At 43.9% G+C, this 143,695-nt stretch overlaps 6 protein-coding genes across 19 annotated transcripts; 4 read left to right on the top strand and 2 right to left on the bottom strand.

Moving 5' to 3' along the window:
* The first annotated feature begins 2,906 nt into the window (after window positions 1-2,906).
* Window positions 2,907-19,480, top strand: DNAAF4 (dynein axonemal assembly factor 4). Of its 2 annotated transcripts, none has more exons than XM_075575746.1 (9): window positions 2,907-3,083; window positions 4,043-4,190; window positions 5,930-6,063; window positions 9,240-9,429; window positions 10,621-10,763; window positions 13,120-13,229; window positions 13,591-13,744; window positions 14,488-14,593; window positions 18,157-19,480. In XM_075575746.1, exons 1-9 carry the CDS (start codon window positions 2,961-2,963, stop codon window positions 18,267-18,269), a joined length of 1,221 nt encoding a protein of 406 aa, XP_075431861.1. In that variant the 5' UTR covers window positions 2,907-2,960; the 3' UTR covers window positions 18,270-19,480. The 2 variants fall into 2 exon arrangements, with proteins under 2 accessions (XP_075431861.1, XP_075431862.1); XM_075575747.1 differs by having other exon boundaries at window positions 2,946-3,083; window positions 5,935-6,063.
* A 3,200-nt stretch (window positions 19,481-22,680) lies between these two features.
* PIERCE2 (piercer of microtubule wall 2) lies at window positions 22,681-27,393 on the bottom strand. Of its 2 annotated transcripts, XM_075575742.1 has the most exons (3): window positions 27,229-27,347; window positions 23,924-24,103; window positions 22,681-23,210 (listed from the first exon to the last, which is right to left on the bottom strand). In XM_075575742.1, exons 2-3 carry the CDS (start codon window positions 23,933-23,935, stop codon window positions 22,842-22,844), a joined length of 381 nt encoding a protein of 126 aa, XP_075431857.1. In that variant the 5' UTR covers window positions 23,936-24,103; window positions 27,229-27,347; the 3' UTR covers window positions 22,681-22,841. The 2 variants fall into 2 exon arrangements, with proteins under 2 accessions (XP_075431857.1, XP_075431856.1); XM_075575741.1 differs by lacking the exon at window positions 23,924-24,103 and having other exon boundaries at window positions 22,682-23,210; window positions 27,229-27,393.
* Window positions 27,394-27,539: 146 nt separating this feature from the next.
* CCPG1 (cell cycle progression 1) lies at window positions 27,540-56,097 on the top strand. 6 transcript variants are annotated; one of them, XM_075575739.1, is made up of 11 exons: window positions 27,540-27,668; window positions 35,626-35,699; window positions 36,589-36,709; window positions 37,701-37,777; window positions 41,222-41,429; window positions 44,470-44,700; window positions 49,626-49,691; window positions 50,519-50,540; window positions 51,068-51,188; window positions 53,686-55,013; window positions 55,863-56,097. In XM_075575739.1, exons 2-11 carry the CDS (start codon window positions 35,640-35,642, stop codon window positions 56,050-56,052), a joined length of 2,424 nt encoding a protein of 807 aa, XP_075431854.1. In that variant the 5' UTR covers window positions 27,540-27,668; window positions 35,626-35,639; the 3' UTR covers window positions 56,053-56,097. The 6 variants fall into 6 exon arrangements, with proteins under 6 accessions (XP_075431854.1, XP_075431849.1, XP_075431851.1 ...); XM_075575734.1 differs by lacking the exon at window positions 27,540-27,668 and adding an exon at window positions 27,700-27,718 and having other exon boundaries at window positions 50,519-50,539; window positions 51,070-51,188; XM_075575736.1 differs by lacking the exons at window positions 27,540-27,668; window positions 49,626-49,691 and adding an exon at window positions 27,700-27,718.
* Window positions 56,098-56,588: 491 nt separating this feature from the next.
* Window positions 56,589-65,880, bottom strand: PIGB (phosphatidylinositol glycan anchor biosynthesis class B). The gene is made up of 12 exons (XM_075575740.1): window positions 65,640-65,880; window positions 63,757-63,889; window positions 63,382-63,502; window positions 62,992-63,096; window positions 62,224-62,354; window positions 61,996-62,136; window positions 61,405-61,456; window positions 60,214-60,425; window positions 59,799-59,863; window positions 58,973-59,180; window positions 57,966-58,146; window positions 56,589-56,948 (listed from the first exon to the last, which is right to left on the bottom strand). Exons 1-12 carry the CDS (start codon window positions 65,782-65,784, stop codon window positions 56,829-56,831), a joined length of 1,614 nt encoding a protein of 537 aa, XP_075431855.1. The 5' UTR covers window positions 65,785-65,880; the 3' UTR covers window positions 56,589-56,828.
* A 70-nt stretch (window positions 65,881-65,950) lies between these two features.
* Window positions 65,951-71,408, top strand: PIGBOS1 (PIGB opposite strand 1). 3 transcript variants are annotated; one of them, XM_075575745.1, is made up of 2 exons: window positions 65,951-66,057; window positions 71,078-71,408. In XM_075575745.1, the coding sequence occupies exon 2, from the start codon at window positions 71,137-71,139 to the stop codon at window positions 71,308-71,310; it is 174 nt and encodes a 57-aa protein (XP_075431860.1). In that variant the 5' UTR covers window positions 65,951-66,057; window positions 71,078-71,136; the 3' UTR covers window positions 71,311-71,408. The 3 variants fall into 3 exon arrangements, with proteins under 3 accessions (XP_075431860.1, XP_075431859.1, XP_075431858.1); XM_075575744.1 differs by lacking the exon at window positions 65,951-66,057 and adding an exon at window positions 69,494-69,573; XM_075575743.1 differs by lacking the exon at window positions 65,951-66,057 and adding an exon at window positions 69,573-69,701.
* Window positions 71,409-77,864: 6,456 nt separating this feature from the next.
* Window positions 77,865-140,245, top strand: RAB27A (RAB27A, member RAS oncogene family). Of its 5 annotated transcripts, none has more exons than XM_075575730.1 (7): window positions 77,865-77,975; window positions 93,731-93,850; window positions 120,276-120,448; window positions 129,200-129,285; window positions 131,053-131,156; window positions 134,449-134,572; window positions 137,238-140,245. In XM_075575730.1, the coding sequence occupies exons 3-7, from the start codon at window positions 120,296-120,298 to the stop codon at window positions 137,434-137,436; spliced, it is 666 nt and encodes a 221-aa protein (XP_075431845.1). In that variant the 5' UTR covers window positions 77,865-77,975; window positions 93,731-93,850; window positions 120,276-120,295; the 3' UTR covers window positions 137,437-140,245. The 5 variants fall into 5 exon arrangements, with proteins under 5 accessions (XP_075431845.1, XP_075431846.1, XP_075431847.1 ...); XM_075575731.1 differs by having other exon boundaries at window positions 77,893-78,004; XM_075575732.1 differs by lacking the exon at window positions 77,865-77,975 and adding an exon at window positions 93,521-93,629.
* The last annotated feature ends 3,450 nt before the right edge of the window (window positions 140,246-143,695 follow it).

Here is a 143,695-nt window from a genome sequence, read left to right as displayed (position 1 = left end):
CCAGCCTTCCTGCCTCTCACCTGTCTCCCCTACAATCTATCCTAAATGCTGCTGCCAGAATCACTCTACTCTTTCCTAGATCTGTTTCAGCATCTCCCCTCATGAAATCCCTCTCCTGGCTTCCGATCAAATCCCGCATCTCACACTCCATTCTTCTCCTCACTTTTAAAGCTTTACACTCTTCTGCCCCTCCTTACATCTAAGCCCTAATTTCTCGCTATGCACCATCCCGACTCTTGCGTTCTGCTCAAGGATGTCTTCTTTCTACCCCCTTTGTATCTAAAGCCCTCTCCCGCCTTAAACCTTTTTCACTGACTGCCCCACACCTCTGGAATGCCCTTCCCCTCAGTACCCGACTAGCACCCTCGCTATCCACCTTTAAGACCCACCTTAAGACACACTTGCTTAAAGAAGCATATGAATAGCACTGTGGATATTCTGAACACAGGATACATAAAGCTTGGCCCCCTGCAGACGCACTTACCAGAACTCCTACTGTCTCTGTACGTTCTCCCTACCTACCAATTAGACTGTAAGCTCCTCGGGGCACGGACTCCTCTTCCTTAATGTTACTTTTATGTCTAAATCACTTATTCTCATGCTTTGTTATTTATATTATCTGTTATTTATTTGATTACCACATGTATTACTGCTGTGAAGCGCTATGTACATTAATGGCACTATATAAATAAAGACATACAATACAATACAATCCCGTGTCAAAGTCAGTGAATATTAATCACATTCATCCCAAGGGCAGTACAAACGACACGGGGTCATCCCTTGAGGTTGGAGGAAATGAGCTTTCACCAGCAACAAAGGAAAGGGTTCTTTATAGCAGCGGTGTGCAAACTAGGGGGCGCGAGAATTTCATGGGGGTGGGGGAGGTGGGCGGGGCATGGCGGTTACAGAGGCCCCGAGGCCTCTGTAACTCCCTTACCTGTTCTCTGCCGTGTCTTCGGCGACGCGTCGCCATGGCATTGTGTCAAATGACGCGGCGGGGTCACGTGACGTCACATGACCGACTACGTAATTTGACACCGAGTCATTGGAGAGGGGGCGCAAACGCTGCGGCTCCCGGGCAGGGGGGGGCCCAGCTCAAGAAGTTTGCACACCCCTGCTTTATAGTAAGCACAGTGAAAATGTGGAATTCCTTACCCATGGAGACTGTGATGGCAGATACGATAGATATCTTCAAAAAAAGGTTGGACATCTTTAGAAACACATACAGAGATATACCAAATCAATAAACATGGGGTGTTGATCCAGGGAGAAATCTGATTGCCATTACTGGAGTCATGGAGGAATTGAATTGTCTCCTTATGAGATATCTTTGGATAATGTTTCACTGGAGTTTTTTGTTTGCCTTCCTCTGGATCAATGTACTGTAAATACAAATATACTCACCTATCTGAACAAGCTCCTCACCCCTACCACATGCAGCACTTACAATCTGAGATCTGACTCCTAAAGACTGTTCATGGTCCCAAGGCCGCTCCTCCTTCTCTTTCCGTGCACCCCAAAACTGGAACAATCTACCGGAGACTCTCACATACACCACCAGTCTAACTTATTTCAAAACTAAAGCTGTCACACATTTTAATCTGGTCTGTAACTGTTACCTACGCCTATAATATATATTATCTCTTAGGCCTCGGCCATGGTTATTGCTGGCGGGCGGAGGCGTGCTGAGGCTGAGGGAAAGCGGGTGCTTTCCCTGGCCTTAGACAGTGCGCCGTCCGGGGGCTTGTCGGCAGGCGGGCCAGTGACGTCACGGAGCTGGTTCGCCCTCATTGGGCGAACCGCTCACGTGACTGGCCCTGCGCTCCGGCAAGCGCGAAGATTTAAAATTTTCCTAAGACCTACGCTTACAGAAGTGTAGGCGAGCCCCTACTAAAGCCGCTCTCATTGCAGCTGTAGGGGCTCAGTGCCGAGCGGAAGCGCGCCTCCGCCCGCAGCACTATCCATGGACGCGGCATTAGGCTGCGCGTATAGTGCCCGCGACGTGCGACGTCGCCCAAAAACAAATGCATTGCCACCACATGCGCTTATAGTAAGCGCGACAGCGACAATGCAACGTCGCGGCGCGAATTTTGGTAGCTGGCAATATTTGATTTTTCAAGGGCTGTCGCCTTGTGACAGCCCCTGAACCAATTAAATGCCAGTACGCCCACAAAGCGAAATATAACTTTCGCTAGCGTCGACGGCTGACGTCACCCATCATGTTGCCCGTCGCGGGCACTATACGCGCGGCCTTACTGTGCATTATTTATTTTATTTATAAAATATTTTACCAGGAAGTAATACATTGAGAGTTACCTCTCGTTTTCAAGTTTGTCCTGGGCACAGAGTAAAACAAATAATACATGGTTATAAATACAGTTACATAAATGAACAGGGTATACATTACATACAAGACATTGCATGCACAGTTAAAGAAAATATATATTATTGTCTTGTATATAATGTATAACCCTGCTTATGTAACTGTATTTGTAACCATTTATTATGTCATCTTAACTCTGTGCCCAGTACATACATGAAAACGAGAGGTAACTCTCAATGTATTACGTCCTGGTAACACATTTTATAAATAAAACAAACAAATATAGGATGAGTATCTGCTGTCTAAATGTAGCATAGGTTGCACTCCATGGATATGTCTTTAACCTCATCTACTATATCATGGAAAGGTTAATGAATGGAATCAGTGACCCTCCACAATACTGATACTAAAATAAATGGTTTGACACCGCAGGTCAGCGAGCTGACAGCTCTGCACATTACTGCTTCCACCCACACAGACACCATCATCATGCTTTGCCCCAGATCTTCACCTCCCTCCCCCCACGTGGGTGACCAGGAAGTGCTGCGGGGAAGGGGTGACGTTAACCGGAAGCTGTTGTTTCCAATAGCAACGGAGCCTGGCGTCCTACTGAGCGTGGGAGCCGGAGACGATCATGCCGATCCTTGTGAGGGATTACACATGGCAGCAAACGGAGAGGGAGGTGTATGTGTCCCTGCCGTTAAAGGGGGCGAAGGCCCTGGGGTCCGACGTGCTGTGTACGGAGGAGTATCTGAAGGTGAGTTGTGGGACTGACCGCTCCCCCGCTTTAAATGCGGAGGGGATGGGGGCGGTTCTGTGCCAAGGGGTGTGCATGACTAAAATAATTATCCCACAATAAATTAAAAGAAAAAAATAATATATTTTTTTATTTTAAATATATATTATTTTTGTATATATAATTGCCAGGTTTGATACTGATAAATAAAGAGATCCATGCCCAGGATCAATACTGATTAACAAATAAAATGATACATTCCCAGGATCAATGCCTGTGAATAACTAAAATTACACATTCACATAATCGGTGTTGATCAGTAAATCCAAAGATAGATTCCCAGGAGGAATGTTGATTAATCATTTTAAATACATTCCCATGGTCAATGCTGATCAATAAATATAATGGTACATTCAGAAAATCCAAATGAATAATTATGCTATATTCCCAGGGATAGTACAGATCACTAAATTGGTACAATCCCACGATTAATGTTGTTTCACGATAAATCGCTACATTCCGTTATCAATACAATGCTCAATATCAGTTCACCACATCAGCTGTGATTTTTCCAATGTAATTAATGTAATCCGTAGTACATCCCTATTATCGCCAATAACACACCCGTTTCCTTACGCTCCAACCATTGCAGTAACGTCACGAAAAGAAAACCCAGGCAAGTGATATTTTTCTTTAGGGATAATAAATACCACTATTTGGATAACAAAGTCCTGCCCTAAAAACATTATGGAGAATAAATGCTGTACTGTATGTTATCATATTGTTGTTTTGTTCAACAACACACCGTAATATACGTTCATAATGTTTTCTTATATTCCTCGTTGGACATAACTGTTTTGCTAACAATATTGACATTACAGCCAAGGATAGGCGTCAGACTCGTAACAGACTATTATAGTTTGATTATTGCTACTGTTAATGAATGTAAACATGTATTTTCATTTTTGCTTCTTCCTTAGGTGAATTTTCCTCCCTTCCTCTTTGAAGCTGTTCTCTTTGCTCCTATCGATGACAGCAAAAGCAGCGCAAAGATTGGAAATGGGATTATCGTCTTCACGCTTCATAAGAAAGAGCCTTCCATGTGGGATACGCTTGCCATGTCTAATGGTAAAAGTGCTGAGAAATTACAGTTTAGATATATTATCCATACTTATAGTGCAATCATCATACCACACACATGGTAATTGTTACATATCCTTCAGAAATATGGTTCACCAATTGTGGACCTTTGGACCAGTAATGGTCCTTGAGGACTTGCAATATTCATTTCCTGCTGCTTCCTCCTGCAGTCTGTGGATTTTTCTATCACTACTAAAGGCTGATTTTTAGGTACTGGTCCAGATCTCTAAAACATATGTGTATAATATATATACTGTCTCCCTCTCTCTGTCTCTCGATCGATATATAGAGATATATATCTATATAAAGAGGGATAAAACAAAAATAAAAAAAATACTGCAGCACTCTCCGTCGGATGTAAATAAGGTTTTAATGCATCAAGCAAGCATAAGGGGTTCTGTACTTGACCCCTTATGCTTGCTTGATGCATTAAAACCTTAATTATATCCGACAGAGAGTGCTGCAGTATTTTTTTGATTTTTGTTTTATCTATTTCCACGGCTGGATGGTGATCCCAGCTGCTCTGCAAGCACCCTGTCTGCAAAGATAAGTACAGCTCAACCCCCTTAACGCTGTGCTTGGGGTCCAAAGAATCACATCGCGCTATAAGCGGATCGCGTTAGAAATAATGTACAATTGTATTTCTTTATTTATTTATAAAATATTTTACCGGGAAGTAATACATTGAGAGTTACCTTTCGTTTTCAAGTATGTCCTGGGCACAGAGTTAAGACAAATAATACATGGTTACAAGTACAGTTACATAAATGAACAAGGTATACATTATATACAAGACATTGCATGCACAGTTAAAGAAAATATATATTATGGGCGTATGAAACAGTTACAGACCAGATTAAAACGTGAGACAGCCTTAGATTTGTCTTTCCACTGTTCTTGGCTGCCACATCAAATGGAGAACTGCATTGTATGCATTGTACAATAAAGTATTTTAGATACCAATAATCGTGTTGTAAAGTATTCATAAATACAAAAATTGGGAGCCACGCTTGCATCGCGTTATAAGCGGATTCGCGTTGTAACAGATCACGTTATAACGGGGTTGAGCTGTATCTTATTTTTTTGATATACCTGTTTGAGTGTCCTGCACGTTTGTTTTTTGTATATAGAGAGGGATATATATATATCATACATACACACACGCACATACATACGCGCGCACATACATAATCTCGATGCACCTCTAAATGATTATTAGCACGGAAGAGTTCTTCAATACAGAAACATTTGGGAACCCCTGCTTTCTAATATAAAATGTTGCTACTTTTAGCACAATCGCAAACGAAAAACTCAGTGAAAAACAGTTTGCGTGCAGACTCTGTTTTTTGACTGAGTTTGTCCCTGACTATTCTTCTACTTGTGAATGGGGCTCCATTTTGGGGGGCCCAGTTATGGGATTTTGAACCCTTTTTATATTATAATTACTTATTGATTTGAGTCCACCACCAACCTTTTTTGGAGTGAAATCTATGTTGGGTGTTTGGACTCTCACTGTTTATGTCAGTCAAATCCATTTACCCGTTTGCTGCCAGAATGGCATTCAATGCGTTTTCTTTATTTTAAATAAAGTGAATACTGTAATTGACTTTTTTGGAGGTATACGAATGCAGAGTTTGTAATGCCATGTGTGGAATATGTGGATGGCTTGTGTACACGCCTTTTCTGGTTCTTATTCGATATTAAACGCTGAACCATTTTTATTGCAGTGCAGAAGGAGACGATGCAAAGAATACGTGAAAATGCAGTTACTAGAACCCAGGAGAAAGCAAAGGAAGATGCAGACGCCAAGGCTGTAAAGAAAAGAGAAAATGAAAAATACTCTCTTGAGGTCATGATGAAGGTAAATTGGTACTTGCCGTGCATGGTTAGAACAAGGGAAGGATTTACTAATGCATGGCTGTATATATCCTTAGCAATATTGACTAGTTTAAATACACTCTCACAACCCTACATACACTATCAACAAATATCCTGTATATGTCTATTCGTTCATGTAGGACAGGGGGGGCAACCTATTTTTCAATGTAGCCACAGGTGTCGCGAATTAGAAGTGAAAATAGCCACACCATGTAAAAATTGAGGTATTATGTTGCGCATGCCAAAATTTTAAACACACACTGAACAAGTTTATAAATTCTCAGACAGCAACTCCCCTCAAGCTCCCTCTCACCCCCCCTCCTCCTCATAATCTCCTCACCCACCTCATCATCATCTCATTTAACCCCCCCTCATCTCATTTAACCCCCCCCTCATCATCATCTCCCCCAGCACCCTTCATCTCCCCCTCCCCCAGCACCCTTCATCTCCCCCTCCCTCAGCACCCTTCATCTTCCCCAGTCCCTTTCAGCAGTCCCCCACATCATCAAGCACCCCGCCCCCCATACCTACCTGATCGCGGCGGCAGAAACCGCAGCGGTCCTAGCCAGGAGGGGGGGAGAGAGCGTCAGCTTCTGCTGCTTGAGCAGGCTCGGAGGGGAGGGAGAGTGTCATGTGCTGGACCTGGCTCGTTTGGGGGGTGAGGGAGCGCGTTACACATGTGCTGGAGCGGGCTCGGAGGGAGGGGGAGAGGTAGCGCGTCACACCGCTGGAGAGTGCTCCTTTCCCACCCTGGATGTAGGTGATGAGTGCATAGGTATAACCAGGGAGACATATATATTGGGGAAAATTTTTTTTCAACCCTTAGCTTGAAACAATACATCTTTAAGGCAGCATACACATAAACAAATAAAACAGGCCCATCTCTTTGGGCTGAATCACACCTCCCAGTCCTTATCTGCAGGGGTGGGAGGCTATGTTTCTTGCCAACCTCTGACCCCAAAGCCCAATCAGGGGCTCTCTTCCTGCACTCCAGGGTCTGGGTTGGTGTTCCCGGGATGATTCCTCTGATAAGTTCCATGGTTTGCTGCGTCCTGGAATAGAGGGTCTGGTTCCTTGGGATCTCTCTCTGGCTGCACCCACCTCCTTAGTGCTAGAGAGATCCCCTACAGTTTAAGCAGGAGGCTTTTCTACCTGACTGATGAGCCAGGTGGAGACTGGCTATTTGTCTGTAGCTGCAATAAACCAACTCCCTGCTGGACTCATCAGCCAGATACAGGCTTTCTATTTGGAGCCCTATTTAGACAGGAGTTAAAGCCCTGTCACAGTCCACATCAGATGTAGATATTCTTTAAAACTGACTTTTGGTAGACAACCCTGGAAGAAAGATGGGATTTCTCTACATCCTTTTAAACTTCTCAACATATTAACTTTCCAGCCAAAACTAAATAGCAGTTGCTTTTCTAAACCCACGCAATAATAAAGCATCAGAAAAGGGGAAAGAGAGACCGCAAAATGATAAAAAAGAATGAATGTTCTTACCCGAGCCTGTCCTTTTATTATGCATTATTTTGCTAAATGCTTTGTATTTATGTTGTAGATTGTAATCTCTTTCAATGGACCATCCATGGAGTTCTTCATAGATAAGATAGTGTTTGCAGGTATCCGTATATCTCCAAGGTCTCTTTTTCAGGGGTATTGTCAGTATACACGAGGAAGAGACCTGTCAGGTTTTTAAATCGCTGTATACACTAGCAAATCTATGAAGACCTATTTGTCACATAGTAGATGAGGTTGAAAAAAAGACATGCGTCCATCAAGTTCAACCTATGCTAAATTTAGACAACAGATACTTTATCCTATATCTGTACTTACAGTATATTTATCCAGAGGAAGGCAAACAAAAAACCCCAGTGACACATCATCAATGATCTCATAAGGGGAAAAATAAATTCCTTCCTGACTCCAGATATTGGCAATCAGATTACTCCCTGGATCCACATCCTTCCCATGTTTACTTATATGTTATATCCCTGTATATTTTTCCTTTCTAAAAAGATATCCAACATTTTTTTGAAGATATCTATTGTATCTGCCATCACAGTCTCCATGGGTAATGAATTCCACACTTTAACTGCCCTTACTGTAAAGAACCCCGAGTCCTTTGTACTTCCCTAGGGATGAATAGTTCTTTTGACAGCTCCTTGTACTGTCCCCGAATATATTTGTATACAGTTATCATAGCCCCTCTTATACACCTTTTTCTAATGTAAATCTAATTTAGCTAGCCTCTCCTCATAAGTTAGATTGTCCATCCCCTTTATTAATTTGGTATCTCTTCTCTGCACTCTCTCTCATTCTGAAATGTCTTTTCTAAGAAGTGATGCCCAAAATTGTGCTCCATATTCAAGGGGTGGTCTTACTAATGCTTTATAAAGGGGCACAATTGGTTATTTAACAACTTACAACTGATTTATATTTCCAAGACCAGTAGCGCTTCCAGAACTATTTTGTATCCTTTTATTCTTTGTAACCAAAAGAGCTAACCAGAATCACAAGGATTAATCACATGCAAGTCATGCTCCTCTAGCACATACAGTGGCGAGAGCAAATTTGTGACCGCAATGATAATTATGGAAATTCCATAGTATTTCCATGATAACCTTCTTCAATCAAAAGCAGTGTTGTCTTAAATATCCAATAGGCGTTATATTAACCAATTCCATGTCTTTTGAAAGAAACTGATGTAAGAATTAGACAAACAAGGAGTAATTAAGAGTAGGGTATGTGCAAAATGTAAGTGAAATCATGGTTTTGTCTGCTAAATGAAAGGGGATAATTAGAATCCGGTGTTTAAATAATTAGGTACATCTTCAGGTGTGCATTTGGGAGGCCCGAACCTATATAAAGATCAGAAACTTTGAGTTTCACCCTGAATATATTTGTATATAGTTATCACATGCCCCCTTACACGCCTCTTTTCTAATGTAAGCAAATCTACATTTAGCTTGCCTCTCCTTATAAATCAGATTATCCGTCCCCTTAATTAATTTGGTGAGCTATGGAGGACTGTGAGAATAACTCTAGTTGAAATGTCTTCAAGACCTTGCACTGCTGTCTCCAAGTTCCACTTGTGTTCTCTATACATTCCCAAGCTGGCCCCAAATCCCCGTACCAACATCGCTGTCATCTTCTTTTTAGATAGACGAAGCCGAGAGAAAACGAATTGAAGATGTGAAAGAGGAAGAACGGAAGAAGGCAACGGAGGAGCTGGAGAAGTGGAAGGAACAGCAGAGGAAAGAAGAGGAGCAGAAACGGACCCGAAGAGAGGAGAAAAAGAAGCAAGAGAGAAACAAGTTATGCGCAAACACCTCAAATCCCTGCCCGAGAGGTACAGTGCGAGTTGTATTGTAAAATCAGTCTCCATGGCACAACCAGACATGCATTGCAGGGGAATGCTGGTTTGTCTTTGATTACATTGGTACTTCTAAAGATTATTATAATGCAGCCTTTGCAGTGAGATATCCAGGTATGGGGTTGCTTTTATGTAATATTACTCTGAAGGGTTTTCTCTAGAGAGATGGTCATACTTTCAGTTGTGTGTGATGGATTTTGGAAGTGCCTTGCTAATTAGAACCCGGAGAAGAATCCATAATTGACTGATTAATCAATGTTTGTAGCTGCTAAGATTACAAGGCCCTTCAGTCTTTAGATGTGCATTTTTATTGTATAAATTGGTGCCTATTGTGCCCTCTTGTGGTCAAGCTAGGAATAATTTAAAGAACAGTACAGCAATTTTGTTTTTCGAAGTACATCTGTAGACATGGCCTATGTGCTTTGAATGTTCTGTACACTATAACTTTATCCGAGAAGAACTCTCATGTTGGTCCCCTAACCGGTATCATAACCTACAACGAGGCTACAATTATCCATGACCAATACGGCTACTAGAACTTTGAACAAAGTCTTGGGTTTCACAGAGGCAAAGCGAATTTACAAAGAGGTGGAAAATCAAAACCTTTTAACACATTCAGTGCCTTGTGACAGGCCCCTCAAGTGCTAAGTGGGTTAAAGCATCATTCATGGGCCCCGATCCACAAAATCCACTTGATCTTTGTAGTTCTGTGATGTTGGTACAGAGTGGCGGGAATCCTCAAAGCGTCATGAGAGTACATCGGAGAGTTAGGTCCTGCCGCATTCAAACAGCAAACCACAAAGTCGTGTGGACATTTTAATTCCAGTTTTCTTTCAGATTCTCCCGACGAAGAGATAAATCCCGAAACGTTGTGCATGTATAAAGGTAGCCGACTCTTTGTCTCTGGAGCCGCCGCTGAATAAGTATAAAGCCAGGGCCAGGCTCCCTACAGTGACGATCCTCCAGTGTTCGAGCAGCCTCGCCCGCAGTCTGCCCGGTTCCGGAAACAAATAATCTGGCTACATCTGCAATAACATTGGAATGAAAATGTCTATAAGACTTTGTTGATTGTTGTTTGAGTGCGGCAGGACCTCTCTCTCTCTGATTTTAGATATACAAGGCAGATGGTAATTAAATAAAGAACACCTGTGTTTTCTGTAATGACAGCTGAAAGAAGTAGCAATGTGATCTTCAAGTTGAATGAGAAGGTCTTGCCCTCCACTCGGGCGACTGGCTGTATTAAGATCCAGTTCACACCTCGCGTCTTCCCTACTGCTCTGAGGGAGTCCCGAATGGCAGAAGAAGATCAGGTAATTGGTCCTATTGCACAGGTGTAGGTTGCAGGCCACAGTATCATTTTTATCCTCCTATTTGGTCTTCTGAATCTTTCTCTTCACACCCTTTAGTCCTAAAGACAAACATTGGAAGGTTTCAAAGTGTGTACGCTGTAAACCACTTTGGTCCAAATAAAGGTATTATGTTACTAATTTAAATATTTGAATTTTTTGATACCTTCAAGATAATGTGGCAGCTGTATTTGGCCAATCAAATGTATGCAAGGAAATGTGCCAACAAACGTCTACATTCTCAAGCTCTAGAAGCTCCCTCTCTGTCCTTCAGATAAGAAGAGATAATGAGCACATGTTGAATACCGGTAGCACTGTTGGAAAAACACAAAAATAACCTAAATAGGCTGTAAATTTGTGATATTCTTTAGTGGACCAACATGAGTTCTTAATAGATGAAATTCTAGTGTACAGAGCAATCAGAACCTCTGCTCTTCAACTGTACAAACCTGTGAGGTCTCAAAAGCTCTGGACACGGTCATTTCATCTATGAAGAACTTTCATGCTGATCCCTTAAAGGTTACCATAAACGTACACTTCTCCAAGATGCAGAGACCTACTAGAACGTTGAGGAAGACACCAGAGAAAGGGAATTGTTTAACAGCTTTGTGTTCCCGTGATAAAGTTGGCGTTTGTTGTACCTGGTACATTTCCATCAATCTTTTGAGGAAATGACGTTGTATTCACTGGGCGCTGTAAAGTGTTGGAGGCCTAATTGCCTGTAAGAGATTAAACCAGATGAACTAGAACTTGATCAAACATGAAAAAGGATTGGATATTGTGTGAAATGATTTACTGCATATTATAAAAAAAAAGAGTAATGTGAGCACATGGGTAATCACATATAATGAGTTTGCCGTACAGTGAAAGTGCTCAGTCATGTAACATCTTCTCTTTGAAGGTAACTGCACCCCTGTATGACACCTTACAGTGACTATCACATTAGAACCCCTCTCAGTGCTTCAATGTCTGGTGGCAGAAACTGACATTCACTAACCTGCGGCAGTTAACGCTGGATCGCCATGTGATCGGAGCTTAGTGAATCTCTCGAGTGTTTACAGTGATCAATATGACCTAGATCTGTTTCCTCCCTGCGCTCGGTGGCAGAAGCAGCCCAAACAACTGTGAAGATCGCTCCTGAATAATGGCATAGAGCAGGGGGGCGCAAACTTTTTTCCCTGCGCCCCCCTGACAGCTGTCCCCTCACTCCCGCGCCCCCCCCAACCCCAACTTACCCGCGCTCCGGCGTAATGACGTCACGTTGCCATAGCAACGTGACGTCACATGACCTCGCAGCGTCATTTTGACGCCGCATTGCCATGGCGCCGCAGGGAGGAAGCCGCCGGAGCCACGGTAAGTTAGGTTTACAGAGGCCCTGCAGCTCCCCCGGCACTTAATTTAAGTGCCTTCGGGAAGCGCGCGGGGCCTCTGTAAACCCCGCGCCCCCCGTCGGCAGTGTCGCGCCCCCCCTGGGGGTCGCGCCCCACAGTTTGCGCACCGCTGGCATAGAGCACCGAATGTTAAGAGTTCCTGCAAAATATATATCTGCATCAATAGTTTTCAAAAGACAACAAAACAGCAGGCAATTTGTAGTACATATATACACACCATCTTTAGGAACCCATCCTCCACCTGCTGGAACGCTGCTTCGGCACTAATTTTAGCATTACAGCATTTCTAAAGACCCTCCTCCTCTTCCACCAGAGGCCCTACCTGTGGAACGGTGGTGATAGCGGTGGGATCCCACCTAGGGGGTCCTAAAACAGAAGTTAGGGCTCAACTTCCGCAATCACCTGCTGGGCCCCCTCCGTTGCCGCCACAGCACCTTCAATGTATTGAATATAATGTATATCCTGTTCATTGATGTAACTGTATTTGTAACCATGTATTATTTGTCATATTAACTATGCCCAGGACATACTGAAAACGAGAGGTAACTCTCAATGTATTACTTCCTGGTAAACATTTTATAAATAAATAAATTCTCTACAGGTAGTGCCCGGTTGGGAGAGGGGGGGGGGGGATTTTTTTAAACTTGCACCGGAATCCACCGGGGCCTAGTTCCACCACTGTGGGAGAATGGGTTTCTCTGGAGCTCAGAGTAATATGGTTTGTAGCAGGGGGAACTCCTGGGTCATAAAGAATAAAAATAATATTTCTTGGTAGGGATGGCAGTTTTTTTTTTTTTAAACTTAGAATTTTTATTGAATTTGATTGGAAGGTACAAAAAAGAAAAAGGGAGGGGGGGATACAGAAATGGCAGTTTTAAAGGAAAAACATTTAAAGTGCATTAATTAAAATGTACTCGTTCAACTCTCAGTGGCTACACCAGCAGGCCGAGGCCCGAAGAGCCATTAATGTTGACGATCTTGAGCTTCAAGACTTGAAGGAAGAGGAGAAAAATCCAGAATGGCTAAAGGATAAAGGGAAGTAAGTATTATATAGAGCAGGAGTGGCTAACTCCAGTCCTCAAGGGCCACCAACAGGTCAGGGCTTCAAGGATATCCCGGCTTCAGCACGGGTGGCTCAGTAAGTGATAAAGCCACCTGTGCTGAAGCAGGTATATCCTGAAAACCTGACCTGTTGGTGGCCCTTGAGGACTGGCGTTGCCCACCCCTGATAGAGAACATTTACACAATTATTCTGTTTAGTACGTTTTTTGGGAGGGGGGGGAGGGGGTTTAACCCATTCACTGCCAGAGGGGCTTGCATCGCAATTTGAAAGGGCTGCAAAATGGTTAAGACTGTATGTTCTTGCTAACTGCATTAATATTATCTGATCTGTGCCCCAGCCAGCTGTTTGCAGCGGGAGACTATCTTGCAGCTATTAATGCTTTCAACCTGGCTCTACGGTTGAACAACAAGATCCCAGCATTGTATCTCAATCGATCTGCCTGCCATCTGAAGCTAAGGAACCTCCATAAAACCATTGAAGACTCCTCAAAGGTATACCTGAAAATTACAACGTGCATAGGGCAGGGGTGGCCACCTCCAGCCCTCAAGGGCCACCAACAAGTCAGGTGTTGAGGATATCCCTGCTTCAGCACAGGTGGCTCAATCAGTGGCTGTCATAATGACTGAGCCACCTGTGCTGAAGCAGGGATATCCTGAAAACCGAATGTGTTGGTGGCCCTTGAGGACTGGAGTTGGCCACCTCTGGAATAGTGTTAAGGAATATGCCATGGAAGTAGAGATCAGCTTTGTATGACCTACTAATGATTGATTTTGAAAACAACTGGACAATGTCATTGTCTTCCTTAAGCAAATGTAACCATGGCTAAAGCAAACATTTGGCTGTTTTGGTTTCATTGGAAATTAAAAACAATTTGCTTTTCATCAGGGGGGGGGGTCTCTGAATGGGGGAGTGTTTGCAATCAAGTGTTAATTCAACCTCCAGCCACTATTTCTAATGCTAATGGAAATAAGAAGGGAGGCTTTGCCTATGGAAACTCCAGTGTATGCAGCCATCTTTGTATGTTAATTATGAATAAAGATAGTTTGGACGTTATCGAGGCTGTAACTGCTCAGTAATTGATCTATACTTTTTAAAGTATTTTTTTTTTTCCACCACAAGAATTCTCAAACTCCGTTTTCCCCCCTGCTATTCGTGGGATCAGAAGAAATATAAACGCATGCTCCGATGTCTGTGTATCTGATGATGTGAATGCATATTTTGTGTATAAATGTAGGCTCTGGAGCTGCTAACACCACCAGTACCAGCCAATGCAAGTGGCCGAGTTAAAGCCCATGTGAGGCGCGGGGCAGCATTCTGTGAGCTGGAGCTCTACGTGGAAGGTAAAATCTATATCTGTAAAGAAGCGTAGCCTCTTGGTGATTTTTTTTTTAAAGCAGGGGGTCCCTCCAGCTGAACTGCGTTGATTATGCTTCAGCGACCCCTGCCTCCCGAGTTATTGCCTTGGAAGGTGATGGCGGTAGCAGCTCCGGCTGGTGCCCAGCATGGCGGTTCAAAGGTCCCACGGGCCAAGAGGAAGCCGCAGCGTCATGGCTTGCAACTTCCTTTTGTTCCGCGTGATGTGGGAGCTTTAAACATGCAGGAGAAACCCAGGGCACCTTGCAATGTAAGTACATTGGGGAGCAGAGGGCACCCGGAGCTGAAATGAACACGTCAGGTTTTGAGGATATCCCTGCTTCAGCATAGGTGGCTCAATCAGTGGTTCAGTTAATGATTGAGCCACCTGTGTTGAAGAAGGGATATCGTCAAAACCTAATGTGTTTGTGCCACTTGAGAACTGGAGATGGCCACCCCTGGACTAGTGTTAAAGAATGTGCCATAGACGTAGAGACAGTGGTTCAATATCGGCTTTGTATGACCTACCACTGTATGACCTTCAATTCCTGAGACCCCCTGCTTCCCACCTAGGGGGGAAATGATTAAAATAAAGGCCCAGTTGCTTTACGTTCATGCAGGGGGTAGGACAGCTCATTAAAGAATGAAGGCCGCAGGTATCTCTGTGGCATATTAACATTGAAGTATTCACCTAATGTGCAGGATTCAATTCTTGATCAGGAATGGGAATGTCAAATGTCTTTATCACTCGTGTACACATTATTGCTTTACTCATGTATACAACCCCATCTCACAAACAGAGACTAACCTGTGTGTAGGAATAACTTCCCTATTGATTAACAGCACAAGTTAGAGCAGTGTTTCCCAACTCCAGTCTTCAAGTACCCCCAACAGGCCAGTTTTTATGGATATCTCTGCTTCAGGACAGGTGGCTCAGTCGAAGCTGAGCCACCTGCCCTGAAACAGGGATATTCTTAAAACCGGGCCTGTTGGGGGTACATGAAGACTGGAGTTGGGAAATATTGAGTTAGAGGGTAGTTAAAAGATCGCCATCTTTGATTTGTCATTTACTCTGACAACGAAGCAGAAAATATTGATACAGTATTTAAATAATTTATGTTTTCTTTGTATACCATTCATTGTGTAAAATAATATTTGTGAACCATCTGAGAATACATAAAAAAAAAAAAAGGCATTTATTGCAGGTGATAGAAAATGGAAATCTTAATGTGGCAGATAAATGTAAATTGGTGGCAAATTGTGTGATAAAAAGGCGTACCGATCACATAATCAAACAGCAGAGTTTGAAAAAGATCATGTTTTCACCCATTTTTGGCCTTTATGGTTTGAGGACCGCCTGCATTTTCTGCGCGAGAAATTTTCAACTTGAATAGAATAGGCTATTTTAGTGCTTTACTGACTAAAAGTAGTTGTGTTAATAATGTCTGTGACACGTTTGTTCAATGGCATAATCGTGCTGGACCGTTATATAGAAGGATCTGTGTACCTCTTCCATTAACAGTTCATGTAATGTTAGACCTGTTAAGGTGATGTTAAAATAATCTATTAAAACTGAATGAACTGTGTGTGGTAACCACTTATTACCACTTGAAGGAATCCTTCATGGACCACTTGGATGCAGTTTGAAGGGTTCTGTCAATCCAGACCCATTTAAGGAGTCTTAACATTTTGACTTATTGAACTACGTGTGTTCAGCTCCACAACACTATTCGATACATCTTGCTAAAGGATTTACCCTCTGTTTTTGTTATTAACCCCTCTTAAAAGAAGAAAAAAAATGGATCCCAGAAGTCAATGATGTCTTTGTAATATGTGTAGACTCTTCACTTACTCGTGGCTTTGATCATTGCAGGTTGTGGGATTTAATTGAAAGACTGATGCTGGAAACTCACTCAATATAACTGATTGCTTGTGGATGTCAGCGCAGTTTAAACCAGTGATTATGGGGGAGTAAACACATCGGCCTGTAAAACTGTCTCTGGAATACATCCAGGTTTTAAGAGCCTTCGGCTGCTATTTATTCTGCTTGGGGAAATGGATGAGATGTATTTATAACTCTGCATGATGTATTGGTAGTAAAACATTGTATATTCTTTTACAGGGGCGGCCAACGCCAGTCCTCACGGGCCACCAACAGGTCAGGTTTTCAGGATATCTCTGCTTCAGCACAGGGTGACTTAGTCGTTGATTGAGCCACGTGTGCTGAAGCAGGGATGTCCTTAAAACCTGACCAGTTGATGGCCGTGAGGGCTGGCGTTGGCCACCCCTGTTCTATTATATTGAAAAGAGCCTAAATAAGGCAATTTATTAAAATGAAGTGACAATTTTGTCAGGTTACATGTTTTCATGACCTCGCGTCGTCATTTTACGATGCGTTGCCATGGCGATGGGTCATGTGACATGATGTCACATGGTCCCGACGCGCATTGCCATGTCGACATGTCACACCATGCATCTGAATCCCGGTAAGTGAAGTTGCAGGGGCCTCACACGATCCCCCGTCATTTTATTTAAATGCCTTGGGGAAGAGCGTGGGACCTCTGCAACCGCCCGCGCCCCCCTGCTTTAGATAATGTCTTTCTGTAGTTCACACAACATATAAAGTCAATATAGTCCACAATGCATGACCGTGTAAGCCAGTTTTTTCTTTTGAAAAAAGGACTGGTTTTAGGTACACACGGGATCCTTATCCATGCAGACTTCTGTTGGCGTGCTCCAGCTTATGTGAAATAATCAGCAAGAAAAAAGGTAGCATGCACAGGGCAATGAGGAAGACTTCAGGGCTGAATGACTGGCAGTAAAATTACAATGTATTGGCACATAGCAAAAGACAATGAATAGCTAAACCTAAACTAAATAATGCGAAAAGTGAACAAGGATAATAAAAAGATTTGTAATAATTTCAAACATTTTTTTTAACGAGACGAGAACTTGAAATCCTAATTAAGGAAAAAAAAAAAAAGAAAAAACTGAGACATACTGTATTACAATGTGGTTTCTGAACTTGCATTTCCGGTAACAGTTTCTCAATATTGGGATAGATTTCCGAGGTCGATCGTAGAAGCTGGCGCCCACCTGTGTGTCTGTCAATACAGGTCTTCGTGCGGTGCAGATGTCTGCGCACAAAACAAATCCGGGGAATAGCTTCATTTACATTTGAATTTCATTATTTAAATTGATTTGATTTATTTTGTTTTTAATTGGTAAATAAGTTATTAAAATTTGTGTTCATTTTTAAACTGTATGTTAATTTTTATATGTTTCCACCGTCATGTTATTTAATTTTAAGGATTTCGCATTGTTCCTTTCTTTTTGAGTCGATTTTTTTTTATTTTTTGCGCTTTCATCTGGCGTGTTACAGGTCGGCAGCTCCTGCTTTAAATTAACTTTACGGTCAGAGGAGCCGACAGGTCAATAAAATGCCAAAGAACATGACATTTACATTTTATTGTACGCAGTGAAACATAACACATTGTTGAAGATTTTCTCGTCTTTAAAATGGCATATTATCTCTGATTTTACCATTTAGGTCTCCAGGATTATGAAGCCGCGCTTAAGATTGATTCCACCAACCAGAATGTGAATTGTGATGCCGAGAAGATCCGACAGATCATTCAAAGTTCCTCTGCAGATCCTGAATGAATAAACACTTCTATCTATTGGACATCAGTAGATTATGGACTTCCATGAATTGGTATTAAATTGTACAGCGTTTCCGCATTGCCAGAGTCCTCTGGCACGAAACAGATGTTATGCTCGACTTGGTCTGGCAAATGAATTTCTGTATTTAATTTGTATTTCCTCAGTACTAAACCAAGAAAAAGGTCCCAGTCTAACTTGCACTGAAGCTCACTGAGTTAAAACTGATAATGGTATAAAATAAATATTTTAGTTACAGGTGCAAAATAAATGCTCCTGAATAGCGGCGAATGAGGTCGATGGACCTACAGAAAAGCTGTGGACCCAAACTAAGTTACACTCGGGCTCCCCAGGTGAAGCCTAAATAGGTATAAAATAATTTTAATAGTGACACATATGGTCATAAACAACGACGAATGAGGTCGGTAAACCAACAGAACTATCGTAAAAACCTGCTATAATGGTGAATAGAAATGTCTATACAGTACGCTCTATATCAAATTGGAAACACTTGCCTACACCTATGTGATATATCACTGTGCACTGTATATAGGTACAATGTACCTCGGTCCCAAAGATGGAGTAGCAGAAAGATGATTGTTGGTCATTTAGGGTACGCAGATGCTGTCTCCAATGCCTATATTACATCTGATGTGGTTCACTACTCCCTACACGGAACCGTATATTTATTGTATACCATTAATTCCATTATGAGTTTTCACTGAGAGAGCTTGAGTGCATGTTAGTCTGGGACCTTTTTCTTGGTTTAGTTCTGTATTTAATCTGTCCCAGTGCACCGCTCCACTCTTAGGCCTGTAATATAGTGAGTGTGCACGTCAATGATAGTTGCATGTGTAAGCCTGACGCTGATATAGTTGAGACGCGCACGGCTGTGAGCGTTGGCGCAGCAGGTTTGAGGAAAGAAGAAATTGGTATTTTCACGCTGTTGGTGCCACGTGACATTGAGCCAATCACAGTGAGGCCTACCTTTCTGATGTCATGGCCACGCCCCATAGCCAGGCGCATCACTGTTTGGACTATAGGCAAAAAACACGTGCGTCATGTGCACGGGCAAAGCCGTGCGCGCGGCCACACGCGCGCCAGTGCTTACTATAAAAGCAGCCTTATTCTGCACCAGTACATTGGCTGAGCGAGGGATCTCCCAATCCCTATTTCCCTGTTTATACTTATTTCCTCAGTAAACACTTTTTTTTTTTAACAAACCTGTCTTCTTTGAGAATTTTTTTAAATTTATATATAATGTATAAAGTATCTCTCGGGCTGGAGGCAAATAAACATACGTTGTGTACGGTGACTTGCTAAGTTGTTAAACAGAAAGAGAGCAGGTGATGGTATTCCAATCCATGCAATATCCGACATGTGTTTTTTTAGATAAATCAGTTCTGTAGTATTAGATCATGCTTACTACTTTTTATTTTAATTTTTTTAATTCAACTCTTAATGTCATTTTAATACTTATAATATACTGAGCATCCTTTGATTTCTATAGCAGGTTTAGCCCACCTCCCCAGCAGTGCAAGATCTTTGTGACGCTTTCCTGTTTGTGATAATTTGTTACCAATGTTCCCAGCAGTTTGAGCTGCAAACTAACAATAGTCAATGTTATCCTAGTTATATAAAAATACATTGTAATTGCTGTGTTTCACTAACTAAAGGATTGATGGAAACTGAAAGGTGGCCATTAAGTGAACCCTGTGAAGCAGGATCTTTGCTGATAGATCACGGGGGAACGAATCGATCGGCATCATAGGTAATTAATTTTCAATAAAAGTAATCAAAGGCTTCAAATATATATTTTTTTAAATTAAAGGGCCACGCGGACTGCCTCTTTACAGCAGCATCTTCTCCCAGAAGTGTATATATAAGTTAAAATCATAATGTTCGTACCTTTCCCCCTGAGCATTTCATGCTCTCTTTAAAAGAAACAATGTTTTTCTAGTCTTTAAAAAAGACGATTTTCCTAATCTCTAGCACTTGGTACAATGGCAACCTTCAGATCGCAAACGGCATTTTTACCTCCCGTACATGTAATATTTGTAACGATTGCCTCTTGAACGAAGCATAACATTTTTAAAATAAAAACAGTTCTGTAAAAGGCAAGACAATATCTCTTACAGTAAGTAAATAAAAAAAATAAGAGTTAAAAAAAAATGGCAATCAGCGCGGACTGCTGCTTTAAGACTTGTGTAAGGCCTCGGCCATGTTCCTTGCTTGCTGGCGGAAGTGCGCTCACGCTCAGCACTGAGCCCCTACAGCCGCAATTAGAGCGGCTTTAGTAGGGGCTCACCTGCGCTTCCGCGCGCTTGCGGAAGCGCAGGTCTTAGGGGAATTTAAGGCCGGGAATTTAAAGCCGGGAATTAAGGCCGGGAATTTAAAGCGGTTCGCCCAATGAGGGCGAACCAGCTCCGTGACGTCACTGGCCCGCCCCCGGCCAGTGACGCGCCCGCCCCTGACGGCCCGCTGACAGCGCGTGCGGTAAGCAACCGCAAGGCCAGGGAAAGCACCCGCATTCCCTGCGCCTCAGCACGCCAGCAGGGAGCATGGCCGAGGCCTTACCCTTCACATGTATATGGTGACCTATGTGACCTTTAAATATTGATTGTGGAACCCCAGGTAATTTACATAAAATACTATTGCTGAGATAGGACTGATATTTTCTAAATAAGTAACATTCTATATTATACCCAATTTATAATATAGTATAACATTTAATAACCTTTCTGAATGAGCGAATAAAGAAATATTGACAAATTCAAGTATTGAGCCTTGAAGAATAAAATGTTGGACATCGCCAAATTTAGTCTTGGGGAACCCTTGGTTGAAAACCACTGTGCTACGTAATGAATCAGACTTGAATGAGTGCTATATACAGGAACCCTGGGCGCATACAGGATTGTCATGTGAAGTGTTTAAAAGCAAGTTACATTTTGTTGAGTTTAGATCACGGGTTAAGATCAAAGTCAACATTAGCTGCTGCTGCCGGACTTGTATTTAAATCAGTTTGGGAATGAGTCAGTCTGAGAAACCATTCTGCTTTGCACCGTTTTATTTGCAGTAGAAAGAGCCCTGATGGTCTGAACATCCAACATTTTTACTATCAAATTTGTGAATATATAACTTTGGTATTAGGTTAACTGTTAACAGAATAGTTTGGTAATGTAAGTGCTTAATGACTAGTCTGGTTTACAGATGAGTAATGAATACTTTTTATTGTCGGTGGTAGAGCAAGTCACGAGCACAGACTTATCACAGAGCTAATTAAGGCTGTAAAAGGAGCAATCCAATGGGGCCCATTTGCTGGGCGAATTTTTCCTTTTAGGATGGAAGCAGGGGGTCTCCAGAGCTGAAGCCCATTAATTTTAGCTCCGGGTACCCCCTGCTTCCAGAAATACCTCCGAAGGAGATGATGGTATCTGCTGCAAGTTTAAAGCTCCCGCGTCACGAGGGCCGCACCTGATGATGAATTTAGCGGCTTCCTATTGGCCCACACGGTGCGGTAACTTTGAAAAGCAATCATTATGTGATCCCTGCTACCGAGCAAAGCGGCTACCGGCACCCCCTACCTCCGTAGTATCTCCGGAAGCAGGGGGTCTCCAGAGCTGAAATATATGGGGCTCAACTCCGGAGACCCCCTGGTTGTCTTTTAATTGACTCACTTAAAGAGAGCCTGAAACCCCCCCACCCCCCCCCAAGAATGTAAATCTGAATAAAAAAATAAGTTTATAAAAAATAAACTTTATAGCTACAGTGCAAGCAATTAATAAATTAAACTAGTTGAACCCATATACGGATGGAGGAAGCTAACAGTACTGCAAGCAAAACATGCAGAATTTACAGGGTGGTAACCAGAGTTTCCCCTGCGCCAAAAGCCACTAGATTCTGTTTCTGAGATACTTACCAATGAAGTTACCAGGCTTAAATCTCCCTCCAGGGGAAACAAAATGGCTGCCAAATATCAGGCCAATAGGAAGCTGCTGCAACATTGGTTGTGGCTTCCTATTGGATGGCCATTTAAATCCCCTTTAAAAACCAGGATGTAACACCGGTAAATTAACCAATAAGTATCTCAGCAACCGAGGGGGGCGCTTTAACCCTTTGGATGACCAAAGATGTAGCTACTGCATCATGTGGTCTGGCTCCTCTGTGTAGGGGGATCGCTTTCAGCGCACAATGCGATCCATCACGAAGAGGAATAGAATAGTACTGTTCAGTCATCAATGACGTAGCGGTCACGTGATTTCAAGAGTGCCATGGCCCCCTCCCGTACTCAAAGGCGTCACTTTGGGAAAACCCTTGTAAAAATATCTGGTCATAATTTAAGTTGCCAAAACCTGCCCGCCTTGGCTGAGCACTTCCTAATAAACCACATGCGTAATTTATGTTTTAACTATTTTTATTATTTGAAAGACTATAGTAAATGAACACAAGCAGCAGAACAATTTCCCATCACCTTCATGACCACTATTCGAAAGAATAAAATCAATCATTGCTGTATTAAAGCAGAAGCTAAAAGAAGTTCAATATCTTCTTTAAATCTGAAGACGACTTGGTGAATCACAGTGTATTCTGAAAGTTTGGGTAGTCGTACACCCTGCTTCTGTCAGCCATAGTGTTTAAAGAGTGATTGCGATACATCCCGCAAATCCCCAAGTGCTGTGAAAACTGTTGAGACATCGGGTGGAAAGAACATGGCGCCATTTCATAGGAGGGACGCAGAGCGCCGTATTCAGCGGAGGTTGTTTTGAAAAGTATACTCTGTGGTTTTATCTGGGAAACGTTGATGGGGGAAGTGCTTGGATTCACCATGCAGGAGAATACAGGATTGCCGGGACTTGTGCAGGGACGTGACATGCCGGCCTGCTGTTTCTCTGCACTTGAACCAAGGGGTGATGAAGACTGCTGAACAGAAGCCATTTTATTTGCCTATTACAGTAAGAAAACAGAAGAAAATTGTTTATTTTCAACAAAGCAAATATTTCAAGCGTTTGCTTCTGTTATAATATCGCACGCTCCAAACTTGGTACAATTCTTCACAGAAAGACATAAAAATAGGGCAGCCTGAAGAAAATATACAAAAATGTAATACTTAGAAAACATTTATCTTGCTAGGCAATTATTTTTCAAGGACAGGCCAAGCCCACAATAGTGGCTAAATACGTTTTTGGAAACTCAAATAAAACCACCAAGTTGGACGACTAAATGCTAACTTTAAATATTGTAAGTATCAGTGGGTCTGTTTACATTGTGTATATCAGTGTGTTAATGTCCTGAGGGGGTAATAAACGAGAACTAGGATTAGGGACAGGTGCTGAAACTCTCCAAAGATGATCCGATAATATATGCAAAAGAAGGTCTGTGTTTGGACCAAAACGTTGGTAAACAACTGCATTGGAATCGCTACTCTTCTGCTGCATACATTATCAGTGAGTAAAAGGGGACGATAGACAGCACTCTGATAGTGTTAAATTTATGCAATTGCAGGGTGCACAGAACAAAATCCCCTGTATAGTACTAACAAATCTACGTAAGTACCAGCGTACGTAATAATAGCTATTAGACAGTGAGTGCTGGTACTTACGTAGATTTGTTAATACATTATCAGTGTTTCAACCCTTGCCAGTGCCCTTCTGACGTACCTGGTAAGTCATGAGGAAAATGCTCTTTTTCCAGGGGCTGATCAATTGGAGGGGGCGGCCAGATCGAAAACAGAAGTCAGGCTCCCTGCACTTCCATTTCCGTCTGCCTGGGGGCGGCGGTGATCATGTGATTACTGCTGAAGTGACCCTATGGCGGGAATTGCTGGAGGTCCAGTGGCACTGTAAAGGTCAATGTGGGCATCGTTGCATCTTTTTACGTCAATGTATCGAGGTCTTTACCGAACATTTTGCAGTATGAGATTTGGGGAGTGTCAATGGGAGGAGCTACTTTACTTTTTTGCATTAAATTTGCGTCATATATAGGAAACACTTCCTTACATTTGACACAAACACAAGAAAACAGAGTAACGCGTCAGACTTTATTCGCACTTTCTTTACGTTTATGTTTCACCCCCAGTTATGCTATGTAAACTGTAGCGTTTTGAGAATGTCGTCAAAACGTTTGGTAACGTAGGGTCAGAAATTAACTCCTGTAGATGGTCATTTAAATGGACTTTACCATTTTCTGCAACTTTTTGATTTGTTGAGAGTGGCTCAAGACTAAGGCCGAGCTCATGGTTGGGTCATTGCTATGTGCGCATACATACATATCAAACTGATGGTAAGGCACTCCTACTGTATTTAGCAAATGCCAGGATGCAACAGTCAATGGGATTAGATAATACAGAACGGAGGACCCACACTCCTGTAAGGTGAAAATATTACTTTATTTGCAAGGATTCTTCCCTATAAAGTAATATTTTCACTTTATAGGCATGCCGGTCCTCTGTTTTGTATTATACAGATGTAGTAAGCCTAACTGACTTTGGTGCCACTGGTCGCAGCATCAAAGGATTTATGCTGATTGCAGCAAACCCTATCCCCAGTGCCGCTGACATATGCTGGTTTGCCCGCTTGTGCAGAGAACAGTAAGTCTTACTACATCTGTACATATCATACGGAAACCACAGCACTCCTGCTTGCTGCAGGTGAACTTGCCCCGGTGCTCTCGTGGACAGTCAATCATGCAGTATCGAAAAATTAAGTACCTGTACACTCTATATATATATACACACACACACACACACACACACACACACACACACACACACACACACACACCACCCTAGAGGGAATACGAAAAAATAATCAAAGATCTGCAACCCATGCTGGCAGAGGCTGTGACATTAAAATAAATCTTCCCCAAATGTCCCATTCTTGCGTTCCCGCAACCACCAAACCTCAAACAGAAATTAGTCAACAGAAAACTTCCTAACGAACTTAAAGACACTGATAATGGCACAAATCCGTGCAACAACACACGTCGCAAACTCTGCAAACACATATGCCAAGATCCCACTGCCAGTCACAACCATGGACTAACTCAATGTTAAAGGATCATCCTGCTGCACATCCAGGAATGTTGTATATATGATTCAATGCAACAAATGTGACCAAGGATGCTACATTGGTGAAACCAGCCAAAAGCTTCAAGGCAGAATTAATATGCACAGGCACTCTATACAACACCATGAAGAAGGAAGATACTGCTCACCAGTGGGACATCATTTCTCACAACCAGATCATTCCATAAATGATTTAAAAATCAAAATCCCCAATGCAATGTTTAAACGCCCCCAAGAACAGAAAACATTTGAACTCAGAATGATAAGACTCTTTGACACCAAAACGACTTAATGCAGATATGGGGTTTCTCACACACTATCACAATTGTTTGTAATTATCCTCCCTGCATCTCTGCCAATGTTCTGATCCACCCCTCCCCCCAGCATTCCCTTCCCCCTCCATGCTGTTCCTTGTCATCGTTTTATTACCCTTCCAATGTCTTCAAACACCACTTTCTCACCCCACCTTATCTACAGTACATCTCTGTTGTTTTTTTCTCCTGTTTTCCCAACCCCTGTTTTAGCCATATATTCCTTTGTTAATCAGTATTGCTGACCTGAGGAAGAGAGGAGAACTCTCCAAAGCTTGTCCTTCCACAATATATTGTTAGTCCAAATAAAAAAGGTATCACCTAATACTGAAGTACTCATTTATTCTGCATTAATATAGATGTATGTATGCATATTTACATTCGAAAAGAGGCGTTTAAGAGGGGGTATGATAACTATATACAAATATATTAGGGGACAGTACAAGGAGGTTTCAAAAGAACTGTTCATCCCAAGGGCAGTATAAACGACAAATCCCTTAAGGCAGGGGTACGCCAACTGAGGGGCGGGCCCCCCAGGGGGAGCACGAGATTCTCTGCGGGGGGCACGAGGGTTACAGAAGCCCTGCACGCTTCCCGAAGGCATTTAAATTAAATGTCGGGGAAGCAGCGAAGGCCTCTGTAACTTCTCCTTACCTTGGTTCAGACGGCTTCTGGTGACGCGTCACCATGGCAACGCAGTGTCAAAGGACATCGCATTGCTATGGCAATGTGACATCATGACGCCAGAGCCAAGGTAAAGGGGGGGGGGGGGGCGAGGAGAGAGGGGGCTAGCCGGCAGGGGGTCGCAGAGGAAAAAGATTGCGCTCCCCTTACGGTTGGAGGAAATTAGATTTCACCAGCAACTAAGGAAAGGGGTCTTTACAGTAAGGGCAGTTCCAATGTGGAATTCATCACCCATGGAGACTGTGATGGCAGATACAATAGATTTGTTCAAAAAAAGGTTGGACATCTTTTTAGAAAGGAAAGGTATACAGGGATATACCAAATAAGTAAACATGGGAAGGATGTTGATACAGGGAGAAATCTGATTGCCAATTCTTGGAGTCAAGCAGGAATGTATTTTTTTCCCTTATGAGATATCATTAGATAATATTTCACTGGGGTTTGTAATTTGCCTTCCTCTGGATCAATATACTGTAAGTACAGATATAGTATCTGTCATCTAAATTTAGCAAAGGTTGAACTTGATGGACATGTCTTTTTTCAACCTCATCTACTATGTAACTATATGTAACTATGTCACTATAATTATGTAACTATGTCACTGTCACTATATGTAACTATGTCACTATAATTATGTAACTATGTCACTGTCACTATATGTAACTACTATATAACTATATGTAACTATGTCACTATAAGTATGTAACTATGTCACTGTCACTATATGTAACTACTATGTAAGTATGTATGTAACTATGTCACTGTCACTATATGTAACTACTATGTAAGTATGTATGTAACTATGTCACTGTCACTATATGCAACTATATGTAAATATATAACGCTTTCTCAGTCACTATTTGTAATATACATTTGAGTCCTGTGCCCCATAGATTACTGATACCTCCAGAGACACTTTCTGCAGGTCTCTGTCACTGGTTCCCCGTGCGTGCGGCCCTCCACATCCAGCCGCAAACTCTCTCTCTGCGCCACCAGCGCTCTGTGTGCAAATGCGGCTCTCGCTACCATAGTAACCGAGCCGGGCTGACGTCATCCCTCACCTCACAACCCGCCCCCTTTGTGACAAACCCCTCCTCGCGTAATGCCCCACGGGAAACGTAGTTCCTGGCGAGAAGCAGAAGGACGAAGAGGGGCGGCGTCTGGAACTACAACTCCCAGCGGCGCGCGCGGCCAGGCCACACCGTGCTGTTGTTTGGCGGAATCGTCACTGGGGGGTGTCCGAGCTGTCAGGAGCGGACGTTGCTGCTGTTGGAGCTGTCACCTCGGCAGATGTAAACACGCAGGGGGTATCGGGTCTCCAGGGCCTTCCTGCACTGACCGGGGGTATGTGTTACAGTGGCCTGTTTATAACACGGGCCACCTGCTCCTGACTGGTGAGGGGAGGAAGGGGGTGAGGGGGGGGAAATAGATATGTCATCAAAGTAAGGCTGCGCTTATAGTGCCGACGACAGCGACGTTGCGTCAAAACAAATGTATTGAAGCCGTTGCGTGCGCTTATAGTGAAGCGAAGCGACGCGACGGCTTGATCGCTGGAAGTCGCTTCAATTTGATTTTGCCAGCGACCGCAGCGTGACGTCAGCGGTGCGTCGCCGACACTATAAGCGCAGCCTTTGGTGCCGGTAACGGTGACGTCAGGCTGCGGTCGCTGGAAAAATCAAATTGAGATGACTTCCAGCGATCGCGACCAAGCCGTCGCGTCGCGCTTATTATAAGCGCACACGGCGGCAATGCATTTGTTTTGACGCGACATCGCTCTCGCCTTCGCTATAAGCGCAGCTTTCCAGCTACCAAGCAGATGCAAACACAGATCTAAATTTAAAAAAATAAATAAATCCCATGCTATGTAATGTTTTTTTTCCCCTTTGGTTGATATATTTGAATGCTTTATTATTATTATTATTATTATTATTATTTTTATTATATCCATCACTCAATGGAAACACCCCTCCCCCACCCCAGGGAAATGCAAAAACAGCACCAGCTTTATCCAGGAAAATATGATATTGGAAGGCACGGTATATGTGGATGATGTTTTTGCTTTGCCAGTGTTTGCTCCAAGGAGTCAATTTTATACACCACTACCCATATGGTTTGGGAAGTTCAGGTGAGGGGTGTTTTCTGTACCTGAGAATCTGGTGCAGAGTAGCAAATACATTGCTGCATGTAGCCTGGGCAGATCCACTTCTATCCTACTGAGAGATTTATTGATATAACTATTGAAAGAAGGGACCTGTCCCTGGGAAAAAAAGACCCTTAATCGTAGGTAGATTTTAAGTGCAAGAATATATTTTTAAAGAAAAAGCAGAATGTGGCCATAGGACAAAGTTACAATTCAAAATAAATGCAGAAAAGACATGTAATATGCAAAAATATATATCAAAAACAATAGAAAGTCCCTTTCTTACCAATACAAAAAGGAGTAATTTAGACCTGGCTGGCACTTTGGATTTATATGAGCTTGACTTTACTCAATGATACGTGTTGGCTAATTTGTGATTGTAAATCCCGTCACAGTATAATCAGGTGGTATTGCCAGTCTGACATGTCTAGCCCATGTCTGCTGATTTTAATCTCCGTTCTTTATTGCAGACTTGGTTTTTAGCTCCAGTAGCCGTACACTAGAAGAATAAACTGATGAGGTTTAGTAAGCTCTGTACACTTTTATTTCATCTCCGAAGAACTCTTATGTTGGTCCACTAAAAGATATCACAACCTACAACAAATTTGTATTGTAGGGTTAAAAATCGAGGACGGCTAACAAGACAGCAGCTGCTCCCCACCTCTTTGTGCAGAGTTCATGCGTGACGGTGGTGTCTTCCGGGACAGCGAGTTGGGTAGCTGAATGAGTAGCTAGGTGGTAATGTCACCCTGCTTTTGACGTGGTTGAACTCGGTTCGAATCTCAAGTCATTCAAGCTCGCTGTGCCTCAGGCACCACAATTAGATTGTAAGTTCTACGGTGCAGAGGATGTGCACATTGTCAGACAAACACATTTGAAGGCACCGGTCTTCAATCTGGTGTAGGCCTCTATTAAGATTTGCATAGAAATCCAACAGAAGACTGCAGTTAGCAGCACAAGCTATAGATACCCCTGACTCCTCCCAGGGATGCCCTGGGGTTGTGTTTTTAGGCCCCTTCGGGCACACAGAGGAGGTGACGAATTGTCAGTTTAGGAATTACTGTATTGATTTTCTGCGTTCCACAACTACTCTTGAGCTTTACTGTGATATGATTAGCTTATTAAGCATTTAAAAAGGAGCGCCTTAAGCATTAAAAAAAAAAAATAGAATAACCTGTTATGTCATGTAAAAGCATGTATATGCTAAATGTCTCAGTGATTTGTTAATCAAAAAATGACCCATGTGCGTTTTCAGAAGGGTTTTTGCTATGCCATGACACATCTTATGACCAATTCAAATAAATGGCTGGTTGGTACATCTGTGCCTTTTATTTCAAACATCAGTTAGATGTAAATTAATATTTTGGTGGTGAGATTTTGCTACCCGATCTTGAACATAACCGAACATAATGTCAGTAGGGACTAAGGGCCATGTCGCTGTTCCATAAGACACCATCAGTTGAATGGGTCGTAAAGTGTCTTTTCAGCATCGGAAAGTGTTATGGAATAATGACACTTGCTATTCCATAAATCTGGCCCTAACTGATGGCAGAGTCGCTCTGCATACAGATGTAGCCAGCTTATTGCAACCCGTGGGGCGCTAATGCCAGTCAACTAGTGGAATAGCCCACTTCTCACGTGCCGCTGATTCAAAACCATGGCTGCTTCTCCCGCTGGCGTGTTGGGTGTCCTGCTGCAGTATACCACGGGTTGCAGTCACGTTGGTTACATATGCATGTGTTGGGAAATATGTGGGATGAAGACGCAAAGACAGAAATGCACAGTCACCACCTGCCCCCTCTGATCAATAGATATACTTCCATCTCATCCGTTGGAAGAATTATCATGTTGTAGCAAATTAAAGCCATGTGCTTTGGATAAAGAAAAACATATATAATTATTTGGCTCCTCTGCAAGAAGGCATCTAAGACAAAGCTCTTGAAAGCAAAAATATAACCGATCACTCGGTGCAATATCTCTTTGCAGTCTTCTAGAAATCTTTTCTATAATGACCGCGTTCTTGACGTTAGAAGCGCCAAATCGGAGTGTTTTTTTGTTTTTTAAACCACGGGGTGGGGTTTGATAATATTCCAGCGGTAAATAGTTTGAAGGTCTTCAAATATCTGTCTTGGTAACTCAATTGTTACCGCTTTAGTGCTCAGAGGGGGGTCTGTAACCCATTGTGCTGTAGGCCCGTTTGGCACTGCAGGGGTGGCCAACACCAGTCCTCAAGGGCCACAAACAGGTCAGGTTTTCAGGATATCCCTGCTTCAGCGCATATAGCTCAATCAGAAAGACTGAGTCACCAGTCTTGAGGCAGGGATGTCTTGTTGGTGGCCCTTGAGAACTGGAGTTGGCCACCCCTGGGTTAAAGGAATAATTTGTCGGAGAGCTGGAAAAGGCCCAATATTTACTGCAAGTCAGATAGTCACCTGATTTCTTTTGTTCAACCTGTTTAATTTGCCTTTTTATTGTGTAAATATCTGTTCAGGCTCATTTCTGTCATTCTGTTTCGGTGCACCTCCTGGACTGCTATTTGTAGGAGATTTGAGAGGCACTTTGTTCTCTAATATGGCATTCCCCCCCTGTTTCTCTCTACATACTCATACAGTACTTGTTTGATGTGTAGCGCTTTTCTGTTTTCTTCCCCTACGCAGTCACAGGAAATGCCAAAACCACAAATTGATACTGTCACCTCCCATCAGTATTATTCTCATCTCTCTCTTTTTGTGTAAGTATATTTGCATCAAAGATCAGGTTTAGTAATAAACTTTTTTAAAAAATTACCACTTGAGTGTAAGCGCATCCGTATGCTCCTGATCTGGTAGGATCTTGAATTCCCCTGCTATTCGTCTCTTGGTTGGGTACCTCAGAAAAGATAAATGAACAAAGTATAGATTCGGGGTGGTCAACTCCAGTCCTCAAGGGCCACCCACAGGTCTGGTTTTATGGATATCCCTGCTTCAGCACAGGTGGCCCTAAGCCACTGATTAAGCCACCTGTGTTGAAGCAGGGACAAAAAAAATCCAGGAAGAACGAAGCGGTGCAACTCCCATGCAGTAGGAACACAGACCAGGACAGTGTCACTCAAGTGTAAGCTTTATTGACACCCGACAGCCCCCAAACCACTCTGACGCGTTTCGCACGGTACAACTCCTGGTATAGATCCTTAATGTAATATCTGGTCGCAATTAGAATGGCACTCCGTGTCGGGGATAAATAAAAGCCTTTCCATGGGAATGTAGCCCGGCGATCCCAGTGAGCGGGGCTAGGGTTTGCTCTCTGAGCGCCAGCGCCTCGTGTTCTCCTTGCGAAGTGACGTCACCTCAACCTTGTGTGGGGTTGAAGACCTTCCTCGGCAGCACTAATAGGGAGCGTTAGAATATATTGGAATACCGGTATATTCAGATTGTTTTATTTTGTGAGCATCATTTCTTCTTTTTGTAGATTGTGCTCTTTCTATCTTTTGTCACTTCCATATAAATATGTATATAAGATCAAAGAGGACGGTCTAGGACATTTGTTTGCTTCTATTTCGCCGCAACTAAATGACTGTCGGCGCTTGGCCGTGACTCACCCCGCTGCTTGGACCTGTCGCTGCCGGTTGCGTAACTACTAAAGTAAGTGACTAACCTTACCCCTTACTTGTTAACCCCTAATACTAACGCTACCCCCTAACCTAAAAAACTTAACCCTTTATTCTTAGGCCTTACCCTAACCATTAAAACACCTTAAGTTAACCCCCTACCTTAACAACTAAAATCCCTTAAATTAACCCCCTACCCTATTCGCTAAACCTCCTCCCCTAACTACTGAAACCCTAAAGATAACCCCTTATCCTAACTGCTAAAACACCTAAAGTTAACCGTTACCGCTAAAACCCCTAACATTAACCCCCTACCTTTAAAACTTACCTTCTCGGCGGAGGGGCCCCCCTGCGGCTAAACGCCAGCGGGGAGTTGGTTGCGGCGGGACGTCTGCTGTGTTAAAATGTGCCTATTCTGCAGATAAGGTCACACTGATATATTGGCGAATGCTTCAGTAAACCAGGAGATGTTAGCCTTGTATACAAGAAAAAACCAAGGCTTAAAATGCTGTGGCCAAAGGGTTTAACTAAATGAACCTTTTTCAAGAGACATATAGGTATTTCACTGTGTATTTTTGTCATATAGGATGCAGCTTTGGGCTTTTTTGTTTTTTGTTGTATACATTTAGCCACGCCCACTAGCACTCCAATTGACACATCTGTACATATATATATGTGGTAATTTTGGGGGTTTCTCAGAGCTTGCTGGGTGTCTGTGTGGATGATAACATTGTATAAGGTCATTCTTTCCCCGCTTTGGTGACATCCTTTCTTCGAAGGAAAGGCAAAGCGATAGCAGTGTGGTACAAATGGTTAATAATGAATTATTCAATTGCTCAGATCTCAGACTATTTTCCACCTAGCCTTCTGCTATTCCGTCCAGTGAGTATTCATTGCCTATCCCGAGTTCTCTGGAAATCACAGAGGTGCCAGTACTATAAGTATGTGCGTGACTGGTGTTATATGTGATTGTGACTGATATATACCCGTGTGTACATAGAAATGGAAAGGTTTGTAACTTGCCTACTTAAATAAACCACGTACTCTGAAGAAAGACGTTGGGATCTGGTCGGTGCGGCTGCTTCCCGTGAAATGACAAGGTTACATATTCTGTGTTTGTTTTTGGTTGAGTCAGAACAGACGTTGACATCACTTGCAGTACTGTATTTATATTTTTCTTTACAGCTCCTTTATACTGGAGCAATCTTCCCAGAACATTTACTGACAAAAGAAAAAGAAAACAATAATGTAGCTAATTCTTACAAATTGGTTAGCGACAGTACCTTTGTTATCACAAGCAAGCTTGCACCTAAACAATATCATTTATCTTCATAGCTGTTTAGGTATAGACTGACCTCTGAAGTGGGATATCGGCTTCAGGGTTGGCTTTAAGCGACTTTTGATTGGACACTTTATCTACTTTTTGTTCGAGGTGCAACAAATTGATTTAAAGCTGTTTCTGGCAGGGATTAGAGGTGTCTGTCTTGTGTGCATTCGCTGGCAACAACACTTCATTGAAATAAATCATTGCCATGAAATGTTACTTTTAGAACTACAGTACCACAAGAGCTGTCATCTTCATGTCTTATGATTTGTGTCATGACATATTGTATACTTCTGCCGGCTATCATTGTGCCTTCCTTACTTTTCCTGTGTGTCCTGATAGCTACATTTGTATCTGAACACTAAAAAAACAATAAATAAAAGTCATTTGTGATACAGACAGAGACAATGTCCCTGAGATATGAAACACACTGGGCGGCTGAGCCCAGCCAAGGACAGGCTTGGTAAAACTAGTGTGTATTGTTATGTATGAATGTCTTTATTTATATAGCGACATTAATGTACATAGTGCGTCACAGCAGTAATACACGTGACAATCATATAAATAACAAATAATACAAATAACAGGTCATGGGAATAAGTGCTTCAGACATAAAAGTAACATTTAGGAAAAGGAGTCCCTGCTCTGAAGAGCTTACAATGTAATTGGTAGGTAGGAACGACACACAGAGACAGTAGGAGGGCGTTCTGGTAAGTGCGTCTGCAAGGAGCCAAGCTTTATGTATCAGGTGTATAGTGTTAGCCACAGAGCTACTCATATGCTTCGTTAAGCAGGTGTGTTTTAAGGTGGGGTCTTAAATGTGGATAGAAAGGGTGCTAGTCGGGTATTGAGGGGAAGGGCATTCCAGAGGTGCGGGGCAGTCAGTTAGAAAGGTTTAAGGCGGGAGAGGGCTTTAGATACAAAGGGGGTAGAGAGAAGACATCCTTGAGCGTAACGCAAGAGTCTGGATGGTGCATAGTGAGAAATTAGGGCTGAGATGTAAGGAAGGGCAGAAGAGTGTAAAGCTTTAAAAGTGAGGAGGAGAATTGAATATGTGATACAAATTTGATAGGAAGCCGGGAGAGGGATTTCAGCAGGGGAGACGCTGAGACAGATTTAGGAAAGAGTAGAGTGATTCTGGCTGCAGCATTTAGGATAGATTGTAGGGGAGACAGGTGAGCGTCAGGAAGGCCAGACAGCAGGAGGTTACAGTAATCGAGATAGGAGAGAATGAGGGCCTGTGTCAGAGTTTTAGCAGTCGAGTAACAGAGGAAAGGGCGTATCTTTGTGATATTGCGGAGGAAAAAGTGACAGGTTTTAGATACGTTTTGAATGTGAAAGAGGAGTCGAGTGTGACCCCTGGGCATCGTGCTGCGCTACTGGGTGTATGACTGAACTTCCAACAGTAATGTAGAAGGAGGTAGTAGGGCCAGGTTTGGGAGGAAGTATGAGGAGATCTGTTTTTGTCATGTTAAATTTAAGTCGGCAGAGGGCCATCCAGGATGATATCACAGAGAGACATTCATAAACTTTGGTCTGTACAGCAGGTGTAAGGTCAGGGGTTAAGGTATTTCTCCTATTATCCATGTAAGATGAGTAATGATCAGTTTCCTTGAGAGGACCACATTTCTGTGTGTCTATTTCCAGTCATTCTTTTAGGTGGTGGACAGTCACATTGATGTATAAGTCATTAAGAAATGTCCAAGTCATGGCTCTTCCACAGGATGGAGCCTTTTTGTACATTGTCCCGATTTAACTGAAGGAGCGGCTCCGTGAGTAAAGGCATTGACCCTGAGAAACAATGACAGAGTTTGGAGCAGGGGAACCTGGTTCAAATTCCGGTGTCAGCTCCTTGTGACCTTGGGCAAGTCCCTTTATCCCCCTGTGCCTCCGGCACCAACATCATAGATTGTAAGCTCTACAGGGCAGGGACTGTGTGTAAAAATCCTATGTGCAATGCTGCTTACTGTGCACTATTGTAATTGTAAAACGTTTTGAGTCCCATTGGGAGAAAAGTGCTATATGAAATAAAGTTGTTTATTATTATTATTATTATTATTAATAACATCTCTTTGACTGCTGGAAGGTCTTGCAACTGTTGCTTTGTAGCGGTATCAAGGTTTTGTTGCCTGGCAAAAGAGTTTCTAGATTTGTACCATTTGAAAATATTGGCGTGTGTCTAGACCAGGCTGCAAATAACCCAGTCCTGTATTGTGTATTTAAGTAATGTGTCTTTCTGCTTTGCTTTTAGCTTTAAAAAAAAAAATGTCTGCAAACTCAAGTGACAGTGAATCATCCTGTGGCTGGACTATTATTAACCATGAGGTATGTCTACCTGTTGCACATGGCAGATGTTTTAACCTTCAGTAGAAAATAAGTGTTTTGCACTCACTATAAAGAAAAATACATTGTATTAACACATACCTTGAGCATTAATGATTAGCCCTTATGTTCAAGTTGTGTGTTAACACCATGTTTTATTTTATTTTTTGCTTTTAAAGGCAGGTCATTCTTTATTTAACAACGTCTTATAAACTATATATAATGTAGAATGATGTTTATTCAAAAATATACATGCCAGTAATACAATATTATTATTGTATGGTAGCTAAAGTGGAGTTACAGTGAGTCAAAGGAATATTTGAATGCGTTCCATGATTTGGGCTGACATTAACTTCATACATCAGCTTAGATCAGGAGTAGCCAACTCCAGTCCTCAAGGGCCAGGCTTTCAGGATATCCCTGCTTCAGTGTCTGAGCCATCTGTGCTGAAGCAGGGATATCCTGAAAACCTGACCTGTTGGTGGCCCTTGAGGACTGTAGTTGATCTAGATGTTCAGCTGAATACAGTATACAACAGGAGGAGGGGGGGAGGGGGGCGGGAACAGCTTTTGAATTCTCTTCCAAGTCATAACCTAACACCTGTTAGTGCGTAAATAGCCAGCTCCTGTGTGTTTACATCAGGTAATTGGCTGCAATCCAAAAGCTAACACTTATCTCTCTGCCACTCTACGGCTGTAAATGATTAATTTAGCTGCTGCCCTGTTAAATCCGGTTATCCTTTCTACACATTGTAGTGGTGGGATACTTTTTATTGTATGTCCTGCTTGCTAAACCCGGTAGCGCTACAGTACGTGCGTGGTGTATAATGTCTTGAGAGCAAGAAAGACACTTCTAACCTGGCCCTTTTTCGTTACTAACTTCTCCTTATTAGGGTTCAGATATAGAGACCCTAAGCTCTGAAAATGGGGAGACATCCCCGGACCTCGCGTCGGAGGAAAATACTGCTTCTGCGCAAGAATTACAGCAGTGTGATGAACCAGAAGAGCAGCCAGGTAATATTGTAAGCAGCACGCGGGGTATCTTTCAAAGCATAAATTCAGGCTCTTTCTTTTTATTTTTATTATTTTTTTTTTTTTTTAAACATAGGTTTGAAGCAAGTAGTCTCCGGAGCTGAACCCCACGAATTAACCCTTCGGAGGTCCCTGTTTCCCGAGATACTTACCTCCAAAGGGGGTGCCGGTATCTCAGCAAAGTTTAAAGCTCCCGTGTCTGGCGGGCCAATAGGAAGCCGAATCTGATGAAGTCACGGCTTCCTATTGGCCCGCAGGGCGCGGGAGCTTTGAAAGCCAAGCAGAGCGGCTACAGGCACCTACTACGGAGGTCAGTATTTCTGGAAGCATGGAGCTGGAAGTAATGGGGTTCAGCTCCGACGACCCCCTGCTTCAATCCTATGGTAAAATAATTGCTGGCTTTGATTGCCGCTTTAAGAGGGTTACCTACGGAGGAGGTAAGTATCTCCGGAAACTAGGGGTCCGCTCCGGAGACCCCTTGCTTCAATCCTATTTAAAAAAAATAAAAATACAATCCTGCTTTTCCAATGTTTTCAGCATTCTTGGAATGGAGCAGGGTTTTTTTTCGGAGCTGAACTGTGTTAATTTTAGCTCCAGGAACCCCCTGCTTCCTGAGATACTTACCTCCGTAGGGGGTGCCGGTAGTATCTCTGGTTGGGCTGTGTGGGGCTAACGAAATGGTGGCATAGATCCCGCTTCACGCGGGCCAATAGGAAGCTGTCATCCCTTGCGGCTTCCTTTTGGCCCGCGTGACAGGGGGCTTTAAACCTACAGAGCTGCTACCGGAATCCCCGATGGAGGTTAAGTGTCTCGAGACGCAAGGTGTCCCTGGAGCTGAAATTTAATGGGGTTCAGCTCTGGGGACCCCCTGTTTCAAACCTATTAAAAGAAACTTGTTCTGCTCCTTTAAGGTAAACATTTGCATGTCATTCTGAAGTCCATTTGCTAACCTTGAGTGTTGCAACTGTTCCAGATATCTGCAGCCAGGATGCTGTATCTTCTGTAGAAACCATTCAGCCGACGTCAGAGGAAACCCAAGCAGCTCCTGAGGTACATCGGCTTCTTTTCCACTCCTTTGAATATTTGTGGTGGTTTTTTTCTGCCTGTTTGCTCTCACTGCACGATCTAGCTCGGTGACGCATCTGCTGCTTTCTTGCAGTCGTGTGCTTCATATTTACAATGTTAACCACTTTGTTTAGGCGTCGGCCTTTTTTGCCTTGCATACGCCATAATGCAGGGGGGGCTCAACTTCAGTCCTCAAGCCCTCCCAACAGGTCAGGTTTTCAAGATATTGCAGCTTGAGCACGGGTGGCTCAACCAGGGCTCAGTCAAAGACATGGCAGGGACTGAATGAGCCACCTGTGCTGAAGTAGGGACTGATTGAGCCACCTGTGCTGAAGCCGGGATACCCTGAAGACCTGTTAATGAAGGGGGTGGGGGGGCATGAGGTTGCAGTTGATCACCACTGCTCTACAGATTAAGGGGCCTATGCAGAGAGCAGCGAATTTTAAAATTGGCGAATTTATTAAAAAGTAGCTTTTTTGGAGAGTTTTAATCTCTATATGCAGAAAAGTGCGAATTCTGCTATGTTTAACATGGATGCGTGTGGCGAGTTTAAATTGGCGAGATGCGCGCTTCAGAAATGTGTTAAAACAAATTCGCGCCTTTTTTTTTCCCTTTGCAATGGCCGCGAGCGGCAGTTTTTTTTGGCGAGGCAAAACGGAGACAATCGCGCCATTTTATTGGCGCGAACAGCCGCTAGATGCCGTTCGCGCCTCTCTGAATACGGATATTTTTAAAACTGGCGAGATTGAGGTTCTCGCCAGCCGCGAGGCGAGTTTTACAAATAGAAAAGAAAAATTGGCGCGTTTTTCGGAACTCGCCATTTTCTGCTGCTTTCTGCGCGATTTTCTCCAAAAAATGGCGAATTTCGAAATAGCGCTGCTCTCTGCATAGGCCCCTAAGAGCTTTTAAATAGATAAAACACAGAGCTCTCATCGGCACTAATTATCCCCCACAGTATCTAATAAAACCCAGACTGTCATGTTCGCTGCTGACGTTTTAAATTTTAACCCCTTAATGCCACGTGGGCTGCAACAGATTACAGGCTCCACTGGCATTGAAGGAATGAAGTCGCTTATAACCCAGGGGTGGGATATTAAACCTGTCCCTTAGGGGGAGGGGGCTTGAGGACTGGAGTTGAGCTCCCCTGCCATGATGTAATGTCCCTATGGGAGGGAGGGGAGGTGCATTTCGTAGTAACTTGACGAATGCAGCTCGTTATAATTACTGTAGTAATAGGTTGAAAGCGTGACTTGCAAAACGGAGGCTAGAATAATTGCTATTTATTGTGGGATTTACCATTGCTTCTATTTGTGCTGGTGGATGCTAGCCATGCTTCTATTTGTGCTGGTGGATGCTAACCATGCTTCTATTTGTGCTGGTGGGTGCTAGCCATGCTTCTTTGATGTGATGCCATTCTTGTAGACACACAGGTTAGCTCAGGGGTGGGAATCCCCAGCCCTCGAGGGCCACCAAGAGGTCAGGTTTTCAGGATGTTCCTGCTTCAGCACAGATAGCTCAATGAGTGGCTCAAAGACTGGCGCAAAGAGTCAAAGACTGAGCCACTGATTGAGCCACCTGTGCTGAAGCAGGGATATCCTGAAACACTGACCTGTTGGGAGGCTTGAGAACTGGTTGCCCACCCCTGGGTTAACACCACATCAAACTTTTTAATGTAATTGATGTAAATAACTCCTATTTATGCCCCCCCCCCAGACTTCTCACTAACCTAATCCCTGCTAAAGATGACATATTTAAAACATATTGACAAAAGGGTTTAAAGCTCAAAGACCATTTTTTTTGTACTAAAATTGGAGGTGATCATTTGCATCACATGCCTGCCCTTTGTGCATTAAGATAATGTATGGTTGCTTTATCACAATGTTATGAGAATTGGCAATATTATATAGATCAGTCTAATAAGAACACAACAGACTAGTGACGCACACACACACACACACAGACACATATAGACGCACATACATATACATATATACATGCGCACACACCCACCCACATGCATACACGCCTACCTACACACACCTACCTACATACACACACATACCTACATGCATATATATACACACACACACATATATATATACACACACACACACACACACACACACACACACACCTTCTTCAGCCCATGCCGTGCTGGTAGATCACTATTGCAGTCTATAGTGACTTTATTTCATCTATTTTACCGGGCACGTGACTACCTCTGCTAAGGCATCTCTCCGTGTGTGCGTCCATTTTGATTCACTGTGTGTGTGTGTGTGTGTGTTATATATGTTCCCTTGATGAAGGTCCATTGTTGATGAAGAATATATAAATGTATGTCAGTTGGACTTGTCTTACTTTTTACTTATAAATAAATAGGCCTGCAGCCTATTTCAGGCATTTAACATTGAGGTATTAATGAACGTCCAAGTCTGCGGGTTGTTATCCTGCCATTTCTCTTTGTCAGAATGACTGCAGTCACATTTTTATACAGCACCGATCAGCCGCAAATCTCATTCAACACTAGAGGGCACTGCGTGTCTGCCAGTACATGAGCAGGACATAGATTATGGTCGTCCCAGTTTTCTATTCCGAAAGCATGTGGGTGTTACACACGGGCCAGGGTAGGGTTGGCCAATACATTATTTCCCATGATAACAATATTAAGAATATTATGATAATATGTGTAGTGATAATTATCTGCTGCACAGGAAGCATAGAAAAGAATATTAAACACACAAGAAAACTACGTTATGGATAATTCAAAGTTCTAAATGTTGTTTTTTTTTTATTTTTTAAATAAACTCCATTTAAAATGAAGGAAATACTCTTGCTTGCCCCTATCCAAGCGCATCAGAGATGGGAGTAGGGAAGGGAATTAGGGCAATGGGGAAAACACAGGACAAAGGGTCCTCCAAGTAGGAGAGTTGCTGCTAAGCACAGGAAAGGAGGCAAGAAAGGGTCCTGCTGTCCTATTTACACCGGCAGATCTGTCGTCTTTAAAGCTGCTGCATCTTAAACTGCCGGTCACCAGCTGTCTGTAAAATGTCATCACTCCCGTGGCGTAAACTTTTTTTACTACCGCTTTAATTACTTTAAGCCTTAAAGTAATACCGCGGTAATAAAAAAAAACCAATGTCAATATGAACTTATCAGCATTTTTTTTTATCAGCGCGAAATGACGATCCTATCAGTATATTGCCCAACTCTAGTGCAGGGTAATAAATACTCCTATATACAGTAGTGCCGACCGGATATACATTTCGGTACATGTACTGTCAAAAGAGGCTGATTCTGGAGCCTAAACTCAGCTAGGATTAGGCTATTCCTCTCTCTCCCCCCCCCCCCCCCCCCCATAACGGTTTGTGTTATGTTCCAACTACTCCTAAAAAGAACAAAATCCACTTACCCACTAAATGATGTTGCCAGGAGGAAGAGGAAAAGCAGCCTGATGATGGGGCCTCTGGAGAGGCCGTCAGTGATGACTCTGATATTGTTACCTTGGAACCGCCCAAAGTGGAAGAAGTCGGGGCCCTGGAAGAGGAGGTGACCTTGGAACAAGAGATTGAAGACCTGACGGGTGTTAACATGGGCTCTTCGTTTAGCAGCCAGTACACCTTTAGCCAACTAGAAAGAGGTAAGCGTTCAGCTGGGGGCAGTATAGTGATTTGTATCTGGTATGGGCAGTTATTAAATAAAACTTATTGGGTGCAACCACAGAGGGGCTCCCAATTCTTCACTTGTTCACCATGGGAAAATATTTAACATTCAGTTGCCCAACAATAGTGCCCCCCCCCCTCCTATTTCTACCACGTGGTTGCACTGTTGCAAATTGTTTCTTTTGTGTTTAGTGGTCGTTTGTCTTATGAGTTAGTAACGTTCGGTGGGCCACAATTTTCCCATTGAACTCATAACTCAAGTATTTCTGTAAACCAGATTTCCTTCCGTTTTTCGTTCTGATCTTGTTCTTCATCCGGTTGTTTCCATCCTGAGCTGTGTTTTTCTTTCCTTTTTTTATGTGCTGTGCACAAAGGGGGTTATGGAGACAGTGTAGAGGATTCCTGAGAATGTAAGGGAATGGGGCAGCCAGCTGAAAGAGCATGTGACTGGCAGGAGACTGTAACGGCGCTTTGCCGGCCCCCTCTGACACTAACGCGGCTACACCAACCATTCCACCTACTTGCTAACATTGATGCATGTTACCAGGCTCTAGTCCAGCAGTGGCCAACTCCAGTCCTCAAGGACCACCAACAGGTCAGGTTTTAAGGATATCCCTGCTTCAGCACAGGTGGCTCAGTCAACGGCTTAGCCACTGATTGAGCCACCTGTGCTGAAGCAGGGATATTCTTAAAACCTGACCTGTTGGTGGCCCTAGAGGACTGGAGTTGGCCACTTCTGCTCTAGTCTAATGGTGGTTGATGCTTTAAAGCCATTTAAAGTACTAATCTATTTTCCAGTGGTTCTCAGAACAGAACCTGAATGTATTGCTAGTCACAGACTGCACATGTAGGGATCTGTTTTTAAGCCCCCCAATTTAGACGTGGGGTAATTGTAGATGTGTTTGCTTGCCAGTTTGTGAGCCTTATTGCACGTCCATGAACGCAATTCTACTCGCTTAACTAGTTGCTAAGTAAATGGCAGTCCACCCTTATGTCTAAATACTGCTGACCGTGTGTGCTTACATGGAGTTCTTTGAGAATATGAATGCCAAACAGGTGTGTGATAGCAACGAACAGCCAGTCAGTTTTAACATACTTCCGTAAACGGTGTGAAGCTTGAAACCGTAACAGACATGGCTTTCTGTATTATATTGGTGAAAAGTAAGTGAAAGGTTCTTGGCTCAGGTCAGATGCTGCCTCTTACAAGGGGATGTGCAGAGAAACCCAAAACATGAGGCTTTAGAGATACCTCTGTTCCCTGGACCTTTGTACAGTTCATCGTTGAATTATCTGTACGTTACCCTGCTTGTCGTCATGATAAATTGGGGCTTGGGTTTCTTTTATTTTAAAGTTATAGTATGGGAGGGATACAAAATGAAAGAAGGGATGTAGAAACAAAGTGACAAGTATAACATTTATAAAACCCTAAATAAATAATACCGTGACGATAAGATACCAATTCCTTCAGTTGCTTCGGCCTCCATGGGCAGGGGGGGCTCAACTAGAGTCCTCGAGCCCCCCCAACAGGTCAGGTTTTCAGGATATACCTGCGTCAGCACAGATGACTCAATCAATCCGTGCTTCAGCAGAGGTGGCTCAATTAGATTGAGCCACCTATGCTGAAGCTGGGATATCCTAAAAACCTGATCTGTTGGGGGAGAGTTGAGCACGCCTGTCCCAGGGCACCACATGTCGGGTATGAACATTTAGGCAGAAAAACCGCTGCAATCGAAGTTTCACTCAAGATATATTCGTGCCGCTTCTCCCTCAGCCTTAGACGGTTCTGAGGGATAGTCATCAGGGACACCGCTAATCTTTATCCTTAACCCCTTACCCTAAAACACCTAGCCTTCACTCCTTACCCTAAAATAAAAAACCTTACCCTAAAACCGCTAATCGGAGCCCTTACCCTAAAATCCCTAACCTTAATGCCTTGCCCTAACCCCCTAACCTTACCCCATACCCTGAAAAGCTTAACCCGTTACCCTAAAACCCCTTAATAACTAACCTTAGCGGCAAGACAGTCGGAGGCTGATTAACCCCAGTGAGCTGGCTGCAGCAAGTTGTCCCACTGTTGTACACAGCCTCCGACCTGGCATAGTTGCTTGATCCTTAGAAAAACAAAGAAAATGACAGATGCCGAATTTGAATGAATAATAAAGCTTACACAAATGTATTGAATAAAGGCTCACACCCCATCATCTTCTATTTTTCAGTGACGATTGTCCTTTTGCCGTTTGTGTACAACACCTACCTTTGCACCGTGATATGTAATTTGATGTGTTGTATTATAAAATGTACTTATTTTCTCCAAATTTTTAGCTCTCACAAGCAGTGCAACAGAGGTGCTAGAATACCGTGGCATGTTTGTTCATTAAGGGGTAGATTTGATCAAAGAGATAGACCATGAGATTCCGGTAATCACACAAAAGTGACAATTGAAGGACAATTTCTACCCCTAAAGACAAGATCAAAAGGGCTTGTAGTGCCAATCCAATGGTAAAACTGTGTGCTTTGACTTGGTACTGTAAATCAGGGGTGCGCAAAGTGGGGGGCGCGCCGCCCGGGGCGGGAGAATTCCGGGGGGGGGGGGGGGGCGCAGCAGCTACAGAGGTCCCACGCTCTCCCCCAAGGCACTTAAATTTAATGCCAGGGGAACCACGCGAGGCCTCTGCAGCTTCGCCTATCTGATCTTCGTCAACGCGTCGCCATGGTAAACGGCGTCAAATGACCCCGCGGGGTCACGTCGCCATGGCAAGACTGAAGGTTTGTCTAGGGGAGGGCTGCTCAACTCCAGTCCTCAAGTCCCCACAACAGGTCAAGATTTCAGGATATCCGTGCTTCAGCACAGGTGGCTCAATCAGAGGCTCTGTCTTTGACTGAGCCACTGATTGAGACACATGTGCTGAAGCATGGATATTCTGAAAGCCTGACCTGTTGGTAGTTGAACTGTAGTTGGCCACCCCTGCTCTAAATGATCAGTACAGCAGAGGGCTTATAGATTGTCCCTTTCTTTAGTTGAAGAATCCAGCAATGACGAGACCAGTGAAGAATCGGGTCCGGCCCAGTGGAGACGGCGTTCAAAGAGGTCGACCATGTCTGGATCAGAATCTGAGAATAAACCTCCCACAGAGCAATCCGCTGCTCCAGAGCAAAGGAAAACCCTGATCCGACTGGGAACCAGCCTGAACAAGTGTGTTATTCTCGCTCTGGTCATAGCAATAAGCATGGGCTTTGGACATTTTTATGGTAAGTTTCTAGAGAAACAGAATTTGACAGCAGATCAGAACCATCTGACTCACTATGTCTTCATTTTTGTTGTTCCAAATAACACAAGATACAGTTCCACGTGTGTGTTCATGGTGTATATTTATTAGATCAGCATGGCTGTGCTTATGGGTAGTAGTTATGTCATTTTTATTGGAGCAACCCAAGCACTGCCTTTTTAAAAACAAATTTTTACATAGGATTAAAGCAGGAGGTCTCTGGAGCCGAACCCCATTAATTTCAGCTCTGGTGACCCCAGCTTCCAGAGACACTTACCTCTGAAGTCGGTGCCGGTAGCTCATTGCTTTTTTAAGCTCCTGCGTCACGGCGGCTAATAGGAAGCCGCACCGGATGATGTCACATCTTTCTATTGGGCCTCAGGGCGCTGGAGGGGCTACCGGCACCCGTTACTGAGGTAAGTATCTCTGGAAGCAGGGGGTTCCTGGAGCGTCAATTATTGTGGTTCAGCTGGAGAACCCCTGCTTCAATCCTGTGAAAAAAAAAACAAAAATGGAAAAAAAAATAAGTGCTTGGATTGCTGCATTAAAGCCCTGTTTTTTGAAGACTTACATGTTTTGATCCGTAAATGGGATCAGGCCTACTGTACATTTTTTAAATGTTGCAGTTTTGTGTATATTTGGGTGCTGAATCTTCCCAAATTTAATTAAAATCAGATTACTGAAAATGAGATAATAATTTTAAAAAAAGTGTCAGGTTGGGAAAAAAAAGTTAAAGGATCAGATCACCCCCTTTTTTTCATTTTGTATTTAAACATTTATAGGAAACAGAGGGTCTCCGGAGCTGAACCACGTTAATTTCACCTCCAGGGACCCCCTGATTCCTGAGATACTAACCGGTGAAGGTGCCCCGTGCTGGGGGCATTTTTTTTTAAGTGCTTTCTTTTCACTAGCAGTGTTTACAAATTCCCTTTACTTCTTAAAATGTCCACATTTCTAGAACTAGTACTAAAAAGGGACAATTTGTGTTGCTTACATTTCCTGAACGTCCCCAAGTCATTACGCTCTTTTGGGTAGTTCCTCCCATTTAGCTGAGGTAGGATATATATATATATATATATGTATATATATATATATATATGTATATATATATATATATATATGTATATGTATATATATATATATATATATGTGTATGTATGTATATATATATATATATATATATATATATATATATATATATATATATATATATATATAAAGCTTTCTAGGTAACTTCCTGTCTCTTCCTACAAAAGGAAACAGTTCCTTCCCATGTTAGTCTTTTTCTGTCTTGTGTAGCGGAGTCGTTTGCATGTCATTACCCAGAATTCCTGTCTGGAGTCCAAGCACTTTATGCCATGCGATTTTATGGAGTAAGGCAGGTTTGGGGACCTGTCTAAAACGTGAACGAGCTCATGAATTATTTTTATTCTTCTTGTGAGCAGTATCGTGGAGGATTTTTGTAACTTTTTTTACTCGCTATAACTTACTTGTGTACTTGGTTTGTAGAAACGACCAGCTGATTTACAGTGCAAGTCCAGTAGCCATCCTCACACTGATCAGTCCCACCAGGTTGAACAAGATGTCTGTTGTGAGTAGGTTTGCTGGCCATGTACAGTACTTCTTTAACCTAGGCTGCTGTAGTGGGCATAAGCTTAAAGGGATCCACATGAAAGCAAAAAGTGATGCATTGAGTAACCATTTGCATGTCATTACCCAGAATCCCTAGCTGCAATGACAGCACGGTATGCTCTGTGATTATGGTCTGAGGCAGGTTTGTGTATCTGGTTTGTAGCGGAGTAGTTGGATCTTTTAGGTTTTAGTGCTCATGGGCTTACCTTTTTGCAGATTCCAGATAGTAAGGTGGCAAACCTGAAACCCAATGTCGTACCCTAAAGGAGGTGCAATTCAGGGACAACCTTTTTCTGACCTGGGTTCAATGCAAATACAATCCCCTGTTTAGGAGGGATGGGGGACAATTGATAAAGTCCTCTTTAAATCGTATTTACTGACTACAATGCCGGTGTTCATTTTATTCCAATGGCCTTCTCTGAGCGGATGCCGGGACATGCTGAGCGTTGCCAACAGTGGGGCATGTCTTCTAACATGCTCTTGTCATGCAGTAAAACTACGCTGGCGCTTAGACAATATCTGCCAATAGTCGGCTACGGCTTCACGTAGGTCACCGTCGCGCTGACGTCATCCATGTTTGCAGACGTTGACCACATAGCAGACGACACAGGGTTTTAGTAAGATTACCTGAAACACATTGTTTCTCCGGCACTGACCATCAGAAGTGTTAGGAGTCGTGTCTGCACAAGGGTGTTTCCTTTTCATTATTTATATTATTATTTTTATTATTATTATTTCAAGCACATCTGTAATTCAAGGGTAAGCAACTGCAAAAACCAGAAGGAGAGAAGCCTAAAGGGATAAAGGGAATAACACTCTGAACAGATCTTTTCAGATGGCAGACACGACACGTAAGCCTAGCTTATAGCATCCCTATCTAGAGTGCTTAAGGCATGGGCTCTCAAAGTAGAACAAGTACTGGAGAGAGGTGTTAAAAGATCCAACTGTTATTAAAGTCTTGGCAGAAATACATTTAGCTGCAGACTTTGTGCAAATCTCCATTTGACAACATAACACTGTCTGCAAGGAGTTTGGTATTAGTAGTAACGGTCAGGAGACCATTGTGGTTAAAACTATGGGCAGGAGACGCATTTTCAAGCTATGCTCTCTGCCGTTTGAAGGAGAACAGCGCTTTAGAAATACAAATGGAAGGATATCATTTCAAAAGTCTCTGGTGGAAAGAGCTCTCTTATTACTAGAAAGTTAATAATAATAACTTTATTTCATATTGCGCTTTTCTCCCAATGGGAGTCAAGACGCTTCACAATTACAGTAAAGTGCGCGGTACGCAGCACATAGAAATGTTACAGATACAGTCCCTGGAATAGATGTACAAAATCCAATACAGGCAACTAAATAGAACGCTGTTTAGGTAAACCAGGTACAGAGAATATGAGCAATGGAACCTGAAGAGCGGTGGTCAAAGTAACATCCACCCAAAGAGAGGCTGTCCTGAGGAACCAACAAAATGTCGATACAATAAGAATTGTGGAACCCAGAAAGCAGAGATTAAGTTTGTGGGAGGGAGAGTAAAATACTTCTCAGCAGTTGGGGACCAACTTACTGTACACCCATTTAGAAAATTGGATAAACGTTTTATTTTGACTTCTGGAATAAGGAAGGGATGATTTGTCTCAAAGCCATCATTGGCGAGATGGATTGTACAATGAATAAGAAATGCATATCAAACGGCAGGCAGACATCATTCCAGCTCATTCGGTTAGAGCGGTAGCTGCATTGTGGGCACAGAGAACGCCAGCCTCTTCTAGTGAGTTGTGCAAAGCAGCCTGGTGGCCTTCGGTGTATATACCTTCACCAAGTTCCACATGTTGGATGTCCAAGCTTCAGCAGAGGCGAGCTATTGATTTAAAGCCCTGGAAGCAGTGAAACGATTAAATGTAGTTTTGTTTTGAGCAGCATTTAGGACTGAAGAGTCTTTACTATCCCCATCCTGCGTAAGTTTGCTTGGGTGTATGCCAAAGGTACGTAATGACATGCGGACGTGCAGGAAAAGAGCTTTTTTTTTTTAGTCTGTAATTTTCCTTTCCTGTAGTCTTTCCATGGCAGTACGCACCATTAGTTTGTCTCTCTAGTTTGGGGGAATGTAATACTATTACAAACAATTAATGACTTCCGACGACCCAAGGTTGATTAAAAGTCCAGAAAACAAGAATAGGCAAATAAGGATCAAACCATGTATTGGAGTCCAGTCGGGTAGATCCAGATAAGCCTCTGATCGCCACGAGATGATCCTCAGGACACGTGAAGATAAACAGAGAAATCATAGTGTATACTGCTAGACTACTAATAACTAACAATACATGGACAACAACACATAACACATAGAAACTAGACTGACCACAACATATACGAACTAGACTGACCACACGAGACTAACATATCACATCAATGCTAGTGAACTGCTGGAAAATACAATTGAATAAAATATAAAAATAGATCAAATATAGCAATCCGTATTCTGTATCACAAAGATGCTGGTGCTCCTCAATTGGTTAAAATTGAAGCCTTACTCACAACAAGTAACAAAATCAGGCACATCATGAGTATGTGAGTAGGGCTTCAATTTTAACCAATTGGGGAGCACCAGCATCTTTGCGATACAGAATACGGATTGTTATTTTTTATATTTTTTTCAATTGTATTTTCCAGCAGTTCACTAGCATTGATGTGATATATGTTTGTTAGTCTCGTGTGGTCAGTCTAGTTTCTATGTGTTATTGTCCATGTATTGTTAGTTATTAGTAGTCTAGCAGTATACACTATGATTTCTCTGTTTATCTTCACATGTCCTGAGGATCATCTCGTGGCGATCAGAGGCTTATCTGGATCTACCTGACTGGACTCTAATACATGGTTTGATCCATATTTGCCTATCCTTGTTTTCTGGATGTTTTAATTAACCTTGGGACGCCGGAAGTAATTTATTGTTTGTATCTGTGTTATGCTGATTTGCATCAATCGGGTATACTTTAGGCAGCCTTGCACGTGTGTGTGTGTGTGTGTTTCAAATTGGATTGCAGCTGTGATTCTAATTGTGTTTAATATTAGCACCCCTTCATCACAGCACTATCACCAATCACCTTGAGCATTTGTGCTTTTTTCACTTTTCTTTATTGCACGGAATGTAATACTATGCTTTATGTTCCTGAGAAAATCCGAAGACTAACATGGGAAGAAGGTGTGTCATTTTGTTGGAAGAGAGAGAAAGTTACATGCAAAGTTGTTGTTTATTTTTTCCCCCCTGTCCTTTCTCAGCTAAGTGGGTGGAGCAACCCAAAGGCGTGTACTGCCACGGGAGAACTAATGGAAAAGAAAATTACAGTAAGGCTGAAACGTGTTTGTTTTTTTAGGTGTTCTAAGTACGCTCAGTAGAATGTAGGCATATGTTATGGGGACCATCTCTGTTGTGACTAATACCCCACGCATGCAAGTAGCGGAAGCCAATTTGTTTTCGTGATGGCTGTGAGGAACTGGGGAGCACTGTAGCAACTTGTATGTTGATGGTTCTTTATTTAGTTCTTGAGAGGACCTTGACAAGCCCTACCAGCATAGTCAGAAAATAATTTGTACTTTTAAATTAATTTAAAAGAATATAAAGTCCCAAGCAAACCCCACACAAGAAAACTGGGCAGCTACTGCACAGACGCTCACATACATTTCTGCTACATTATGCAGTCTGTCCTCGGCAAACCTCAAACAAAAAAAAACATTATTCTATATATTTAAATAAAATACATTCAAATACATACATATACAGTTATACATAAAAAAGAAATGATTACAAATAAAATAAATGATAAAAATATACTTAAAAAGATAGTGTCATTTTGTCCATGTCTATTTATTCTATGCATTATATTTGTCAGGATTCCCATAAAATAGGCACCTTAATCTTTACTATAATTATTGAGACGTCTTGGCTTCTTTTGTGTATACCAATTATTGAGTGGAATTATTACAGACAGACCTTTTAACATGGAGTTAATAGGTAATCCCTTTGGGATCGTCTTGGTGTGAGAAATGGCTAAAAGCCTTACAGTATTTCAAATCTGCATTCGTATCTATTTGCTTTATAAAGCCGTTGCGTTGGGATGTGTAAGGTTGTCTCTAAATACCTATTTTAAATGCTTGAAAATAATTTCTTACAGGTAACCTGAAGGTAGGAAAAAGTGAGTACCTTGCAAAACATCCCATACATTCCGAAGAATAATTGTGCATTAAGTTGTTTGCAGTAAAAATGTAACATGAAATGTGCATCTCCTCCACAATATATTTATGTTCCCCGTGTGCTACTGTACATGTTTCTCTGTTGGTCACAAGATGTGTTAGGCATACACCAGCATATTTACAAATGAAGCATGTGAACGAACAATCTTTTTTTTTTTTGTTTTGTGATAAAAATGTATTTTTTTTCTGATCAACATGAAGAGCCTTGTATTATATGAGACTTACTTGTAATACAATTTGTGAAGAGAAGCTATGTTTACTTCTAAGAATTAGATATATTTGGGATTTTTTTTTGAGACCCGGGGTTTTAGGTATCCTTTTTAAAACCGGCACATTTTACCCGCAATACACACGTTTGTAGTAATATGAAAGGCATCAACAGTTCCTGTTTCACACACAGCATGCTTGATATCCTACCGATCTGAGAATTGTTGATGCACAAAAACGTTTTTTTTTTTTTTTTCCTTTGGAGGTACAATTCAGATTCAGGAGCGTCAGAAACGGGTGGAAATGTTCCATGAAAATCAACTGAACGACATGAAGGATGATCTTTATCAGTGCCAGATGGAGCAGGAAGCCACAGTAGATCAGGTGAGTGCAGAAAGTTCTTTGCAAATGCTTAGATGTCTATTTCTTCACATCTGTAGCAGACTAAAATGAGAGATTTGCAGCGTATTGCTGGCTCATCGAATGTCATAGGATTACTCCAGGTTTGTATGCCACGTTGAAGTCAAGTCTGTTGTTCCTAATACCTCAATTAAATTGTAAGCTCTTCGGAGCAGGGACTCCTTTTCCTAAATGTTACTTCTTTGGGGCCTATGCAGAGCAGCGAATTTTAAAATTGGCGAATTTATTAAAAAGTAGCTTTTTTGGAGAGTTTTAATCTCCATATGCAGAAAAGTGCGAATTCTGCTATGTTTAACATGGATGCGTGTGGCGAGTTTAAATTGGCGAGATGCGCGCTTCAGAAATGTGTTAAAACAAATTCGCGGCTTTTTTTTTCCCTTTGCAATGGCCGCGAGCGGCAGTTTTTTCTGGCGAGTTAAAACTGAGACAATCGCGCCATTTTATTGGCGCGAACAGCCGCTAGATGCCGTTCGCGCCTCTCTGCATACGGATATTTTTAAAACTGGCGAGATTGAGGTTCTCGCCAGCCGCGAAGCGAGTTTTATAACTAGAAAAGAAAAATTGGCGCGTTTTTCGGAACTCGCCATTTTCTGCTGCTTTCTGCGCGATTTTCTCCAAAAAATGGCGAATTTCGAAATAGCGCTGCTCTCTGCATAGGCCCCTATGTCTGAAGCACTTCTTCTCATTATGTGTTATTTGTATTATTTGTTATTTATATAATTGTCACGTGTATTACTGGTGTGATGCGCTATGTACATGAATGGTGCAATATAAATAAAGACATACATACAGCTCAACCCTGTTATAGCGCGATCCGCTTATAACGCGGTCTGAGCGTGGCTTCCGATTTAAAAACATCTCCAAGGTTTATTTTTTAACTTTTAATGTTTTTTATTTTTATAAATAACATTCAGTGCTCTATTGCTAACGGAGACACACACCATGCGGGAATTGAACTTAGTTGAAAGTGCAGTATGTAGTGATTAAATGCTCACTGTACTGCTGTTTCTACTTTTCCTGTTAGTAGTTGAGCAATTTACAGAAGATCTAAAGGAGAGACGAGATCTAGTGTTATCTCTCAAGGGCCCATTGGATAAAATTACAAGAGAGAACCAGCTGCTTAGACAAAAACACCCTAGTGTGTTATTTCAGATGTTCTGTTATAGCTTATGTATTGTATTCATTTTTAAAATGTCTTGGGCCGTGATTATAGTGGAAGCGACGGCACGAATAACAAACCTTCTCCATGAGGCCACCCATAAAGCGCACGAGCCATGAAGCGCGACCGGGCGCTCGATTCTGGAGAAGACAATTTTGTCTTTGCCGCATAATGGCGGGGTCACGTGCACGGTTCAGCCAACGAACCAATGAGCGCGCGCCCACTATAACCGCGGCACAATGAGTTCTCTTGTTGAGATCGTACTTCAGTTTAGAGCTTAGAGCTTAACAATTCTTTCAGCATTGTTTTTTTATTTAATTTATTTAATAATTTATTTAATAATTCACTTTTGTCTGCTTTATCTTCGGGCTGCAGGAAATTATTCAGGTGGCTGAAGGCAATTTATCATAGGATGATCAAATTAGGAGCAGTGGTTGTTGGCACACTACAGTTATTGTAAATGAATAAATACATTGGGGGGAAAAAATCATATTCTATATTGCAGTATCATTTAGAGATGGTATATATGTTGAGAGATTTTCCAGGTCAGTGAAAAGTGATGGTTCGACTGATTATTCAATTCATCCATTTGTAAATCATTATTCCCAACTCTCCACAACCCCAATCTCTTCTGTTAATCAGCACCTCCTAATCCTCTGCAAATCGGTCATCTGTCCAGTTTTAGATTGGCATAAACGGCATATCAGGAAACTCCAATGTTCAAATTGTAGTCGTGAAATGTTTAAATGTACACTAGGGCGCTGTATAAAATGAACCTTTTCAATATAATAATGGAGTTACTGTATCTATATTTTCATGTCAGGAGTCTGGACGCAGCCACTCCAGGGCACAAGTGCATTGCAATTCATTATTTATCGCATTGGCTTCTACTTACTATGGAACAGCACAAAACTGTTGTTCTCTTTACTGGTTTTGTCTAATATATTTAATAAAATAAAGGCATGGAAGAAAAAGCAGCAACCAGAGATATTTGTGATGAATCTCCATAAAGCGAAGTCTTCCACTGTCATTTCAAGCACAACTCAAGTAATGAATGATCTAAGTGGTTTAATTTGGTGTGTGTGTATATAGATAGAGCTATACATCTCTATCTCTACCAATAAAAACAAAAAAAAATATATATATATATATACTGTATTTATATTAAATAACCTGCTTTAATACATTGACATTTCTCTTTCCAACCCCCTCTCCCCCTTCCCATTTGTTTGAACCGTAACTGACAAGTTTGTAGCCGATACGTGTTCGAATAGTAAACGCGATTCACTTTGTAAATTCTAGTTGGAAACCGACCATCTTGCGACCTGTCTGACAACAACTGACGTAGAAAAGAAGAATCTGGCATTGGAAAACCAGCACTTGAGGGAATCTTTGGAGAGAGAGGAGCAAGCTTTGTCGTCCTTGCAAGAAGAGTTAAGGAAGCTAAGGGAACAGATTAGGAATCTTGAAGAGAAAGGCAGGGGTGAGATGATGCTCTCAGAAAATCAGAAGCTAAAGGCACATTTGAAAGAAGAAAGGCAGAGAGTCCGTAACTTCCTGAGTCAGAAGGAGACCCTTTTGACCGAAGCACAAATCCTAAGGAAAGAGTTGGACAAAGAGCGTCATATTACTGAATCTTTAAAGCAGGAACTGGAAGACTTAAGTAGCATGCGGTCATCATCCGATACAACACAAGATACTGTGAAGGGGAATCAAGAGCGTGAACAGTTGAGGGAACGACTTGCAGAGTTGGATAAAAAACTCAATTTCGAGCAACAACGTTCGGATTTGTGGGAAAGACTGTACATCGAAGCCAAGGAGAAAACCGAAAAGCTGGAAACTGGAACCCTGCACGAGTCTCACGAAAGGGAGCGAAATAAAGACGGCAAAGCCAACGGTAAAACAAAGAAGAAAGCCAGGGAGACGTTTTTTGGTTCAGTCAAAGACACTTTTGATGCCATGAAAAATTCGACAAAGGAGTTTGTGAGACATCACAAGGAAAAGATCAAGCAGGCCAAAGAGGCTGTGAAGGAGAATCTGAAGAAGTTCTCTGATTCTGTGAAGACTACTTTTAGGCACTTTAAAGACTCCACCAAAAATATGTTTGACAAGAACCGGAACAGAAAATATGCAGACAGGAGACACGAAGAGACCACAAAAGCAAAAACCGTACGTCGTGAATACCAGTCACAGACTGACCAGCACTTTGAAGATATAAACACATGGAAACAAAGCTGTGGCAAAAAGAGCCATACTGATCAGTACTCTAACATAAAGGGTTGCTCTGATGTGTTTGAATGTGCCCACCAAGAATCCATTAGTCTCTTCAACAAAGTACTGAACCCTGTAACGGTAGATGAATTCAATGAGGTGATGCGGACCTATTTCCAGGAGCAAGTGGACAATTTCCAACACTGGGAGGAGCTAGAGCAGTTCATTAATAGATTTTTTCGCAACGGAGTCTTCATTCATGATCAGATGCTTTTCACGGACTTTGTGAATGATGTTGAGGCTTACCTTGAAGGCATGAAAGCGTATCAGGCAAATAGTGGAGGAGTCTTTGAAGATCTTGACGAATTCGTCTACAGACACTTTTTTGGAAATGCTTACTCTGCTTCGTACGGACCAAGGTTGGTTTGTGTCAATTATCCTATTTGATCAAAATGTTATCATTCAGTTGCATTTGCCTTAAAGTACCTGGTTGCTTATTTTACTACATTTGTTTAGTAAGTTTTGTGTAAGATAAACCAATGATTGTGCCTCTTTTACAAAACTCAAACATTTCCAAGTTCTTTTGAATAATTGAAGTACATTTTTGTAATCATACTACTAAAATACAGTAGAAGTTACTCCCTTTTGTGTGATGTCATATGTTGAGCAGGAACTTGGTAGAGAAAGGGGTGGGCACTTCGGATTTGCTCAAAAAAAAGTCCATTTATTATCCCCCTCCATAGATTCAATGTTTCGGCTTTCCTGTTGTTTCAAGAATATGGCATACGTATGTTGAGCAGGACCATTCACAGGCAAAGTGTCTGCCCTGTTTCTCTCCCCTCTTTCAATGTTATCCTATGGAATGGGCAGACTTGGGGTGCAGGGAACATTTGATTCAAAATACACATCTCGTTTAGAGTTCCTGATGAAAATACATTGTGTTAGTTCCACAGCGCCACATGTTTGCTATGTGCATGACTACATTTGTTCAGGGAAGCCGGTAAACTGTTGGAGGTGTAGAAGGGGGATAGACAAGTGGGACTGCCTCTTTAACTGAGAAAACAAATGCACATTTAACCACTTGACTAACAGAGGTTGTGAGAGTTCCAAGTGCATTGCAGGACTAAGAAAAAGCTGCCACTGTTTAAACATGAACATTGGTCAGGAATATATTTTTTTTTTATGCCATCAAATGCACATTATTTAACAGCAAATCGTATGAATATAGGAATCTTACATTATTTTTCCTCATCTAAATGTACTTATAGGAAACCTGAAAAAAATCCTCCCTCCCATAAAGATGCAGAAAGTCAGATACACCAAAAGCAGGAACAGAAGCCTCTCCAACAGCGGTCTAAACGGGAAGGTAAATGGCAGAAACATGGACGTGCCAATGGAAGACACATGGCAAATGTTGAAATAGAATTGGGACAACTGCCCTTTGAACCCAAATATTGAAAAACATGGGTTACAATGAATCATGTCGGGGGGCGGGGGGGGGGGGGGGGTGGTAAATAGATCAAAATGATTACCTCGTCAGTTGACGGTGTCTACCCAACTCTGCTGGGATACATTAGGTGTCCTAACCATAGTGTGGTGCTTCCCTATGTGCATTTTCTGTTTTAAGCTTCGCTCAACATTTTATTTTAGTAATGGACATGATTGTTCTGGGTGCATGCAGCAACATACTGTATGCATGATTCAATTCCATCTATCACAGATCGTCCTTTTGAATCATACAAGATAAAAGTAAATTACTTCTTATAAGTGGGGTGTGCTAAATTTAAGTGTAACGTGGACTTTAAGTAATTATGGGGGTGGGGACATTCTTATTGTTTTGTAATGCTTTCCTCTTGCCTTCTTTTTGTGGTTTTAAAGAACCCGTTGTTTTATGACGAAGAAGCGGTGTTGCATACTAACAAGCTTGCTGATTCTTGTCGGAAAGTTTTTGCATTTCTCAAATCGTTGTAGAAGAAGAATAAAGAGAAACTTGGTTAAAAAAAACAAACTCATTTTATTTAAAACCATCTTGTAAATTATTATTTTGTGTTATTAATACATATATACATATACCTTACTGGCCATCTACACACTGCCCTGAGGATCCACTACCTTTTCTGATTTGACCACCTGATTTGACCACCTTCCCTTCCATAGAAATATACACAGAAGGTATATTCCACCTACATACAGTCCAAGGTTATCACACCACCTCTTGTCACAAAGACTGTTTCTCATTTGGCTTTCCTTTCATACATATAAATGTGGCTTCCGATCCGACCTTCCGGAACATGAGTATGGAATACTGTTGTTGTTCTCACATAACTGTTTAAAGTTAGAAATGAAGTGATTTCCTATAAGAGAAGGAAAAAAACAGATCAACGTTGGGGTACTTTGGGTGATTTGCCAGGCAAGTTTAGATGGAGGTGTCTTCCAGAGCACGGTTTATAAATATGGCCTTTAGTATGCAAGTGGGTGACCATTTGCTATAGCTTAAAAATATACTTTTATTTGGAAAAGTAAAATGGATTTTATTTGTCAAATTGTAGGAGAAAGGACATGACTACCAACATGAATAGAAGTTACAAGCAATGTGTTAGAGAGAGTTGCACTGCATTACTCTGTTTGTTATTTTTTAACAGGATTGGACCTATTTTTTTTTTTTTTCTAAAACAGAAGTGTTCTTTTCAGCTCCGGGAACTCCCTGCTTCCCCGGATACTAACTTCACCAGTAACCAGTATTTCTAGTTTTAAAGGGGATTTAAATGGCCATCCAATGATTCTACAGCTTCCTGTTGCCTGAGATGTGCAGCCATTTTGTTCCCCCCCCCCCCCCCGAGAGTTAAACCTTAGAACTTCACTGGGAGGGTCATCAAAGCTGCAAATAGGGGCGTTTGTCTTAAGACCCTTTTGTTCCCACCCTGCTAACTATTTTTTTTAACCCTACAAGTGCCTGAGGGGTCACAGCCACAATGCAGTCACATGAATGCAGTGGTAAATTTTGGGGTAACGGAAGCAAAGTCCTCTGCCATGTACTCATAGGGCGTCATTTCCGGCACTCCATGTGAACCCAGGTCGCAATCTAACCAGGAAAAACAACCCTCCCTGGGCATGACGTAGCTCCTGGAGTTCCAGGCCCCATGACATAGTGACTGTTTTGGGGCACCCAAAGAGTTAATTAACTTACAACATATTGAACTTATTGGTTATTGTCACTCTGATTAAAGCATATACTCATTTTCTGTACTGGCAGGGAAAGAGTTTCACATTGTTAAATTAAATACCTGTTTTCTGATTATATTCAAAACTCTGGAAAATCCTAACCCATAAGTACGAAGTAATGTTTTATTGTGCAGGTTTAGGACACCCACCTGTTCTAGAGCACTAAAAATGATCAAGTGAGTTGGTAATAATGTTGCATTGTGAAACTCTGCGTTGAGCCAGGCCAGCGGGCTGATGTAAAATATATCTGCTTCATCTATGTAATTATCATGATCTGCTAGGTCAGGAGGGCACTCAAGAAAACTCATCTGTACCGGGCAGTGTACATGGCTGAAAAAAAAATAATGAATATTTCTTAGAAACCACTTGTCATTTTATTTCTTTAACTCAATAGATAATATTCATTTGTTGTTTATTTATATCTTCAAAGCAGCATTTCATTTTAGGTTACATCACAACATCCTCGTATGTACATGCGCTGCTGCTGCAATTGACCCCTCTGACTGATGGATTGCTCTAGCATTCGCCAAGATTCACTTATACCTCTTTATAACCGTTACATTGTGCTTTAGAGCAGGGGTGGGCAACTCCAGTCCAAGGGCCACCAACAGATCAGGTTTTCAGGATATCCCTGCTTCAGCACAGGTGGCTGTCATTGACTTGAGCCACCTGTGCTGAAGCAGGGATATCCTGAAACCCTGACCTGTTGGTGGCCCTTGAGGACTGAAGATTGCTATCCCTTGCTTTAGAGCAAGTTGCTGTGATCCAGTACAGTAGGAGTCGTCCATTTTTGACACAGATGTGAAGTTAATGGTCTAACGGGATTTATCATCAGTCTCCTGGCTGCAAAACAAAACCGTACATCCAATGGAAGTATTTTTTTTTACTGATTTTGCAGACAGTTGACTTTTATATGTAACCCCTTTTTGTTTGGTTATTTTGCTACCTTCAAGCAGAGCTTTTGAAATAAATAAAAAAAACTGAGTTGCTGCAGGACTTTCTGACAGTCAAAATAAAGCCGTCCCATAAGAACAGTGCCATTCCCCTCTTGTAACCATCCCCAAACTCAATCTGTTTCTGCTCAATATATTTCCCACAGTGACCATGACACAGTGAGAGAACACCCCCCTCCCCCCCCCCCCCCCCCCCAAGTTACCTGTAATAGGGAATGGAGTGACACGGCATCAGGACAAAGACAGACGGTAAGGAATGTGCTCTCTGGCAGAGCTGCTGAATGTGAGACATGATATCGAGAGCCCCTCGCTGATGGATTAATCCGGTATATAGGGCAGGACACAGGTTGGATACAATCAGGAAGCCAACCACTAGTTTCTTCCACTTCTTTAAGTGTGAAACTGAAAATCCTGTTTGAGAAAACAAGGTGTTCCAGAGACCAGATACAAATTGAGATTTATGTAACATATTTTTTTTTAAAGTATCCCTATGTACTGCATTGTGTTTTTCACCTGTGAGACAGTTTTGTATTTTTGCTACTTATCTTTTTTATATGCAAGACAAGCTGCTTGTGACCGTCCGATCTGGATCATACAGAGAATATATTTTCTCTGTCTCCCATATTTGTGCATATGACACGTTATTCTACTCAGCATTTTTTGTCCGTTGGAGGTTCTTTAGGGGGTCCTGTTTTTAAGGTGTGTGTGTGTTTAATAAATTGTTATTCTTTTTGTTAACACGTGTGCTCCTTTTGGGATCGCTCTCCCCTCCTTAAATTCAACTTATAGAGCAACCATAAAATGGCAGGCAAAATAAACAGGGTGTTAGTAGGAAAATTTTATATAAAACTGATCAGCCTATCAATGTTTTATTTTCAGCTATTAATTGTAGCGACATGTTGCTTAAACAGTACTCAGATCTGGAAGTTAAAAGCCAAATGTTTCGCAGCTGAGAAATCAATATCAGACAAGGAGTAGAATAAATAGCTGGTCTTAAAAGATAAGAAATCAATGATGAATTCTGCTTACCGCAAAACACCATGCAGATCGGCAGCACCGGATAAATAAAGCGGAATTCTTTGTGGCTCAGAATGCTAAAACAACACAGAAATGATTACTATGAGGATAGAATCGAGGCCTCATAATCCTTCCATCGCCAAATTATGGGAGCGTCAGAACGTGCCGGTTTACTGGCACGTTCATTATATATAACATGACCTCAAACTAATCTTATCCAGAGATGGGCAAACTATTTGCATGCAATTGCTCAACTAGCACATTTGAGGCACCGACACTGGCAAACCACAATAGCTAACTGCATCATTAAATGTCATCAATAAATCTCCAGAGAAAGACAAGGTAGAGAATATCACAAAATAATTGCAGAGACTCATCTACTTATGGAATCTGTAAAACCTTTTGTTTTTGCTGCAGTTGTACTTACCTATAAATTAGCACAGTCCAAATCACAGCTCCTAGTAGAATGCGGTACCTTCTAGGTGCCAACGTGCAACCATGAATAAAGAAGGGCATGTGAGTGCCCAAGATGACTGGAAATCCCTGGGTGAGGTACCAGTGCCAGGGGTGAGACCCATAGACTGATCCCATATTCTGCAGAACATTAAACTTCAAAAAGTTCCATTGGACAAAGACCCACTAGAAGAAGAGGCAGATGTGGAAATGTGACTACAGGAAGAGAGACTGTTCTGGGCAGACCTTACATCTCTTGCAGACGTTAGAAGCAAACATATTAAATATAACCTTGCTGTTGTATTTGGAGTTAAAAAAAAAAAACAGTTTCTGTTTTGGTTATTTTTTTTAAATTGCATTTATATGGTTTTGCAAATGGTACTTTCATGTATATTCACATTGTAGAATGCTGATGCATTCGATTAACATTCACCGACAGGCCAATTCTAAATACTTTGTCTTCTCTACTGAAGATGTATTTCACCCATCATGTTAAAAATAGAGACCGTTTATCATTTAAAACATTGCTACAATAAAAATATTTAAGATAGATCCCAACAGCGTGTGTGCAGGTTTCTTTAGTCAGGATCGTTAAACCTACCAAGGAGTCGTACAAAAAAAAAAATAACATACTTTTCTTGTCTGTGATCTATGAAGAAAGGTATTTAGCATGAACATAAGATTGGTGGCACACCGCTAGAATATAATCAGTAGCTTTAAATGAAAGTTATAAATAAAAGAACTTCATTTTGCTTGTACTGACAGTAATATCCAAGCATGCCAGATTAAAATCTCCTATCATCCGTTTTTATTTTTAATGGCCTTGACATGAGCGAGAGAGAGATTTTAGAATCCATTATTCCGTCTTCCACTGACCCTTCCTTTTTTTGTAATGTGTCTGCTTTTTGTATTAATGTCAACTAGCCACTGGCCTCAAAATCTATTTTATTTATTATTTTTTTTTAATTAAGATGTTGAGCAAAGAAAGATGCAAGTCATATTCAAATACATCCCAGAAAAATACACTGAGATATAAAGGCTTGCTCAATATCATAAGAAGTGTTTCCAATTAAACACACAGGCTTGTTTATTACAACTACATTGCACATTTTCTCATTACAGTGCACAGTCATGGGGAAGTCATACAACAGTCACTGTAACTTACCTTACCAAAAAATATACGGTCAACTATTAATGATAATCCAAGAGTGAACAGTCTGCAAAATACAAAAGGGGATGGTACACAGATTTGTTCTTCTGCAGATGTGTAGTGGGAAACATAAGAGAAGAAATGATCACCTTTCACAAGCTGGGAGTGAGGTATAGAGAGAAGTACAGATCTCCATTACGAATATAATTTAGTCGTTGCTGGAAAAGCGTTACAAACATGTAGGAATTTCAATGCGGTACAAGGATGGAGCGCAAGTAGGTGGTATGGTGAGAAAGTTAGAGTAAATCAATTCTGTACTCATTGAAATGGTGGCCCATTTAATGTAACCTTTAGACATGGGAAATGTACTGTAGGTCAGAGTTTCTTAAGCTCAGCCCCTGCCAAAACCAAGAATTAAAGAAGTAAGACAAATAGCCACAGAGTGGGCCACTTTAATATACTGGTCTGGCTCGTTGTTCTTAGGCTAATGGTACATCTATAACCTAATTGTTATGCAAGAGATTACATGTGATATAAATGAACTGCAGGCCGTACAGACAGCTTTCAGCGGTGTCATCTAATTTTATTTAGTGAATTCCTTCTTACCCAAGAGGCACATATTGTTGTAGAACCAAGTCTACTTTCTTCTGTTCTTTGACAAAGTGGTACAACACCAAAGGCACCCACAGAATGACGGCAGTGGGTCGGATAAGGAACGCAAGGGCGACAAAGATCAAATACTTGGTGCTACAAAAACAGAAAAAAATAAAACGTGTGAGCCATCGGTATAAAGCAAGTGAGTATTTCAGCAGTTCTGGCTTCACCAGATCTCACCTGTTTTTTGTGCTGGAGCCTTCCACAGGGTAATAATATAGAGCAAAAGTGCCAAGTACAGTTTCCATTGTGTTGGTTAGAGTCCGTGTGCAGCAGTACCATGTAAACCAGGAACACAGCTGGCAAAAATACTGATCAGAAGATATTGAGAGAAGATAGTAACATACATATTAATTTTAAATATAAACTCTGCGGTGTTTTCTAGAATGCAAACTTACACCTTTAACTATATGTGTAAACCATTGTGAAATTGTATTTTCTATCAAAGTCAAAGCCACTCACTCATTGAGCTGTTGCTGGGTATTGTCTTTCTGAGACTAAGACAACTCCTATAATGTACTTGAAATCAGGGATTATACTTGAAGCAGTCATTAGGAATTCTAATACACTTAGTCCATGTTTCAACCCAACAATGCCCCATCTCTCCTTACAGCTTTAGTAGAAATAAGTTAGTGATGTGAAACTGGCAGAAAAAGGGTCTATAATAGAACACAAAGCTGTCACGTCTCACTCATCCGTAGATGGAGTAACTGCATCATTGGATTCACGTCAAAAATCACACCTTGAAATTCTAACATCAAAATCACATTTGTTACATGGTCCTTAGAAAGCTATATCTATTGCAAAGCCAAATAGGAGTACTTTGTTTACATCTAACCTCCGTCTCCTGTTCTAGTTCATTTGCGTTTTACATCCATGTAAACACAGGTATACCGTGACGATTCTCAAGTCTACCAAAGCATTTCAAGTTAAGTTATTTACACTTACCACCCACTTTGCCAACTCTGCATTCTCCAGGTGCTTTACTAGAGTGTATATTCTCACATCTGCAAGCCCCGACAAAACAGCCTGTGCCAGTCTAGGAATCCAAATCTACAGAAGGGAACCGTTTTTATGTTCTAGGTTTAAAAAAAAAGGATTACGATATGGGTGCCCTTAATATAATTTGTACCAAAGTTACATAGCAAGTTAGAATTAAACACAACATAAGGTTTTATTAGCATTTTTATAACAATTAACCAATTCCATCAACGTTCCCACATTACAAACATCTGGAAATGGATACATGCGGTTCACTGAACCCAGAACTGTATTCAATTAAGAAATCTATACCTGTACTTGTGTAATCGTTGACTGAGGTAAGAGGAATATACTCACCAGCAAGTAGACATCATCTTTTCCAAGCCACGACAAAGCTTTATAGATGCTTGCAAACACAAGTGGGTAAGAAAAGCCTCTCAAGCCTTCACTCCATTCCCAGGTTAAATAGCCATAATTACCATTGTTAAGGTTAATATATGAAATTCTAATGTATTTTACAATATTTGTTACATCTAAAGTGTGTAAACAAATACAGTTGCCTCTGGGGGTAATTGAATGAGATGCCAATTAAATACCAACACACACAACACCGCTGTTAGCTCAAAACCTAAACCCACCTCAATATATAGATCTATGTCAATATGAAATGCAGTGCACATTAAACTAGTACTGAAACAGGTTAGCTGCAGAGTTACAGTAAAAGGATATTTAAATGTCATGTTATGTGCAACTTCAAGCGATTGCCAGTATTCATCTGGAACAAAGCTAGTTTGGACCAAGAGACAATTAAGAATCCGAAATGTGATGGTCAACCAGACCAGAGAAGACTTTTCTCCAAAGAGAGCTGAGGAAAGAAAACAAGATTAAGCCACAGCAGCTTTACCAATGTTGGGTGACAGAATTTGTTTGCACTTAATATAGATTATACTAGATAAAAGGATGAAGAGATACTTTACTTGAATGATAAATAATTGCTGTTTACATTAAACCAAGCCCTATTCCAACCTTGGCTAATTCACCCATCTTAAATGTAACCAATGCCGCATACATGGGCCTCAGGTCTTGGATACTGATTGACAGCTACCACAGGTATATAACTCCACCAGACTCGCCTAAGTCTTTAATTCATCCACAGTTCCTGGAGAAGTTTATTAACACTGTAATTAGAAGTAGGCACTGGAGCCTTTATAATAAATTGCACCGATTAAAGTACTGCTTCTATAACTCTAAAGCGGCCGATCTCACTGTGATCGTACGGAGACTCCCATTGACACCGATCACAGAGACTCCCATTGACACCGATCACAGAGACTCCCATTGACACCGATCACGGAGACTCCCATTGACACCGATCACGGAGACTCCCATTGACATCGATTGTACGTTGAAGCTTACTGAATAAGCCCCTTTGGGCTAATTGAATATAATCTGAACAACTGTTATCAGCCAAAAAAATCTCATTGAAGTTTTATAAATAACCCCCCTGGGGCAATTGTCTCGGTCTTGAAAGTGAGTGAGCAATACATACTTCCCAGTGTCCAAATGATAATCTAAAGTCTCTGGGGCAGAGACTGATACCTAATGAAGTCTCTTTATAGTGCTGCATTATAAGAATATGATCACTAGAGCTTAAAATCTGAGCATGCCAAGTTAGCAGCATAAGCAAATATCAAATTATTGGTAAATTCCCTGATACATGCTTTACTCAGCGAGTAAAGGCAGTGACTTTGAAAATAATAGCACTGCTTTTAAAGCAGTGGACTGGTTTCAATGCCAGTGCCAGCTTCTTTGGACCTTGGGCAAGTCACTTTATCCACATGTACCTTAGGCCAGCGGTGCGCAAACTGGGGGGGGCGGGAGAATTTCATGGGGGGGTGTGGGCAGTTACAGAGGCCCAGCACTCTTCCCCACGGCATTTAAATTAAATGCCGGGGGAGGCGTGAGGCCTCTTTAACTCACCTGCTGCCTGCCGGGTCTTCGGCGATGCGTCGCCATGGCAATGCGGCGCTGGGTCATGTGATCACACGTCGCCATAGCAATGTGCGTCAATTTACACAGTGTGGTCACGTAACCCGCGACGTCATTTGACACGGAGACATTGGGAGGGGGGGCGTGAACGCTGCGGCTCCCAGGAAGGGGGCCGCAGCTCAAAAAGTTTGTGCAGCGCTGCCTTAGGCTGCGTCCCCGCTAGCGCTGAGCAGGCGGTGCTTGCCGCTTTTACTTACATAAATCTATATTTATGGACACACGCTAACCCAAGCGCCAAACAAAAAAAATTAACGTTCGAGCGCGCTCAACTTGCCTGCAACGCCTCCTGCGCGTGCTTCCGAAATAGCCAGGGCACCCGTTGCTCATGCTTGGAGAGCTGGTGACGTCACCGTTCTCAAGCATGAGCGTGGTCAGGCATCAAAATTAGATTGTTAACTCTACGTGACTGTGCCTGCAAATGCTCTGTTAGTACTATGTTAATAATATATAGTATTTATTTTTCTATCAGCTGCTTGTTCCCAGTGGAACATAAAGATCCAGCCAGCACTGCCCTTCTCCTATCTTGCCCTCCCTGGGATGTGGTCTGCACAGGTGCTGTCAGTCACCTCCTCCGCAGCCAGCATCGCTCCTCTCTTTGCTGTATAGTTTAGATCTCCTCTTCCTCAGCTGGACATCCCCCTGCGTGCCCGGCCTCCTGTAGAACAGCACCCTGCTTCTCATCTCCTCCATCCTGAGGGGGGTCGTTGTCATGGGACACAGTCCCGTATGCGTCTCACGCCGCTCTGACCCTCACTTCCGCGTTCCACGTATGACGCCACTGCGCTGAGTGCAACACACTACGATCTGTTGCTCCTGATTACAGCACACGGTATTCGCGAAGCGGGAAGTTTTGGACACTGTGAGACACCGTAGCCCACCCGCATAGGGAGCTTATAATAAAACGTATTTGACACCTAGACATTTTATCCCAACACCTAGGTGAAATAATAACTGGGACATGTTTAACTTCATTGCTGCAGAGGGGTGAGGCTTCTCTCTGGCTGCAAAATATCACACACACACACACACACACACACACACACACACACACACACACACACACACACACACACACACACACACACACACACACACACACACACACACACACACACACACACACACACACACACACACACACACACACACACACACACACACACACACACACACACACACACACACACACACACACACACACACACACACACACACACACACACTCGTTTTTGAACTCTTACAAATGTAATGACATTTTTGTTGCCAAAGAAGACTGCAATGCATTGTAGCACAATGCAACTTGCTTTATGTAGGGACAACCTAGATAAGGTGCATCTAGTGTGAAACAAGATGGATGTGTGTACTAGACTGTATGGGCCCTAGGGGGTTAATTAATGAGGACATTAACGTTTCTATGTTTTTGTAGGTTGAAAAGCCATTCTTGAATAAGTCTGTGCTTACAGCCAAAACATTGGCATACTATGTAAAAATAAGAAAAATGTGACAGGGTCTGTTGTATCCTACTATTTTCACCATGTAGCTTTGTAGGATGAATGCTGACGTGGACTTCACAAGTCATTTGGAACTCCAAAATGTGTTTGATTTGGACAATATAAATGTATTTATTGTGATTTTTATTCTGTATAGGTATCCTTAGGGGATCAGTGTATATTTCACCTACACTTTAGGAATCATTATTTAAGGAAAGCTGGAGAATGTGTCAGCCCAGAAGATGCTCCGAGTCTGGGGGTGAAATGTAGGTCAGCTACTCTTAATTAGGCATGGCACCAGGAGAACTAGAGGAAAAAAGCAGGGTCCAACTAATTACAACTTGTGAGAGGTGACCTGGCAGCTGATTGATCAGAGGGTTCTGCTGGAGATCCCTAATTGTAGCCTGGGGCCCAAATAGCTTGAATATAATATTCAGTGTGAAAACAGACACTGGAGGTTTGAGACCGGTATAACATTGAGACTTTGGAGAGGAATATGTGGTGTTGTAGACAATTGGGAACAATGTCAGAAGCCCATGTCCAGTTCAAACCAGATACTGTTGAATGAGGAAAGAGTGTGGTAATGTGATCGTGAGGGAAAGAGTGTTTGGGAAACGAATGCAATGTTAATTTCCAGTCCTGGCACCAGTGAACAAATGTTGTATCCGCCTAGAATCAATCAAGTGAGACTTGATTGTGAGTGTCACTGTATGCTATGTAATATTTTCTCATAATCAGTGGGTGAGATTTATTGCAGCAAGTAGTGGAAGCTGGGAATAAGCATAAACAGCAAGCTTGACCCTACCTGTCTTTCTAACTATCAACCTATCTCCCTCCTGCCTTTTGCCTCCAAACTCCTTGAACGTCTTGTATTCTCTCGTTTTCCCCATTTTCTCAACACCTATTCTCTCCTAGACCCTTTACAATCTGGCTTCCGCACAGCTCACTCCACTGAAACAGCCCTCACTAAAATAACTAATGACCTCCATGCTGCCAAAGACAGAGGTCATTACACTCTGCTCATACTACTTGACCTCTCTGCAGCATTTGATACCGTGGACCACCCTCTTCTCCTTCACATTCTCCATACTCTTGGTATTCGTAAAAAAGCTCTATCCTGGATCTCCCCCTACCTCTCCCATTGCACTTTCAGTGTCTCGTTTGCTAACACCTACTTCTCTATCGAACTCTCTGTGGGGGTACCCAAGGGCTCTGTCCTGGGACCTCTTCTCTTTTCTCTGTACACACTTTCTCTATGTGATCTAATCACATCTCTTGGGTTTAAATATCACCTCTATGCAGACGAGACACACATTTATTTTCAACCCCTGACTTTACACCTGCTGTACAGACCAAAGTTTCTGAATATCTCTCTGCGATATCATCCTGGATGGCCCACCGCCGACTTAAACTTCACATGGCAAAAACAGAGCTCCTTATACTTCCTCCCAAACCTGGCCCTACTACCTCCTTCCACATTACTGTTGGAAGTACCATCATTCACCCAATAGCCCAAGCACGCTGTCTAGTGGCCCACTCGACTCCTCTCTCACATTCAAAACGTAGCTAAAACCTGTTGCTTTTTCCTCCGCAAAATCACAAAGATACGCCCTTTCCTCTGTTACTCGACTGCTAAAACTTTGACTCAGGCCCTCATTCTCTCCCGTCTCGATTACTGCAACCTCCTGCTGTCCGGCCTTTCTGCCTCTCACCTGTCTCCCCTACAATCTATCCTTAACACAGCTGCCAGAATCACTCTACTGTTTCCTAAATCTGTCTCCGCGTCTCGCCTGCTGAAATCACTCTCCTGGCTTCCTATCAAATTACGCATCTCACACATAATTCTCCTCCTCACTTTTAAAGCTTTACATTCTTCTGCCCCTCCTTACAACTCAGCCCTAATTTCTCGCTATGCACCATCCCGACTCTTGCGTTCTGCTCAAGGATGTCTTCTCTCTATCCCCTTTGTATCTAAAGCCCTCTCCCGCCTTAAACCTTTCTCACTGACTGCCCCACACCTCTGGAATGCCCTTCCCCTCAACACCCGACTAGCTCCCACTTAAAACCCACCTTAAGACACACTTGCTTAAAGAAGCATATGAGTAGCTATGTGGCTAATACTATACACGATACATAAAGCTTGGCCCCCTGCAGACGCACTTACCAGAATGCCCCCCTACGGTCTCTGTACTTTCTCCCTACCAATTAGATTGTAAGCTCTTCGGAGCAGGGACTCCTCCTCCACAATGTTACTTTTATGTCTGAAGCACTTCTTCCCATGATGTTTTTTTGTAGTTATTTATAGGATTATCAAGTGTATTACTACTGTACTGTGAAGCGCTATGTACATTAATGGCGCTATATAAAGAAAGACATACATACATACACATACATAGAACTAATTTCACACTTCACACTCATAGTGCTTGTATGTTAATAACACTTTATTCATTATTGATTATTTCGGTGAATGCTTGTGGAGGTGGATAACCAGTCACCCAGGACTTCCCTCATCTAATTTGAGACATTTTGATGACAAAAGCGGTAGTTCTCTCCTCGAGTCCTTGTGCCATGCTATTTTTTTTTAAGTCGTTGTGTTTCGTACATTGGTAGGGGAGTTTTTAGGTATGGGTAATGTGGGAGTGTGGTGCAGTGTGTGGTACAGTGCAGCAGTAGTGCATTGCAGTGGTGCAGCGAAATGCATTGCAGTAGTATGCTGCAGCATAGTACACTGAGGTGGTCCACTCTGATGTGCAGATCTCAGAGCTGCTACAGATTAAGGATTAATGCTGCAAAGCAATTCCCCCCACTTCATTCTGCTACTCTTACTGTCTCAATATTGTACCCAGTCATATCCATGTATTCCTACTGCCTCCATGTATCTCCCAACACGTGACATCACCAAGCCATGTGACTACAGTCACATGATGCAGGGAGCCTCTGCCCAGCCGACTGGTAGTCACATGACTTGGTGATGTCACGCAGGCATCAGAAGGACCTTCCTATTCAGGTGAGTGCTCTGAGACTGTGACCTCCATACAGATCCAGAGACACGTGTGGGGTGTGGAGGTTTCGGGGAAGAGTGCAAGAGAGTGCAGCTGATGCCGACCCTGCAACATGTTACTATACAAAACATAGGTCAGTGAGAGACGGAGGAGCTTCCCTGCAAGTGATGGGTGCCATTTACTACATGCAGTGATCACATTAGTTTAGATTGTTAGCTTTTTGGGCCAGGGACGCCTTTTCCTAATGTTACTTTTATGTCTTAAGCCCTTCTCCCCATTATGTGTTGTTATTATTATGTATATACTTGCAAAACCTGGTATAGCAACCTGGGCTGCCCCAAAGGGGTCTAAATGCATATACTGAAAACAGCAAGAGGGTGCAAGGACACAAAAACACCCTGGATGAAGATGCATGTTGCCCCGAAACGTTGGATGCTGTTATGGCTCTTTTTAGTCATTAAATCACCTTTTTGATTGTTTACTTTTTGGTGTGCTTGACTACCATGTTCATTATATTATTATTATGTCACGTGTATTACTGCTGTGAAGCGCCGTGTACTTTTTATTTATTTCTAAAATGTTTTACCAGGAAGTAATACATTGCGAGTTGCCTCTCGTTTTCAAGTATGTCCTGGGCACAGAGTTATGATAACAATACATAGTTACGTTAAATGAACAGAAGTTATACAGTCAATTCACTGACATTTCATGGATGCTGCTATATAAATAACGATAGGCATACATCAAGAATAAATAGGTGGATTCTTTCATTTATTCATCTATATATTTCCCCCCTACGTGGAAAGGAGGGTCTTTCTTGAGTTGAACCGCGTTAATGTCAGTTGTGGAGACCCCCCTACTTCTCACCTATTTAAAAAAAAAAAACCTTGAGAGGCACAGTTTAAATACACACACAACAGGAGTGGTGGTAAACCTACCTCAGGCAGCTGATCATCACCACATGGTTACATAGACATAAGTCATTCTTGTTGCAGAAGACACAAGCCTGCTCTCCTCACATGAAGCACATGCAGGGTTGCCACCACTCCCGGTTTGACCTGGAGACTACGGGTTTTGGCCACGTATCTCCGGGCTACGGGTTTATCTTGTAAATCTCCGGATGGCGGCGGGGTGCAGCGGCGTCTCCCAGCATCCTCCTGCATTTCCTCCTGCAACTCCCATGAACATGGCTGCGCCGCGCTGCCATGACAACGGGACGCTACGTGATGTCACAGCATCACGTGATGCCCGTTGCCATGGTAAGCGTCCTGTTGTCATGGCAACGTGGCGCTATTTGACGCCACACAGCCATGTTCACGGGAATTGCAGGGGGAGATGTAGGAGGATGCCGGGAGAGCCGCCGCCATCCGGAGAGTAACCAGATAAAGCTTCAGTAGATGGTGGCAACCCTGAGCACTGGGGAAACTGTTACTCACATAGTTTGGAAGTGAATCCTGAGTATGTCATAAATATAGATCATTATACATATTGTTTGCTTATTGTTCACAGATATCCAGCTTCGCAAATATTATTTAGCCTGCTCCGGATCTTGAGAAGGTGCATGGTGGATGACAATTACAGACGAGATGTATCGTCGATTTAATTTTGCCCAGATTGTGTTTGCAACTGTCCTTGGAGTTGCAGGAGGAGTGTATATTTATAAACCGATCTTTGAACAATACCGCTGGGATCAGAGACATGAAAAAGCTCCAACTGCCGAAGACTTGGGGAAAAAGGAATGAATAAGACAATCCTGACATTGTTGATTATCTTCATTAGGATTTTGCTTTGAAGTGTACCGGTATGTTCATGGAATAAAATAAAAATCTCTCTCTTTTTTTTATTTATTTGTATTTATTATTTAAAGTGGATCATGTACACTACATCACGTATTAAAATACAAATAGATCAAATGTAGCTACAAGGATGACGCTGAAAAGGAAAAACAATATACTGTAACTAAATGCAGAGCATTTGATACAGCTAATAAATTAACACACCTGGGGTCAATTGGTGGATGGCTTCATATTTTGGAATTGAGCTTTGCCGATACCTTAGGTTGCCTTGGGATACTTTAGGTCCATGGTTGGCGAGAGCGCGTGGAGGAGTGCGCGCATGCGGCGCGATCATAATGCCTTAAGGCAGCGGTGCGCAAACTGGGGGCGTTAGATTTTCCTGACGTAGTGACTCCACAGCGTCATTTGACGCCATGGCGACGCGTCGCCATAATCCGCCGGAGACAAGCTAAGGGACTTACAGAGGCCTCACGAGCCCCCCCCCGGCATTTAATTTAAATGTTATGGGAAGAGCGCGGGGCCTCTGCAAGCGCTGCGTGCCCTCTCCCCCCCCACCCAGAAAATGTTGCACCCCCCAGTATACTCACCCCTGCCTTAGGCGATGTACATTATAAATGTAAGATGGTGTCCAGACGATAAGAAAGCTGCTGTTTGAATGAATAAAGTTCCTGGGGCCCATCTTTGCTTACCACCACCCAGGCTGCACACATCCAGCGCCCCAAACAAGGCAGGTAATACCTCCCGGGTAGACAAAAAAAGGAAGAACAGCCGGAACTGCTCCGGACATTCTTTCTGTTTTGTCTATCTTTGCCTGAGACCCAGGAGGCACACGACGGAGAGAGCGTGGGAGCCCATGCAGCTGACACAGGCGCTGGATGCACAGCCACAACTACCGGCAGCTCCGTTTGCCTTGATTGCACTATCCTCTGTGGGGTGGGGGGACTAACATATGAGGTAAGAAGTCGATTTTCCTTACCTCTTGGTCCCCATCCAAGTGCCAGGCACCAGACCCCACTTACAGATCTCCCTCCAAGACGGAACTGCACATGAGATCAGACTCTTTGTCAGCATACACCCTGAGCGCATGACAGCAACACATTGAATACCTCCTGAGTAGCCAATAAATCAGACACTATGATCCGGGCCGGGAGAGTTACACATATAAATGGTACAGTTGTTATAAATTCTGATACATAATAATTTTTAAGTTTTTAAATATATCTAAAATTGCATTGCAATAACCTTGTGGCATTTGTAAACGTTTTCTGATCTGGCCCCTTCGGAAAACTAGTTGCAGAGACCCGATGTAGAGTCATCTTTATTTTATTCTGAAACCTAATGGAAAAAGATCAAATCTTTCCACCAGACTGCATTTAGTATGAAATGACATATACATGTATGTGAATGTAGTTAACATATTGTTGTGGGTGTGAGTAAGATTAGGAATTAGAAGCCACATCAGTGTCAGGTTCTTAGAAATGTATTTTGCGCCCATTGGTAAAACCACCGAATGAACGCCACGGATCTTGATACTTGTTAAACGATTAATTCGTAAGAAATTGTTCATCTTGTCCAGCTAAAAGAGTAGTATGTTTTTCATGTTGTATACACCATATTTTCTCTTCTGCTTAATCTTGCTTATACACATCTACGTTGCCAGACGTCCAGTATATACAGGATTGTCCCTTATTTCATTGACTTGTCCGGGAAAGGTCTGTCGGGACGTATAATTGTCCCGTATTTTCGCGCCTTGACGTGAAATGCCTGAACTTAATATTGCTGTAATTAAATCAGTCATAAATATGTAATAGATTTCTACTTGGGTGTAATTGTTCCCTTTTCCGATAGATGTCGCCGTACTAAATTAGTACAATAATTAAGTTAGGATACTGTCTGCTTATCTTATAATACAATGACCCCCACCCCTATAGGCGTTACATTCTCTCCCACCGCTACGTGTTAGTTCAGCGCGCGTCTTTCCTCCGGCCAAGCGCAGAGATGAAAAAAAACAAAGAATATAGCAGTCAAATGGGAGATACCATTCAGCCCGAAGCATTTGCAAATCCACTCATCACTCCTTATGATGTCCCACTTTCATACTGGATTTTGGTATCCCGTAACCTAAATCAGGGGTGTGCAAAGTGGGGGGGGTGTGCAAAGTGGGGCGCGTGCCCCCCCCCCCCCCCAAGATTGTTCTGCGGGGCGGGCGCGGCGGTTGCAGAGGTCCCACGCTCTTCCCCAAGGGATTTAAATTAAATGAGGCCTCTGCAACATCAACTTACCTTGATACTGCCTGCGTCAGGACTTACCTCCATGGCAACGCTGCATCACACTATGGCAATGCGGCGTGAAATGACGCTGTGGGTCACGTGAAGTGACGTCACATGACCCTGCTGCGTCATTTGATGCCACATCAAGGTAAGGGGGGGGGGGGGCGCGAGCACCAGAGGAGACAAGGCAGGGGGGCACAGCACCAAAGTTTGCGCTCCCCTGTTCTAAATACATCAATGTGGCAGCCCTATATCTATCACTACTGATTGTCCTGCAGGTGGCAGCACACGTTCTCTTTTTGTGTATAAGATGCAGTATTTTGTAGTTACTCCCTGCACTGAATAGTGCAGCCAGAGGAGGCCACAAATACAGGTTTCTAATATAAGGTTTCAGTATAATAATAATAATAATAACTTCATTTCATATAGCACTTTTCTCCTAATGGAATTCAGGGCGCTTCCCAATTACAGTATTGAGCGCAGTACGTAGGAATTATTACAGACACAGTCCCTGACCAGATGAGCTTACAATCTATGATTTTGGTGCCTGAAGCACAGGGAGATAAAGTAACTTGCCCAACCAAGGTCACAAGGAGCTAACATCAGAAATTGGACCAGGTTCCCCTACCTTAAACTCAGTGGCATTGTTTACAGTGTCAGTGACTTTACTCTCTGAGCCACTCCTTCACAGGGCAATTTGTGTATGAATTTGCCAGTTGAAATAAATGCTTTCAGCTATTTCCCTGGGCCTTTTAACAGCAAAATGGTTCAGATAGAACCTTAACCGGTTTTAGCAGCACTGTGTGTAAATCCTTTGCCATTATACCACTACCAACCATTTCTATTTCTTCCCTCTGTCTCTATTATGACGGGTTGAAACACCCGTCCAAAAAATGAATGCTTCAGATGTACAAAAACACTCTGGGTGCTATATATACCGTATTGGCCTGAATATAGTACGGCCTCACACATAATACGACCCTAATGTTTTGAAGATGTTCTACATGAAAAAATAAAAGGTGTTAGGCTGCGCGTTTAATACGAGGACAGATTTAGGAAGGACATTTTTAGGGAAAAAACATAGCCCTATATTCACGCCAGTACGGTATATAGGGGTTCCGGTTTTAGGTTGTAACCGGAAAATCGCTACCGATTCATAATCTGGCATTTCCACTTACAACCGATAAAAAACAAAAATGAAGCGTCATGTCCTATGAGTTTCACCTCTATTAACAGCCCAGCCACAGGTAGGAGACAAACGCCAACATGGGGTAATATGAAAACGGAAAATACGTGCACAGATAAACGCCAAATTCTGACCAGTGTCAGGTTTTTTTCATTGTTAACACTGAGAAACACAGATTTTGAAAAAACAGAAACAAATTGAAAATGTAATAAGGTAATGGTTAGTGGGGTGGGGGGGGGGGGGGGGGGCAATGAAAGACTGGGATAGAGGTCCGAGGCCTGGTATTAGGCCAGAATGGTCAAAAAAAGTTATAATAGCAGCTCCTCCCTGGCCCCCTTGTTTTTATCAGGGTGGGAACTAGCAGAGCGGTTCCATCGGTGACATTGCTTCGAGCCCCGCGATTGCAGACGCCCGGCACTCTTCCCACAACAATAAGGTAATAAGGTAATGGGAAAGGTATACAGGGATATACCAAATAAGTATACATGTGAAGGATGTTGATCCAGGGATTCATCCGATTGCCAATTCTTGGAGTCAGGAAGGAATTAATTTTTCCCCTTAATGGGGTTTTGTAATGGGGTTTGCTTCCTCTGGATCAATAAGTAAGTATAGATATAGGATAAAGTATCTGTTGTCTAAATTTAGCATAGGTTGAACTTGATGGACCTACGTCTTTTTTCAACCTCATCAACTATGTAACTATGTAATAGTCGGGGAAGAGCGCTGGGCCTCTCTGTCTTTTACATTCTCCGGCGGCCTCTCCTCCTGTAGGATCACGTTATCATGGCGCTGTGACGTCAAATGGTGTCACGTTGCCATGGCGCTGTGACATCACGTGATGTCGCAATGACACGCGGCGTCACGTTGCTAGGACAATGGGGCGTCCGGTGGGGGCGGCGTTGCCACGATAACACGGCGGCCCATTGTCATGGCAATGCGACGCCATTTGACGTCGCAGCTCCATGATGACGGGACGCTGAGGAGATGCCAAAGGAGAAGGTAAGAAGCTCCACACCACATGTTCCTGCACCGAGCCCCACGATAATCCAAGCCGGCCCTGGGAACCAGAGAGTCACCAGAGTTGAACTACGTTATTTTCAGCTCCACGGACCCCTGGTAAAAGTAGCGTGGGTACTTCCTGGTATTTAAATCCCCCACGTGTGGGCCAATAGATGGCATTGCAGCTTCCTATTGGCCTGCGTGATGCAAGGAGATTTGTACTGCCATCTTGTTTCCCCTGGAGGGGACTGGAACACGCTGCTTTTATCTGTATCTCGGAAACAAGGGGGTCCCTGGAGCTGAAAATAACGAGTTTCTGCTTCAGAAGCACCTGGCTCCCACTCTGGTTAAAAAAGAAAGGTGTATTGACTGGAGGAGGGGCTTCAAATGCTGAGGGAGGGACTATGTGTAACTGGAGGAGGGGCTTCATGTGCTGGGGGAGGGACTATGTGTAACTGGAGGAGGGGCTTCATGTGCTGGGGGAGGGACTATGTGTAACTGGAGGAGGGGCTTCATATGCTGGGGGAGGGACTATGTGTGACTGGAGGAGGGGCTTCACATGCTGGGGGAGGGACTATGTGTTACTGGAGGAGGGGCTTCAAATGCTGGGGGAGGGACTATGTGTAACTGGAGGTGGCGCTTCACATGCTGGGGGAGGGACTATGTGTAACTGGAGGTGGGGCTTCACATGCTGGGGGAGGGACTATGTGTAACTGGAGGAGGGGCTTCAAATGCTGGGGGACGGACTATGTGTAACTGGAGGAGGGGCTTCAAATGCTGGGAGAGGGACTATGTGTAACTGCAGGAGGGGCTTCATGTGCTGGGGGAGGGACTATGTGTAAATGGAGGAGGGGCTTCACATGCTGGGGGAGGGACTATGTGTAACTGGAGGAGGGGCTTCAAATGCTGGGGGAGGGACTATGTGTAACTGGAGGAGGGGCTTCAAATGCTGGGGGAGGGACTATGTGTAACTGGAGGAGGGGCTTCTTGTGCTGGGGGAGGGACTATGTGTAACTGGAGGAGGGGCTTCATGTGCTGGGGGAGGGACTATGTGTAACTGGAGGTGGGGCTTCATGTGCTGGGGGAGTTACTATGTGTGACTGGAGGAGGGGCTTCACATGCTGGGGGAGGGACTATGTGTAACTAGACGAGGGGCTTCACATACTGGGGGAGGGACTATGTGTAACTGGAGGAGGGGCTTCACATACTGCGGGAGGGACTATGTGTAACTGGAGGAGGGGCTTCATGCTGGGGGAGGGACTATGTGTGACTGGAGGAGGGGCTTCCCATGCTGGGGGAGGGACTATGTGTAACTAGAGGAGGGGCTTCACATACTGGGGGAGGGACTATGTGTAACTGGAGGAGGGGCTTCACATACTGGGGGAGGGACTATGTGTAACTGGAGGAGGGGCTTCACATACTGGGGGAGGGACTATGTGTGACTGGTGGAGGGGCTTCATGCTGGGGGAGGGTTATATATATATATTATGGGTGGGAGGGTTTACATTAATGAGGGGTGGGTTTCATTTGACTGAGGACAGGGCTTTACACATGACAGTGAGAAGAGCTTCATATGATTGAGGGCGGGGCTTCACATGACAGTGGGAGGGGCTTCATATGATTGAGGGCGGGGCTTCACATGACAGTGGGAGGCGTTTCCATGACAGTGGGAGGAGTTTACATGGTAGTGGGAGGGGCTTCATCCGATTGAGGGCGGAGCTTCAAATGACAGTGGGAGGGGCTTCATGTGATTGAGGGCGGGGCTTCACGTGACTGGAAAACGCTATTAGAACTTTAACAAAACACACCCACGGGGAGGGGCTTGTTGTGACCAGACAAGCTCATCCGACTAGGGGTTCAGCTTCACATAGTAACCCCCGCCCCCCAATACCTCAATCAATGTGTGGGATGGGCTGTCTTATGTGGGGGGCGTGGTCTGGTCCAGGCTAAGGCGGGGCTTAACGTGAGCGTCCTCCTGGGGGCGTGGTCTGGTCCAGGCTAATGCGGGGCTTAACGTTAGCGTCCTCCTGGGGGCGTGGTCTGGTCCAGGCTAAGGCGGGGCTTAACGTGAGCGTCCCCCTGGGGGCGTGGCCAGGCACCGGTTCGGGATGTCAGTGGTAAAACAATCCAAAAAAGGCGAGAGCGGAGAGCGGCCGGTATGTGGGGGCGGTGTCGGGGGTCCGAGGTGTGGGAGCGGGGACATTACTGTTACATTCTGTGGGGCGAGTGACCGGGATCCATCCCATTCCTGTGTATAAGACAAGTCATGTGTGCAGAGGGATCCCATTCCTGTGTATAGCGGGGTGCGCGAGGGGTGAGAGGGATCCCATTCCTGTGTATAGCAGGGTGCGCGAGGGGTGAGAGGGATCCCATTCATTTGGTGTCTGCAGGGTTAATGATGATATGTATGAGAGAGTTACCTGCACGTGAAGTTACTCCAGCTAAATGTATAGGACATGTGGTGACACTGCACAGAGGGGTGCACCCAGTGACACTGCACAGGGGGGGGGTGCACCCAGTGACACTGCACAGAGGGGTGCACCCAGTGACACTGCACAGAGGGGGGGTGCAGCCAGTGACACTGCACAGAGGGGGGGTGCACCCAGTGACACTGCACAGAGGGGGGGTGCAGCCAGTGACACTGCACAGAGGGGGGGGGGGGGTGCAGCCAGTGACACTGCACAGAGGGGGGATGCAGCCAGTGACACTGCACAGAGGGGGATGCACCCAGTGACACTGCACAGAGAGGTGTGCACCCAGTGACACTGCACAGAGGGGTGCATCCAGTGACACTGCACAGAGGGGAGTGCATCCAGTGACACTGCACAGAGGGGTGCATCCAGTGACTGCACAGAGGGGGGTGCATCCAGTGACACTGCACAGAGGGGGGTGCATCCAGTGACACTGCACAGAGGGGGGTGCATCCAGTGACACTGCACAGAGGGGTGCATCCAGTGACTGCACAGAGGGAGGTGCATCCAGTGACTGCACAGAGGGAGGTGCATCCAGTGACACTGCACAGAGGGGTGCATCCAGTGACACTGCACAGAGGGGGGTGCATCCAGTGACACTGCACAGAGGGGGGTGCATCCAGTGACACTGCACAGAGGGGGGTGCACCCAGTGACATTGCACAGAGGGGGGTGCACCCAGTGACATTGCACAGACGGGGTGCATCCAGTGACACTGCACAGAGGGGTGCATCCAGTGACACTGCACAGAGGGGGGTGCACCCAGTGACATTGCACAGAGGGGGTGCATCCAGTGACACTGCACAGAGGGGTGCATCCAGTGACACTGCACAGAGGGGGGTGCACCCAGTGACACTGCACAGAGGGGGTGCATCCAGTGACACTGCACATAGGGGGTGCATCCAGTGACACTGCACATAGGGGGTGCATCCAGTGACACTGCACAGAGGGGGGATGCACCCAGTGACACTGCATAGAGGGGGTGCATCCAGTGACACTGCACAGAGGGGGTGCATCCAGTGACACTGCACAGAGGAGGGGGGGTGCATCCAGTGACACTGCACAGAGGAGGGGGTGCATCCAGTGACACTGCACAGAGGAGGGGCTGTGCATCCACTGAAACTGCACAGAGGAGGGGGGGTGCATCCAGTGACACTGCACAGAGGAGGGGGGGGGGTGCATCCAGTGACACTGCACAGAGGAGGGGGTGCATCCAGTGACACTGCACAGAGGAGGGGCTGTGCATCCACTGAAACTGCACAGAGGAGGGGGGGTGCATCCAGTGACACTGCACAGAGGAGGGGGTTGCATCCAGTGACACTGCACAGAGGAGGGGGATGCATCCAGTGACACTGCACAGAGGGGGGTGCACCCAGTGACATTGCACAGAGGGGGTGCATCCAGTGACACTGCACAGAGGGGGGCGCACCCAGTGACATTGCACAGACGGGGTGCATCCAGTGACACTGCTTAGAGGGGGTGCATCCAGTGACACTGCACAGAGGGGGTGCATCCAGTGACACTGCACAGAGGGGGGATGCAGCCAGTGACACTGCACAGAGGGGGTGCATCCAGTGACACTGCACAGAGGGGGGATGCAGCCAGTGACACTGCACAGAGGGGGTGCACCCAGTGACACGGCACAGAGGGGGTGCACCGAGTGACACTGCACAGAGGGGGTGCACCCAGTGACACTGCACAGAGGGGGTGCACCCAGTGACACTGCACAGAGGGGGTGCACCCAGTGACACTGCACATAGGGGGTGCACCCAGTGACACTGCACATAGGGGGTGCACCCAGTGACACTGCACAGAGGGGTGCATCCAGTGACACTGCACAGAGGATGGGGGGTGCATCCAGTGACACTGCACAGAGGAGGGGGGGTGCATCCAGTGACACTGCACAGAGGAGGGGGGTGCATCCAGTGACGCTGCACAGAGGAGGGGCTGTGCATCCACTGACACTGCACAGAGGAGGGGGGGGGTGCATCCAGTGACACTGCACAGAGGAGGGGGGGTGCATCCAGTGACACTGCACAGAGGAGGGGGGTGCACCCAGTGACACTGCACAGAGGAGGGGGGTGCACCCAGTGACACTGCACAGAGGAGGGGGGTTCACCCATTGACACTCCACAGGGGGGGGTGCACCCAGTGACACTGCACAGAGTGGGGGGGGGTGCACCCAGTGACACTGCAGAGAGGGGGGGGGTGCACCCAGTGACACTGCACCGAGGAGGGGGGTGCACCCAGTGACACTGCACCGAGGAGGGGGGTGCACCCAGTGACACTGCGCAAGGGGGGGTGGCGCACTGAGCGACACTGCACAAGGGGCGCACCGAGTGACTGCACAGCGGGGGTCGGTTGGTGCAACGAGTGACACTGCACAGGGTGGGGGGCCACGAGTGACACTGCACAGGGTGGGGGGGCCACGAGTGACACTGCACAGGGGGAGGGCACGAGTAACACTGCACAGGGTTGGGCGCACTGAGGGACACTGCACAGGGTGGGGCGCACTGAGGGACACTGCACAGGGTGGGGCGCACCGAGTGACGGCACAGCAGGGGGTCGGGGGAACAACAAGTGACACTGCACGGGGGACGAGTGACACTGCACAGGGGGGAGCAACGAGTGACAATGTCCGCGGGGGGGGGGGGGGCACCCAGTGGCAACTTATCCCTCTTGTAGCAGTGACGGGGATAATAAAAGATTCATGCATTTAACACCGTGGGTTTTAACAGATCTTGCCTGCAAATGCCCCAGATCCATATTTGAGAACTTATTATAAAACATCATCTTTCGTTCTGAGAGATATTTGGCCCCAGCACATCCACCCCAGTAGTCACTTCAGTCACTAACATCAATCATTTGGGGCATAATGAATGAAGTGAAAACAGTGGAACATTTGTTTCCTCATTTGTACAAATCGGGAAAAACTCCGGCCCACATTCAACATGCTGTGAAACCGGCTTCTCTCTGTTCATACCAGCTCCATTCCATCATCTCAATGAAGAGGACGATGGTTTCCCAGGATATACGATAAGGGTCTCGTTCTTCCTTCCTGCATTGTAGGAATCGCACTTCACGTGACTGACATTGTATATCCCCTTGGTTTAGAACAGGGCTGGCCAACTCCTGTCCTCCAGGACCACCAACAAGTCCTGTTTTAAGGATATCCCTGCTTCAGTACAGGTGGCTCAGGCATTCTGACTCAGCCACTGATTTAGCCACCTGTGTTGAAACAGGGATATCCTGAAAACCCGACATGGTGGTGATCCTTGAGGACAGGAGTTGGCCACCCCTGGTTTAGAAGAATACTCTAATCCAGTATGGCGCTGGTTCCCAACTCCAGCCTTCAAGGACCACCAGCAGTCCAGTTTTGAAGTATATCCCTGCTTGAGCACAGATCAGAAATGATTGGGCTCCCTGTGGTCAAGTGAGGCTCTCCTTAAACCCTGCACTGTTAGGGATCTTGGAGGACTGAAGTTGGGAACCACTTCAGTATGGAATAACTGGCTAAGCACTTTGGACTAGTTCTGGTCTCATCTCAGAACCGACATACATTTGGGGGGGGGGGTGGGGGGGACGCAGCTTGCTTCTACCAATATTAGTTACTAATAGACTATTATTGTGAATATTATTATCCTGCATTTGTAAAGCGCCAGCACGGTATAGGGTGACATCAATGTAATTGTCTTATTAAATAACAGTGATGCTTTATTCATTGCTTATTTGTGTAAAGAAAGGAAAGGGAAAAAGACACGATTGGCAGACGTGAATGCATCATGTGTTTCCGAAACAAAATTGTGTATACGTTCAGAAAATGTATTAATTTGTTGTTTTTCTTCTCTTGCAAAAGACTGATCTGCTGGGTCTTAATTTAGAAAGTGGGAGCTTCAGGCAAAATTCTGCATTATTTTTTTTTTCAAATCCATAAATAAGTTATGTTGTATTTCCTGAAACGAGATCATTTGACACCGGGATGGAGGGTTAACATGACCTTGCATAAGAATACGTTGAATTAGTGCAGAACTGAATGTCCTGTACATTGTATTTGATATAACACCGGTGTGCCTTGAGCGCTGACTTGGGCACAGCTGCTTTGTGATCTCCCCTCCTCCTCTCCCTCGCAGTTCTAAATATCATTATTAATTGTTACTGAACATGCTGCTGATGAGATGACCTGAACTGTTCTTGGAAGCAATTAACACGGACCATGGAAGCTTAAAAGGCCCTATGGACCTCAGCCATGCATGTCATCCTTGTTAGAGTTCATTTCATTGTTTACTACAATGCAGTATATCATTCTGGTCTATTCCATTCTTTATCCTGTGAGCCGCACAGTGGGGATTGTGTACTAAGGAGAGAATATATTTGTGCTATTACATACTTTTGCATCAGTGTAAAAAGCCTTGGGGTTTAATATTTGCTGCAAACGTCCAACTTTAACATGACCCTTATAAATATGGTGTAGGCGTGCTACATGCTGGGCTGCAAAGCTACAAAAGCTATAGAGAATTGACACCAATATTTCCTTCATTTTTTTCCCCCCACATGCTTTTAGTGTATCAGAAAGTTAAGGGTTGCCATCCACACCGGCTTTGGATGTGTTTATTTGCTGTGATAATGAGATGCTACAGGCCAGATGTAAAAGTAAGCAGAACTGCAGGACACGGTGTGTAAACGGGGCATCTGCCCTTATACGCTTGCACTGTGGCCTCTTAGCATTAAAAAATAACAGAAACGTCATAACTATTTCTTGTAGTGAGAATAATCTCTGAAAATGAAAACTTAGCCGCGTGTTCAACGGATAATGTTGTATTTCCCCAGCGCTGCTGAAATGCAGAGCACAGTTTGTTGCTTCAATATTAAGAAATCGAATGTTCCAATCAGCTTTGCAAAACGAGTTAAGGATGGAGCGTTTTATCTCTTCACAGCGCCTGTGGCGTAACAGGAAGCAGTGGTACAGAGAGGGCAGCCGTGGGCTGATGTTTCCATAGATAAAACACAGTGGCTTCCACCAAATGATTGTGACAGTTTGTCATTAGTAACAGACTTTTTTGTGCGTGAGAGTTGGGGGGTTTCTCAACGTTTTATCACCGCTTTGCCCACTGTAAACACTCAACTCCCAGTGGCGGATCTCCCAATTGCCCCGAACCTTGGGCGGCAACATTTGGGTGAGGCAATTTTTCTTTTTTTCCCCATATACAAAGGCCCCGCTCTGTTTCCCACTGATTGCCGGGGGAGAGCGTGGGGCCTCTGTAAAGGTCTCTTACCTTCTCCAACGGGCTGCCCTCCTTCTGTGGCATCACATGGCAACACGTTGCCATGACAATGTGATGTCACATGGCGTTATGTTGGCATGGAAATGCGTCGTCACGTGACGCTGCAGGAGGAGGAGGCCTGGTCAGCTAAAAGGTAAGGGTCTATGGGCGGACATATACACATATACACATATACACACACATACACGCATAATATATATGTAAAGTTTATTATAGCTAAATACGGTAATTGAACTAGTGTATTGTTGTGACGTGGAATATGCAGTGATACATAGAGTCAAAGTATTCTATATCTCCCCAGGGATTATAAATGTTCTTATCATAAAGTAGCCTAATAAAACATCCAAACTGGGAAAGATTATAGACTGCATAATGTACTCTGCAAAATATTTGTCCACAGACAAAAAGTTAGCATCTGGAGCCATGAACTGCCCTGCTATTACTAAATATAAGAAGGGATAGAGAAAGATGGCGCTAACGATTTATATGTAACTAGCTGAGAGACCCGGCGCTGCCCGGGGAGAGGTGAGGCCAGCAAAGAGGAGCGGCGGGTGGTAGTGTTGTGACCGGGGGGAGGGGGGTTGGTGGTGGGGGAGAGGTGAGGCCAGCGCCGAGGAGCGGTGGGTGGTAGTGGTGTGGATGGTCCTGCTAAGTGAGATTCCTAATCCAAGTGAGGGCAAGAGGTGCAATGTGAGGGGTGGGGTGAGTGGGGCGGGGGGTGAGTCCGTGGCCAATGACACAGGGGGAACACAGGGCCAATCACGCAGGGAGAAGATATACACACAAACATTATTTCAGACTTATAGATATAGATTACAAGAAGTCAGAAGCCTAAGGCCGCGGGCATGGTCAGCGCTTAGCCGCGCTCACGCTTGTTAGTGAGCCCCTGCAGCCGCAACGTGAGTGGCTTTGGCAGGGGCTCGTGCACGCTTCCGCAGGCGTGCGGAGGCGTAGCAGACAGAAAAATGTACGTTTCAGCGCGGAGGGGAGCGGAGGGCCGGTCACGTGAGCGGTTCGCCCAATGAGGGCGAACCAGCTCCATGATGTCACTGGCCCGCCCATTGACACGCCCCCGGACGGCGCGAGTAGTAAGGCCAAGGAAAGCACCCGCTTTCCCTCAGCCTCCGTGCGCCTCCGCACGGCTGCACTCTCTATGGACTCAGCCTAAGTGTGTGACCATATGTGTCTATATGTAGGAAACATTGCAAGAGGAACGGGTTTATACATATGTTGCGATGTTTTAACATTCCCAAACACAGATGTAACAATGTTGGGACTATTGTGATGGGACTGTTAAATCCATTATCTTAGTACAGCGGTGCGCAAACTGGGGGGCACGACCCCCAGGGGGGGCGCGAGACTGCCGACGGGGGGGGCACGGGGTTTACAGAGGCCCCGCGCGCTTCCCGAAGGCACTTAAATTAAGTGCCGGGGGAGCTGCAGGGCCTCTGTAAACCTAACTTACCGTGGCTCCGGCGGCTTCCTCCCTGCGTCGCCATGGCAACTCTGCGGCAAAATGACGCTGCGAGGTCATGTGACGTCACATTGCTATGGCAACGTGACGTCATTACGCCGGAGCGCGGGTAACTTGGGGTTGGGGGGGGGGGGGCGCGGGAGTAAGGGGACAGCCGGCAGGGGGGCGCAGGGAAAAAAGTTTGCGCCCCCCTGTCTTAGTAGAATGATAACCATATAGCAAAGGAAGATTATGTGACACAAAATGTGAAAACCTCAGCAATTAAATAGATCAAGGAAATATAGACATATACAAGATCACACCATCAAGATTGTATACATAAATGAAAATTCACATGCATGGATCATAAAAAGATATACATGTATAAGGCTAACTTCTTATGCAACAAGGGATATATTTATGGTAATTTTTGTGAACATCACTCTATTCAGCATTCCAGACAGATTTTATAACAACTAATTGCGGCTGAATTGTGAGCTACATAGTAATGTGTGTTTACATTGTTATTTTCTTTCCCTTGATCCAGTAGGGAAGTACAATATAATAGAATAGCTGAGATCTATTTTAAGTGCATATAGGAGAAGGAGCGGCTCAGTGAGTAAAGACACTGACTGGCACTGAGTGTAAAGCAGGGGAACTGGTTCAATTTCCGGTGTCGGCACCTTGGGCAAGTTACTTTATCTCCCTGTGCCTCAGGCACCAAAAACATAGATTGTAAGCTCCACTGGGCAGGGACTGTGCCTGCAAAATGTCTATGTAAAGCGCTACGTAAAACTAGCAGCGCTATACAAGAACATGCTATCATTATTATAATTATTATTATATGTGCTAATCATGATAGCCCAAGCAAAATCTATTCTCCTGGTATATAGCAGTAATATTCCATACCCCTAGTAACAATATTTAGTAACCTGTACATTTTAGTTCATGCATAATTAACAGTACAAAAATAGCACACGGAAGGTTTTCCTTTATATTTTTCATGCCCAAATCATGTGTTTTAGTGACCTGGTTGGATGTGTTGATGTACGAGGGTATTAACCTGTCCCACACCACACGCTGTAAACCAATGCCATGTAATAGATTGCTGAGATTTTCTGACATCTGTGAGGCCTGTTTTCCAGAATGAAGAGAATCTGATAATCCTGGAGCATAGAACATGGAGGTTTACATTTTAGTTGAGTGATTGCAACATTGAAACTGTCCTTGATGACTTTTTGTGAAGAGCAGAGACAGGGGCTTCAAGGAGAAGGGACAGTGTAACAACATAAGGAATTCTATGGGGTCTATTGTAGTAGCTTGGGTGAGTTTGCTGCCATCGCGCAAGGTTTGGCATGTTCCCGCCGAACGGTTTGTAATTTGAGTTATCACTGTACTCAGAATCGGAACCCCTCTCATGCCGTGCGGTGGGGAAATGCCAAAACCGTTCGGCGTATCACCAAAGTCATCAGAGATCTCCCGTCTGCGGTTTTATCGCAATCTGAGCTGCACAGAGAGAGCCGCCTCTCCCTGCACAGCTCTCGCAGGCGATCTCCCTGCACGGAGAGAGCCGCCTCTCCCTGCACAGCTCTCGCAGGCGATCTCCCTGCACGGAGAGAGACGCCTCTCCCTGCACAGCTCTCGCAGGCGATCTCCCTGCACGGAGAGAGACGCCTCTCCCTGCACAGCTCTCGCAGGCGATCTCCCTGCACGGAGAGAGACGCCTCTCCCTGCACAGCTCTCGCAGGCGATCTCCCTGCACAGAGAAAGACGCCTCTCCCTGCACAGCTCTCGCAGGCGATCTCCCTGCACAGAGAGAGAGAGACGCCTCTCCCTGCATAGCTCTCGCAGGCGATCTCCCTGCACAGAGAGAGCCGCCTCTCCCTGCACAGCTCTCGCAGGCGATCTCCCTGCATGCAGAGAGACGCCTCTCCCTGCACAGCTCTCGCAGGCGATCTCCCTGCACGGAGAGACCCGCCTCTCGCAGGCGATCTCCCTTCACAGAGAGAGCCGCCTCTCCCTGCACAGCTCTCGCATGCGATCTCCCTGCACAGAGAGAGACCCCTCTCCCTGCACAGCTCTCGCAGGCGATCTCCCTGCACAGAGAGAGACGCCTCTCCCTGCACAGCTCTCGCAAGCGATCTCCCTGCACAGAGAGAGCCGCCTCTCCCTGCACAGCTCTCGCAGGCGATCTCCCTGCACAGAGAGAGCCGTCTCTCCCTGCACAGCTCTCGCAGACGATCTCCCTGCACAGAGAGAGCTGCCTCTCCCTGCACAGCTCTCGCAGGCGATCTCCCTGCACAGAGAGAGCTGCCTCTCCCTGCACGGCTCTCTCAGGCGATCGCAGTGTTTTTTATTAAAATTTGAATACTAGTTTGCGTGAGCAGGGGGTCTCCGGAGCAGAACCGAGTTGATTTCTGGTCCGGGGACCCCCTGCTTCCCGAGATACAGGCTAGGGATGGGGTGCCGGTATTTAAATGTCCCAGTCACGTGATGCGGGACATTTAAACATTGCATGGGGATACCGGCACCCCATAACGGGCAAAGTATCTCGGGAATCAGGGTGTCCCTGGATCTGAAATCAACGTGATTCTGCTCTGTATACCCTCTGCTCACGCACACTGTTCAAATTAAAATAAAAACAGCTCTATTACCTTAGTGGCTAGCCACTAAGGCAACAAAGGGGTTAAACTTGAATAGCCTGTTTATTGGGGTCAGAGGAAGTGGATGAAGGGGGTAGTTGCCCCTGGACAACACATGGACAGGTTTTCTTACCGCTAATATTCAATATAATGAGAAGCGGGTGTCGCACAGTTAATGATAATTCCAGACTAACTTTTACATTCAATCATCTACAGCAGGAGGTATTCAATAGGCAGACCACAGATCAAACCAGGACCACCAGGCTACCTTGAGTTTGGCTCGGTAGTGGTCTCCCTATCGCAGCACAAGGTACTTTTTGGTTGGTCGGCGCCTTTGCACTTCACTCTTCCAGGGGGTGGCTGCTGCTTTGTGATGCTGGGTTCCCGTCGTGATGCTGGGTTCCCATCGTGATGCTAGGTTCCCGTCGTGATGCTGGGTTCCCGTCGTGATGCTGGGTTCCCGTCGTGATGCTGGGTTCCCGTCGTGATGCTGGGTTCCCGTCGTGATGCTGGGTTCCCGTCGTGATGCTGGGTTCCCGTCGTGATGCTGGGTTCCCGTCGTGATGCTGGGTTCCCGTCGTGATGCTGGGTTCCCATCGTGATGCTGGGTTCCCGTCGTGATGCTGGGTTCCCGTCGTGATGCTGGGTTCCCGTCGCGATGTCGCCTGCAGCCCTGGAACTGCACTTCTTTGGTAAACGACAAGATGGACTGTCATGGTGGTCACACGGTGCAATGCCCACTCAGAGCTGCAAGTGATGTCATGACACAGCGGCTGTGGACTTTCGTGGTGCCCATCTTGCGACATGGTAAGGTGCAGGGGTGACGGCCTGGGAGGAATATTTGCCGAGAGAGGGAGGCCCCGACAGAGTTGCCCAACACACCTGTTCAGTGCCATTTTAAGATGTTTGCCAACTGGGCACCCCCGGCCTTTCTGAGCATTACAATTTTACAATTTAATTTTTTGGTGTAATGTTTTTCAAAGATAATATTTCTATTATTTTTTTTTTTTTTATGGAATAGGCAGTTTAATTGATTTTGTCAAAAATGCGTTATAAAATAAATAACACACAACAAAAAAAACAATTACGACACAACAAACTGTGACGGCCACAATCTCCTTAAGGACGAGCTCCGCAGTTTCTGCTTCAAACCGAGATTGAATGCGCTTTCCTTGAGGACAATCGAATCGGATAACCTCATCAAATTCGGTTTTATAAAGTATATTTTTGACTTTGCAAATAAATAACAAAAAACACAGAAAGACACACAGGCAAAAAAAATCTGTGCAGTAATATTTGCAGAATTTCTATAAAAGTTTTGAATGTTGTTCAATAAAAACATACTGCATTTGTATTTAAATGTGACCTTTGTAGGTGCACCCCCAATTTACACTTGGCACAGGGCCCGAAAGTTCTTAAGACTGCGCTGCACCTGTTGTGAGCTGCACCTGCCAGCAACCGAAAATATCGGCGGCCTACACCCAGCGAGCCTGGATTTTGACACACAAAGAAATGATTGACAACTGTTCTACATCTTTATTCATTGACACGGAGCTATACAAAGGGATTAAAAACACAACACATTGTGTGCAATCTTATGTGAGCTGCCATACAATAGTAAACAAGTTTTGCTGCCTTGTGAATAAGTATTGTCTATGTACAAGAGTAATGGAAGTGTAGGCGTGGATAGAATGTTCTCCGCCGTTGCTTTCCGGGTGTACCGTACTGTCGCTTGCGAGCCAAAGTGCAAAGAAACGTTCTCTACTGTGCAGTTTTCCCAGGGATATATTCGATGATCGTGAGGCCATGTATTTGTCGTCATAACTCTGTGCCCAGGACATACTTGAAAACGAGAGGTAGCTCTCGATGTATCACTTCCTCGTAACACATTTTAGAAAGAGAGAATATCGTCACTCAAAATTGGACTGAGGGCTAAACTGTTACAGGAAAATGTGCAACAATTGCCAGTTTAGCCCGAGCAAGGTCTACAGTTTGTACAATACCATAAGCAAATAAAAATACCCTTTGTGAGCACATTCACGTGTCTCAGACAGGTCTGCAGCGCTGCTTTTCCCCATTATCTCTTGGCATACAGTGCTTCCACTATATGCTTCCACAGCCGGGGATTCTGGGAAATGACATGCAAATGAGCACACAGTGTCACCATTTGCGTCACGTCCATTTGAACATGGTTCCCTATAAGCTTATGCCTGCTGTATTACACAGTTTAACCCAGACTGTGCTGCAAAAGCTGTGAAATACATTGGGGCCTTTGAACAGACCATATAGGGGCTTATTCTAGTAGCTTCGATAACCAACTTACCGAGGATCTTGAGCAGCTATCACAAAACGTTGCTAGGCAGCTATTCAGAAAGCCTAGATGAGCTGGTTAAATCGAGCGGGGAAAGGATGTTTTTGCGATTTTCTGGCTCCTGGCCGAACACCTCGCACGGGAGCTGCAAAAAAGCTCAAACTCACATTTTTGCGCAAAAGTAGCTATTCTAGTAGCCCACGTGATGTCACATGACCCGTGGCGACATTTCATGCCGGGTCCTAGGGGGGGGGGGGGGAGGGAGCGAGTGCTGGGGCTGCCAGACGGGGACGCAGCTCAGAAACTTTGCACCCCCCGGCTGTAATGTATTGGTAGGGCATGGTAGATTAACCCAGCGGTGCGCAAAGTTTTTTTGGCTGCGCCCTCTGTGTCTCGGTCCCTGCGCTCACGCCCCCCCATCCCGAGTGACTCGGCGTCAAATGACCGGCACGTCACACGACCCCGCTGCGTCAAATGACCTAAGTAGAAGCCGACTGAATCCCGGTAAGTACAGGTTGCAGAGGCCTCGCGCGGTCCCCTGGCATTTAATTTAAATGCCTTGGGGAAGAGCGCGGGGCCTCTGCAACTGCCCGTACTCCCCCCACCCCCCAGAAAAATCCCGCGCCCCCCAGTTTGCAGTTTGGATGTAGCTGCCGCAGATGGTAGCTTCTCCACGCTCTTTCTGCTGCTTAACGACGCTGTTCTGATAAATACTCTCTGCTCCTGTGCTGATCACTAGTTGCTGATCACTGTGATGCGCAGGAGAGGATTAATCAGCTGTCCTGGAATGGGCAGGAATAATCTCCTACCTGCAGGGCTCAAAGGCCACACACCGACCCCTACAGTGTATCCCGTTACTCCCCACTGATCTACCTGATGCCTTTTACTGGACCAACAAGAATCCTTCACAGATGTAACCCGAGCAGTTCTTCAAACCTTTTTTAATTGGTTTAACCCTTTCAATGCCAGCTTGAGAGAAGGCAGCGCTGGCCAACTCCAGTCCTCAAGGTAGGAGTCCTCTGGGTACTCCAGAGCGGTGCATACTTTATAAAATAATAGGAAAATAATTGTCTATCTGCATCAGGACAAATTTAAAGAAGGTTCCCTCCTGTGGCCCCTTATCTCAGGGGTGGCCAACTCCAGTCCTCAAGGGCCACCAACAGGCCAGGTGTTAGGGATATCCCTGCATCGGCACAGGTGACTCAGTCATTGACTAAGCCAGGGGAGCGCAAACTGGGGGGGACGTGAGATTATCTGCAGGGGCGCAAGTTTAACATAGGCTTTGCGTGCTTCCCGAAGGCATTTAAATTAAACCTGACCTGTTGGTAGCCCTTGAGGACTGGAGTTGGCCACTGCAGAGATAAGGGGAAACAGGAGGGAACCTTCTTTCATTTGTCTTGATGCAGATAGGAAAATAATTGTCTATTATTTTATAAAGGATGCACAGCTCTGGACTGCCCAGTCTATTGCAGTAACTTCTTCTCAACATACATTTATATCTAAAAATAAAATAACAAAATAAGACAGGAGCCATTGTTTATCATGGAGACATATGACCAGCTTTTTAATGCACCAGAATGCGTTTAATCTGTATTTGCCCTGAAGTAAAACACTTTCCTATGAGTTTTGATGTGAAATTACAGTTGGCCTCTTTGTTGCAGGGAACAGTTGAAAATGTCTATTTTATGTGATGCAATATTGTTGCAGGTTGGGATTCCATTGCCAGGAGTAACGCAGCGCATACTCCAGTGTTACTTTATAGTACATTTAAGGAGGCAATTCAAGGTGGGGGATATTTTTAGCGACTATATATATATATATACTGCTGAAGCAGGGGGTCTCTGGAGCTGAACCCTGTTAATTTCAGCCCCGGGACCCCCTGCTTCTGGACATACTTACCTGTGAATTAGGTGACGGTAGCTGCTCTCCAGAGTTCCCAATATATCGGCTCATCAGAGATACCCCACCCTGCGGACCAATAGGAAACCGTGACATCTGTGCAGCTTCCTATTGGCCCATGTGACACAGGAGCTTTAAACTTTAAAGCCCTGCGTGCTGACACGGATGTCAGCAAGTATCTTTGAAAGTAGGGTGTCCCCGGCATTCAACTCCGCAGACCCCCCCTTCAATTCTATATTAAAAAAAAAAGCTTAAAACATTTTTTTGCCGGCTTGCTTTGCTCCTTTAAAAACCATAGTCCCAGTAAACGGACATATTGGGTTTAAGAAAACAACTACTTTTGTACTAAAGCACATTTTAATTCTTTTTCGTTGATGAAGGGACCTGCCTGTCTGGAATTTGTACTAATTATTATTACTATTGTAATATATATTTTTTATTTTCATGTTTCACAATGACCACATATTTCACTTTGGGAAATAGGAGGCTACTGTGGAGAACTATGTATGCAGCAGAGTTTAGTGTGGGCATCTGGTATAACGCCATCAATCCGTCATCGATGGAGATCACTTGACCCTCCCAGTCTGCCCACCTTCCTATGAATGCTCAGGCCCCGTTCTGTCCATGGCTTCTTTTCATATGTAGGATTCTCTTGTGTCAATCTCGAGCAGTTTTCAATTTGTTTATATAAACTCCCATCACCTCTGCTGGGATGCGGTTCCATGGATCCACTACCCTTTAAGTGCAGGACTTCCTCCGCTTTTCCCCGAGCCTCCCACGCTCCGGATTCACAATGCGTATAGTTGGCTTGATAAAGAATGTGTTTTCTTGATTTAATAGTTGACCTGACTTTTATCCAAACATGGGGAAGTATTTGCACAAGTTGTCGTACGTCCAACTGCCTTTGAATTCTGCAATGCCACATCCCGTCTGCTTTCGTTCTGTTTGCACAAGAAAACCATTCAACGTTTAGACACCCCAGGTCATTCCCACGCCCTGTTTGCTTATTTCATGTGTGTGTGTGTTATCCCTCCCCTATAGATCTTAGAATAAACGGACCATAGAACCAGAACAGAATATTATAATTGGAACACAAGGTTCCATTTTGTATCTGCTAATAATCACTCGCGCAGTTGATTCAGTTTTGGATTATGTTGGCAGCTGGAAACCAAATGCTAATTCTAAGTAACCCCGTTTGTCTGCAATGCACTAGTGCAGGGGTGGGCCACTCCAGTCCTCAAGGGCCACCGACAGGTCAGGTTTTCAGGGTACCCCTGCTTCAGCACCGGTGGCTCAATTAGTTCCTGCATCGACACAGGTGGCTCAGTTTTTGACTGAGTCACCTGTGCTGAAGCAGTGATATCCTGAAAACCTTACCTGACTGGCATTGCCCACCGCTGTTCTATGTGCTCACAAGCGGCCAATCAAGTCGCTTTGGGGGTGAAATTCTTCATTGGCTTCAATGGGCAATTTTGGCTACAAACGTCCCAGTCGCCGTTATAGAATAAGCCACTTCGCCTCATTGAGTGTGTTTTTGTTTTAATACCGCCTCTGAATCCCATTGGTTTGTACGGAAGTCCTAGCTTTCCCTGGGCGAGCGGCGGCCTCACCGCGCATGGAATGGGAGCCGCCCGATGACGACGTACAATGAGACGATTAATTGCATTGCTAAGCTTGTGGAAAAAGGCAAATCACTTGATCAGTCAGTAAAACCACATGACAAACTGCTGAGAGGAATTAGGTGGACTTTGCAGTAAGATGGCTTTGGTGCATTGCTGTACATTTTATTGAATGCTCCTAAATCAAATATTCTTATATTTTATCTTCCCCCCCCTTTGTTTTGTTTTTTACCAGCAACTCAGAAGTTAACTTTTTGGCTACTGATATGTGATGTGAAAAAATACTTTTGGATACTTGCATTTGGATTCTGAAGCATACTGCCGAAAAAAATATCATCCCCTCTCTCATAATAAGGTATGACTAATCTTTATATATTATTAAATTGTGTGTGTGTGTGTGATATATACATATATATTTATACATACATATTTAATTACACACACATGGTGCTGTGTGTATGTATATAGTAAAACTAATTGAATTGCCTGAAGGAACAGAACACACAAAATAGACCGTTATGTTAGAATATGATATTTATTGCTTGTACAAAGGGCCTTGCTCTTCGAATTGCTTCTTGCAGCTATTGAAATTAGTTTATATGAAACTAATACAATTTCTGAAGTTTTTATTGCGGATCAAAATCGTTCCCAGGAACGTAATAAAACAGATGTATGTTACTGCACAAAGGCATTTGAATAATTCTATTTTGCATATGGTGGGTTGTGTGAGTTGAACTGAAAAAGTATCTGGTGCTAGCTGGGTTTTACATTTATTTACTAACCTTTTAGTTTCTTATGTCTCATGAATTTGCAACTTTGTTCTAGCTGCTCAATCCAGCTTTAACAGCACGGCTGTATACATTTGTTTGTTCTGCATCAGTTGTCAGACAACTAATTGACGTCTTGCATCTCGAAGTTTGTTCTGCACATTTCCATGCTATTCGCTCTTCTAAATTCAAGTTGATCATTTCTGTCTGACATATATACTAGAAAAACTTTGTTCTGCACGTTTGATATGGTGCAGTTACGTTGCTTTTATGTGAAAGCACCATCACCTAAGGCTGAAGGAGCAGCTCAGTGAGTGAAGACACTGTCACTGAGTTTAAAGCAGGGGAACCTGGTTCAATTCCCGGTGTCAGCTCCTTGTGACCTTGGGCAAGTCACTTTATCTCCCTGTGCCTCAGACACCAACAACATAGATTGTAAGCTCTATGGGGCAGGCACTGTGTCTGCAAAAATGTCTCTGTAATGCGCTACGTAAAACTAGTAGTGCTAAACAAGAACAAATTATTGTTATTATAATTATTATTATTAACACCTACACAGAGTTTTTATATTAAGTCAGAGTTAAATGGCTTAATATAGAAAAAATGGCAATAAATGGTAAATCTGTTGTGCATTTTATCCTATGACACGGTACTAAAACCGTAGTTCTAAATATTCATGTTTTTAAAAGATATTACATTTCCACAACTGGTACGCATCTTGTGTTCTATCCCCAGAGAAAAATAAATATTACCATGTAAATCTAAAAGCAGATATAATCCTTATTGGGGTTTGTCTGCTGTAGTGTGTAATATTTTTTTTTGTTGTTCCTCGGAGATAAATAAAAAGTTCAAACCTCATCCCTAAAAAAAAAAAAAAGTCACATTTCGAATGCATTTTAAATGTACTCGCTATTTTGGGTGCAACTTATGAATGGGTCAATCATACATTCAGGGGCTGCCAACTCAAGTGCTCATGGGCCACCAACAGGATAGTTTTTTTTAGGATATCTCTGCTTCAGCAAAGGTGGCCCAGTCAAAATGCGCTGAAATAGGGATATCCTGAAGGCCTTACCTGTTGGTGGCCCTTGAGGACTGGAGTTGACCAGCCCTGCATTAGATTGCCAGCTCTGAAGAACAGGGGGGCTCCTTTCTTCCAGGAAGTGCTTTGTATAATTTATGCATCATTTTGTATAATTCAGTATTTCTTAGTTATATGCTGAGATTATAAAACCGACACGAATAATGCTGGGTGTGGCTTTAACTGCAGTGTTTCAAACCAAGTCATCATCGTTTCACACGGTTACTCTCGGCAGTTTCAGGGAACTGCACTAGTGCCCCAATTGGCAGCATCACAGTTTAATGAATAGCCCCTGTTGCCCTTCTGAAGTGCTGTCCCACAAAAGAATATTTGATAGAACTTTTATTTTGATTATCTACTTCATTGAGAAATTGATCAGTATTTTTTCATTGTGCAGCAAAACATGTGAAATCTTATACCGTAATCTAAAAAAAATGAAATAAAAAAAGATGTGTGTATATCTTTATTTATATAGCACTATTAATGTACATGGCACTTCACAGCAATAATACACATGACAATCATATACATTACAAATAATACATAATGGGAAGGTGTGCTTCAGACATAAGAGCTTACAATCTAATTAGTTCTAATTCTAATAGTTTTAATACTACAGTTCTAATACTACTCGTTCTGTAGTATTAGATAAGTGTTGTGGAACCAGGGTCACGTGTAGGATGTGAATGAGGCCAGATAGCTTAATTCATCCCTCTTTGAAAGCACAACAAGTCCTTATGTATTTTCTTAACTTTATTGGGAAAGTCACAGCAAATAAAGTGTACTTGTAGATGTTGTGGAGTGGTAAGAGAGTGCGTCTCTATGTGGAATGCTTTGTATCAAGGGAAGGTAAAAACAGAATGGCCTTGACAGGGGGTAGATGGCATGAGAGGTACTAACTCGGCCTGCTTAAGATGGAAAAGGAAGTGAGTAATGTTTGTCACACAGGAATAGTGACAGGACTATGCTACCTGTGAATACAGACAGGGGAGTATGGAAAAGTCCACTTAACCAGGGGGATTAAAGAGGTTGGCAAGGCAACCAGCTACTGGCAGTGTAAGAAGGGAATGTGTAACAATAATGTATCAATTACACAGGCACTGTCAGTTTTCAGAGCAGGGAAAACATCCAACTGAAATATAAATATTAATTTAATATTAAAGAATTTCATATACACGAATGAGTGTGGAAAAAGGGGGAGGGGGGAGGATTGCAGAAAATAAAATGGTAGGAAAGAGTGAAGAGGCGCGGTGAGGGGTGAGGGGTGTGGGGAACACTTGATTATTCTGACAAACTAATGTCTAAACACTTCTGATTTCGTGTAGTGCTTTATAGCATGTTATATTCCTGAACATACAGACATTTTGTATATTCATTTTCTAGCATTCCCCAATCGTACGCGTGGGGTTTTAGCGGAGAGAGTGATGGTATATTTAGATGTGGGGTTCAGTCTCGAGACCTTGTTCATATGGAGGAGAACGTTCTTTTTCCTAGGAGAGAGGTGTGTAAACTACCTAGGGTTCCTCTGGTATTACGTTATCTTCGGCCTAGTTAGATTAGAATTGTTGGTGGATTTAGATCTGGAATTTTATTTATTTATTTATAAAAAATGTTTTACCAGGAAGTAATACATTGAGAGATACCTCTCGTTTTCAAGTATGTCCTGGAATGCCTGTGTGGGAGGTCCAGGGCTGCCAGAGTTTTTGGAATTTATGACTCGTGTCCCTCAGCCGGCACCTTATGTTCTCCATCCCGCAGATGAACCAAATGTTATTCTTAATTTTGCATATGTGCGGGATGTCACTCTACATTCAGAGAGATGCCAGTTTGCTTCTAGTGGCGATTTGGCAGAAACTAATTTTGGGCATTTGCCCAAAGATAAAAGATAATCTATCCGGAATTAGGATTGGTACGGGGGTAGAGAAAAAGGAATCATCTTTAACCGTGGGTTTCGGGTCCCGCCAGGCGTCTACCAGCCATAGAGATTTAAAGCCTTTGGTCAGTGCTCTGTCTGCCTTTCTGCAGTTGACATTGGGGATCTCGCCTGTGCCTGAACTGCCAAGATCTGGATTTAGCGCTAGATTAAAATCTCCTCCCAGGACCATGTCTCATCACCTGCCCCCCACCCCCACCCCCCAGGGTATTGAAAAGGTTGGCGAAGAATGTTGAGCTTTGTTTCGTTTGGAGCATATACATTAGCGATGGTATGGTCCTGCCCATGTAATGTTCCTACCAAGATCAGGTATCTACCTTCTTTGTCTGTTTTAACTAGGTCTGTTTTGAATGGTATGCAGTGACTGGTTTCCCATTAGTCCTGGCTCGGGCCCAGGGCGGCAGAAATATCCGCCCCCATATACAGATGCCGCACTTTCAGGCCTATCGGGCCTGGTACAAAGGCACTTGCATGTGGCGGCCCCCTCCTTACTGCCACCCTCCTTCCGAATTGCAGCGACAAATGATGCCGCAGACGCCACCAACGTGATGTCACACTGGCAACGGGACGTTGCGCCGTCAAATGGCATCATGACGTCACGTTACATCACGTTGGTGGAGTCTGCGGCATCATTGGACGTTGCGATTCAGGAGGAGGAGGAGGGCAGCAAAGAGGCGGCCGCGACATGCAGGTGCCTGGGGCCGGCGGGTCGTCCAATCCACCGCTGATGGTATGCGTCTGTTAAATAAAATAGTTACTCCCCTTTCTTGGACCTTGGCTGAAGAGTGATGTGCTTGCTGATATTGTCCATCACAATTTCGGGACCTTGTGCCGTTGGAACTGGGTTTCCTGTAAAAGGATAATGTCTCCTTTTTTTTCCTATTGTAGTCCAACAGTGCAACTCTCCCTTTTACAAAGGTTATTAAACCCTTTTACATTGTGTGTTAGGGGTCTGGGTTCTTGATAAATACCAAGTCTGGTAAAAATCAGGGTTGTTTAAATCAGTTTGGTTCGGTGCAGTAGGGTGGGTGAGAGTAATGAAAATAATAAGGTGAGACACGACAAGCCCCCCTGGCCGCCCAGTGCTATTTTGCCCTTAAAAAAAAAAAAGTGGGGTGAAAAGGTTCCAACATGTGGAAAAGTGTAATTAAGGGCTGGGATACCTCTGATGGCCCCCCAGTTAGATGGGGGGGTGGGGGGGGTGGCGCATAACCAAAATCCCCCTGTGGCCGCTCGACAATGTGCCCCAGCACAGGGCTATTTGAACTTATCTTGAAGTAAACGTAACAATATGCAAATTGAGTGCAAACATTTGATATATACAGTATCGGCTTATAAACTTAAACGGCTAATAACCATTATATTGATATATGATCTATGAATGATATATCTTTATAGTGTAATGTTCAATAACCCAGTAGATTGCAGGGCATTCCTCCGTGAAATTTGCTCTCCTTACGGAAAACTAAAATGTTGCTTTGATATTCATTCATTACATTTTGGTCTGTGTGTCTGGCTGTTTATCTGTTTGGCCAATGATGACTTTATGATTCGTCCTTAAACTAGAGGAGCAAAGTTAGCAAAGAAGATTGGCTGTACAGCTGTAAAATACCAGGTTCCACAATCTCTTATCCATAATGAAGTTAGGTAAAGATCATAAAACCTCTCCAAAGCTTTTTGTTGCAATGGAACAATGGAAAAAAAAAGTGCCGATTAATATGTAACTGTCCAATGATTGAGTTTGCCAATACACATCTGAGCAGAATAAATATCTTCCTTAAATGCATTCATACGCGAAGCAAATATTTATCTGCTTTCAACTTTTGGGAAATTGAGGAGAATTTTCTTTTTATCGGGGCCTCTAAATCAAGGGTAAAGTTTGTCTTTTTTTTTAGGTTGAGTAAAAAAAACCCTAGTGTACATCTAATAGTGTCAAATGTATTCTTTATCAGGTCAGATTGATATGAGTAAACTTTTCCTGGAGTTATTTATTTATTTCACTTTTTTATCTCTTGCTTCTGAGGATTTTTTTATCTACCAGGATCTCCAGGCTAAACCATTGACGTCAGAACAGCCAACTCACAGGACTAGACTGTGGGAAAGTGAGGCACCAAGTCTGGTTTCCTGCCAAGTGGATTCTAGTGTGGGAATAATGATGTGGCCAGGGAGGAGTAGAAATTAGACCAGGGGTGCTCAACTCTAGTCCTCAAGCCGCCCCCCGCCCTCCCCACCCCCCAACAGGTCATGTTTCAGGATATCCCAGCTTCAGCCCAGGTTGGCTCAATCAGAGGCTCAGTCGAAGTCAGAAGTCGAAGACTGAGCCTCTTGAGCTACCTGACCTGTTGGGGGTGGGGGGAGCTTGAGGACTGGGCTTGAGGACTGGAGTTATTCCGTTCCTGAACTAGTTAATGACCTTGAAATGAAAAGTAGAACAACTAATGACACTGCATTTATACTGAATGTACAACAGATATTGCTTTCATTTTCATATCTAAATGTAGCATTATTACGTAATAGGAGATGGCTGCATATAGACACAGTTAATGGTAGGTCTGGGAGGGCTGCATTTGGGCAGAGATCATAGATGTGCGCTGTATATATTTCAACAAAGTCATACACCTAGACGCGTCATTCATCTAGTACAGTTTAAAATGCCAGAAGGCGCATATGTGGACCTCTTGGCCTACAGTACCTACGTGTAGCTCCAAAAAGCTTCATTCATTCAGGTCTCATAGTGTGACTTTATCTAAAACCTTTAAAATGCGTTAACGCACAACCACAAAAGCAAATTATATGCAAACAATGGATGTTGTGTGTCTCAGAAGAGTCCTAACAACATGTTTTTGTATCACTGGGCTCTTAAGCTGGAGGCCCGCAGAGGGCCTTGATGTCACCCTTGCCCACTATTCTCCTGCAAATTTTTATATGACTTGTTTAGGCAGCTAAGTGCTAAATATATATGGTACAGGCATTCTAAATGCTTGCAACATGTTGCAATAATGATATGTTTTGATCTTTACGTTTATGCAAACTTACTTTGCAATAAGCTTATGGCCCTTCTACACCTAAAGGTTTTCTGATCTGTCCTCTTTAATGCTGCAGTTCAAGCAATATCCTACATGTGTGTTTAAAAAATCAGTTCTGTACTATGAGAAAATACTTGTAGCGTTTTTTTTAAAACAACTCTGAATGAAATGTTTTTATGTATTATATTGTATCCAGAATTTTTTGTTTCTATAGCAACCATTTACAAAGTTGCACCCCTTCCTCTTCTGTAACAGGATATGGCACACCCCTTTTTGAGCCCTGCCTTCTCTAGCAGTGCACCAATTGTATCTAGTGACTGCCTGGTCACATGATCTTCCCCACAGAACTTCGCATCTTTGGTCCTCTTCTGCTGCACTGGCAGCAGGATCTCCCTAAGAGTTGAGGATAATTCTGTTTAGACCTGGATGCATAGCAAAGCCCATGAAACATTCTTTCCCAATTGGAAATTGCTATTGACAACGGCAATGACCTTTGCTCTCGTTATAGATTTGTCTATAGAATAGTTGATGATACTTTGCTGTAACCATGTAGTCCAACCGTCTATATCAACCGTCTATATCTTCCTGTGCTATGAATCCATCTGTGGCGTGTCTTACTATTTTATTCAACTTTGTTTCTGAGAATTTCTGTGTATATTGAATTCATTAATCGAACACCCATACTAGCACCTCCTAATATGGTGGCTGTAGTGTCCCTTTTTGTTCTTTGTGATTTATAGGAAGAAATACCAAGGGTGAACCACGGTTTTTGGACTGCACTTGAAATGTATGTTGTGTAATTATGTTTGGAAGCAACCAACCAATCTTTAGGGTTTCATTTTCAAGTAACCAATTTGTATTTCACCTCCCTTGCTCCTGGTGTAGGTGTGTCTAACTTAATTTGTATTGGAGCTCCTTCTGGAAATAGTGATTCTGCCAAAGTAACATTATAGTAATGTGAGAATCCTTGACTAGAAGATGTAGGTTTAATATAGCTTATGTTTGCTTATGCTTACATTCCCAGCTACCTATACCTTATGGTTTTAGTCCATTGAACTACCACACTGCCGCTCCCTTTGTTGTATTGTGACATAATTCAGATACCTAATTTCTTAACCGTGTTGATTCTGGATACCATTATACCACTGATACCAGGTACATCCTTCCTGATATTCGCAGTAGCATATTAGTTTTATCTCCCTCGTTAAATGTTACAGATAATAAGACCTTGTGGAATTCACTTTTCCAAACTTCCCCTAATACCTGGGGACCGAGAAACATTTAATTAGTCTTCACGGACACTTCTATTTGCAGGCATGTCCCATCACCCCTGGTACTTTTTATTGGGTGCCATGTGAATATGCATAAAACAGTGAAATACCACATATGTCTCGTGTGTCCATCATATCTGTTATTGTCATTAAAAAGGGGACATGGTCCCCTTGGACCCCCTGACCGTGCTCGGCAAATCTATTGAAAACATCCCCACGCCAATGGGCAGACTGATCTCTTCGATTCTCACAGCCGCCAGATGCTCAGCCGCAGCGGCCTGGAAGCAAATAAAAGCCCCAACTAGAGGCACTGTTGTCAAAAGGATCAACACAGTCATGACTATGGAAAGACTCATAGCGAAGCTCCATATAAAACTGCGGCAGTTCCAAAAAACTTGGGACCCATGGCTGGAGTCCCGACCACCGGGGCTGGCCTGTTGTAAGGCCCCCCCTCCCTCTCTCCCCCGCTTCTCCCTCCCCCGTCCATCTGTCTGCCCCCCCTTCCCCATATGTTAAAATGTTTATTGGAAATTTCCTGTACCCTTCTCAGTCATGTGCTCATGACAACTCTGTATCCTTGGTTATATATTTCCAATAAAAAAAAGAGTGATTAAAAATATAAGGGGACATGGTCTGTCTGGTATTGAAAGGTCCACTTCCCGTGATACCAGTTGGTGAGTGGTTTTTTCATCTTTAAAAGAAGTAGTTGTCACTCATCTGATGGAATGAGGTCTTTTATCTTAGGTCTCTCTGTAGCTCCTTTTGGATATGGGATAGCTCTGGCTCCCAAAACGACTCGCTTATACCATTAAACTGTAAAGCTCATTTATACACACGGGGGGGGGAGAATTTTTTGGGGGTTCCAAATATGAGTCTTTTCCAGGCATCCAAATCCATAATTCACCTGGGTAGATAAAGATCAAAGCGCAATATCAGTCCTTAGCAGGGATATCTGGTTGCTCAGATTAACCTGCCTTTCCTGTAATAAATATAGATATATAGATACAGTATATAGATTTATATCCATTTCCAAGCAGCCGGCACTCCAATAGTCATTCAATAAAGGCTGGTGCATGTCCCGTAAGTAATGTAATAACAAATGAACTATACCGTTTCCACAAAATCAGCAGACAGCACTCAGGTAAGAGGAGTAAATAAATTATTGTATTTAAACAAAGCACAAAAATCCAACGTTTCGGTCCCAACAATGGACCTTCCAGAGGAAGGTCCATTGTTGGACAGAAACAGGACCTCTGTCTGTGATCCCAACAATCCTTGCCTGTCCCTGCTGTTCCGGCCACTGAGGTCCTACCCGCACCTGGAGTCTCACTGTTCTTGTATAATCACCGGATCCGTCTTCCTTGGGTTCTTTGATCGAGACAACAAACTCTATACTGATGAATGATGAGGGAATTGGATCTCGCCCCTCCAATCCCTCCACGTGTCAGTTGAGTGGGTCACAGATGTTGGCTCTGGCTCGCCATTGAAAATATGAGATTGTTCTTTTAAAAGGTATACCATAGGATCCTTGTTGTGTGAAAATAGAGTTCCCCCAACACAGGTTTCGTGCAGTTCCAATATATTTATTCCGGAGGCATTTTACAATAGCAAGCTTCAGTTCTTGGCAGGAATTAGATGTTACACAGGTTATGGACGGAGGGCAGGGTATTTGGTTAGCTGTTTCTTTCTGCTCTGGGGTTATTTTTCTTACAGCAAGGCATTGTCTAACTACAAATTCATATCATGTTAGTATGAAGTTACATTTGTTATAAAAAGGCACAAAGCATAAATTCATTTTTGACGGTCGTATATCTGTCAGTGTTCAGGACCTTCACTATCTTACTCCGATATACTCCCCCAAACGCCAAGAAAATATGTTTCATTTTGCACTGTGTGAATGCCTGTCTCAGCATTTTCAGAACATGCAAAATTAACCCTTTATAAGGGGGAAGAGGTACAGAGGGAAATACAAATCCATGATACAATGCAGATAGGACTGACACATCGATTTTAAAATTGAATTTAGGTTTTTCTTTGTCTTTGTCTGAAGTATATGTAATTGATTATTTACTGTTTTAGTGTACTGCAAAATGTAAAGGAATATAGTAATCACTGTAAACTGGTGGTTTGTGATCTTGTTGAAATATGTTTTGTTAAAAAATGTAATAAAAATTTTCAACGATAAAAAAAAAATTAGCCCTTTAAATGGCTTCTTCAGTGATGCTGACCTTTGAACCCAAGAAATCTGTCTGCAAAAGACTGAGTCCATAGAAGGACAGTTAGCGCTGAGCCGTGCGGACGCTCCGCGATGAGCCCCGTCATCCTCAATGAGGTTGTCTTGAGAGGGGGCTCCCGCAGGCGTGCTGAGGCGCAGGGATTTTCAGCCGACAGCAGAACCTGTTTCTGAGCGCGCTGTCGGCTGAAAACCTCCAATTAGAGTGAAGCATCGTCAACGTCACGGCGCCGTGACGTCGGCGCTTCGCGGGCTATTGGCCCAGTGACGTCAGTGCGCCGCCTCCAGATCGCGCACACTGGCTCATCTGCTAGTTCATGCAATCACTCCTGATTGCGCAGGCGAGCCTCAGCGTCAGCGCGGAGGAGCGCGGCTCCCCCCCTCTATGTACGCAGCCTAAGACACCAGTTGTGGTGGGTTCAATGACAGGTAGTGGATCCTAGTAGCTGGAGCAGGCAGAAGTCGACAGAGCCCGGAGGTGGCCGTAGAGAAGGTCTGGCATCAGAGTTGAGGAAGTGCAGGTATCGTCCAGGAACGGCAGAGAAACACAGTACAATGGTAGAGGCAGATGTGAAGGTCAGGTGGGTCTGAGGTCAAGTGGCAGGCAGGGAACGCAGAATGCAACAGAGCAGTCAGGCAGGCCTGGGGTCAGGGCAGGCAGTGATCAAGAGTGTACTCGGGCAGGCCGCAAGCAAGTTTGACATGTAACCCCTCTATTTCCACAATCTTTGTGCTATGGCGGGCCTGAGTTCGTCCTCCCTTAGTACTCCATAAGATGACCCCTTGAATAAACCAGATGATATATACACACACAATAAATGAGGATGCTGTCCTATTGTCGCTTATATTAGTCCCAGTGTCCAGTGTGGAAGCCACTTAGGCCAATATTATTGCGAGCGCTGCGTTGGAACGCTCATCTCAAAATGGCGTGTAGTTGCGTTGCAGGCTGTTGAGGGTGAAACACTTGTGAGGTGTGTGTAATACGCAAAGGAGACTCTAAAGTTGCAGGAAAGGGCCTCTCGGCTGCCTGTTATCCGGTCGTGCTTTAACAGGCTGGCAAGTATCTAGATCTCTCTTGCTGTGCGCTCTTCTCCTCTTTTTCTATATGAAGGGGATGTGTTTATGCTGCTGTCTTCCACTTTCTATCGCCTTGGCTAACAGTCTCCTACAAGCCTCCTCCTTCACCTCTTCAACTGTCGACACCTATCTCTGTCTCTGACTGCCAGTTGGTCTATCTCTGTCTCTCATATTGACAGTTGGTCTCCAGATTCTATCTGTTTTTTTTTTCTTTTTTTCTTATCCGATCCCATATCTCTGGTCATGTGGTGCCATGCAGATCAGGGACAGTGTCTCTTATTCCTTATCTCACCACGTGATAGGTGGAGCAGATTAATTCTGTATTTTCCATTTGTATATTTGTAGCAAGGGCTACAGACGGATCAGACAGCAAGGCTGGAGACAAAGCCCCCCCATGGAATGAAGCAGGCGTCTCCGGAGCGGAACACCATTAATTTGAGCTCCAAGCTCCCCTTGCTTCCGGAGATACTTACCTCCGTAGGGGGGCCGGTAGCCGCAGGGATTACGTTATGGCCGCCTTTCAAAGCTCCCGGCCCTGCGGGCCAATAGGAAACTTTGACGTCACCTGGTGCAGCTTCCTATTGGTCCTTGGAACATGGGAGCTTCACTGAGCAGTGGAATGCCGGCAGCTGTGAAGGGGGTAAATATTTATACAAATCGCCAGCTTGAATTGCTCCTTCAAGTCACAAAACTGTCATTGTGGATCTAGGCCCAAGTTTGCCCATCCCCTCACTATAAAAGCAGCATACTGAACGGAAAACTCTGTCATAGTTTAAACATTGCTGGCGTTTGTGAGCACTTTAGGCAAAAACAACAGGAAAAAAAGGCAGTGCAGAAACTGACACATTGAAAGCACACTGCAAATAAGATTAAGTACAGAAGGGAAGCTAAAACGCTATATTCCAAATAATAGCTCTGCTAGAAGCCCATTATCACTTCTGAACAGCTAACCCATGCTGGGAGATACCACAGAGTTTAAGATGGCAAGTGGCAGAGCTGCATATGGAACTAACTATTACTGGTACACCATTTTCAGTAGGACTGACAGATTGTATGTATGCAGCTTGATTGGAAACAATAATGGCCGCCCCCCTCTTACTTGTGTGAATGCATAATTGACTATATTTTTGTATCTAAAATCCTGTAAATGGAGCAACCAGTGATCCGCCAGTGGGAAGAGATCACAAGCCATTTTAGTACATCTGCTACGTATATGTAGCCATGTATCCCCTTGGCTACTAATCTGCCCTGCCTAACACGTAAGCCCTGGTACCAGTGCAGGCAGAGTTAGGGTTAAATCTACGCCCTGCTGTAGTAAGCGGCTTCCTTGAGTGACAGGGGGGGTGGCCTGAGGCCTAGGTGCCGCCCCCCTGGGCCTGAGACCTGAAGTCCCGCCCCTGGTAACAGTGGAGAGCGGCAGTTTTGAATTGACAGTTGGGAGTTGTCAGTTCTACCCTCTCCCCTCAAGACATGTGAGGGGGGGGGGGCTGCTGACATGTGAGGGGGGGGCTGGGCTGCTGACATGTGAGGGGGTGGGGGGCTGGGCTGCTGACATGTGAGGGGCATGGGGGGGAAGTGATGTGAGGTGCAGGGGGGGAGGGAGTGATGTGAGGTGCAGAGGGGGGGGGGGGGAGAGTGATGTGGTGCAGGGGGGGGGGGAGATACTGATGTGAGTTGCAGGGGGGGTGAGAGTGATGTGAGTTGCAGGGGGGAGGTGTGATGTGAGTTGCAGGGAGGGGGAGAGAGTATTATATTGAGGGGAGGGGGAAAGAGTGTCATATTGAGGGGAGGGGGAGAGTGTCATATTGAGGGGAGGTGGAGAGTGTGTCATATTGAGGGGAGGGGGAGAGTGTCATATTGAGGGGAGGGGGAGAGAGTGTCAAGGGGAGGGGGAGAGAGTGTCATATTGAGGGAAGAGCGACATGGGGGGGGGGATGCTGACTTGTGGGGGGGGGGTGCTGACATGGAATGGGCTGGGGGGATGTGGAGGGGGGTATTGTATGTTTGATGTGGAGGGGGGTATTGTGTGTTTGATGTGGAGGGGGGTATTGTGTGGGTGAGGGGGAGGGGGTTATTGTGTGGGTGAGGGGGAGAGATGGAGTATGAGAGATAGATGGGGAGTATCGTAAAGATTGATAGTGAGGGGTTCTGGGGGAGATATGAGGCTGATGATGATGATGATGAGAGGTGCTGGAGGAGAGATGATGATGATGATGATTTAACCCGTGCGGCCCAAATTTTTTTTCCTTGGAGCAGTTCGGCCCTTCTCACTTTACGAGTTGGGCAGGCCTGCTGTATTGTATCTTTCTTTGTGTTTGGCTTCTTTTATAGCCTTAAATGTTTTCTTCTTTTTTCCCTTTTATGTAACTGTGAAGCGCTCTGAGTCCCATTGGGAGATAAGCACTATAGAAATAAAGTGATTATTATTTATTATTATTCAGAAAACCTCTTTACAGCTGCCTGGAACCTGTGAAAGTTAGTTCAGCGAACAAACAGCAGAAAGTCGGACCTCCCCCTCCCACTCTCCCACTATCTTTCCAAATGGTAGGTGTTCCATGGATTAATGACATCCGGTTTCCCTATTATTAGACATGATCTACTTGGCATATGTTTTATTTGTTAAATGTGTCTGTGGAAGATTGCTGACTCTTGAAACGACTTGAGTACACGTATTTTAGAAAGGGTTTCAACTAGATTTCCAACGTAACAGTGCCAGATATGTAGACTTTTCCGAGTAAAAGTAATATAATTTTAGATGTGTAGCACCTTTCCCCCACCCTAAGTGAGATCATATAGTTACCGGTGTATTCTAGTGCGGGTGCATTCATTATTTAGTAGTGGAGAGCTCCTGTTTTTTTAATCATGTTCTAAATAAAGTAATTTTTCACCGGACCCTCTCTCCTGGTTGCGCACTGCTTTTCTCAACTTTTTTGTTATTGGTGCTGGTGCATACCTGTTTGGTAGAACAGAAGGCCTGAGAACTCCGCGATGGTATAGGGAGGCGTTAGGACAGGGTCTCCGTGATGGTTCTTTGGTCAGCGCAGCGCTTCCAGCCCAGGGAGGTCCGGGTGCAGCCGGGATGAACCTCATAGGCACTCTTCTTAGGCCGAGGTCCCGGTGTTGTCGGCGGTGTGCGTGGCCGCGAGCGCGCGCAGGCCACCAGCTCCTTACCTCCAGTCTGGAGGTCCTCGCTGGCTTCTTCCGACGGGGCTGACTGCATGCTGTGACGCGTCAGCCGGCTGGAGGGAGGAGGGGAGCTAGGGGAGGAGGGAAGGAGGGGAGCTACGGGAGGCAGCTTGGGAGGGAAGTCTGTATGGCAGCCGTGCATAGCTCGCTCCCCGCTCCCCTGGATGCTGTCTGTGGGGCTGCTGCTGTGCGGTGCTGTTACTGAGGTGCTTGTGTTTGTGTGATGGGCCCGTCCCCCACGTCATGGCCGCACCCACCCGACTCCGTTTGGCCACGCCCCCCCCCCCCCCCACACCGAAAAAAGTCAGCTACAGACCGCAGATCGCGGTGCAGTGACTTGCACGCGCCGCCGGCAAGCAAGGTGGCCGTGCGGACGCGTGCAGTGGGCCTCAGCCTTGGTGCTCACACTAGAGACATCACATCAGAGTGGATATAACTGGAGTTTATTAGGTTCAGTACATCATTACAGGTTCCATTCCCTGAAGGCAGTACCTCGAGCTTGAGGCCCTGAGCACCCCTCCTCAGCATAACTTACCCCCCTAATAGGGCAAGGCCTCAGCCCACTCATGTCCAGGAGAGACTTACTGCTGTGTCCTGATAGCAGGGAGGGCAGCACAGAACAGAACTCCCAGAACCCTAAGGCCAGGTCCATAGTGCCTTCGCCCTTGCGGAGGCGTGCGCGTCCGTGACATCACCCGCTTGCAGCGGGTGCGTTTTTTGGCCAAGGTACACGCGCAGTCCGTAGGCGTGTCTAGGGACGTGCCAGTGACGTCACGGAGCTGGTTCGCCCTCATTGGTCGAACCTCTTACGTGAACGGCCTGTCGCGCCAAGAAATCAGTTTGAACTGATTTCTTGCACAACGCGCGCCCCCTTCCGCGTGCCCGCGCGCCGCATGGACGCAAACACTGCCTTAAGGCAGTCTGTTCGCTCAGCGTGTGGACGCGGGCGCGTGGTCTGCGGTTCCATGGCCCCAGCCTTACTCTAACCTCTAGAGGGAAACCCCCTCCTTCCCAGGGGAGTGGCATGTAAGCCGGCCTCCTATCAGTCGTAGGCCCCATTTGTAATACCAGGCTACTCCTGAACTTTATTAGGTAACACACATATAACAATACAACCAGGTCCTGCAGGATTTGTTCCTAACACTGCCCACTCGTTATTGGGATTTACAGTGCTAGAGGGGCCAGAGAATTAGTAATCCAAGGGGACCTGGCTACAGATGTTTATAGACGTTTAGAATGTTTAATCCAGCGGTAGCCAGCTCCATTTAATCAAAGGCCACCAAGCGGTCCAGTTTTAAGGATATCCCAGCTTCAGCACATGTGGCTCAGTCATTGAGAGCCCTTGATTGAGCCACCTGTGCTGAAGCAGGAATATCCTTAAAACCGGACCTGTTGGTGACCACCCCTTGCCTTAGTGTAAGGATGGTGTAATCACAGTTCAAAAATCACGTAAAAAAAAAGTAACTACGAGATAGTAGTGTTATCATAGGGGAAAAAAAGTCAGTGCCTGCAGCTTTACACCCACACACGACAACTTCTGTAAGAAGTGTTACACCTCAGCAAACACTAATGATTTGGCCCTGCGCCCGTCTTCATTTTTTTTTTCCCTTGCTAAATACGGGGACAATATTACTCCAGTTTCTCGTGCTTCTGAGAGACTTTTATACTTATCTAGCCCATCTATCCCCCCCCCCCCCGGTCGCAGATCGGTTCCCCTAAGGTGTTCTGGGGTTTGGCTATATGTCTCTCTATGGTGCATACCTGCTGGAAACAGGAGGGCCTGAGTCTCCCGCGATGACATGGGGGACAACAGGAACAGGTTACTGGGGTGAATGCCTTTGTTTTCGTTCAATGGTGCAGTGCCTCCATCTATTGTAAGCCGCAGGAATGTGGGGTGGAATCCTTACCACAGAGATTCCCCACAGGGATGAGAGATTCCAGTCTCACACAAGGTTATCTTTAAAACCAGCAGACTCTTTATTCTCTTGGGCAGCAGCCGACAGGTACAGTTGATACACAGTCCACTAACTGTTCTCCCTTGTGATGGTCCCTGCCGCCACTCTGGACTAAAGGCCATCCAGAGTGGGGCTAGCTCTTCCCTCACCCCCTAAGCAGGGTGAGAGGTATTTGGTCCACCTATAACTCACTAGGTATATCAGCTCTACTCATGAGCTGATCACTCCTCTCCTTCCTAACACTAACTCACTCCAACTTGTCTCTCTAAATAGTAAATGCACTGCTCTTTATGATCTCAGCAGGCACCGCCCCTGTGTCTCTTGATTGGACACAGGGTCAGGTGACCTACCTCCACCATTCAGGGCAAGTGCTTGAAGTGGGGGAAATCCATGATAACTCCTGGCAACCTGCCCTTTCAGGAATTATACCAAGAGGAGGATAGAATTATAGCCCCATTTCTTACCAGGGCTACAATTATAACGCACAAATACTGGACAAATGTGTACATGGTAACAACATGATGACTGGGCATGAACAGTCGTTATATCATCCAAGTCTTGGACAGTCTGGTCATTTTGATACGTTGATGTCTCTTAAAGCTGCATTCCACGCTTTATGTGTTTTTTTTAATTTATTTTTATTGTTTAAAAATGTCCAGGGACACTCTCTGGTATTCTGCATAACATGTGCCTGCTGGATACAAAATGGCAGCCATGTCAAGGCCCAATAATGCCGATAATGTCTTCCTGTTGGTGGCCATGTTTGTAGTATGGTGGCCATATTTGTTGTGTTTGTGTCAAAACCGGCACAAAAAATACAAATATATCTGGGGAACCGAGGGGTTGTGGGACCATTGATGAGTTCTGGGATACCCCTCAGTTCAGGTAAGGGTAAAAACATATATCCGTTGGGGATAAGAAACCAAAATGTCCGTCTCTGGTTCTCATTTGAATATGCTGTTAAGCCATTTACTCATTCTGGAGAATATGTCCGTCCCATTGCTTTCTATAGAAAGGGATTTTCAGGCAAGCGACTTGGCTGCGCATTCAAGGGTCTCGGTTACTTAGAAGGTCATTGTGAACCATTTGACTTTCATTTTTGGGAATAACTACACACCGACACATTGGCCCAAATACATCAGGCAGTGGTAAGGAAAACTGGAGATGTTATTAGTACATTTTTGGTCAACTTGCATCCAGTTTTCCTTACCGCTGCTTGATGTAGCTGGGTCAATGTGTGGCTCTGTGCCTGTGCTTGCTGATTATCTCCTCGGGAATTGAATAAAGACACAGGCCTCTTATTCACTATGACCAGAATCTGCTTCCTAGGGCTTGGGACGTTATAGCTCCATTCATATGAATGGGACGAAAACCTAGTACTGTACAGGGAAGCGTTTTCACCGCATGTTGAACAGGGATGGGTTACGTCGCGAAATTTGCTTTCACGGTTGTTTTCTAAAGAATTAAAACATTTTGAAAGATTTCAAAGGGACTTTTATTGTCAAATTTGAGCAAAATTGCACAAACTATATTCGGTTTAAAAAAAAGAATTTAGGTCACATTTTTAGAATATTGTCTAATTTTCTAATAAACTCTGGTGATCTTTACAAATATTTAAAAAATGCAGCATTTCACTTTCGCCTTCGCATGGGGAAAAAAAGACTTGCATACTTAAAGCTTTTTATAGTTTTTCTTTTAACCCACGACACTGAAGTGGAGCATCATATTTAAATATGTGTTACGGTGAGGCAGATGTGACATGAAGTGACATGTAAACCCAAAGATGAACCAATACATTTTGAGTTGCTATTTCAACTAATGATTACGACTGTTGTACCCCACTTCTTGTCCATCGCGTTCAATAGCCAAGAATTCGATGTGCACCTGTCAAAGAAAACACTTACAAGCTACTTTATGTAAGATATGCAATTACTTGCCTGTCAGCATTTACAAGGGCTTATCACCATTGTGCTTTAGAGAATGCAGTCCAGTAGGTTCTCTGCTTCACACTTGGTAGCCTTGCCCCAAGATCTCATTTCTTTGGAGTCAAGTTTATGATGAATTATTATATAGAATATTGCTTTTCTTCCTGTCCCATGATTGAGCCTAATAAGAGCTCAATACTGGGTAGAATATGTAATGAGGTAAAGCCGATTTACCCATACATTCTCGGTAACCAGGTGGGGTGTCGTTGCTGTCTCAGAGACCGTAATCCTACCCGGTCGGGAAAAGGCTATGGCGGGTTCTGGTGATGGTGAGATATATGCGCCTCCTTGGAGAACGTTTTACAAGATCTGTGTACGCCGGCAGTGAAACTTACATGACTATAACTTAAACAACTTAAAGGCGCTGAATATTGGGTCTATTACAGATCAATTGTGACCCCCTTTCTCACCCCCAACATTACTTTGTAAGAAATATTTTGGGATTGTTGGAGCTGCCCGAGAGTGAAATGATTATGCACAATATTAAATAATCAGGTGATCCAAACTGAAATATCCCGCCCCATCTTTGTCTTTTTGTTTTTGTCATTCTTGAACCTTACTTCCTTTTTTATTTTATTTTTTCAAACTGGCAACTGTTTAACCTTTCTGAATAATGATTCATTATTTCCACTTTCCCTCCTCTTCTCTGTAGCCCGAGCATTGAAAAAATATAAACGGTAATATAAGAAAAGTGTGAGATGAAAACTTGGTGTTCTATGGTTTCTTCAGTGGCGCTGCTACGCTAGTGTGTGTGTGTGTGTGTTTGTGTTTGTGTATACACACACACTGTTCAAAGTGTAATGGAACTAGGGGTACAGAGTACATGACCAGTACTTTTTTCTTCTTTCACACCCCAAGTACCAAAAACGTACATTTCCCCATTTTGTTTATTTATTTGGTATATTTAAGTAACCAGGAGATGGGGAACGATACCTTCTGGTTTCACCAAAGTACAATTCCTATGGTGCCCTGCGATCCCATACCCAATTCTGCTGACCGAAACCAATCTGCGGCTGTGCAAACATGGCTTCAACAGACCTGAACACCCAGGATAACATGTTGGGGCTCAATAGAGTAAACGTGGACCTCCTTGAGCTGCCAACAAATTCACTGGGTGTCGAATTGCATCATGTTGACCCCAAGGGAATTTCTACGTGTGACCTGAGTCTAATAAGGCAATAATTAGCACTAAATGTCTATGTAAGGTACTTACAATATATTGATATGCTGTTACCTAGCAGAAAACATAAAAAGGTTTATTTATTAAGTCAAAAAAGACCTTCTCCCGTCAGTTTCCATAAAAAAGAATCAAATCTATATTATAAGAATAAATACAGCCTCCGCCGCCCCCCTGGTAGGACAGAAATACTCTGACCTGGAGATGGGCAAGGATACCTTTTTATTCGCCGCCCCAGAGGTTAAAAGCCTTCTGTCCTACCTTGAGGGAGGAGCTATGGGACATTCCACAGGTGTGTACTGCAGTAGGATGCAGAAGAAATCTTAATGGTTTTTAAAAATGACATGTATGGGAACTGCTCCTTTAAAGGAGCTGCAAGAGAGAGATTATTGTCTGGCTTCCAAGCTGATCTCACCACATTGGCATTTGCACCAATAACTGATAGGATTATCTGTCCGTGTTTCTTTTGTGCATAATATTTGAGAAAGTCCAACTGGGGATGAAATGTTCATCTCCTTGAATAAACTTGCTACTATATTTCAAATAGTACATTAATTATATGTACACGTTTATAGTTGAGCTGTTCTAGATCCACATAAAATAAATATGAAACAAGAATTCATATTGATTAAGCAATTAAAGTTTCTAAAACTATATTTTGGAATAAAATATACACTGTAAGGATAAATTGGCAAAATCTGAATGTGCCCATTTCTACAAAATAAAACATATTAGGGGTGCCACCTTTTTAAATTCAGTTCCTTGTAAAGTGCGAGAGATTTGGGAGCTACAATGTAATAGAAATAATCTGTATTTTAAAACTGATCCCGCCCCGAAAATGAATGTGCTGCTCAAATTGTTTCCCATTAACATGAGCTGCTGCTATTTTCATGTGAAAAGAACAGCCCATGTATGCACCAGAACGGCTGGCCTGTCTTGTAAGCTTCCAAGACATTAGGCACACCTTCATCTGCACACAGACACTGACATTAGTAGCAGCAGGTGACACGTAAGCTTGATAGGCTGTGTGCTTAACAGGTGGAGCGAGAAAGCACTTCTACTAAACATCCACCTTAGATTACAGCTCAGCTGGGATTTTTCTACTCTGTTCTATAGTGGAGGTAAGTTGCTTAATTGCTACATTATAAAACTGCAAAGTATATGCATGCTTGGCATAAATGGTCTTCGCGATAGCATAACTAATGAAATGCATGGACTGTGTACAACGCTGGTACGTGATTGTATGTTTATTGCAATGGGTTTGCAATACGGCGTGACTTGATGTAGATTGAGATGCGTTCGGACGTAGTTTGCAATCTCCCTGTCCTGGGCCTGGAAATAGGTTGTTTGTAGAAAGTGATGTGCATCGGTGCACTCTGCAAACAGAAGTTCTGCATGGAGGGCCCTTCTCTTTGCTCAGCCAAGGACTAATCTTCCAGTCAAAAACCTGGTCTCCTGTAACATTAACACCGTCCTGGTAATTCTGTGTACATTAAATGTCTGCGGCTCAAATAATATGTAACATGGTGCAGTATTACAGAGAAGATTCAATTCCGTTCAGAATATATGTTGCATATTGAGGTAGGAACAAGGCATTCTCTAGGACAAAGATTTTTAACAGGGGGTTCCTAGGACCCTTTGGTTCCCCGGGGCACCCTGCACTTTTCAGGTCATTTGAAAATTGTACCAAATACTGAAGAAATTACAATGCATCTGATCTCAGACGCGCTATTAGAGAGGGTTGGGGTTCCTTACAATGCATCTGATCTCAGATGCGCTATTACAGAGGGTTGGGGTTCCTTACAATGCATTGACGCGCTATTGCAGAGGATTGGGGTTCCTTACAATGCATCTGATCTCAAGACACGTTATTAGAGAGGCTTTCATTAGATGGAACATTCCCCCTTATTAATCTGATGACTATTTAAATAAAACAGCAAAGGCATTGGGGTGCGTTTACCAAAACATTTTCTACAGCCAAATTCCCATTGTTTTCACTGGTATGCCCTTTTCTTGGTAAATAAGGGGCAAGCAACATAAACCTATAAGGCTTGATTTTTTTGCATGTTTAATGCATCCGTGTTTTTAAGTTTTTTTTTTTGTATTTGTGTGGGTGAAATATCCTCATGGATAGAACAGAATTGCTTCTCCAAAAAAAACAAAAAGCAATAAAAAAAGCCGTCATTCCCAAATAAAACTACTGTGCTGTCCACACCCCACACAAGCCCTCTTTATGGTGACTAAAGGTGCGTTGAAGTTTGGATCGACGGAAGGAGGTTGTGAATGACAAACACTTGTGAATGAATGCAATAGGTGTGGTCCGTTTCAAGCAGTACTTTAAATAAAGCCATTTACGGAAACCCAGAAAGTGGATGTTTTCTAAGAGTTAATCCGGAATGGCAGGAGGGATGGCGGTACTGTGTGTGCAATTATTTGGTATGACTTTATTCTTCAGGAGGAAAGGGAGGAGATCACATTAATATTTGTGTAAGGAGGAGTGTGGTTATGGTGGATTTGTTGTAAGTTTTAGATTCACATGATAGAAATGTGACGTGATTAACTTAATCTGCAGATAAGGGATTTAATGGGCGCTTTCATTTTCAGGGTGAGAAATGTAAAAGGAGTCCAGAAAAGGGAAGGTGACCCGTCCCCATCACAAAAGTGACTTGTTTAAGTGTGTCATTGACTCTTACTGCTCCTCCAGGAGTAGTCCGGCCAGAGAACAACCTTGTGTAGAGAACAATTTAATTGTGTTGCCTAAACAAATCTAACCATTCTAGAAGCAAGTATTTGCCTGCTTTTATTTCTTTGGAAATTGCACTGCAAGTTGCATATCTTAGGGGGCCACTGAATGGCGAAGTTTTTCAGTCAAGTGTTCTCTTTATTTACTCTTATTCAACCCTGTCCTTATCAGAGAGCCAATAAAGATAAGAGCTAGAGAGGGGTGCTTTGCCTACTGTATCTACACTCTTGTGGAACACACAGCGACATCACACAAACGGGAGTAGCCAGAGGAATTCAACCCCCTTCCACGTCTCTGCTCACCATGCAAGCAAACTAACTTTTTAGATAATTATTTAAACATACTTTTAAGTGCCACACATTGATCACTGAAACCCATTAAACGTGGCACTGCTCACTTTAGTAATAGGAGGGACTGCCCATTTAACAATTGATATCGACTAGTTTAAAAAGCATCCCTTGTTAACTTTTCTGTGGGGAAGTTAAAAGGGATGTAGCGCCGGCAGTTAAATATATAGCAAAAACACAGCTATGCGGTACCTAATAATGCTATGGTACTGGTATGTTACAGATTGAAGTGTGTGGGGTAATAGGTATTGTAATAGATTTGTAGTATTTACCTGTTGATGTCAACAAGGATTTTTCATTAGAATACAGAGCTATTAAAACCTCACAGGTTTCTTCGTCAAGTGTAGTATGTGTCTCACTCTTAAAATGAACAATGGATAAGATGCTATTTTGGTTGCTGTCCCTCCAGTTTGTTTTTCACTGTTGTAGATAATTTACTGTACATAGTATTTTTCCTGGTACTGTGCCCCATATTAACACCCCACGTATAATTTAGAAGAAATGCAGGCTATGTGTGGTCTGATTTAATTAACTTCAAAGCTATTTGCAGAACTTTCTATGCTCCACTTTCTCGTCGTGAGACTACTTTGTTCGTCGTTCAACTTGATTTCTGAATGAGCGTTATCTTTTAACTGTGTGATGTTGCAGTACCACCACTAATATTTAACCCCAGTGTGGTATTGTCTTTTTATGAATTATTATCTTTTATTTGTATGGAGCCGACATGTTCTGCAGTACAATTTGAGAGGGAGGACAATGACCTTGTATGACAAGAGTACATATATGTTAAGCCTAACTGACACCATTGGATGGAGGTCCCTGCCCCTTGGAGTTTACAATCTTGAAGGAAGGGAGTGGAGACACAAGGTGTGATTTTTCTTAGCAAGGGTTTGGCTATCAACATCAGGAGAGTGTTGGACAAGTATCTTTTAAATGAGTGTTTTTGGGGAACTTTTAAACGTATGGGGTATCGGGGTTATGGTGGAATCGTCTATTGCACGTGAGAAATCTGGTATAGGTGTACGGGGCGGGAATTAGAAGTTTAGTTTTCGACATGTTAAGTTTAAGATGGTGATTGAACATCCATAAGGAGATAGAAGAAAGGCCGTTAGTGTCACGGGTTTGGAGAGAATGGGAAAGGTCATGAAAGAAGTAGATTTGGTTATCGGCAATATCGGGGCTGAATTGTAATTTTGGCGGGCTTGGTACAGAAGCTTTCGCAGGGCCTCTTACCTGGTCCAGCAAGCCTTTCCCTTCGTCCAGATTTTTCAGCGTCAGAAAACATCACAACGCCATGCGGCGGCACGTTGTCATGGCAATGCAGTGCCACGTAGCGTCATGGCAACGAGGCGCCACATGATATTGCAACGCCATGTGACATCACCTTGACATGGCAACGCAATGCCATTTGACATCGCGGTGCCATGAACGAACGCCGTAGGAGGGGAGATCCAGCCGGACCAGGTAAGAGATACTTACAGAAGCCCTGTCCCCCCCCGACAAGCAGTTTAACTGTTCTGGGGGAGAGCGTGTGGCCTCTGTAACCATGGGGCTCAATTTGATGACACATGGAACCGCAATCAAGCCAGTCCTGATCAGCATGGAGGTGAAAGTGAAAACGAAAAGATTGTATTGGTTTACCAAGGGAAGAGGTGTAAATGGGGAAGAGTAGAGGTCCTAGAACAGAGACCTTGGGTACACTGGGTGGGAGTGATGAGTAGGATGTGCCAGCAGTGAAACACAAAGTGCAGTCAGGCAAGATGTAAACGAGGAGAAAGCAGTGTCACGGAGGCCAATAGCATTGAGGCTGTGCAGCATGGAGGCCAATAGAATTAAGGCTGTCCACAGGGAGGCCAATAGAATGGAGGCCGTGCAGCTGGGAGGCCAATAGAATGGAAAGTATCACACACAGATCTGTTGCTGTGTTCCAAACAGCAGACTGTCTATTACCCTGAACGCTGTAACAATAGTGTCCTACACTTAATATAATGTTACATATCAGCTGCAGCATTTCACTGACTGCAGCACACAGTCAGAAGGCGGCCATTTTGTTAGGCAATCAGGGTTTTTACAGATTTATAACAGGAGCACCAAACGATTGCCAACTTAGGTAAAAATGTAGAATTATACATTGTAACCTGCTTTACATATACAAATAATAGAAAAAGAAAGAAGAAAAAAAAGGAAGAGGGAAATTAGTATTGCTGCTTTAAGTATATAACCCTACCTCCAGGTAGAAAATGATACAAGTGTGACAGGCCCGAGTGCTTTCATGTTATTGCAGTTGAAGTTTATGTTGCGAAGTTGGACTGCACTTTAATCATTTGCTGCAGGAAATGTTGCTGCTAACCGAGGTGCTATTGCAAGAAAAAAAACCTGCAAAAGCTGAGGTTGGTGTTATTTGTGCAGAAATGCCGGCATTTACTGCACTTTTTCAGCATGCTGCTGAATTTACAAACCTGGTGATGTGTTGAAAAAGAGATCTGAACCATTCCGAAGGTGTAGAAAGGGAATGTGAGTTTGCAGCCTGTAAGTACGGCCAGGCTGGTTACCAGGACAGGGACGTGTGTAGGGTTTCTTATATGGTGTAGCAGTTGGGGAGAAATTCTCATTTCTATGGGGGGGAAACCTGAGAACGTAACTTATATTTGCAATAGCACCAATGCTTTCTCATTCTTGTACCCGCTGTGAAATTAACATTTAAGGCATTGTATTTTCCAGTAACTCTGAAACACTACTAAATATTTGTATTTACCAGTGAAACCCTATATAAACCAATAATACCGATAATTATTCAGAGCATGTGTTTACCCGTTAATGGCAGGGCCGCTTTATACATTAGGCCGACTAGGGGCAGTGCCTAGGGCCTACAAACCTTTTAGGGCCTACAAACCTTTTAGGGCCTACAATATTTCATTTGAAAAAATACCTAAAAAAAAAATAAAATAAGAAACAGCAAATTTTAATTTAAAATGCCTTCGAAGTATCGATACCTTTAAATATCGAAACAAAAGTACCGATGCCAAATATCGCTAGTATCGAAAGAAACAAGCAAACGCTGAAATTAGCATAAAAATGAGTACAAATATCGGGCACACAAACCTCTAGAAATAAAAGTGCCTAGGGCCTACGAAGGTCTTAAAACAGCCCTGCTTAAGGGTCGAAGGGAACTGGAGAATACATTACTGATGTATCGGCGTTACTTCACTCACTGGCACCATAGATCGACTCTGACTTGTTGACGTTGACTTGTAGTCCATTCAGCTTCATGGGGCTGCCACCCGATACCACATTATGCGTTTCCCGACATAACTCGTTAGCTGGGGTAATATTGCCTGCTACATCTGTACCTTGCAATTGATTGGTTGCCCTTCTGCTGGCAAAGTGGATAAGAGAGTTACCAGCAGGGCACTAAGTCTACAAGGGCCAGTCTGATTGCAACACGTCCGTTTGCTGACCTCCCGGATGGGGTGTGGCAGCTAGTTCCATGTCACCATGAGATCTTCGTATCGCCCATGTTTTCAAACGGGAACTACAATGCATGCTGGGTAACCACTGTCATGCTTTTCTATGGCATTTGGAGATCAAAGCTTTAATTAGCTCACGGTGACCTGGAGTTACTGCACAGTGTATTCAGCTCTTAACCCTATAGGCACAAAGCTGCAGAGAGCAACGTGGCATTGTTCTTTAAAAAAAAAAAAAAATACATGGTGAATCCATTGAGTTTAGCACATGGTATTGATGACAACCTGTTTTTATTACTATATTACAGGGGTGGCCAACTCCAGTCCTCAAGGACCACCAACAGGCCAGGTATTCGGGATATTTCTGCTTCAGCACAGGTGACTGAGCCAGTGATTGAGCCACCGGCGCTGAAGCAGGGATGTGACTAATACCTGTCCTGTTGGTGGCCCTTCAGGACTGGAGTTTCCCACCCCTGCTCTAGTAAATGTTGAGAACTCTATAAATCCAGCGTTAACCCTCTGTGTATTCATTTTGCAGGTCACCAACCAGATTTCACGATGTTTGATGGGGATTATGATTACCTCATCAAATTTTTAGCCCTCGGAGATTCCGGAGTAGGAAAAACCACCTTTCTCTACCAGTACACGGATGGAAAATTTAATTCGAAGTTCATCACGACAGTGGGCATCGACTTCCGGGAAAAAAGAGTGGTAAGGTTTAATTATTCAGTGTATTTTTTTTGTCTTTTTTTGCCCTCTCTGTTAAACAGTGAGCAGGTATTGTAACTCTGGCTGGGGGTAAAACAATGTACCTATCAGCAGGGCTGTGCCAAGACTTTCAGGGCTTGGTTCCAAGATTCCCAAAGCAACAAAATGTATTAAAAACTGTTAACTCTGTAAATTCAACTAAAGAAATGTGTTGCGTTTCTTATTTAAACAACACGCCCACCCCTTAAAAAAAATGGATTTTTTTTAATTGAGTTTTCACCTGTTCACTATTAAAACCGCATTAGCTGTTACCAAAGCAACCTCTGTTGTCTTAACCCTTAGGCTGCCCGTTTGACACTCCCTTTATGTCCAGATGAGGCCAAGACCCCCCTAATATGCACAGGGGACATCATGGTCTTTTTGCTCATTTCTAGTAGGATATAGTATTTGGGATGGAAGTGGAGCCCACTCTACTTCTGTTCACGTCACTGTGGCTGGTGGTGACCATGTTGTTGCTACCCCAAGCAATCGCATGGTCCCAGTTCCGGAAGACAGCCACCAGTCTTCCGGCAGCAAAGGGATTGTGTGTTGATGGCAGCCGACATTTTAAATTCCCTAGAAGGCACATCTTAGTGAACAATATCTCCAGGGTGCTGTTACGTAGTTCAAAAAAAGGGTGGGATTGTTACAGACCAGCAGCGATAGAAGTTTGCGGTGGTTAAAAAGACAGGAAATAGTGATGAGTAGAGGGATTGCTTAAAGGGCACAAGACTGACAAACTTGGGCTTGCACTGGGGACTTCTCTGCTGTTACTCGTGTCTCCTGCGTCATAAAGCGTGTCCAATAACCAGCCAGTTCTTTGCTGGGATATCATCATGAACTGGAGAGATGAGATGCGCCATGGCTCAAAGATAACAACTTCAATATAATGTAGTGGGAGCACATATATGTAACAAACTGCCAAACTCCATAACGGGAATAAATCAGGAGTCTGGCCATCATCATCATCATCATCATCATTATCGTTCTAAATGTGTTGGTGAACGATCAACTTTTTGTTGTCGATGCACCTTTTATTCTTCAGTATATTTCAAATTGGGGGATTTCTAGATCCTTTCTTTTGGCGCTCCACGGCAGCATTGGAGGGACTGTGGCCAGCTGCATTGGTCCTGGAGGACCTTGCCTATCCTATTTCTACTGCTACTTCCTTTCGACCCAGACTGAGCAGCAGTTAATGGGCCCACATTTCTGACAATTTCTTCAAAGTTCAGGTCTCCTCAAAGACAGAGATACAAAGTAAGAGCTCTACTCACTAGTTCATAATGAAGTTCTCCTTTAATGGGACAGCCAAGAATGTTGGAAAGACAGCGTTTCAGGTCTCATTTGGACCTTTCATTGGGTCAACATTTCTGAGACCATTTCGTGATCAGATTAAAAAAAAAGAACGCGAGACCCTTGAATTTAGTCGGTAGTGGCACAATAATCTGAAAAGAGTGGCTATTGAGAGATTCCTACATGGGGACAATCTTAATTCTTCTCTGTAATAGGGTAACGCAGTAGATAAGGAGCTGCAAAGCTTGGGTGAGAATGGATTGGTGTCACCCTGCATGTAATATACCATGGAAGAAAGAAGAGAGGGGCAGAGGAAGATATGATATAAACTGCTGATTTAAATTAACCGGATCAACCAGATAGAATTCCTATTGCTCTGAAACACGCTTTGTCACGCGCTGCAGTTGGGCAGGGGAAGCTCAGAGAACATGTGAAGTACTTGCTTACTGAGAAGAGTGGTGGATCCATGGGAGAGCCTTCCAGTAGAGTTGGAAGAGGTTAGTAGAGCAAAGCAATCGAAAGCTGCAGGAGTCTGGTACAGAGTATAAGAAAAGGTCAGGGAGCAAATGAGGCTGTAGAGCAGCTAGACCAGGCTGCTGATCATTTCTGTGTTTCTAATTAAATATTGGAGAACCTCTCCCAAAATATAACCTCAAGAGAAATTACATTCTGTTCATGCCCCATTGGGTATCTGTGGGGGAGGGTCGGGGGAAAGAGTTCTGTTTTTCCTACAAAATACAGATTAGATCAGCTACTCCCCCCCCCCAGAAGCCAATGTGAGTTTAACGCCTTTAATGCTACGATCTTGCTACCAAGCTTTCCCTGCTCTTCACACAAAGTATTAAATCATTTTTCCTTAATCTCTAGCACAGCCTTGCAGATAAATACAAAAAAAAGTAGCAGCTCACCAAATGATTATTTTTTACTTGATTCTCCCTCCCCCCAGCATGCGCTTTATCCCCCCGCCGCCCCCCCTTTCCCCCCAGCGTGCTGGCTTATCCCGCAGAACCATCAGACAGGTAGGAGCACAGGACCGGGCTTAACCTTTAATATGCTGGTCCTTTTGCTTTAATATTGCTGTCGCAGCTACCTGTTATATAAGGAGCCCGAGGATTTGAAGCAGGGCCACGTACTTTGAAGGCTGTGTCATTACCTACAGACCGCGCCTCTTCTTCCTTTATTTGCATTGTTACCCAAGGTTTTGGAAACCAATGGACATTTTGGGATTCTAATTATTTATCAGTTTTATTTGACAACCGGGATAAACTAAAACGGTTGTGTATTTTTTTGCACTTTCCATTCCCCAGCCTTTATTTGGAACAAGCCAGGGGGGTATATTTTGTATTGTGGGTATCATTCCATAAAAATAATTGTTATACCACCCTATGAAACTTGTATTACACGGGAGGACATTAGTAGGTAATTATAAGAATGTGAGGTCAGGGCAAAATGTTCTGGTTGCATATACTTCCCTTATAAGTAGAGATGGGTGAATTCTTTTGACGAATTTGGATCGGCCGGTTCCTTTGGTCCATGGATTTCCGCGGTTCAATGTCAAAAAGGACAAATCGCATTTCGCAAATTTTTTATTACTAATACACTCGTGGATGGATTTCTAGAATCCAATCCGTAGGTTCAGCAATCTGTTAGCGGATCCTTAAGAATCCGCCAACGGATTGCTGAATCCGCGGATTGGATTCTACAAATCGGTCCACGGGTTGTGTCCAATGCCGGATTTTGCTGAATCTGCATGGATTGAAACCACCCAAATCCGTTTGCGGATTTTACACCGAGATACTGATTTTTTGGGGGGTAACGTCAGCAAAAATCCGAGAAAACGAATTTGGGCGGATTAGTCCGTCTCTACTTATAAGGTACCCCTCTATTTAGGTCTGCGTCTTCACTTCAAGCGTTTAATACCAAGGTTTTCCTGCCCCTCTCACTGCAAAGTACTGAGTGCTTCTTAAGACAAACTGCAGCATGCAATGGCAGTCCTAAATGAGACGTATCGGCCATTAAGCATTATATCCTATATTGGGTCTATAACCCTTTTTTGTTACTGGAGAAGAGAGTCACATTAAAATAAGTATAGGCATCTTAGTTTGCTGTAAAATGCTTGAACCCTCCTAAATTAGACCCATGCGTATCTGGACACATTCAGTGGCGGATTTTCCATTAGGCCCGGGCCTAGGGCGGCAAAAATGTCCTCCCTCATACATTTGCCGCGCTCTCGGGCCTGATTGGAAGGCACGTGCATGTCGTGGACGCCTCCTTGCTTCAGCCTTCCTTCTCCATTTGAATCCCAGCGTCAAATGACGCCTCGGACATCACACAGCATGACGTCGCATTACCATGGCAACATGGCGACCTCACATTGGTGACGTCCGCAGTGTCATTTGACGCCGATTCGAATGGAGAAGGTTGGAGGCGGCCACGACATGTAAGTGCCATGGGGCACCCGCTGGACATATTGGACTTCCATATGACAGACTGTGTGCTCACACCTCCTTGGGTGCACAGCAAAATGCATTGTGGGGGTTCGACTCCGGAGAGCAGAGCGGTGACTGGTGTATGTGTGTACACGAAGGAACAGATAGGGAAGGCACTCCCATTGGTGTAGGGAGGTCGGTACACTGCCAAGGGGCATAAGGAGGTGCCCCGTACTAAAGTAATGATTAGGAGGGCAGGCACACATAATAAAACAATTTATTGTAAGTAGTTTTGTTAATACACGTGCCTGCCCTCTTAATCATCATAGAGAGAGCTACTCCTGTTGGAATAAAAATACTCCGACTTTTTTAGAAGACTATTTTTACTCCACAATTCAATTTCAAGAACAGGAAGTCATGCAAGATTTTTAAGTCCAGTTTCTCAACACACTACATACATTTTTTGTGTCCGAGTGACCGTATTCTTTATTATTTCTTGGCATGTTGGTATAAGAGGTTGACCTTGGTCCTTAGCAATGCATGGAATCTGGTGCAAAAATTAAAGATATCAGCCTGTGTAATAGAGACACAGTGTGGCCAAGGTCACATGTTTTGGCCTTTGGCACACATTTTGGCCTTTGGCACACATACCACATCATAGTTTAGTATGTGTCAGCCCAAATACTCATCAAGCAGGTCATTACAATAATTCCAAGCATTTCAAGGGAATGCGATGCATAGCACAATGTGTATGTATAATACACGTCGCTCTCTCTAACATGTAGCTTCGGTTATTTAATTTTTGTTAAACAACCCAGTTTTCTTTTTAAGATGGGGTTTTTCTCTAGAGCAGTTGAAGACTGAGCCACCTGTGCTGAAGCTGGGATATCCTTAAAACCCAACCTCTTGGGGGATCTTGAGGACTGGAGTTAAGCACCCCTGCTATAGAGTTCATCTGCAGTATTTTCCATTCTGGGAACCCCCCACTTCCCGGGATTCTCACCAGTGATGTTACCGGATTTAAATCGGCCTCCGGGGAAACAAAATGGCTGCCAAATCTCAGACCAGCAGAAAGCCACAACTTCCGATTGGACGGCCATTTAAATCTCCTTTCAAAACCAAGAAGTAATACCTGGAGATTTACACCGGTAATGTGGGGGTGGGGGGGGGGGGGGGAGATCAGGAGCTGAAAATAGCACAGATCAGCTTTAGAGGAACATCTCTACCCCCCCCCCCCCCTAATCCAATAGGAAAAAAATTATTGAAGATGGATACGGATTGCTTCAGTAGGTATCAGTAGCAGGCGTGAGCCTTCTACCAGCCAAGGTTGTGAGGAGTTAACACCTGCCTGATGCCTTGTTTGGCTGAAAAAAAGCCTTTTCTTGTCTCCTGGACTTACCTCTGCTGGCATCGCCTACAGTATCCCATAAGTAGATGTCAATATACAGGCAGCCAGCATCCTCTAGCTCTGTGTTTCCAAAGCCTCGTCTCCGGACAGTCCAGCCAGGCCATGTTTTAAGGCTAACCAGCGAAATCACACATTCACATACACTGCAAGACGGGTGCGTGTGCTTGGTGGTTCAGTAATCCTTTCTAGGAGAAGGATAAGAGATGCTGCTCGCTGCTTCTATATGAGGATATGACCGCAGGAGGCTGCTCCAATGTGCAGCAGCAGGGAGCGTGTGTGTGGGATCCCTTTCTGTACACTTTGGGTTCATCTTTTTTCCCTCCTTCCACTTCAGGTTAAATAGACAGTAATTTATTAGTGGTCATGTGGTCATTTTATAACCCTGGTCTGTATGCCCATAGAACTGTTGGTGCCAATTAGGATACTTCAGTGGCTACATTAACGGCAGCATCATGTTATATGTCTGTTATAAAAACGAGTCTGTTTGCTAACACCGGTGCCAGTTTGCAGCCACCTTCTGTCTTCTAATCATTTTATGACCCCACATTTGATTAGATGAGAGTAGATATGTCCGTAGTGCACCCTCGCTGAAATTGGCATGGGCCGTGCATTTTTATGGAGGCCAGTGTAATGGAAACATTCTTTTCCATGGACATATTTCTACGGGTGTGTGTTGTGTGTTGTGTGCTGTGTGCTGTGTGCTGTGTGCTGTGTGCTGTGTGCTTGTATCATGGGGATTTTTTTGATATAAATGCTGCCGAAAGCTGGTGCTAATGGTACCGTCCCATGTCGACTGTCAAGTTAATGTGTTTATTTTTCACATGTTGCATTTCGCCCTTTTTCATCCAAACCACAGGAGTCCTTGTGAGATAATGTAATAACGCTCTGTTTTTGCAGTCATTATGGGGTAAACGCATTTTCACAGGAATATTGGCTATAACGGCAGTTAAGGTTTTCTAAATTGCTTTATAACTCAGCCACCATTATTTAGGGCAGAGGTGCTTAACTCCAGTCCTCAAGCCCCCGACCCCCCCCCCCCCCCCCCAAACAGGTCAAGTTTTCAGTACATACCAGCTTCAGCATAGGTGGCTCAATCAGAGGTTCAGTCCAAGACTGAGCCTCTGATTGAGCCACCTGTGCTGAAGCAGGGATTGATTGAGCCACCACTGCTGAAGCTGGGATATCCTGACCTGATGGGGGGGACGGGGGGCGTAAGTACTGGAGTTGAGCACCCGTGACTTAGGGGTTGACCATATGTCCTAATTTTGCCGGGACAGTCCCAGATTTTCATTAAACATCCCGGTTTCCTGACAATTTTCTCAATCGTTCAACTGTCCCGGTTTGTAGCTTTTGCCCGGTTTGGACTCGCTTAAAACTTGTAAAACCGTAAAAAAATATAAGTTTTTATGTTATTGATTATAATCAAGGAGTAAACTTTTTAAATATACTGGTAAACTCTAATGAAACGATTTATTCATATAAACCAACCTGTCATTTTACTACACACATTGCCAGCTAGCTCAAACTCCCACATCCACCACATCATGAATATATATTTATGTCAACAAGAGAGCTACTGAGCGTGGCAATTGTATATAACAAGAGACAGCGGTGCCCAATGCTACATCAAATTGACAAAACATATATGGTAAAAAGTATAAAGTAAAATACTTCAATAATAATATTAAATACTTGGTTATTTAGATAACCCTTTGGCCAAAGAGTCATAAGCCTGCATACCAACGGCAAGGTATAACCAAATTAATGCAGGTCCTACACTACACTGTGAACCCTTCCTTTTACCTCTGTAGGAGGGGAAGAACCATTATGGGTCCTGTTCCTGCAGCAAAGTGAAAAGACCTCCCAAGTTAAAAAGGTGAAGGAGGAGGAGTGAGCTCTGGGGGGAGGTGCCACCAGCCTCCAAACGACTGCTACCAGTCAGAAATAGATTATACCTTGGCGTTGGTATGCAGGCTTATGACGCTTTGGCCAAAGGGTTAACTAAATAACCAAGTATTTAATATTATTATTGAAGTATTTTACTTTGTACTTTTTACCATATATGTTTTGTCAATGGGATGTAGCATTGGGCACTCCTGTCTCTTGTCATGTTACTACTCTCGAGAGTCTGTGTTACTGTATGTTGGGAAACTGAATTAAATCAACAATACAGCATAAATGGGGACGCTATCAGACAAATACCATTATAATATTTTTTTTTGATGTGATGTCATTTGTTTTAGAAATAATTATTTTATTGTGTCCCAGTCTCTGCTTTGGAGAATCCGGTCACCCTACGATTACTGCCGCTTTGGACTTTGTGATTGCATTATTACCTCGGTTAAAGTGTAAGAATATGTCCATACAGCTTTTGCCCGCGCGGAGGCGTGCATGTCCGTGATGTCACCCGCGTGAAGCGGGTGCGCTTTCAGGTCATGGTAGACGCGCTGTCGGGGGGCTAGTTCGCCCTCATTGGGCGAACCGCTCACGTGACCTGCCCATCACGCCAAGAAATCAGCTTCAACTGATTCCTCGCGTAACGTGTGCCCCCTCCTGCTGTTGCCCACGTGGTCTGTGGGCGCGATCAATGCCTTAAGGCAATGTGATCGCGCAGCGCGTAGTCGCCTCCACGCGGTCCACGGCAGCATGGACTCAGCCTAAGCTTCAAGCTCGTGCTGAATAAAAGCTGTATTGAGAAAAGCTGTAATAAAAAGATGCATTGGTTATTCTACGTTTGCAAATCAAATCAACTTAAATGAAGAAGGGACCAATAAAAATGATGGGGAATGTGTGTTATTGCTGTGTCTCAGGTTATGGCAATTTCTGTATATGTTGGTACGTGGATCTCTCCTTTAAATGTACATTTCACCAACTCCTTCAAAGTAGTTAAAGCGGCTATCTCCCCGACTTTGATATTTTTACATTTATTTTTACTATTGACTTTTTTGACATTATTTAAATCAAGGTGGTCCTCTTGTGCTATGTTGTGCTCGAGCCCCCCTAGTTCTCAGGATTCTTACCGGTCTAGTTGCTGGCGTTTCAGCTCTAATCCTTGAACTCAAAATAACCGCGACGTCCTGCTGGCCGATAGGAAGTCGATAGCATCCATAGGGGGGGAAGGGGGTGTTATTGCAGCGGAGGACGCCATCTTTGAAAATATTGGAAACGGCGTTGGTAACTAGACCGGTAATTATATCAGGAAGTGGGGTCTTCCCCCTGCCCCCCGGAGCTAAAAATAGCACGGTTCCATTTTAAAGGGCCCACAATAACAATTCAGCGAAAAACTAAATAATCAAAAAAATAAGTAAATAAATCAGTAGGTAAAATTTGCAGATTTATACCGTAAAAATAAAATACTCAACTTAGATTCAAATAAATAAGCTTTTATTTCCACGTTTGTTTAACAGTATAAAAATGATATACAAGAATCTGAGGAATGGGGGAGTTCTGAGAACTTGGACAAGTTTACACTGAAATCTCATACACCCACTCACTGCACACACTTGCACACACTTGCACTCACTTGCACACTCGTGCACAGCTTCCTGTGGTCCGCTCACATAGCTCTGACATTTCCATTCGCAGGTATATCGATCAAATGGCCCAGATGGCGTGGCTGGTAGAGGGCAGAGAATACATCTGCAACTATGGGACACTGCAGGGCAGGAGAGGTAAGTACTATGTGACCTTCGGGAGGCATTCACATGTTCCCTCCTAGGAACAAAGTGAGCTCATTCCAGCTACCTGTTAAAGGGGGTCTCACCTGGGTAATTGATACCTTTTGTACCCGCATTCGGCACCTATAAGTGTTTCTAATTTATTCTGACTGTAACATTAGGCTTGGGAGGGGTTTGGTTTGTGGGTGTGTTCCGCATGTCCCCACCTTCCCTTAACGTGTGTAAGGACAGGGTGAGAAGGATGGGGAACCACTTTATTGACAAACACTTCCCTATTCAGAGGCCCCTAAGACATTGAACTGGCGGACTGTGGGAAGCGCATCATTAAGTAAAAATTGGTTTAAGTCGGGGGTTCTCAGCTCCGGTCCTGAAGACCCGCCAACAGGTCAGGTTGTAAGGATATCCCTGCTTCCGCACAGGTGGCTCAGTCAGACTGAGGTTAAGTAACATTGTAATTAGCATGGTGTAGCAAGTCACTGAAAGGGGTGTGACAAGGGGACTCTCCATACCTTTAAATGGTACAATTTCAGATGTATGTATGTTAGAAAATCCCATTCTACGTACATATTTGCATCGTGTTGGATAGGGGCAAAAGGATTTATTAGAGCTACATCCAGGCTCCAGAAAAGTTGAATGCATTTAGCTAATTTGAACCATTAAATTGGGACTGGAAACTTTAAAAGCAAGGAGAGGCCATAATAATGGACATTATCCGAGATTAACTGAGATATCTTCGGACGGACTGGGCTCCCATCATCCATTGCACATATAACACTGCTGCTACATTAAGTGTGTGTGTGTGTGTGTACATATATATTTATGTATGTACGTATGTAAATATATTTATATTTTAAGCAGCCTATATGCGTTGATAGAGATGTATGAATCATGTTGAGTTATTGAATATAAATGGTTTACTTATTTAACCAAGGTGTCATTTGCCCAATCTCTGCATGGATAGATCAGTATCTACACGAATATTTTCATAATGTTTAAATACTTCTCATTCTTGTTTTCTCCTGTTGACTTCGCAGCATATTGGGACAGTTTGTAACGGGCTCCACATGCTTCTAATTAGAGATCTTCAAAACTGTCCCAACTGCATTTGCAAAAGTGTTGTTCAGTTTTTTTAAATGGTGCCGTTTGGCAAGATATTTCCCTCTCCTCCACAAGCCCTATTTCAGGGTCCGGAAGTAGTTTCCAATTTTTTTGGTTAAGGAACCTTATAATTATATTGTGAAATCCTGAGGAACCCCAACCCTCTCTAATAGCGCGTCTGAGATCAGATGCATTGTAAGGAACCCCAACCCTCTCTAATAGCGCGTCTGTGATCAGATGCATTATAAGGAACCCCAACCCTCTCTAATAGCGTGTCTGAGATCAGATGCATTGTAAGGATCCCCAACCCTCTCTAATAGTGCGTCTGAGATCAGATGCATTGTAAGGATCCCCAACCCTCTCTAATAGCGCCCCTGAGATCGGATGCATTGTAAATTCTTTTGCATTTGGCACAGTTTTAAATGAGCTGAAAATTGCAGGGAAGCCCGGGGAACCCTGGTTTGAAAAAAAAACACTGGTCTAGAAAGATCATTGTTGCGAGTTGGGGGTAATAGAAAAAAAAATGCTTGCGAAATTGTTTGCAAACCATGCGAGATTGACCATTGGTTCTTCGCTAAGTGCTGAGAAAATTGCACAACTCTACTTCTGAGTCCTAAAGCTTGTTTTCCTTTTTTTCCTTTTTATATCTCATTTGTTTTCCAGGTTTCGTAGTTTGACAACTGCCTTTTTCAGGGACGCGATGGGCTTCCTCCTGCTGTTTGATTTAACAAGCGAGCAGAGCTTTCTCAATGTCAGGAACTGGATAAGTGAGTGTTCCTATTGATTTGCCTGTCAGATTTCTGAATAATGCAATACCTGTTTTTACCTTTTTCTGGAGTTACCTGCAGTGCATTCTTTTTATATTGCTAAAGACCTACACAGCAATCGCAGGAATAGTAAAGGTCCCAACACATCTCACACCACATAATTAACATGGCACCAATTCCTTGAGGAGAAAGCACGGCCTGCCAAAAGGACTTTAAGGTGACTGTAGGAATGTCGTCTTATGCTAATTCCAATGTAGTTGCTCAGGCAGTGAAGTCAAGTTGTTCATGCTACAATTCACTTCTAAGGTAAATTGTAGGTGAGGTTGAAAAAAAAAAAAGGCACGTCCATCGAGTTCAACCTGTGTTAAGTTTATACGACAGACTAGCTATTGTGCCCGGCTTCGCCCGATCCCCTCCCTCTCCTGCTGGCGTCACATGTTGGTGTCCGGGGGGTCTCTCTGGAGCAGGGGGGGGGGTGTCCGGGGGTCTCTCAGGGACGGGGGGACGACGACGGGGTGTCCGGTTGTATCTCTGGGGCGGAGGGTGTGTGTAGCAGGGGGTCTCTCTGGGGCGGGAGGGTGTCCCATCCCTCCATCCACCACCCCCGTCTCTCCGTTCCCCCAGTCCCTTCGGTTTTTCACTGCCGAGTCTTGAGGCGGAGCGAGCTGAACCGGGGAGTGGGAGCAGAGAGATGTGATCTGGGGGGTGACCGGGGGGTGGGGGGGGGTGAGATGTAGAGCGGGGGGACATTTGTGTGTGTGTCCCACTGCTGATCTATCGTCGCTGCTGGCACATGTCCGCCCCCCCGCTGGCAGAAACACGCCCCCTCCCTTAGAAGCCACGCTCCCCGCTCCTGCTGTAATTTTTGCTGGACAGCCAATGGAAACTTAGAATGTCCATAATTTGGGAGGTGAGTCACATAGGAAGCTCAAAATAGTTGCGTTGACCTACAAATCCGCAGCAGAATGTCCAGTGACAGTTTCGTTGTGCTATGTGGTGCTGTTTCTGCGGTTTCGATGCTTCTGACATACAAACAAACGGAATCCAACTTAGAATTATAGTATAGATACTTATCCTATATATTTTGGTGAAGTTAATATACAATATGACAAAATACCCTTTTTTGCCTGAAGAGTTCTTGCCTGGGAACCTTAAAACCCATTGTCTTCTAGGGTAAAGCACAGTCACAGGACCATCCAGCTCTGGTTTAAGTGCTTTATTTTCTTTGTCCCTCCAGCAGACAAAATCAAGACAGACAAAATAGAGCTAGGATTTATCTGAGCATTAACTAGACAGCAATTCTCTAGCTATCATTTGGGTGGCTTTACCACTTACCAAACAATAAAACATATGTAAACCAGGTTTGTTGCAGGCCAGTGCCTGTCTCTAACACCCAGCTCTCCTAGCTGGTATAAGGGGAGAGGGGCGAACTGATCTAGCTTGCCCTTTCTTATAATCTGTTAATTAAGGCCATGTGATCTGCATCTGGCTTCATCTGCAAAACCTTCCCTGGGCCTTTAACCCTTAGTAGGGATAGGTATAATTTGCAAATGCAGGACTTATGTATCTCCCATCCAAAACTTCACCACCTTTCCTCTCATAACATATACATGGTACAGGTGTTAACGTGTAGACACCGGATTTAACTATCACTCTCAGAGTGGCAGTGGCTTATGACCTGCCTGCTATATCTATATACTGTATTATCTTATTTGTCAAAGGAAACTTAACATGACTGATTGACATCTATTATTTTGTTTTGCGGCACATTGCAAGGAAACACCCTTTTCTTCTACAAACCTCTTGGTGTCTTACACAAGAAACAGTCAATGTAGATTCCCACCCAAGAACAAGTGCTGCAGATTAGCTGCGGAATGGTTTGTAATTGACATAACATTGGAGAGGGAAACACTGAAAATTGCCATCATTTCACCTGCTGGTTTCTGCCATCTGTCAGTGATTCCCAACAGGGGTTTCTGAACCCCCTACTGATTCGCGAGAGGACTCCTAGGGGTTCTCCAAAAACAAAAAAAATCTGGAATGGCGGATACCAGGCAGTATAGTGGGTTCCTTCGCCTTTGTGTGGACTGTGCACTTACTAAGGGCCCAAACTGCACCTTAGTGTGTGTGTGTGTGTGTGTGTGTGTGTGTGGGGGGGGGGGGGGTATAGCTGTCAATTACAGCAGCAGCTTCCAAAGTCGCTCCCCACAACCCCACAATGCTTTGCTCCATAGCAGCATTGCCCATTATGACTGAGCCACTGATTGAGCCACCTGTGCTGAAGCAGGGATAGCCTTAAAACCTGACCTGTTGGTGGCCCTTGAGGACTGGAGTTGGCCACTCCTGATATAAAGCAAATAATCCCTAAAGAGAATAGACCCATATTTTCTGTCGTGCACTCTCAGGCTGCGTCCATAGTAGAACACGCTAGCTTCTGCGCTCCTTCATGATCCAGCATTGCGCTGGAAATACAAGCTTGTTTGTACTGTGAAGCGCCGCTCTCCCTGTAGCGCATGTGCGCGCGCACTATGCGCGTATGCATTGGCGTCCTAGTGTTAGTTTCGGCACGCAGCTTGCACCGTATCCTGCACTATGGACGAAGCCTTAGGGGTATGGTATAATAATGCAGTATGCTGTCTCTCCCTTCCCCCTTAAGAAAAAAATGATGCGTTGTCACTGTTCACCAATGCATTGTGAGGGTTATAACGTGTCCACACTGGGTAATATTTAGTAAACCGCTACTTGGGAACTACATTTTGAGCAGTACTGCGCTCTTTCATTCTAGTTACAAGGTGCTCACTCCTGCTATAGATAAGTAATCTGTACCATTGGGATTTTTAATATTTTTGGAGTAGCTTGACAGTTTAATTGTATTGGTATTTAATAAAAGTTACGTTTTGATTGTGCTAATATCTAAGGCTTTTCCCCTTATAATATTATAACATACCCCCTAAGAGATGGGACAATAATATTTTATAGATGATTTGGATTCAGAATTACATTGTCATATGTTGGGCATGAGGTGGCTGTCCAAATCTCAATGCATAACGCTTTGTTGTGGAACAATGTTCCAACTATGGGGTCCTGCCATTGACTCCCTAACCTCTGAAAGTGCTTGTAATAAAATGTGCATGATTTGGTGTGGCACACTTGGGTTGTTCATAACGAGGAACAGGGAACATCACGTCCTTTTACTGATTTTGAAAACATTTCATTATGAGCCGCGAGTTAACAGAGCGTTGTGCGTGTGGGCTGTAATGGGTCTGAGTTACATCCTTTTTTTCCCCTGTAGGTCAGCTGCAAATCCATGCATACTGTGAAAACCCTGATATTGTGTTGTGTGGAAATAAAAGTGATCTCGATGATCAGAGGGCAGTGAAGGAAGAGGAGGCCAAGGAATTTGCAGAGAAATATGGGTGAGCAGCTTCCTTCCACGTATTGTTGTGGCTGACACAATTAGGCCTGCTCCGTCAGATGTCTGCTGAACCACCGCTAATTGGGAAATGGTGTTCAGTGTAGATAAGTGGTTATTTGTTCAGTATTTAGCTTTATTTCTTGTTTGCCAGTAATTTCCTAATGTAAATTCTCTGCTGTAAAAGAAAAGCAGAATGTGTTTTTGCAAAACTGAAAGGTATTGGATACATAGTAGCAGGTGGAGGGTATATGTTACATCCTTTGACACCATCTATAAGTGAATGCGATAGCTACAATTGTTATGACAAATACTGTACTTCAATGTGTTCACTTGAGTTGGTATTTAATTGTAAAGTTATTTTGGGGAATATTAGGGAGTTGTATTTGATAACATGGCATTCTGCATAGATTTACATGTGGTTGTCTGTCTCTCTCGTGTTGGGCTTAGTAGTCATGCAAACGTCTGGTTAAATATATATATAGATATAGATACAATATATATAATATAATAAACAGTTAGACATAGGGAGCAACAATGTAGACAAACAGTGGATGGTAGTCACTGTGAATACAATCTATCATAAATGTTCCTGATAGGATGTAAGTGTAGAATCCCCACTCGGACTGATCCTGTAAATGACGGGAAAAGACCCAATATGGTGAAGTAGTGTGAGATGATGTTTATAACGCAAAAGACAAATGGCTACTTACAATGTAACAGGTAAAAAGGGATAATGTGGGTGTATGCCCCCTCACGGGCAATCGGAAGGGAAATGCCCGCGTCCCCCTCTCCTCCTCCCGGTGCGTCTGTGTGATCAGCGCGACTCCAATGGATGGATCACACGATGTTTACTTGGCCCCGTTTCTGTGACGTCAGATGGTAGTGGGAAAGTCCGTCAGCTCCAGCTGATCCAGCTAACCGGATCCCACAACTATAGTCCTCTAACTTGTATACCGTGCTGAGGCAGTTAGAAGGTACTGAGGCACTACGGGGTTAATTTAGGCATAAAGTTACAATAACCCTACGCGTTTTGTTCCGATCAACGGAACTTCATCAGGGGTAATCCCCCCCTGATGATAAAGTTCCTTAGGGTTGTTGTAACTGGGTTCTCCCCCCCAAAATACGTACACACAGGCAGTAGAGTGGGTTCCTTAGCCTGTGTAGGGACTGCGCACTTACTAAGGCCCCAAAGTGCACCTTAGCGTGGGGGTATAACTGTTAATTACAGCAGGAGCTTCCAACGTCGCTCCCCACAATGCTTTGCATACACAGCAGCAAGGCATTGTGGGGCGTGACTTTAGAAGTTCCTGCAGTAATGAACAACTATAACCCTTCCCCATTGCTTTCTGCTGTTTGGGGCCTAAGTCAGCGTGTGTTCCCCCACGAGCTCAGGACACTATACTGCCTGGGATCGGGCATACAGTTTTGTTAGCAATAGTTTGACGATTAGGCAATAAGATCTATTAATTAGGGGTTTGGAAGGGGGTGCACAATGTAAAAAATGTTGGGAACCACTGCACTGTGCTCTATATAACAGCAGTTACATTAGGTCTGTTTTTTCAGCATACAATTGCCTGTTAGAGTTTATGTATAAAGTATTAGTTCAAGGATGGAATTACCAAATACATTATTAATGGTGACACTGGTTAGCTAAGCTTTTTCACAGTCCAATGTGGATAGCCGCTTAAAGTAGCTGTCCGACGTAGCAGTGTTCGCTGAAACTAAAAGCTGTGGGCAATATAATATAATGCTCATGTCTATATTCGTGGTTGGTTCAGTGTTGAAGAAAAGTTCATTAATTTTACAAATGTAAGTCTACAGCTTCAGTCTGGAAAGCTTAAAATTACATTTGACCGAATACATGCTGCTGCTATTAAACACGAGTCGAGTTTACAACTAAATGAGAAAAAATGTATTATGCCGTTTTTAGCAATCCACAAAGGTGGCCATCTTTAATAGACCCTGCAGAAAATCTTATTATTGCATTGCTTCACTGTGGGACATGTGACCAGGATAAAAATAAATACATTTGCAAAAACATGGGGGGAAAAAAACATCTGTACCATACATATTCACATTTCTTTAACTTACCTGTGAAAAGAATTGCACTTAGGTGCCTAGCCAACTAGTATGAAATGAGTAGGAGCAGACAGGCCAAGGCCTGCAAGTTGAAGAACCTTGGTATACAGCTCCTAGGACTTGCAACTATATATACAGATCAGTGGTTTTCAAATGTATTTTTGGTTAAGGAACCCCCAACCCTCTCAAATAGTGTGTCTGAGATCAGATGCATTGTAAGGAACCCCAACCCTCTCAAATAGTGTGTCTGAGATCAGATGCATTGTAAGGAACCCCAACCCTCTCAAATAGTGTTTCTGAGATCAGATGCATTGTAAGGAACCCCCAACCCTCTCTAATAGCGCGTCTGAGATCAGATGCATTGTAAGGAACCCCAACCCTCTCAAATAGTGTGCCTGAGATCAGATGCATTGTAACGAACCCCGATCCTCTCTAATAGCGCGTCTGAGATCAAATTAGTTGTAAATTGTTCTGTATTTATTATGACCTGAAAATTGCAGGGAGCACTTTAGGATGCCCAGGAACCCCTGTTGAAAAACACTGATACAGATTAACCATTTGCTTTAATCGTGTCCTGCTCTTCTCAGAATACCGTACTTTGAGACCAGCGCTGCAAACGGAACCAGCGTGAACAAAGCGGTGGAAACTCTACTGGACCTGATCATGAAGCGCATGGAACGGTGCGTGGACAAGTCTTGGATACCTCAAGGGGTGGTACGGTCCAACGGCCACAGCTCTACAGAGCAATTAAATGAGGACAAAGACCAAGGCAAATGTGGCTGCTGAGATCGCGTCCTCCCACAAAATGAACCGCCCAACCAAAATCTGCCATTTCTTTTTCTTTTTTATTTTATATTGTAGTGCGGTTGAAGTTTTGTGGTTAGGATTTTGGAATACTTTATACACTTAAATGTTTGCACACTTGTTTTCTTTATCGGTTAATCATAAATGGTCATGACTTCATTCTACAAGCCCAAACAAAACACTTGGGTGCAGTATGGGTTTGTCCAAGCGGATGAAATGTCATAAATCACTTCACTTGTAGGCACTTTGAAGCCAATACTAACAACTGGATGTTGGCTGATAACCGTTGCAACATTTTAGTCTGTAAAAAAAAAAATCCATTTGTCTTAAGACCTGACAGTATGGAAATGCCTGTTTTATACCCAAACTAGTCTGGTCACACGACTTTTTAAACTCCGACCTCTACTTCTAGAAAATATCCTCGACTCCTGCTTAATATTCTGATTCCAGACACGTGCTAGCCCAAATATTTCTATGTGCACATATATTAATGCATAAATTATATATTACCATTTCTTATGTTTCAACAGGAATTTAGGGCAGAATAAATTCCAGCAAAAATTCTTCAGGGCTGGTGCTAAGCGCTGAAATTGTATATGCCAGTTGTGCTTTTTGGGAGACCCGCTGCACACAATCTCAATGTTCCGAGGTGCCAAATTAGAAAGCTGGGTTGAAAATGTTGTGTTTCGGTGCTCGAAACTCTCTCCAATGGAATTGGATGACAATTACCTTGTTGATCATGGTTTTTTTTCTTGTTTCATTGTCCTATTGGCGGTGGTGGGGTTTTTTTTTTTTTTTTTTTCTCTCTCTTGGTGTCAGACATGATTATTGCTATTCGGATGAGATGATTATAAATGAAGAATATATTCAGACATTTGATCAAAATGTTTATTGTGCCCCCCAGTAGGAATGGGTGTCAAAACCCAAAAGCCAGTTCTCCTGCAGGAGGGTGTCATTTGTATGCCATTACCCAGAATCCTTGGCTGCAGTGGCAGCATTGTATGCTAAGAGAGAATGGGGAAAGGCAGGGTCGCAGACCCGTCTGAGAAATGCGAATGTGCTCACAAGGGGTATTTTTCTTTAAAATTCCAAATTCTGTGTGCTTCACAAGGTTTCAGAAATGTTGGGTTTAGTTACTGTTAAATCACTTAAATCTCCTTTCCTGCTTCTTTTAGAGGTGCAGTTTAATTTATTAACATGATTTTTGGCTAGTGCTAGGTAATAAAAATAGAAAGATGGCTAAATAGAAAGCAGATGGGTAAGATGGCATAATGAGACCGGTATATTAAAATGAGTACGTGTGCTGCAGCAAAAAGATCATTACAGGTAATTTAGTACCTAATTATCTAGCCCTATTCAGTAATTAAATATTTTTGTACACTTCGTTTGAAGAAAAGTTGTGTTTTGTCTCTCACACTTTCTACACAGCTACAGAACATGGGAAAACAGCACATTTTGCAATGACGATTTTTAAATCGTTTATTAGCCCGCAAACGACACTTTGTTGATGTTGTGTTCTGGCAGAACGGATGTTTAGCACGTCTGTGAGGTCGACGGCAAGGTAATTAGCAACACCAATAGACCCGCAGGACACACACTTTCTTAATCCTTGCTAATCCATTCATTTTAAGTATGTAACGACGCATTATGGTTTCGAAATTGTGAAGCCTAAACTAAGACATTGTGCCAAGCTGGGTGTTAACATAAAGTAGCATTGCATGTTTTAACAGACGGGGTTGTAACAAGTAGGCAATAACAAGACAGGGTGTACATTTGAATCTCTGTTCCAACAGTGGAATATCAGATAAGTGAAATACTTTAGCAGAATATTTGCACATCAGAGTAACACCTTCGTTGACAATTTCTTGCAAGATTTTCTATGCCTTTATACCGTCCTAACTGCACAGGGATTAAACGTGAGAGCGTTAGTCGGATTATTCTTGAGCATAGGGGGTTTATTTCCTGGGGCGCATCTGCCACTAATCATTACTATTGCCCCTTTGAGCTCAGGGAATATAATGGGATACTAATATTACGTAATGTTTTTCATTATTTCTAGAATGGCCAAGATAGCTCTGTCATCAGGAGACTGATATAGTCCATATGTGCCAACTCAAATCCTAGCGCACTCTAGTTGTCATTTAGGAATATGGATAATAAGAAGTGGACTCCAGTCTTATGAGGACATGGAGTAATGTTGGCAATACTGCAGTTCTTACAAATACACAGGCTGCATTTTGACACTATGATTAAAACACAACAAAAAAAACATACTTGCAGATGACCCGTGCAATGGTGCTTTCATGGTTAAGAACATATTGAGTACATCTTTGTTGTATTTGGTTACAAATGTGCTCTGGCTTTAGGAAGAAAGCAGATATACAGAGTAAAAGATGTGGCAAGTGCCTTTTTATAGAAGTAACACAAAGGGTCAGCAGGTATTCTGCTTTTCCTGTGCCAAATAAAGAATACATTTGTCTCAAACGGCCATTCGAGATGCATTAAAACACAAGCTGTCTTTGTACTTGGTAAATGTTACGCGGTCATGGGTTTTGCACAGTACACATGCCTTTGTGTGGACAGGGCCATACAAAATCATCTTTCTTACAAGATCAGCGGTATGTCCTTTTATTGAAGGTGTTGGAATTGGTATATATAGAGATTTAATATTCAATACTTAAATGTCAATATTTTTGTCCAGTTTGTTATATTGTACAAAATATCTTTAGCAAGATGTTTTACAACCGATGTGATATTATATATATATATTAAAATCTATTATCATACGAAAGTGTTTCTTTATTTGTTCTTGGGATTGGCCAACATTATAGTTTAATACCGGTCATTTCTGCCTCAGAACTGTATGGTCAGGATTTAAAATGCCATAGGTCTTTGTCATGTGTCTGACGTTTCATCTGTCAACCATGCGGATCAAATCTCCCTCTCTTATGAGGGAGTCTCCTTCAAAATACCAACAGAGGTGGTAGTGGCTAATACAAGAATATCTATCCCAAACAGCAGCACATTTCAAGTTCCGACTAGTGGCAGCGATGGCGCGCGCATGCGCAGCACGAACCGCAAACCTCTTCTCATAGAGGCCGCCCATTGACCGCGCGCGCGATTTCTGGAGAAGACAAAGAATTTTGTCTTGGCGGCCGGGTCACGTGCGCGGCTCAGCCAATGAGGGCGAACCACTCACGTGACGTCACGGTCACGCCTCTCCGTCGCCTCAGACCTCGGTGCAGATTTAGCGTGAGCGGGAGGCGCTCCGTCGCGTTTGCGGCCACTATAAAAGCGCCCTTTGGCTTACCCAGTAGATGGCGATTGGAGGTGCCGTGGTTGATTTTATCATGTGGGTTGTATGTTCGGTTTACTTGAAAGGAGCAATGGGGATTTCCTTTCCAATCTGAAGCCTTTTTAAAAAATGTTATTTCATTTAACAGAGGTTTGAAGCAGGGGGTCTCTGGAGCTGAACCCCATTCATGTCAGCTCTGGGGACCCCCTACTTCCAGAGCTACTTACCTCCGAAAGGGTTGCCGGAATCTTCTCCAGTTTTTAGTTCCCTCGTCACATGGGTTCATAGGAAGCAGCATCTGCTGACATCACGGCATCCTATTGGCCACAGGGAACAGGAACTTTGAGAAGCAGCAGTGAACCCGGGAGTGGGTACCAGCACTCCCTAAGGCGGTAAGTGCCTCCGGAAGCAGGGGGTCCCCAGATCTGAAATTAACGGGGTTCAGCTTCAGAGACCCCCTACTTCACTCCTGTATTAAATTAAACTATGATTTGCCTCTTGAAATCCCCACTGTTACTGTGTCTGATCTTCTCTCTGTCAAGAATCTTAATAAACGGTTTCCTTTTCTGATAGAAGGGGAAATGGTGTGATACTGTGTTATCATTTAATGGAGCATTGTATACCAACATAGAAATTGACAGAAGATAAGAACAGCTCTGCCTACCAGTTCCAAAACCGCCAACACAATTAGATCCTTGTCTGTCCCAAGCAGTTTGGAATTCTTGTACTGTGTGCTATATTCACTGTAGATCTAGGTGTAGAAACACAACCACTAGGGAAATGGATATTTGAAGCATGTGAGTATACAGGCATACCCCGGTTTAAGGACACTCACTTTAAGTACACTCGCGAGTAGGGACATATTTTCAATAGCACCATAACCCTGTGTCCGTACACTCGCTTCGCGAGTACGGACACTTATTCTGCCCTTCAGACCGCTGTAGTAGTGACGCGCTAATTCCCTTCGCCCAATAGGCAAACGGCAGCTCGCGCATGCGCCTGTCAGCACGTCCTGAACAGCAATACCGGCTCCCTACCTGTACCGAAGCATCGATAAGTGGGCAAAAGATAGGTCTTCACTTTAAGTACATTTTCGCTCTGGAACCATTGCGTACGTTAATGCGGGGTATGCCTGTATGCTTGTAAATATTGTTTAGCTCCCTTTTAAGATGCAGCTTTTTAGGACCTGTCAAGTCCTATTACCACATAGGTGTCCTTTGTGTCAAAAAGTCAGACACGTGGGGTCCCAAAATATGCATAGTCAAAACATTACTTGGATAACAAAGGAACCTGTCGGGATGGTATGTGTATAGTCTGCTTGATGCATCCAACAGACCAATTAAGGTCATTGAGTGTGGTGCAGCTATAAATGTAGGATGTTTCTGTTCTCTCCCTGACAATAAATCCCTAATCTCAATGGAAGGGAAGTTTTAGGAGCTTTCTTACACTGATCTATGCAGACGCGTTACACAAGAAGAAAAGAAAAACCATCTCTGCATTGTTGAGTTAACGTTGCATTAAAAATGAAAATGTATTTATTTATTTATAAATTGTTTTACCAGGAAGTAATACATTGAGTGTTACCTCTCGTTTTCAAGTATGTCCTGGACATAGTTAATATGACAAATAATACATGGTTACAAATACATAGTTACATAAATGAACAGGGTATACATTATATACAATACATTGCATGCACAGCTAGAGGAGATGTATATTATAGGCTTATGTAACAGTTAAAGACCAGATTAAAATGTGAGACAGCCTTAGTGGTAAAATACCTGTAGTGGTAAAATACAACAAAATTGTTACATCATATTATCCTGGGTGTAATCTAACATCTCCATGTCTCCCTCTAACCACTCTCCACATTCAGTAGATGCAAATTGCAAATGCAGAAACTTAACGTTCCAAGAATTCCTGTGATGTCCATGAAGGCCGCTCGGCTCTCCCTAACGTTCTACATTAAACTTATTAACAATGTTCTTACATTTGACACAAGTAGAAAATGCAGCAGTGCATCAAAGCAAACCTTCTGTGAGCGTTAACACACAGACCTCCAGTCCTCAAAGCAGGACGGCTGTCATTAGCGACTGATGAGTCACTGATTCATATCCCCCGATTTATTTTACGGTTTAGCTGGAGGGATATACAGTACTTTATAAGAATAATAAAAAAAAAGTGTCCAATGTATGGTGGCTCATTGGCTAGTGTAGCTGCCCTCTGTGTTAGATGCAGCGTTCTAAGGCCTCGGTCCCGCTGCGCTCTTTGGCGCGGGCGGCTATGTCGCGAGTTCCCCACCAGCAGGGGAATCCTCGCGAGCCGGTCCCGGTCCCCCCTGGCGGCACAGCTGACTACACGCTGTGGCGCGTCAGCCGCTAGGAGACACGAGAATGGTGTTTCCTAGCGTTGACGCGTCACGTGGTGTGGCTGTGAGCCAATGGGGAGGGGAGGCTTCGGGAGGAGGAGAGGCTTCGGGGAGCGGGGAGGAGTGTGGAGTGAAAGCAGGTGAGTGCCTGTCTGTGTGTGTGTCTGTGTGTGTATGTGTGTGCCTGAGTGCGTAAGTGCCTGCCTCTGTCTGTGTGTGTGTGTGAGTGCCTGCCTGTGTGTGCGCGCGTGTGTGTGTGTATGAGTGTGTGAGTGCCTGCCTGTGTGTGTGTGTGTGTGTGTGTATGTGTATGTGTGTATGTATGAGTGCCTGCGTTTGTGTGTGTGTAGCAGCTCCAGCCCGAGTCCGTGGAGGGAGGGGGGGGGGGTGAGTAGCAGCTCCCTCCTGCAGTCCGTGGAGGGAGGGGGGGGGAGAGTAGCGGGTCCCTCCTGCAGCCCGTGGAGGGAGGGGGGGGGAGAGTAGCGGGTCCCTCCTGCAGCCCGTGGAGGGAGGGGGGGGAGAGTAGCGGGTCCCTCCTGTAGCCCGTGGAGGGAGGGGGGCGGAGAGTAGCAGCTCCT

The sequence above is a fragment of the Ascaphus truei genome, chromosome 18, assembly GCF_040206685.1.
Source record: "Ascaphus truei isolate aAscTru1 chromosome 18, aAscTru1.hap1, whole genome shotgun sequence".
Taxonomy (NCBI): Eukaryota; Metazoa; Chordata; class Amphibia; order Anura; family Ascaphidae; genus Ascaphus; species Ascaphus truei.
The sequence above is the reverse complement of the archived record's forward strand: the minus strand, read 5'-3'. Positions and strand labels throughout refer to the sequence as shown.

What these genes read in the sequence shown, in the direction of transcription:
- DNAAF4 (XM_075575746.1), top strand. Translation starts at nt 2,961, where the DNA reads ATGCCGATCCTTGTGAGGGATTACACATGGCAGCAAACGGAGAGGGAG. An exon ending in GAATGGCAGAAGAAGATCAG is followed by an intron (nt 10,764 to 13,119) that starts GTAATTGGTCCT and finishes TTCAACTCTCAG; the next exon opens with TGGCTACACCAGCAGGCCGA. An exon ending in TGGCTAAAGGATAAAGGGAA is followed by an intron (nt 13,230 to 13,590) that starts GTAAGTATTATA and finishes TCTGTGCCCCAG; the next exon opens with CCAGCTGTTTGCAGCGGGAG.
- PIERCE2 (XM_075575741.1), bottom strand. Translation starts at nt 27,378, where the DNA reads ATGACGTCAGCCCGGCTCGGTTACTATGGTAGCGAGAGCCGCATTTGC. An exon ending in TGCAGAAAGTGTCTCTGGAG is followed by an intron (nt 23,211 to 27,228) that starts GTATCAGTAATC and finishes TTACTGTAATAG; the next exon opens with GCAAATAAAATGGCTTCTGT.
- CCPG1 (XM_075575739.1), top strand. Translation starts at nt 35,640, where the DNA reads ATGTCTGCAAACTCAAGTGACAGTGAATCATCCTGTGGCTGGACTATT. An exon ending in GGACTATTATTAACCATGAG is followed by an intron (nt 35,700 to 36,588) that starts GTATGTCTACCT and finishes TCTCCTTATTAG; the next exon opens with GGTTCAGATATAGAGACCCT. An exon ending in CTTTAGCCAACTAGAAAGAG is followed by an intron (nt 41,430 to 44,469) that starts GTAAGCGTTCAG and finishes CCCTTTCTTTAG; the next exon opens with TTGAAGAATCCAGCAATGAC.
- PIGB (XM_075575740.1), bottom strand. Translation starts at nt 65,784, where the DNA reads ATGACAACGACCCCCCTCAGGATGGAGGAGATGAGAAGCAGGGTGCTG. An exon ending in CAGAGTTGGCAAAGTGGGTG is followed by an intron (nt 62,355 to 62,991) that starts GTAAGTGTAAAT and finishes TCTTCTGATCAG; the next exon opens with TATTTTTGCCAGCTGTGTTC. An exon ending in ACCGTATATTTTTTGGTAAG is followed by an intron (nt 60,426 to 61,404) that starts GTAAGTTACAGT and finishes CTCTTCTTCTAG; the next exon opens with TGGGTCTTTGTCCAATGGAA.
- PIGBOS1 (XM_075575745.1), top strand. Translation starts at nt 71,137, where the DNA reads ATGACAATTACAGACGAGATGTATCGTCGATTTAATTTTGCCCAGATT.
- RAB27A (XM_075575730.1), top strand. Translation starts at nt 120,296, where the DNA reads ATGTTTGATGGGGATTATGATTACCTCATCAAATTTTTAGCCCTCGGA. An exon ending in ACTTCCGGGAAAAAAGAGTG is followed by an intron (nt 120,449 to 129,199) that starts GTAAGGTTTAAT and finishes TTCCATTCGCAG; the next exon opens with GTATATCGATCAAATGGCCC. An exon ending in CAATGTCAGGAACTGGATAA is followed by an intron (nt 131,157 to 134,448) that starts GTGAGTGTTCCT and finishes TTTCCCCTGTAG; the next exon opens with GTCAGCTGCAAATCCATGCA.